At 47.2% G+C, this 143,871-nt stretch overlaps 1 protein-coding gene and 1 long non-coding RNA gene across 4 annotated transcripts; one reads left to right on the top strand and one right to left on the bottom strand.

Moving 5' to 3' along the window:
* Positions 1 to 33,293: 33,293 nt before the first annotated feature.
* Positions 33,294 to 34,430, bottom strand: LOC141418839 (uncharacterized). Its single transcript, XR_012443476.1, has 3 exons — positions 34,190 to 34,430; positions 33,766 to 34,086; positions 33,294 to 33,612 (listed from the first exon to the last, which is right to left on the bottom strand). It is a non-coding gene; the product is annotated as an uncharacterized lncRNA (long non-coding RNA).
* A 572-nt stretch (positions 34,431 to 35,002) lies between these two features.
* On the top strand, positions 35,003 to 84,906 carry Tbx5 (T-box transcription factor 5). 3 transcript variants are annotated; one of them, XM_074060839.1, is made up of 9 exons: positions 35,003 to 35,391; positions 39,204 to 39,382; positions 41,078 to 41,172; positions 43,241 to 43,360; positions 44,179 to 44,326; positions 47,616 to 47,768; positions 54,632 to 54,723; positions 72,590 to 72,816; positions 82,730 to 84,906. In XM_074060839.1, the coding sequence occupies exons 2-9, from the start codon at positions 39,236 to 39,238 to the stop codon at positions 83,302 to 83,304; spliced, it is 1,557 nt and encodes a 518-aa protein (XP_073916940.1). In that variant the 5' UTR covers positions 35,003 to 35,391; positions 39,204 to 39,235; the 3' UTR covers positions 83,305 to 84,906. The 3 variants fall into 3 exon arrangements, with proteins under 3 accessions (XP_073916940.1, XP_020040763.1, XP_073916939.1); XM_020185174.2 differs by lacking the exon at positions 35,003 to 35,391 and adding an exon at positions 37,102 to 37,628; XM_074060838.1 differs by lacking the exon at positions 35,003 to 35,391 and adding an exon at positions 37,102 to 37,628 and having other exon boundaries at positions 39,209 to 39,382.
* The last annotated feature ends 58,965 nt before the right edge of the window (positions 84,907 to 143,871 follow it).

Below are 143,871 nucleotides of genomic sequence, written 5' to 3' on the forward strand. Positions count from 1 at the left end.
AGGGGAGGGCCTCGGGAACCACAAACACATTTGTGTAGCTAAACAATGTGGAAACTCTTAAGGACCCCTTTTCGCAGACATCTTGCAGCCACGGTGCTTCCCTGTCAGCCCGCGGGAAAGGGAGAGAGATATATTAACTGAAGACACAATCTAAAATTACTTAGGGGTTTTAAACATGCGCGCAATTGGGGGCGGGGGTGCTGATAAACAGTTGTCCATGTTTCCTTCTCTCAGTGTATTATTTCCAAGATATTTCACCCTCTTCACAATACCCCTTCCTTCCCCGCCCCTTCTTTTCTCTCTCCATTCATTACAGTGACTAGTGTGCAGTGACCAAAAGCCGGGCGGGATTAGAGAGAAGCCCACAAGGTTCAGGTTTGTGCCAGCGCACCAGGCTCAATTCTGTGCGTAAAGACGCTGGTGGGGCGTTGGGCGCGAAGGCTCTCTGTCTTAAGTACCTTACATCTATCTTTGGTGTGACCTTTCTCTGGACCCTTTCTGCCCATTACCTTTACACAAACTAGATTCTTACAGGCTTTAGGAATTCCACGGAGTCGTTTTACATGCGGCCTTGGGCAGGGTCACAGGCAAACTCCTTCTCTTTAACTTCAAGAGTTAGTGCGCACAAGCTGGTGGTTCCGTCCCAGCACTGATCTGTACTTAAGAGGTGGTTCCAGACTCCTGCATGTGTCCCGGCTTGGCCTAGCTGCACTGATAGCCTTCAGATTTAAGGCTACGGGGGAAACGCTAAGGCGGATCCTAGGCCTTGTTGGGAGAAGGTGTGTAGGACTTAAGCGTGGCGGAACTGGGGCCCTGATCTCTGCGCTTTGCGCTTCCTGCCAGTAGCAACCCCATGCCACATTGACTCACTCACCAAATCCCCGCATGCGCCGGGCGGTAAGAGTTAGGCTGTTTGAACTTCAATTTCGAATTCCAAAAGCTCTATCTGTAAAATGGGACTGTAATGAACCTATCACCCTTAATGGTTGTTGAGCAATCAAATGAGCGTAAAGCTGGTAGAAAGGTATAGGCGGTCAATTAGTGTCAGATGTTTTGTGGTCATCATAATGCCCTCAGGTACCAAAAGACAGTCATGTATCATGCAGGGGACACCTGGGGCCAGAGAAAGACATTGTGTCACACAGGGAATTATAATAGAGTTAAAACTGAAAGTCTAATTTCTGGATTCACTTATCGATTCCATAAATATTCCATCAGTTTCAGGCCCTGTGCTGGGCCCTGGAGACCCAGCTGTAACCAAGATGGCCCTCTGCCACTTGGATCCCGCTGATCAGTGGGAGGTTGAAACCAAGAATACCTTGTTCCTTGCCAAATACTTGCCTGCATGGTTCCTTAATCCCTCTCTGGTCACAGCTGGGGCGCTGCATGCTGCAGACAGACCCCTGCCCCTAGGAGGCACACAAAACGTGGAGGGAGGAAAAGGAAAAACAAACCCAACAGGCAGAGGCAGAGACCGAGGACGCCTCTGTGGCCGCCGCTGAGCACCCGCCTATGACCAGTCGCGCAGCTTCGCCAGGGCTGCTGTCTTGCCGCTGTCGCCCTCACGGGGTAGGCGTCCAGCAAAACATTTCTAAACGTGTCTGGGCCCGATTCCGGAGTGTGAAGCAATCCCCGCGGCCCACGCTTCGGGCGGACCCTTTATTTAGTCGCCTTTCAGGCGGGCAGCGCTCTTCAGCGCCACTTACGTCATCTTTTCTGGGTGCGCACCGGCAAATTTGTTCTGTGCGCTCCCACCGGAGACACTCTCCTCCCAGTGGCCTCCACCGCGGCCTCCGCGGAGACCCCAAGGATTTGCTTTGGGGGCTTGACGGAGACAAGTGACCACCAAGATGGGCTGGTCTGAGTCTCATGAATGTGGCCCGGGAGGAAAACCTAAGCCAAACTGAACGTTTTGAATTAAAACAAAAAGGAAAAATTTAGCGAAAATCAATTCCTTTAGAGTGGCGCGAAATCACCACGGAGTTACAGATTCCCTTATCGTGTATCTCTCAAATTGTCCAGGCGAAATTGTTAATTATTGAGGCATTAAACTGAATTATCCAGAATTTTCTGGATTTGCCGGGTACTCAAAAATCTGTTGGGAGGAGCACTGTCCAGGCAGTGTTCAGCACAAATGAAATGCTTCATCTTGCCAAATTTCCCAATGCCCCTAAATGTGGAAGGGAAAAATGGGTATGGTGGTGACTGTGGTGGGTTGGTGGTCACCGTGTGAATTTTCCTCAGAGATCTGTGGGCACCACAAAAGCTCGAGGTGCTTTTGTGGCCTTGGATAGCGCTTCAAAGACTGCCTACCAGGCTGCTCAAATGGAGCTACTCCACTGTTCCCTAATACACACAGAAATAAGGACTTAAAGCACTCCCTGATGCCTGAACTCTCCCTAGCTGTTCAGATGACTTGTAAGGGAAAGGAGAAACCAGGGCAATTTTCTCATTTTCAGATAATTTTGTCGAATCTGTTCTCTCACAAAAAGTACAGATGCACAAATTTTATTATGAAGGACAATAAGAGAAATTTAAAAAAAACCCAAAACTCCCCAAAAATAAAACGACCTATATTTGTTTTAAACTTCTTCCCTGTGCTTATCAGTTCCTCAAATCAAGCCAGGGTAACCAGACAGTGGTAGAGTGGACCGGAATTTGGGACAATTTTGTCCCCTTCTTTTCAGTTTACAAAAAGTCTATTGGGTCTCAATTCATGAATAATTTCCAATAACAGGAGCACATTCTAATTCTGGTCCAAGGAAGAGGATCTTCCCCCAAATCTTTTAATCTATGATCAAGCTCCTAGTTAGAGACCAGGTTCCTGCTAACAAAACTCCATTGAATTTGTTTGCCAAGTTTCCCCAACAATTTAGATTTTTTTGAAAGGAAAACATGACTGCCTGGAGTTGGAGTCTGAATAACCCTGTTGACTGAATCTTGATTCTTTTCCCATTAGCTTTAATTTACCAGTGTAGACTTCTGCTTGGAGGTGGTGGAATGAGGAAAGACTTAGTGTCCCCCTCCTGGGAACTCCGTGAGGATTGTGATTGGCCATTATCCTCCAGTGGTTGGGGACATCTTTGAGTCCCCTGAATTTTGGAGAAGAGCTTCATTGAAGTGTGCACCCCACATCCTTCCCCCTCCAGGAACACACAAAAAGGACAAGAAGGTCAGGACACTGGAAGGACTCCACTCTGCTCCATTATGTGGGAGGAAACCTGCAGTTCCCCAGCAGAGTTCCAAAGACTGTTTCTAGGCCCTCTCCTCTTCAGAAAAGAGATCTAATGTTTCTACCAAATCCCCAGAGTTACCTCACTAGAGTGAGGTGTACTCTCACCAGAACCCTGGTGTTCAGCAAGCGGTGCTCCATGAATTTTCTAACTCTAATTAAATGGAGGACCTGGAGTGGAGTCAGGAATATAATTTTTCAAAACAAGGACAGTGGAGTCTGAATGCCAAAGTGGAACGTCTTCCTCACTTAGTGAGTGATGCTGGGCAAACCATTTAACCTCTCTGAACCTGTTTCTCATCTGGTGATGATAACAGGATTTCCCTTGGAAGTTTGATAGAAGCCCAGGAGGAGGGGGAAAGGCTGGATGAAGATGGATTCTGGTCTCCTCCGGTAGAGCCGGAGACCTGTCCATGCTGAGTTCTCAGCCAGAAAGGTTGCAGAGAGTGCGGGCTGGCTCTGCTCTTCTCTGCCAGATGGTGAGAATGTAATAAAATAAATATATATTGTCGGGCTGTTCCAGAAACAGCAGTTGCGGTGTAAGATATCTTCCTGTCCGAGATGTGTGGATGGATGTCTGCCTTTCACCCCTAGGCCAGTCCTCTAGCTGTGGGTTCCAATCCAAACCCTGCCCCTTTCTAGCTGGGTGACTTTGGGCAAGTGCCTTCCCCTCTCCGAGCCCAGTTGCACAGTGGGAGACATGAATTCTGCCTCGAAGGGTCATTTCGTGGTGACGATCAAATAAATGAGTAGGTGCGTGGCACATGGTAGAGGTACTGAGAGATACGATATCGCGGCACGTCGTAACAAACACATAAGCACATTCTAACTCAACATACACATCCTAACGGAAGGTAAACGCGGCATAATATCCGATATTACGATGTGTTATATTGTATTATAATTCTAGGCACACGTGTGCACGCTGGGAGAGGCGGGCTGCCTTACTTAGCCAGGCCATGTTTCGCCATTGTGCCCGTGGGGGACACATGGTCTTGCTGTCCCACCATTTTCCCAGCGGTCACTGGAGCGCGCGGGACAAAACGCACGAACTTTCACTTTCTCCCGGTGGCGCTGCTCAAGGCGTGTTGAGCTACCGAGGGACGATTCTCCGAGGCTCCTAAGCACTGGGAAACCCTGGCGCGCTGTGGCGACAGCTCGGAGGCCCCCGGGCACGAAGGGGATCGTGCGCTTTGGGGGGAATTTGCGTCTGAGCGCAGCCGCAGTGCTGTACTGCAGCCGGAACGTACCGGACCTCACTGAGCAAGAAGTTGGTGGAAGGCAAAGGCAGGACTCCCCCCAAATAATCGCTCCTTCCATCCGGTGTTCACCGCGAGGATCCGGCAACCCCTCCTGAGGACAGCAAGGCATTGTCCGAGTTTAGTCTCCAGCTTTCCAGGACGTGGCCAGCGCTGACCAACCGTGGAGAAAAAAATCCTTTTTTCAGCCTTCTAAAGGCAACGATTTATCCACGCAATTGTTTGCCGCGGTAGAACCATCCCCGCGCGCGCGCCAGATCACTGCCCACAGAATTCCACGGCACAGAGGCACTCGGAACCCCGAATCACAGGAACCTGGGCACGGAATTATTTGCACGATGGTTACATTTGCGTATGTTGTTTGCACCTTCTAAGTCACGGATAATTTACTCATAATTAATTAGAGAGGAATCATCTTTGCGCACGCACATTGAATTGCACGCATCTTAGTGCGCACACACTTCATTGCACACCCGCAAATTAAGGGCACAACCTGTTGTATTGTGCTGCGCGCACGCACACCCGCAGACCTAGGATGTCAAGAGGATTTCCAGATCTGTCTTCTCCGGACAGTTCCCTAGTTTGAAGGAGAAAATTCTGTCCAGATCGAGTTTTGTTTTTGTTGTTACTGGAATTCGGGCAGTTTTGCTTTGGTTTTCACAGAGATTAGAAACGCAACAATTTCTCTGCTAGGAAAGGCAGCGGGGACAAAGGCCACTAGGTCATTCTGTTTGGATGGGGAGTCCAGGAGCGGTTCAAGAGTCCCAGGCAGCGTTGTGGGCACCAGGAGCGCAGAGCGCGTGTCGCAGCCTCCCTGCCTACCTCACGGGTTGGAGAGCCAGGTGGGGCCGGGAGGGACCCGCGGTCCCCGCTCGCTTGGAGGGCCGGGGGAGCTGTGTTTATTTTCTCGTTATTCTTGGCCGCCTTCCACGCGATTATTTGTAGCAGCATAGGGAACTACAGGGAGAGCTGGGCCGGAGGGGATAAGGTGGGGGTCCCTTTGCCAGGCCCCACGGATTTTATGGCGTCGGACCTCGGAGGGTGAAATCACAGGCCGAATCAAAATGTGTAAATTATACATTTGTGTTATTTAAAAAAAAAAAAAAAAGGCCCAAGTCCTGCTGCTCAAGAAGGCAGGTTCTGGGTTTCCAGGCTGACTCAGCCGGGCGCCAATGCGCATTAAACATTTGCGACTCCTTCCTGGCCTGGGGCGCCCTGGGTGCCAGGGCGCTGGAAGGAGGCCCGCGATGGAGGCCTAGGGTTGGGTCCCAAACCTTGGTGGCCTCACCAGCTGGACAGGAAAAGAACCAGGCCTACTGCGAACTCAGGCGGGACAACCTCGCAGTGGAGACCTTGGGCCCCCTCCTTGGCCGGCCTTTTACCTCAAGCTCGCTAATTAGGTTTAATTGAAAATGTTTTATATGCGTAGCCAAGAGCTAAAACTTGTTAGAGGCTTAGATGTGTGTGTGCGGCCACAAAAGTGCTTATCAGGGGTTCCTTGAAAGAATTTCTGAAACATCACAGTTCAGAAAACTCTTGACTTTTTTCTCATCATTTAGCCTTGTTATTATTATTTTTATTGTTGTTATTATTGCTTTCTTCTTTCTTCATGTCTTTTTCCTTTTTTCTCCTTTTCTGGTTTTGTTTCCCACCTCCCTTCCTTCTCTCCTTCCTTTCTTTGTCTTTCTCCCTCCCCCACTCTCCTCCCACTCTTTCATTTATTTCATGCCCAATTTTATTCCTTTCTTACTTTTTCTTTCTACATTTGCCATAGTTCAAAAGTTTCCTTCTTTCTAGTTCTGTTTCTAACCATATTTGCACTTTTAAAATCTCCTTCCTTAATCATATTTTCCCCCCCTCTTTCCTTTTCTCCATTCTGCTATTCTTTCTCCACTTCCTGACCTAGAATGCACTGCTGTTGAACTTAAATTTTCTCGATTATGGCAAATCCAACTAAAAACAGATCTCACTGGCCTGGTGAAATCTCCAAGAGGAGCAGGCTTTGATAACCACATCAAGAAGTCCTGCCTTCAGTTAGCACCACCCTCCCCAGGCCTGGATGTTCGGGGAGAAGACCAGTTTGAAAGATTAATAAGAACCCAAACTTTCCATCGTCCACAGGGCTGTCCACTTGGAGCGCGTGAAGCATCCAGTTATCAGCCATCCACCCACTGCATTATCATCCACGTGCTTACCAGAGCCTGTGAATATCAACTGCTCATTTGATTCCCATCTTTGTCTGTCTGGGAGCCCAGGAGAAAACCTTGCCAAGAGTTAGCAAGAATTTCAAGAAGGAAAACAAACCACTCAAGATTAAAATCCTTTTGAGACCACCTAGCTCCCTTCCGGGATGATGGATTTCTTTTCTTTTTTCCCCCTTTGAGCCCAGGTCTCCCCTTCTCAACAGCTGTTCACCCATTGTTATATTTATTAGGTAAATATAAACCCATAAATACACATGAATGAAAAGCTTTGTGTTCCATAATGTGCCTTGCAGAGCCACCAACATTCATCTTCCAATGGTTTCCTTTCTTTGGTTTGAGAAAGAGTGGGGGCATTCCACACTCTCGGAAGTGCTGAGAATATTAACATCTGACCACCCTGCCCCCACCAGTAGCCTCCACCCCATCCACCGTCCCAAGGCTTCCTTATTAATCAGAGGTCATTTCCTCCCAGACCTTGAGCACAGCTTGCAATCCAGACCAGACAGGGCAAAAATGCTGGTATACCTGAGTCAGAGTAATTATTGTCCTCTCTGTATCCTCATGAAGGGAAGAGTCTACCTGGGGACCCTGTTTCTAGAGGGAGAAACAGGGGCTCCTATGTGGTGATCAAAGAGTGACTTCCAGAAGGAATTCCTGTTAGTAACCTCAGCACACACCCTTCAGAAGTCATCCAAGCAGCTAGCTGCTGAGCCCCATATTTCAGCCATGGATTACCTAGGTCTTTCAAAGCTTAGGACCTGGTAAGAATGGTGGAGACAAAAATAAGTGGTGAACACATGTTAATTCCCAAATGGGCAAGTGACTACAGCCATTATGGGGGGGGGGGAGTAATGTGGTGAACCATCACAATGACATTAACCATTGAAAGTCCAGGCCTTTTGTATAGCACTTGAGTTCGAGGTGATTATCCTCAGATGGGGTGATTCCTTTGCAAATATACTCATATACAAATATATCATATACAAAATATACTCATACACAAATTCGTTTGTATATGAGTATGTTGGGTGCAGCACTGCTGCACCACCAAAGGCTTGCAAACAACTCAATGGACATTAGTGGGGGCTGGTTATGGTAAGGGGAGAGATGAAATACACAGCCATAGGAGAGAGAGATTGGGAGCTTTCTATATGCACCGATGCCAGAGGATATCTCAGCTACAAGTGAAAAATGATAAAATTAAAAGCAAGGGGAAGAAGTGTTTTTATAGCATGTAATGGTGTGTGTGTGTGTGTGTGTGTGTAGACATCCTCTAGAAAGGTGTACAAGACTTTGTCACTTTGCCACCATGGACTATCTAAAGGGTTAGATAGGAAATTTCACTTTTTAATAAGTATCTTTTTGTACTTAAAAAATTTTTTTTGGTGGTACTGGGGTCTTTTTATACCTTTTCAGGGTGCTTTTTGTTTGTTTGTTTGTTTGCCTTTTGGCAGTACTGGAGTTTGAACTCAGAATCCCACACTTGCTAGGCAGGTGCTTTAACATAAGCCACTCTGCCAGCCCTGTTTGTTTGCCTTTTGCATGTCTTACCTAGGCTCCACATAATTTGAAATGAGTTTAAAAAAATCTTAGTAAATGCAGGGCTGGGTTGTGGCTCAGTGGTAGAGTGATTGCCTAGCATATGCAAGGTCTTCAGTTGGATCCCTAGCACCACAAGGAAACAAAAACCAAATGAGCAAACAAGCAAAACCCCAACAGACAACACCAACCAAAAAGAAAATGGCTGCCATCCTCATGGTCTTTTTTTCTCAGAAGTCCCATGTCACTTATAGCCTTTTCTTCTCTCTTTTTCAAAATGGTAGCCACTGTCTTATGACCACTAACCTCATGCAGACGTCGTGCCCGTGACTTTAAAAGCGTCTCATTCATCCTCCCATCAGCTCTGCAAGAGAGGTATCCTTAGCCCATTTTTTAGCCCATTTTATATGTGTGTAAACTGAGATCCTTGGAGGCGACTCTCCTGACCAAATGATCTGTTTCCTAAACCAAATAATCACAGCCTAGCTCACCTTTCCTTCAGCAGCCTCCTTCTTTTCTCTTTTACCCTTAACTTTTCCAGCTCCATTAATTTCTGCCCCATCTCCTATCACTCACAACTGAATAAAGAGAAATAAAATGCCAAGAAGAGAACAGCCAAACCCAAACCCATGTGGGCCAACAATTCTAATGAAAATCCAGACATTTGCTGGAATGTGTGGTGGCATTGAGTCGTGGACTTAACAGAGATAAGCCAGGCACTCAACCATTCATAGCAAACCCAGCCCATGGCCTGGGTGGGTCAAGAAGAACTTGGTCCCTGGTCCTCTTTCTCCAGCTCCCACAGCAGTTCCCATAAATCCTGGCAGGTCTGCATCCCTGGAGCCAGCACTAAGCCCTGAAAGCTAATGGGGTGTGAGAATTTGACTTTGGAAAAGTCTTGGTTAAGATCCGGATGTGGAGCCAAGATTCCTGCGGGGAGCCCTTAAACATAGGCGCTGGGGCTGTCACCAAATTTCCTCTTATCTGAGGCTTTTGCTTCTGCAGGTGACACTGTGAAACTTCAAATGCATTCTTTCCCTGCCAGAACAATGGCCCAGAAACACACCAAGGAGCCAAGATTTTGGCAGATGGACCTAAGTCACAGCTAAGTCAGCAAATAGTTCCTGAGCGCCTAGGATGTCCGGGGTAGGCTGGGTTGATTGCTAATTCTATATTAGAAAAAACTAAGTTGGAAACTTTAAACAGTTATACAAGGGAAACCAATCTCCATCCCAGCCCCCTCCTCAGTCCTCCAGGTTCCTCCCTCCAAGGCAACTCCAGCTGTGGTGCCTTCATGTATATTTTTAGGATCTAATCTATACTATACTCAAGTAAGTTCATCTCATTCAAATCCTGAGCTTCTGAAGCCGGGTGTCAGGTGTTGGTAGCTCACGCCTGTAATCCTAGCTACTTGGGAGGCTGAGATCCAGAAGATCACAGTTCAAGGCCAGCCTAGGCAAAAAGCTAACAAATAGACTCCATCTCCAAAATAACCAAAACGAAATGAACTGAACGTGTGGCTCAAGCAGTAGAGTGCCTGCTTTGCAAGTCCCTGAGTTCAAACCTCAGTTCCACTAGAAAACAAAAACAACAAATCCTGAGCTTCTAGACTCACTATCTAGCCATGACTGTAGTGTGTGAACCCCCAGGTGCCTGGATCCATGTAACGCTCCATGAGTTTTTAGCTCTGTGATCTTGCAAAAGCACTTTAATGATGCTGCCTTGATTTTTCTCTTCTGTACAATGAAAATGACCTCAGTACCTGTAAGTTTAAAGGTTTCCTCTGAGATCAGATGCAAAACATGTAGGGCTGTGTCAGGTTCAAAGAAAACACCCAGTGAATCTTAGCTGCTATTATGCATTTAGAGCTACACTCTCATCACTGGGCGTTACTGTTCATCCCTGTGCACAGCGTAGATGACAAGGGCTCAGATGCCCTGCCAGAAAGATAACTGAGCATCATACATTCAAAGGAATGTCAGTCAACATACAAGAGAGACACCTGCACACCCATGTTTATGTTACAGCAGCACTGTTCACAATGGCCAAGATATGGAACCAGCCTAGATGCCCTACTACTGATGATCCAGTAAGGAAAATGTGGTAGATAGATGTGTGTCTATGCAGTATTACTCAGAATGAAGTTATGTCAATTGCAGGGAAAAGGACGGAACCGGAGACCATCATGTTAAGCTAGTTATATTGAATGTCCTCACTCATGTGCAGAACCTAGACCAAAAAAAGGATGACCTGATTGTAAAAAGAAGATTTGGGGGGGGGGAGGGAAAAGGAGAGGGTGAGGGGGAAAATATGATCAAAGCATATTGTATCTATGTATGAAAATGGTACAATGAAACCCACTAAAAAAAAAGAAGGGGGAGAAGAGATGGGAAGTAAGGAAGAGTAATATGGATGTGGTGAATTTGACCCCAAAACACTAAATGGTGTAAATTTCACAGTGACACCCCTTTTACAATTAACTTATGCTAATAAAATTTTTTAAAACAAAAACAACTCAAGAAGTCAGTTTTTCCCATCAGCAGAGCCGTCTTCCACCTTGCAATGTTGGAAAAGGGGCAAGGAGTTAAAATCCTCTCATTCTGACTTCTTCCAAATGGAGAGATGGGAGCTGGTGCTGTGGGACGTAGGACTGAGATTTCCATTACTATGTGTGAGTGTGTGTATGTGTTACATTAGCTATTAAAATAAATGCCTGAACCCCAGAGCCTGGCCACTAGAATCCAGGGAGAGACCTCAGTAAGAAAGGATATTTGTATTAAATTCAAAGATGCTTGTGGTCATAAAAAGTTAGCCATCATTTACAAATTTAAGGCTGTGCACAAACTATAATCTATCTATTTTTGGGATGAATTCTTTGAGATGAAAATGCATTCCACTTTAGAAGTGTGTCCAAGCATTATTTACTTAAAATTAATCCCGAATTCCATGCACTATCAGGGAGGCTACTGGAAGAAGAGAGTTCCCCTCCATCTCCGTGGTCTGGTTGGTGATGAGGTGTTCTCTACCCCGATGCTCGGGCCTGGGGGTTGGGTGTGGTCGAAGATCTCGGTACCATGTAGACCTGATGGTGAAGGCTGAACTCTTCCCTTGAGATGTTTTTAGAAAATGGGCTTCATATTTCTTCGCAAGTCACCAACAGTTCAATGGTAAATGATACTCCCCTTTTTGTCCCCAGCAAGTAAAATCTATCCCTCCCATTTGACAGGAAAGAAGCCAAACCATTTGGAGGATAATAAGTTTACAAATAGGCTATTTGTGAGTCTCTCATAGCAACAGAAACATAAACTTTTGGGTTTTTTCTTTGTACTTGAAAAAAAAATTTAGATACAGGTGTATATGTCAAATACTTATGTACTCACACCCAGAAAAAACAACACATATTAACATGTGGTCAAAATTCACTTCAAATATTTTTTAATAATACAAGCAAAATATTATCAAGTTCAAGTCCCTTTTCCTCTTCTGATGTCACCACTCTCATAATGTCGGTAAATCATCTGCAGTCTATTTTTCTTATAAAATAGAATTTTATAAAATATGCACTTCTCCATAAGCAATGCAAAATTTTGGGGGGTAGGACTGGGGTTCATACTCAGGGCTTTGCACTTGCAAAGCAGGCACTCTATTGCTAGACCTACAACTCCAGTCCATTTTGCTCTGGTTATTTTGGAGATGGGGTCTTAAGAACTATTTGTCAAGGTGGCCTCAAACCACAATCCTCCCAAGCTCAGGCTCGCCAGAAGCTAGCATTTTCAGTGTGAGTCACAGGTGCCCGTCTGGGTTTGTATTTTTTTAATTTGCATAATTTTATGCTATCTAAAAAGTTCTACAACTTGCTTTTTTCCAGGTAACATCCCTTTCTGAGTTTAATTTGTCTTGATAAGTTGACATGATATTTAATTGCGAATTTTGTATTATATAAATATATTTAATTCAGTTTAACTGTGGCACAGTAATCTATTACATAATAATATTTGTAGCTCACAGGTACATAGATCTTTCCATGAGGCCAGCACTGGTGTAACCAGTTTACATAAGGACCTTACCTAATCTTCACACCTATGAGACAGGTGCTATGGTTACTTATTCAGATAAGAAAATTGAGGCATATTGATTTAAGTCAATAGCCCAAGCTCATTTTCCTGCTGATCAATTTTTTTTTAATTTCTTTTAAAATCTTATTGTTTATTTATTTTTAGCAGTATTGGGGTTTGAATTTAGGACCTTGTGCTTGCTAGGCAGACACTCTACCATTTGAGTCACTCCTCCAGCCCTCTTTTTAAAAAAGAAATTCCTATTAATAATGGTACAGAGGATATACATCTTTGCACGTACTTCTTTGCACATGACAGTTAATATTCTATGCACAAAAGTTTTTTGTTGTTGTTTGTTTTTTGTGGTACTGGGTTTGAACTCAGGGTCTATACCTTGAGCCACTCCACCAGCCCTTTTTTGTGATGTGTTTTATTGAGATAGGGTCTCACAGAACAATTTGCCTCAGACTGGCTTTGAACCTTGATCCTCCTGATCTCTGCCTTCTGAGTGAGCTAGGATTACAGTCGTAAGCTAGAGGTGCCCGGCCAAAATTTGTTTTTGAGTAAATATCTAGAGGTAGAGTTGCCAGGTCCTAGAGTTTGCACACTGGTGACTTTACTCAACATTTTAGATGTCAGTGTTTGCCTGTGTGACCTCAGGCAACCCTCACCTTAAATGCATCTCAGTTGTTCTCCTGTAAAATGGGAACCAAAGGTCTAGCTCATACAGCTGGAGGTGCAGAAGAAAGGAGTTGATCACGGGGAACAGGCAGTAACTAGTGTCTGCTCTGTGCAGGAATGAGAGTATTATTCTTGGGTTAGACTGTCCACATCAGCTGAAACTTACTCAAGAGTAAAGGTTCCCAAATTGAAAAAAATCTTTAGGACTGAATTGAACAATTCTTAGCTGTGGTTTAGTTGCTACTCCTGAACTTAAGAGAACTTCACTTAAATTTTTTTTATATCAAAACACTCCAAAGAACACAGAAGAGGCAAAAAAGAAGAGGCTTGTCTACAAAACTGAGCTATTCTGCATCAATGGATAACTTCCAGCCCTAGGTGACCCTTCTGACTTTTCAGATGTCTCAGTTTTGAGGTCTTAAGAAAAAATAAAGATTTTTTTTGCCTTGCAAAATCAGTGTCTTATGAAGAAACGTGGGTGCGTATGGGACTGGGTAATTTTTTTTTTTTTCTGAATCATTGAAAATAAGAGCCTGGAGGCTGGTGGAGGGGTATAACTCTGGTAGAGCATGGTTGCCCTAGGTTCAAACTGCCGCATAGCAAAAAATAAAAGACAAGATAGGAAATCGATTTAAGGATATTATCTTTTGGCATGTTAAATTCCACTGAACATTCAGAAAACATTTTTTCTGTTGCATACATACTCAAAACATTTCCAAAAATTTTATCTTAGCCTCTGGAATTAGTTTACTTTCGAACAGGAAGGGAGCAGACTGTGTTAGTGTTAATGGGGTTTTATTTCTTGCTGTGCCAACTTCAGGCTTGTGAAAATATAAAGGCTTGGTTTTTCTACATAAATGGATTTTAGTAGTAGAAAGAGGAAAACAGACACAACACAAACAGTTGTTTTGCAAATAGGGGTTATTGCTGGGATTTAATTATTTGTTTTCAGAATAATTTGCCTAACTAAATTCAGTATCTTTGCTCTATCTATTTACCACCACTGTTAAGATATTAAAAACCCAAACACTGTGTTTAAAATTTCTTTAGTCAGTTATCAGCTAAATTCAGCTTCTTTTTATGTCAAAAATAGCCCACTGGTAGCTTGAGTCAGGCCAACTGGCTTCTCTTCAAACTGGTTTGTCTGAGGCTGGGGCTACACAGGAAACACTCGGATTTTGCTCCTTGCTGAGACCCCATTGATGTTAGCTGGAGCTGGGCCATTTTCATTTGCTAATAAAGCCCTAGAATTCATGGGGAAGACCTGATGAAAGATGCTGGCTGCTGTTGGTGGCAGAGAAACAATGCAACTTGTCCTCCAGGGAAGGAGAAAGTCAAATGAAACTGAACCATGAAGTCAAGTCCTAGTGGTACGATTGCCGGTCACTTCCCCAAACCTGGTGGTGTGGGGATGATGGGGCTGGAAAGAGAGGAGAGTGTGTGTGTGTGTGTGCGTGTGTGTGTGTGTGTGTGTGTGAGAGAGAGAGAGAGAGAGGGAGAGAGAGAGAGAGAGAGAGAGAGGGAGAGAGAGAGAGGAGAGAGAGAGAGAGAGAGAGAGAGAGAGAGAGAGAGAGAGAGAGAGAGAAGGCAAGACCAATGATGAAAAAGGTGTTATAGGTGTTTTACATTGGTATAAATAAGCTAGAAGAATGGTCATTAGCCAGGTGCCGGTGGCTCATGCCTGTAATACTAGCTACTCAGGAGGTAGAGATCAGGAGGATCCAGGTTCAAAGCCAGCCTGGTCAAATAGTTCAGGAGATTCTATCTAAAAAAAAACCCATCTCACACACACACACACACACACACAAAGGGGGAGGTTCTGCGGAGTGGCTGCCTGGCAAGCATGAGGCCCTGAGTTCAAATCCCAGACAAGGGGAGTTTACAGGCTGGTGCAGGAAAAGGTTAGCACATTTTCCACTAGAAGTGGGGCAGTTGTATGTTAGGCAAAAGTGCAACTCTGTTACTATCTTCAGCTGAGATAAATACAGTTTGAGGTGTAGGTGGGTGTCTGTAACCACAAGTGGACAGTGGTGGCTTTGTTAGATTTCTGTTTTGTTTTTAGTTGTGGTGCTGGGGATGGAACCCAGTGCCTAGTGTGCCCTAGGCAAGCACCCCACCTCTGAGCTCCATCCTAGCTTTGTCATGTGATTGCATCAACTATGTCCCAGAAATCACTGTTTCTCAAATTCCAGTTGAGGTTGGACCCACATCGTGGTTTTTGCCATATCAAAGCACCAGCTATGTTATTTTCTTTTTAGTCACTTTTCTAAAGTTAAATGTCCACTTGGGCATAATCTCAGGCTGTCATGAGTTTGGTTAGCTAGTATCTCTGGCCTTTAATCCCAGCACCTTGGGAGGCTGAGATCAGGAAGATCTCAGTTTGAGGCCAGCTAGGACAAATAGTTCTCAAGATCCCATCTTGAGTCGTGGCTCAGCAGTAGAGTGCCTGCTTTGCAAGCATGAAGCCCTGAGTTCAAACCCCAGTCCCACCAAAAAAAAAAAAAAGATAAATATGTAAGTGTTAACACATTCTTTAAAGTGTGTCTGATTATAGCTAAAATCATCTGAAGAGTGTCTCATGTATGGGACATGTCGAGGTGATGGTTAAAAACATAGGACATGGTGTCACTTGGACCTTCAGTCTCCTCTCTAATTAATTTGGTAGCACTGTGATTATGCTCAAGTTACTCAATTAACCCCTCGGAACATCACTAAGTGGGATGACAGTACTATCTTGTGGGCATTACATAAGATCTGGCATGTAGCTGAGTGTGAGAGCATGTGGTTATAATCCCAGCTACTCAGGAGACAAAGGCAGGAGGATCCAGGTTCGAAGCTAGCCTGGGCAAGCCTAGCACGTGCAAGGTTATGGGTTTGATTCCCAGCACCACACACATAAAGCTACAGACTTAATAATGAATGCTTCATCAAATAAGTAAACCACGTCATAGGCTGAACCATGTCCTGTCAAATGCATTTTTTGAAATTCTAATCCTCGGTATCTTTACATGGGACTATTTACAGAGACAGGGCCTTCAAAGAGGCAATGGAGGTAAAATGAGGTATGAGGTGGGTCCTGATCAACAGGACTGGTGTCCTTGTAAGAACAGAAGACAGGACACAAAGAAACACATAGACAGAGGTGTCTGCAGGTGCAGGAAAGGCCTCAGAGTGAAACCAGCCCTGCTGGCACCTTGATCCTGCACGTCCAGCCTCCACTTTGTAATGGCAGCTCTGAGGAGGTAATTCAAGGCATAATTTTGAGGAAAGGGCTCTAGGCACCTAATGAAGTGTTTTCCTTCCTTCCTTCCTTCCTTCCTTCCTTCCTTCCTTCCTTCCTTCCTTCCTTCCTTCCTTCCTTCCTTTTCTTTCTTTCTACTAGACCAAAACCAGGTTCTCCCTCATGCAAGACAAGTGCTCTACCTCTGAGCAACTTCTCCATGCCCAGTGTAGTCTTCTTTTCTCCTTTTTTTTTTGCAATGCTGGGAATTGAGCTCAGGGTCTTGCTCATGCCAGGAAAGAACTCTACCACTGAGCTACATTCCCAGCTCCCACTGCAGTCATTTTTAAGGGAATAAATGTTCTACAGCACTTTGGGCCCTGATTCATGGTTCAAGATTCAGTGACCATTGTCAGATGTTTCTAATGGTTTATCAGCCCAAGAAATTAATGTTCCCCTATGAATTTGTTTACAGCTCCTCTGTCTGGAAAATGTCATTAATGTCCCCACCTCACTACCACACACCCACTCACACTTTTCATCCATGCATGGACTAGATTATTCATAAGGTTTAATGAACAACTCCAAACACTTAGTCTTAGTTATTATTACATAGTAGCCTGTGTACACATTCTTCCCAACAAGTTGCACTTGGCAAGGTCAGGCTTCCTGATCCTCACATCAGGTTCAATGTGATGGTTCGATTAATGAAGGCTCATGAAGGAGGGTAAAGCTGCCAGCCTCTGAAGGAGGAGGATTGAGGTAGATGGAGAAAAGAGGAGAGGCAATTTCAAGCCAGGAGGAGAGGTTGAGCCAGGCCACTTTTCCCTGTATTATAGCAGTTTGCTTGGGGGGGTCCATCTCTGTTCAACCCTTGGGAGACCACTAAGAAGACTGGGCCTCATTAATCTGTGCACACCTGTTACCTGGCACAGGTAGCAGTCATTGAATACTTCATGTCAAGGTCGTCAGGATTCATGCAGTGCTCGGCTGACTCCACTTACCTGGCAGAAACACAACTTTTAACTAGCCTGAGCGAAAACAGAAAAAAATTCAGAGAGGATTTTATTGGCTCAAGAAATTAAGAAATCTGAGCACACGTTGGCTTCAGGCAGTTTTGGATCAAAGGACCCCAAATCTGGCTACTCATCTTTTGACTCTGTTTCCCTCTCTGCTGGATTCATCATCAGATAGGATCCACCCCTCTCTCTTTATATATATAAATATAATTATAATTATATATATTATATATATATGTATTATATATATATGTAATTTTTAATTAACTAAGACATTGAACGCTCCTCTAATTGCAAGCAAGTATTTTCTAAAAGCAAGGATGCTATCTTCATCATCACAGCACTGTTACCCAAATCAGGAATGTCAATATCAAATCACTCCCATCCCCAGGTCCACCCTCACATTTCATTGCCGACAAATGTCCCCATACTGGTCTTTATGGCTGCCACCCCCCCACAAACACACACACTCACTCACTACCACCACCACCACCACCACCACCAGTCAGAGTCCAACATTAAATTTTAGGATCGGCATAGCGTTTAGTTAATACGCTTTTCTTGCCTCAGTAAAAAAGCTTTCTGTTGTCTGCCTTTGACCTTGACATTTCTGAAGAACAGCTGTTTTGGAAAATGTCCCTGTATTTGATTGTCTGATGTTCCCATGTGCATTTTTGTGGCAAAATATTTAACCCTCCGGGAGGTGACAATTTGTTCACTAGACATCTAATATGGATGACTCCAAGGCTTTGGTTTTCATGAATCCGTGGATGTGGTCTTTGGAGGAGGCCTTTCCTGTTTCCTGTGTCTACTGGCCAGAGGGCACTCCATGTGCCATCGTGACAATTAAGGTCACCCAGAGTGTCCTTACTGGCACGTAGTGAAGAGGGTCTGTATTAAATCAAGTCACTCTTATTCATTGAGCCTCAGGTATTTCTGTTCACAGACAGGACACAATAATAATATCTATCTCATAGGTTTTGATGAGAACTAAAAAAATTTTGGCATTAACTGGAGTTCAAACTCAGCTAGACAAGCACTTGAGCTACAACCCCAGTCCTTTTTTTGATTTTATTTAATTATTTTTCAGATATGTCAAATTTTAGCCCAGGGCCAGCCCCAAACTGAGATCCTTCTATCTACCTCTTCTTTAAGCTGGAGTTACAGGTGTGTGCCACCACACGTCCAGCTTTTTAGTTTGAGATGATGTCTCACTAACTTTTTGCTTCAGTTGTCCTCAAACCAATATCCTCCTGATCTCCTCCTCTGGAGTAGCTGGGATTATAGGTGTGAGCCACCATGCCTGGACTCAATAAGGGTTAAATTTGTGTGAAAGTCTATCAGGCACATTTAGTAAAATGTCTGCCACAGTGGCAGTCTTCATGTGTGCATGTGTAACACTATTTCTCAATATGGGTAAATTCCAGTGTTTGCACCATATGTGACCTTCGAGGATGTTCAGATAAGGTGTTGCCATTTCTTAAGACAGTTCAACAAACAGACTTCCAAAAATACATTGACCAGTTATTCGAGTATGCCAGCTACCAAGCTGGACATTTAAAAGCTTCAATACTCATTTAGGTGCAACAGTTTAACCACTTGTGGACCTGCAAATTGTCCATATACCAGACAGCTTAGAGATCATTACAAGGCAGAATGTCACATTGCCTGCTCTCTCTCCAGGACCTCCAGGAAATATCTGCCATTTCTTTGGTGGAAAGGTGGACTCGCTCTGTCATGTATTCAACCGCACTGCACTTTGAGTGCTGGGTTGAAGGAATTGGGGACCCTGCCCATCTTCCAGGCCATGCTCACGTTAGGGAAAGGAATCATGTCTTAGCTGGAGTCCAAGAGGCAGCGCTAACCCCCACAGGTGGATGCCATCATCCCTGCACATCCTTGGGGAATGTAAATTAAAAATCAAAATTGCCCTTCTTCATAGCCCCCCTATAGGTTTATAGTTTTCATCGAATTTGGAAATATTTTGGTACATTTTCTTTGACATTTTTTTCTCATTCTCACCCGTCCTTAAAGGCTGCAATTGCACAGGAATTAATTAGCTACTTTTTTGTGAAGGGTTTTCTCAAGATAGAGTCATGTGAACTATTTGCCTGGGGCTGGCTTTGATCCTTGATCCTCCTGATCTCTGCCTCCTGAGTAGCTGGGATTACAGGTGTGAGCCACCTGTACCTGGCTTCTTTTTTTTTGGTCAAATTTGATTAGCATATAATGGTTGTATAGGGGATACATTGTGATATATACATCTGTGTTTACAATGTATCTTAGTTAGCTTTACCCCCTCCATGGTTCTCCCTCTTCTCCCCTGGTTTCTAGAACAACAGAAGCTAATCACGCTACACCTGCTGCTGAGTTGCTGTCTCTTATTCTTATTTGGTGCTGGGGAGAAACCCAGAGCCTCCTGCATGCTAAGCGTGTGCTCTTCTGATGAGTTTCACCCCCACCCCACAGAATAGGGGCTTCCCAAGGGCAGGAGTGCTCCATTGCTCAGGTCTCCCCCATAACTTCAGCACCAACAATACTTCCAGACATACAGGAGATAGATAATATTTACCTAAATATTAATATTATCTCCCTATTGGTGGGCCTGGAGGCTGATTATGGAAGAAGATGGGGTTAGAGCATTAAATTAATTTCAGGTATAGTTCAGACCTATAGCTACTAAATTTCTTTCAGGTGGTCCAGAGAACCGAGGGGAAAAGATGTGCTCAGCCACAGACCAGTGGGGCCCTAACTGAGTGCCCATATTTGAGCTGAAGAGGTATTGGGGTTTGCAGTGAACGAAGGCTTGGCACAGCTCAGTCCCATGAGCTCCTCGATATGATTTTCCACTAATGGTTGCAGTTATCCACAACCTCCATTTACTGGGTTCCTCCGAGATGCCAGACTCTAAAAACCTTGACCTTGCACTGGCTGTCCATGGTGGGCAGTCAAAGCTTCACATTTTCTGATGAAGTCGCAGAGGCTGGGCAATAACCTATTCCAGTGTTTTTTTCTCCTCTTAAAAGGCCCGAAGACTTTTTTGTGTGTGTGGGTTCAATTTTCCTATTCTCCACATGGGCCACATAAAAGAAAAACAGCAATTTTACCACATCTGGTCACCTTCTGTCAGGGGTGAGTCAAGTGCTGTACATCTTAATCCTCTCGGTGACTCTAGAAGGTGGTACAATAATGCCCATTGCACAGAAGATGAAACTGAGGGTCCGAGAGGCTTAATAACTTACCTGTGATCACCCAAGTCTGCTTGTCTATGTGTCGAGTCATGGTATGATTCCTGTGCAGGAGAATCCAGCCACAAAGGTCCACCAGAAATGTGTTTTGCATTTGGAATTCCACCCCTACCTCTTCCTAATGCCCTCCAAAGAGCCTGCTAGAACCTTCTCTATTCCTTTTTCTCCATGTCAACAAGATGGCAAATCATGCAGTACACAGCCCGCAATACGCACGGAATGCATAAGTGACTGTGTAAGTGTGTCCTTCTGGGCAGCTCTGTCTAGGCTACAGAGATGTGGACACCAAGCCATAGCTGGTGACAGTGGCCACCAGCTCACCCCCTGCCCCCTGCCACACAGCTTCATGCACACAGTAATGACTTTCAGCCAGAATGTGGACAGACATGAAAGGCCCCTTTTCCATATTTCCCAACCCTTAGGCTTGGGCCACCCTTTGAACTCGCTTCATAACGTAGTAGAGAGGAACTCTAGTGCAACTCTGAGCCAGGCCAGCATTCTTATTGCTTAATAACCTCCAGGGATCTCCTGGTATATTGCATCCTTGCTGTGCTTGATTTTCTTTTTAAGGGGAAATAAGACTTTGACACAAACAAGTGGAGGCCGACCTTTCGGGCAGAAGAGGATATTGTTCCTGAGTTTGGCGCGGGCTTCTTTGATCAGAATGTAGGTTGTTCTAGGTAGTGGGAGCTGTGCGACAGCTCATTCACTTACTGTTTCTTCATGTACATCGGTGCATAGTTACCTTATGAGCTAGGGGGTACCTGGGAAGAAACCAGCCAGGGACAGCTGGCTGTGACTACACAGTTGTCAGACAGTGCCTGTGTTACCTCCAGGTGTTTAAAGTTTTGGAGACTTGGGGCTGCTGTTGAAGTCACCTTCCAGTCACAGGTCACAGGTCACAGGTGGGTCTCGGAAATGCTACACAATCTGGTGTCTCACCTGGACGTTTCTTCTCTCCAAAGAAACACCCCTCCCCCCTCAGAACCTTGAGTCGAGGTTATTTACAGCAGAAAGTTCAGCTAATCATTCCTGCTTACCAAGATGCTCTGAGGATGTGCACTGAAGCAGACTGGTAATTTGCTATTGTTTAAAATTAAGATTAAAGCAAATCAATAACATTTATGGAGTGTTCACTATGTGCCAGGCACTGTGAGTGATAGTTACTGTTGTCATTTTAACTATCTCCCTAACAGATGAGAACACTGCTGGAATTATCTGGATTTTAAACAGTAAGAAACTGAGGTTCAGCCGGGCATGGTGGTGCACACCTGCAATCCTAGCTACTTGAGAGGCAGAGATTGTGAAGATCATGGTTCGAGGCCAGCCCAGGCAAAAAGTTAGCAAGACTCCCATGTCAATTAATAGGCTGGGATTGGTGGCACATGTCTGTAGTCCCAGCTATTCAAGAGAAGGAGGGGAGGATTGCAATCTGAGGCCGACCCCAGGCAAAAACATGAGATCCTATCTGAAAAATAACTAAAGCAAAAGGGGCTGGAAGCTTGACTCAAGTGGTAGAGTAGCTGCCTAGCTAGCTCAAGGCCATGAGTTCAAATCCTAGTACTGCAAAAAACCTTGTTTTTAAAAAGAAACTGAGGCTCAGAGAGTTTGTTCACTACCAAGACCACAGAGTGAGTGATCGTCAATGGGGGGACTTGAACCCTGATCTCTGGAGTCTAACCCTCCACATTGTCCCTGGCTCCTTGCCAGCCACCCTCATTTCACCTGCAGGACTTCATTGAATTCTTGAAGCACCTTTCTTCTCTTACCATCCGCCCCTATTATAGCAGAGGAGGCTTCAGCTCAGGGTGAGTTGTTGACTTATCTAGGGTTGCACAGAGAGAGAGAGAGAGAGAGAGAGAGGAAGATTCAGACTCAGAGCATCCACTCCCAGAAGCCCTGGAATATTGACATTCCCCTCTCAAGGTCTCTCTGGCCCATGGTGGTGAGTTTCAATTATCAAGGCCCTGGAAATGCGTCCGTGTGTTTGGAGGTGTTCTGAGGGCCAGCACAGATGACCTACCCTCTGTCATGGGTTGACTTGCGTCTCCTCCCATAGTCATCTGTCGCAATCCTAAACCCGGGTATTTCAGAATATGACCTCATTTGGTAAGAAGAGCTTTAGGGAGGTAATTAAGTAAAATGAAGTCATTAGGACAGACTCTCACTTAATATGACTGGTTCCTTATTAAAAGAGAAAATGTGGGTACGGATGGGACACAGGAAGAACACCACATCAAGAGGGAGGCAGTGAATCTTGTAGCCAAGGAACACCAAGGGTGGCCAGCAGCATCAGAGGCCAGCAGAGACAGAGGGACAGATCCATCAAGGGCCTCAATGGGAACCAGCCCTGTCTACTCCCGGATTTCAGACTTAGCCTGAATAAATTCCTCATTTAAGTCACTCTGTTTCTGGCAGCCCCAGAAACAGCTACAGACCTGGAGGGGACACAGGTGTTGAGGACACTAACCATCATCGGCCATCATTTCTCCAGTGGCCACACCAGTGTCTTTGGTGACCAGGCATCAGGGCAGAGTTTGGGTAGCTTATTTCAAATCTGCCCCCATGCAGCAAGTTCAAGGGCCTAATGATGTTAGGATTCTCTTTACTTAGGAAAACAATCCTGAATTTTTACCAGTGTCTGGAAGAAGGTGCAGCCCCCAGAGCAAGGCAGAAAGAAACTCTCAACCACACATTCACAAAGCTTGCTCTTAGTTACAAATTAAATATCAAACATTGATCTAGATCAAGGCTGCACAATTAATAATAGGTTACGGTATTTATGCATCACTTGTCTGGGGCCATTCATTTATTGTCTCACTCAATCCCTAAGAGGAGTGGATAATTATTTTCCTCTTGAGATGAGAAAATGGGCTCTTCCCCTGTGGGAACAAGAATGTGAAGTCAGGCAGGACTGGACAAAGCCCAAGACTTTGTATCAGTCATCTATTGTTGTAATAATGCTGAGTAACAAATAATCAAATAACACTAACCAGAGGCTTAGGATGATACACATATATTTTTGCTTATGGGTGTATGGGTCAGCTGGAGAGTCTGCTGACTGGGACCAACTTGGCTATCTGTGATCAACTGGGAATGGACAAGGTGACCTTGCTGATCTTAGTTGCACATTGGTAGACACAGGTTAGCCACGTGTGTAATATTCCAGCAGGCCAGCCCGGAATGTTCATGTGGAAGAGGCAGAGAGACAGGAGTGGAGGCACACAGGTATGAAGGCTGCCATTGTCCCATTAGCAAAGCCAGTCACAGAGGCCAAGTCCAGAGTCAGTGTGGGAGGACCACTTGAAGATGTGGGTATAAGGGACATGAAAAATTGGGTAGTGAAATACAAAATCAGTCTCCCACAGGCCCCCAGTGTGTTCCTTCTGCTTCCTGATGGGTGAGCAAGAAGGGAGAATCGGCCATGAGTAGCACAGAAACGGAATCTCCACTGCAGCCTCACCAACAGCAAATGTTAGGACTAAAGGCAGAGGTACCTCTGTCTGTCCTTCCTTCCTTCCTTCTTTCCTTCCTTCCTTCCTTCTTATGGGTGCTGGGGATAGAACCCAGGGCCTCCTGAATGCTAGGCAAGTGCTTTACCACTGAGCCACACCACCAGTGTGAGCATTTCCTGAAGGTCTGGGAGCTGGGAGACAAAACATAGTTCTTGACCGCAAAAGGCTGTCCCCATGGGAGGAAAGCCATGAGAGTCAATGTCACAGGTCAGTAGGTCAAGCTGAGCTGAGGGCCGCAGCAGCCCAGGCAGGGCCCTGACCAATGATAACTAGTTGACAATGACGCTACAAAAGAGTGGATGGTCTTCCCCCTCCCACCCCAGACCTGGAGCCTGGGCGTCTGGTCTGGAGTCTTCAAAAGGGGCCATGAGCATTTCTGGGCTCTTCTTGTTCTCACCTGCCTCTATTTCCCCAGAAGCTTGTGTTGGAGAATCCTGGCTTCTCCTTGCAGATACTAGTGAGTTGGTCCTAACTCCCTCCCCAGGGTACCAGTGACACACATGACTGCCAAATCCCCATCATGTTTCTGTCTGTTCCAGGAGGACCTGTGTTTGAATTCTCCACAAGGGCCCATTTCCCAAGACCTACTTACGTCCAGCCCTTGCTGTGTGTTTTGTGCACATAATCCCATGTCTTTTTTGTTTATGACAGCCAGCCAAGACGGATATTCTTGTGAGAACCATGGACAGATTAAAAAACAGACTGGGAGAGCCAGGAGCTGTGGCTCACACCACTCAGGAGGCAGAAATCAGGAGGAGCAAAGTTCAAAGCCAACCCCAGGCAAAAGAGTTCTTGAAAAAAACAGTGATAGAGCACCTGCTTAGCAAGCATGAGGCTCTGAGTTCAAACCCCAGTGTCACCAAAAAAAGAAAGAAAGAAAGAAAGAAAAAACAGGCTGGGAGAAGGGGAGAGCTTCACAATGAGCATGTGACTAGGTTAGGATTTGAACCCCTGGCCCTGCCTGCAATTTAACCACAATGTGTAGCTTCCTCTCTGAATTTTCCACCAGGGTTATCTGTTCTCTGTCTCTCTCTGTCTCTGGTTCCCAGAGTGCCTCAGACTTTCATGTAAGAAAATCCCCCCAAGTGAACCCAAAAGGGAGAAGTGGAGAGACAGTAGTTGGGAAGAATTGGTTTGAGATACTCCCAGCCAGTTTTCTAAAACTTGCCCAGCAAGAACCCAGCTCTCCTTCCTGCTCATGGGAGCCTCCACCCAAAGAAAGCAGGAGGTCAGAGTGTGGGCAACAGGCCAGCAAAAGCAGTTAGAAATGGCTCTTTCTTTTCTGCCGGTGACAGGCAACACCCTGGATGCATAAATCCTTTATTTTTATTATTATTATAGCTCAGGGTCCAGTATGAGCCATAAACGGATTTAAGAGGCTGCTAGGTATAGAATTTAATATAGTTGGCATCATTAAATAGTGGCATAGCAAACCCGCACGGGGAAGTCCGGAACCTCCCTCACCTCCATCCCTTCCCATCTCTCACCTCCCTCCCAACTCCACAAATCCTCCTGGCCAAGATTCCTGAAGGGAAGGGCAGAAGAGGGATAGAATGGAGACACCCAGGCCAGGGAGAATGGCTGGGGTCACCTTTCCCAGGGTGTCCTTAACATTGGTGGAGAGGGTACCAGGCAAATGGCCAATTAGGAACATAGGGAGATGGGACAGGACTTTCTAGATAAGCAGGGGTTTATCAGCCTATAAAAATACCACTTTCACTTATCTGCCGTCTCCTTCTCCTGGCTCCTGGGAAGAGACAGAGTGGACAAAAGAAAGAGCTGAGGACAAGGATGGGACTGAGGGACACTTGGCAGGGAGAGGGGGAAGCAGTGAGGCGCTGAAAGCTAGAAACATACACAGGCAGGGTTATTTTCCCCTCTGAACTTCTCACCAACAGACAGACTTTTATTCCTATTTTTATTGCAGGGGGTGAGGGAGCGCTCCAGTCCTGTGCATTTTATTGACTCCTTGTATGTTTCTGGAGTGTCCCCTCATCCTGGGGACCAGCCACATCTGCTCTAAGACCATCATGTAGTTGATTTATTTTATCTACTTGATTATGTGAAAGACACAGTAACTAAATAAACAAGCATGGAACAAAACGACAGCCAATGACACCAGGTGCTCTGGGTCTTAACTCCTATAAGACACCAAATCCTCACAAAAATCCTGTTCACAGGCTGGCTGGCAGAGTGGCTCAAGCAGTAAGAGTGCCTGCCTAACAAATGTGAGGTCCTGAGTTCAAACCCCAGTGCTGCCAAAAAAAAAAAAAGTTTCAGAAATCCTGCTGGAGGTGCTGTTGTTAATTCCCTTTTACAGAAGAAGAAAATCAAACAAATCCCATGAGCAAAATAACTTCTGCTAGGTATGAAGAAAATAAAACAGGGTGATGGTAGGGGTGGCGATTGAGAGAGGAAAGAGAAAGAGAAGTGGGACAGTCAGTAGTCAATGCTGGCTTGGCTGAGGAGAGCTGAAAACAGAAGGACTGCAAAGGCCTTGAGGTAGGAATAAAGGCTGTCCAAAAGAGCAGAGAAGGAGGTGGGTAGCATGAAGAGGCTGACAGTGGCAGAGCGGGACACAGGAGGGACAGGAAGGAACCAGAGCTTGTGTAGATTAAGTAACAAGGCAGTGGAGACTTTTCAGATGTCTTTTGGAAGGTTGTGAGCAACAGCAGGACATTATCTAATACCTCATTTTTGCTCCATTGCAGAATTTTTGCTCCATTTTTGCTCCATTGCTACACAGAGCCCCTGAGTGGAAGGGTGGTGTTGGCCGTGGCAGTGGTGGGGTTTTGCTCAGAGCCAGTCTTCCTTCAGAAGTCAATGAGGTATGGATGCACCATAGGCAGAAACCTGGAGAACTTTGGCAATTCCTCTTCCCATCACTCCTCCTCTACACCCCCGTGTCTCCACATGCCAAACTAAAGGCTTGGACCAGCAATTGCTATAGGACCAATGGCTTCCAGTGTCCAGATGGTATCAAGGCCCTGGGGCACCTCTGGAGGTGACATGTGGCTAGTGAAGAGCTGGGCTGAGGGGTAGCTGGGGATGGCTCTTCTCTCTCCTGTTCCTTGGCCACATGTCCTTTCTGCCCCATAATGGGCGACTCCAGTCCAGGTGGGACATGTTGAATCAAAGGCTTCTCCCCAGATGTCCCTCCTGTTGCCTGGATGTGCTGGAGACTTCTGTCAGGTGGGGCAGGGACAGCACAACCCTGAGTGGACCCGTGTGTGAGGCTGTGTGAGAACAGAGGCCAGGGCCCAAGGCCAGTGGGTAGAGGGCAGTGTGTGTATCATGAATGAACAGATACAAATCTGACCATGGTAGCATGTGACTCCATGGTGTGCCAGGGCTAATATGTGTGACTCTGGGCAAGCACTGTCATTGTAACCGAGTGTGTGTGTGTGTGCCTGCTAGTCACTACAGATGAGTGAGTGTGAGAAGCTGTGTGTGTGAGTGACTGAAGGTGAGTAGGCCTGTGACTGGGGTTGTGTTGGGTGTGCCTGACACAGAAGTGTGATATATCTATCCTGGGAGTGTGGACCAGGTTGTGGCAGGTGGTGTGCATGCTGATGGGCAAGTGTAACTCCTGGTGGGCCTGTGTGTGAACTAATGTCCAGATGCTTAAGGGTATGAGCCTGTGTGGGGTTGTGTGTGACCCTCATGGTGTGTCTGAATTGCTGTAGGTTGTGTGACAGTGAATCTGAGGGTGTATGACTGAAAGGTGTGTCACTGAGTAAGATGGAGTGCATGAGTGTATCTGTGTATTCCTGGACCATGACATCAGAAAGGCATTTGTGAGGGGGACACTGTGTGACGTGTAGCTTTCTGTATGGAAATGTGCCTGTGGCTGTATATGTGTGTACATATATACAAAGAGTATAAAAATATGGGAATAAGGGCCAGGCAGAATGCACATGACTGTAATTGCAGCTATTTGGGAGGCTGAGGTAGCAGAATCACAGTGCAAAACTGGCCCCAGCTAAAAAGCCCAAGACCTTATCTGAAAAACTAAAGCAAAAAGGGCTGGGGTGTGGCACAAGAGGTAGAGTGTGCCTGCCTAGCAAGTATGGGGAGGGGAGGTGTGGAAGTGGCCAAAGCCACGGAGAGGAGGCCCAGATCTAAGTCCAGGACACCTCTGACCTGAGGTGATGCTTGGGTGATAGGTGCTTTCTTGGATAAGTCCCTCTCCACAGCAACACAGGCCCGCACACTCGACCATATCATTCCCCATAAACCCCTTGCCCACAGGCGTTTCCACATACAGAAGTGCAGGGGGGGAAAAAAACCCTATCGGTGTATATATTTAAATATATCTATGTATGTTTTGAATAGTTAAATGTGTATATTTGGTTACCTCTCAAGGAAGCACGTAGCGACCAGCACAACAGCAGAGACACAAAGTCCTTCCTCAAATGACACATAAAGACATAAGGACAAGCCCAGTGTGGAGGTGCATGCTTGCAATCCTAGCACTCAGAGGCTGATGCTGGAGGATGGCGAGCTCGAGGCCAGCTTGGGCTATCTATAGTGAGACCCTAGCTTCAAAAACCAGCAAAAAAGTCCAGGACAATATCAAATTCAGGTACATAGAAGGCAGACACAGCCTCCTCTCCAGCTGTCAGGCTTGGGCCTCTGGTTTTGTCACAGCCTAGGTACTAGGAGGGAACAGGAACGAAGTATGCTCCACCATTGCTTCTAAGATTTCTGCTCCCGGGGCCATCCTCAAGACTGACAATGTGGGCCAGGAACCCGGTTATTAAACCCTCGGGGGAACTGTTAGTGCTTAGGAGCTGGGCAGTATGAGAAATCTGGGAGATGCCCCAAAACCCTGAGCTGTGTGCCTGCTAGCATGGGGAGGGTAGCCTTAAATCCTAGAGATGTGACAGCCTCAGAGAGAAGGATTTCCCACGGGGGCAGGAAGACTGGCCTAGAAGCAGCTATCCCAGGGCAGGGAAGACAAGGCAGAGGGAAGAAGAGGGACAGCAGAGACTCCCTGCATTTCCCTTTTCCTGGGACTGGACACAAAGTCCACACCTTCTAAAGAAGTCCTCCTCCCCTGCCAGACTTGGACTCCAGGCAACCAGTGTGTGTCCAGAGCTGGCCTGGAAAGGGTGTGGCAGAAGGAGCCTGCAGCTGCAGGTCTGGGACCCTCGCCTGGGCCTCAAGGCAGGGGGACTTTATCCATCAACCCCAAGAAGCCCACAGAGCTGAGGGAGAGGGCCACACCTGGTGCACTCTCTCCACCCTGGGAATGGGGAAACTGGGAGAAAAACTCTGGGAGCCTGGAGGCTCCACAGCCCCATCCCACTGCTTCCTGAGGTGTCCTGAGCTGGCTCAGTAGGCTGGAGCACAGTGTCCATAGGCACTCAGAAGCAGCTGCAGTTCCTTTGCAGGCTCCACCTATGGTGCCAGAGACTAAGGAATGACATGGAGCTGGGTGTCTTTCCAGCAGGGGCTGTGTGACATTGAGCAAGTCCTCGCCCTCTCTGAGTCTAATTATTTCTTCCCCGCCCTCCCCCCCAAATGAAGCCAAGCATATCTTCTCTCCCCCTTTCATTTCACTCACCCCATCCCTTCCTCCCTCCAGAGGACAGTGTGTACTGGCTTTGAGGCTGTACTCAAAGCCCTCTGTATACCTGAATATGACAGGGTCCAGGATCTGGGAACAGAACACTGAGGTTAAGGCCATGGGGCATCTTGTATCCTCTGTCCCATCTGCTAAATGCCCATGAACCTGGCTGTTTGCTCACAGACCTTCTTCTAGTTCTGCCTCCTCAGTGGGAGTGGATGAAGGGGTAGGACATTCCAGAGGTGGGAGCCTCTCTCCCAGGACTGAGCCAACAAAGTGCCTTCTGCACTCATTTGGCCTAACAGACCTCTTCCCGCTCCCCTCCCCTGGCTCCACCAAGAAGTCCAGTCTAGTAAAAGCCATTCTCTGGGGCTTTGGAGTTCAAATCCTACCCGACTGTGACAAGGGCCAGGGCCCCAAAACCTCCTCTTTAAGTTGGGTGTGACCCAGCCAGTTTCTCACAGTCCTTTTTGGAGATTAAGCAAGTGAAACCTGGTTGCAACAGCCCTTGCCTGGCCTGCCATAAACCTTTACTACAATGGTGTCTCCAATGCTAACAGGTTCCTGAGCCTGAAATACCCACTTTTTTCTCTTTGTGTAGACACAAGGACTCTTCTGAAAATAATGCCAGAGGCTGGGGAGGAAAGAAGTCAGAGTTAGGGTAGAAGAGCCTCCCAAATTTCTCTGAATAGAAATGAGTGTGTCCAGGCACTACTGAGTCAGCCAGGATCTTTGGGGGGCGGGGAATGGCATTTGTTGCCCCATGAGAATTAGGGAAAAAAGGATAATTGTGTTTTCTAGCCAGTTTGGAGAGGGATGGGTTCTGCCACAGAACAGAACAAGGCTGTGAGTGGCAAAAGCCTTTGCAGGCACGAGCCCCTGCTGCCCTCCTCTTCTGGGTCCCGTGATTGCTGCCAAGCCAGGCAGTTGGAGCTTGGAAATAAGACCATCCCCCCACCTAGACTCAAGAAGCAATGCAAAAATATTTTACTGTTATTTCTGTGACACCCACAACCGTTTTCTCTAAGAGGAAAAGGAGGCTAACTTACTCTTTGAGCAGTCTGACTTCCATGCAAAAGGCCAGGGAAGAGGTGGCTTGGACCAAGGTGGAGAGCCCCAAACAGTGAGGGAATGAGTTTAGGAAGTAGATATGGAGACTCCAGTCACCGCTGATGTCCCAAGTCCCCAGCTGGGGCTGCACTGCGAGTTTGTACTAAGTTTCCTAACTCACTGCTCTGCACTCAGCCAAAAGGGACTTTTGCTCAAGACCCCAACCAACCTAGTACTAAACCTAGATTTTCTACATTGTTTAAAAGAAAGGGGGCATTTTTCACTCTGCTCTGTTGCTTCATTGAGGAGGGGAGAGCCAAGGACAACTGGGGGAAGCGCCTTCAGGTCCCAGGATGCTGCAAGTGCAGGACCAACTGGGGGACCTTCCCTGGCACCCCATTGTTGAGAGCTTTTGGGTTGCCATAGTGACCAGGAAACCCAGGACCCTTGCGGAAACAAATCGCCAGGAACTTTTCCATCCAGAGCCTCTGTCTGGTTTGGTCTGTTGCTCCCCAGAGAGTGGATTGTGACTTCGGAAGAGGAGGATAGGTAACGTGGTTCCGCTTCCAGATTCTTCTGTGAGGGATGTCTATCCCCAGAAGCCAAAATCCCAGCACCAGGAGGCTAGAGGGGACCCCAGCTGCAGCTCTGGAGGCCTGGGCTGATGAAGAAGAAAAATTAGAGGTCTCGACCGAACAATCATTTCGGTGACGGATCCTTCCACTTTGGGGTTTGGCCGCCTTCTCACTGGCACCCCCACCCACCTCCTCAAGTTCATTACCAGAGTTTTCACTCCGAGCAGGAGTGTAAATTCCCACCACCTCCTCCCCAGCTCCTTTTGCAGCTGGGCCTGTAGCCTCTGATCCTACAAACTTCTCCCGGAAAAAGGGGACCGAGGGCTGCTAGGATTAGCTTGGCCAACTGAGCTGGCGACACCAGCATCAGTAAAAGTGTTTAGGTCCTCTTGACCCGAGAAGACCCACGTCCAAGACCGAAAGGCTGATGAGACTATAGGAATTTTCAAGACCACCGGCTTGGGCCATTTGCCCTTAAGGCGAATGTTGCATGATTCGTGGGGTTGAGTGCCGACAAATCAAACTGAGACTTCCTGAAGAGGGTAATTATTCCACAGTCGCTCTGTCTTTTGTTTTCTTTGTCCGGATGTGTCCTGCTTAGACTCAGACAGGGATCCACGCCCCTCCCCCCTTAAATGCAACCCTTTATGAAACTGGGATCAAATTCTGTCCAGTGGGGACGCCTTGCTCCCTGGGGCCCCGGTTTGCTGGAAAGAGGCCCCTGGCAGCCAGCACTGGAGGTGTACTTTCATCTCTAGTTTTGAATTTGGCTTTTTGAGCAAGCTTAACACGTGTGGATTTAATTTCCCTTTCTTTCTTGCTTTCTTTTCTTCCCCCCACCCCCTGCAAGGGAACAAGAAAAATAGTCTGCAGTGTCGACAGCGGGACACTGTTCGGTTTGCCAGAGAAAATTTGTCTTTCCAGAATCCCAGAGAACAGCAGGACTCCCAAGTTTCCATGGCACCTTTCAGCTGGGGGATGGGGTATCCAAACAGGACCCCAGCCTTCTCCCTAGATCTGGAGTTATTAGCCTACATCTCGATCTACAAGGTCAGAGCCCTGGGATTCAGACTATTTTACCTACATGTTTTGGGGGCTGCGGTTGGTGTAGACGAGGTGTCTATAATGGGAGGACTTTTAGCAAGCTGTGGGCTACAGATATGGCTGGAGCTCTTAGGTTCCAGGCAGCCTGCATAGGCTCCAGCTTTTCTCTGCAATGACTGTCCAAGTTGGAGGGGGCAAGACAGCCAGTTGCTCCATGGTCACCAAGTGCCATTCTCTGCCTTCCCTTCCTTCCAGGCTGTTTGGGAGTATGAATTGGTAGCTAGATTTGCAGAAAGATGCTCCATTCCTCATCTCATTCCTTTAGCTGGAGGAAAAGAAAAGAAAAGGAAAAAAAAAACTAGGAGGGGATAAAGGAGAATGGCGGAAGAGTGAATTCATATATGATATATTGTAAGAACTTTTGTAAATGCCACAATGTCCCCCCACCCAGCACAAGAATTAAAAAAGACCCAAAACCTAAAGTCATCCAACAAACTTAGGGAGTGAGGAAAAATAGTTCCTAAATATGTGAAGACTGAGAAGAGCAATACATATTCTTGAAAGGAAAAGTTACATACTGAATAATAATGATAAGAAGAAGAAGAAGAAGAAGAATAACAACCAGTGCTGGTCAAGGGCGGTGAGTGAGGGAAAGACTAGGAGGTAACTGAATGAAACATGGAGAAGGAACTCCTACGGTCCAGGAAAAGTTACAATCCAGCCAGCTTTTACTAGGCCAGAGGGAAAGTGACCTCTTGAGAAAAGAAGAGATTTTCCCACCATATCACAGACATTTTTCTTTTACAAAACGAGTTGGTCACAGTTTAATTTTGACATCAGTTCTATCGCTGTTATTTTATACGTTTCCCATTCCAACCTCTATTTTTGACTCCAACAGGGACCCCACTGAGGCAGGCACAAGGCTACACAGAGAGCAAAAATGAGAGTGTCTTCTTGTGTGCTCCCTTTGAGGAGGAATGTAATTTAGATGTGATTTTCTTAAAAAACGGATAGAAAAAAATCAAAATGATCAATGACAATCGCTCCCATTGTTTTAATTTGGTTTTTATTTAAAAAATAGGATCCTGGGCTCTCTTACCCATCGGAGTATTAAAATCGGGATGGGAATTTTGCAAATGGGGGAAGATACACTTCAAGAGGAAATTGAGCTGGGAGCAAGTTGGGGGAGCCGCAATTCTTGGGAAAGTGGGGCGGGAGGTGTGTTGGCAGCAGAGTTGAAGACGGCCCAAAATAATTAGGCAAAGAATGGGGAGTAGAAAATCCGGCTGAGGTCTTTCTTTCTTTCTTTCTTTTTCTTCTTCTTCTTCTTCTTTCCGTGGTGCTTTCTCCGGAGCTCTGGGAAAGGGGGTCTCTGATATTCGGCTTGTAGAATACTGTTCTGAGTTGGTCCAAGAAGTTGAGTCCGGAAAAAAAGAGAAAAAGGACTAAACAGAAAGGAACTCGCCCTGCTCCTTTGGGCCCGCGGGGCCTAGGCCTCGGTTTCCCGCGCACCTCGGTCAACCTAGGTCAACTAAGATTTCATCAGACTAACATTTGGGTAAAGGATGATACCGGGCTCTGCACTCTTGGCGCCTTGGAGCAAATGCAGGACACAACCAGGCCGCGGATTTGGGGAACGAAAACGAGGCTCTGGGAAGCCACTGAAGCCTGGCCGGGAGGACGGGGACGCGGTCCTGCCGCTGGAGGCTGCACATCTACGGCGGGCCGGCTTCGCTGGAGGCCACCGCCCGCTGTCCCCGCGGGCCTGACCTTGGCTCTGCAGCTGCTCGGTCCACTGAGTCCCTGCACTTTCCGCTCCTGCTCCAGACTCCGGGTAGAGTGGGCCCGTAGCCAGGCCAGGCTTTGGAAAACCCTGGAGGTTGGGGGTGTGCAAAACCCAGGATCAAACCCGGGGATTGAGGACAAGTCCAGGTTCATAGTCCGGCTCCCTGGGGGCCCCTTGGCGGGGAACTTACCCTTGCGGAAGGCCTGGCGCTCGCCGGCTCTGCGCTGGGCCGGCCTCGCTCTTCGCTCGGCGCCGCCAGGGGCGTCTATGCGGTGCGTTTCGCAACTCAATCCAGCGGGTTTCCAAATGCGCGCAAAAGCTTGCGCACGTTCCACCCGACTACTTGGAAGTTGTACCCAGTGATCAAACTAGAAATAATTGCTATTACAAAACAAAATACTGTCTTGCCCCTCTACAGGACCCGGCGCTATAATTTTTCTCTGCAGAAATCACTCCTGCCGCCCCCCCAACCCACTGGCACCCCGCCCTCCCCCCACCCCAGGCCACTCTGGTATGAATTGCTTCCCCTCCACCTCCTCCTCGGACGGACCTGGCCAGAGGACTATTCGCAGAATGGCTTTTCTCTGCAAGAAATATTGCAGGCAACTCTCTCAGAACTTCTGTATCTTCTTTCCCTACCTCAATAACTCAGTAATTATTTCTATTCAGGTATGCGATTGGGTGCTGAGTTATCGCACCCCAAACAGAACAAGCTAAAGAGGGGCCTGATTATTCATTTTTCCAAGAGCTCCACTTCAGAAAAAAAAATTAATTTGTAAATAACTAGAGTCTCTAGCTTCTTGCAGGAGACCACGTTTTCTTTCCAGCGGGGGGTAAAGTGGGCTCCTGCCTCGAGTCCCTAAGATCCCTCCCTATTCTCCCCCTCCCTAGGAAAATCGATCTTAGCTATATTTGTGTCTCATGTACGCCACTCCTATCTCTTTCCCCCGCCCCACGCTGGGTTTGTTAATTTCTTTATTTATTCCCGGGGGCTGAGGCGTCGGGTATTTACGCAGACCGAAGACGGAGAGAAATTAACCTCCCGCCGCTGCCCCCCAGTCCAGCGTGACAAGGCGCGGGCGGGTTGCGTGACTTGTGACGTCTCCAAGTCCTATAGGTGCAGCGGCTGGTGAGATAGTCAGTATCGCCTGGTTGCCTCTTTATTTTATTGGGGTATGCCTAGTAATAAACTGTAATATTTAATTTGTTGGAGACCACAAACCAACTAGGAGCTGGGAGGTACTGCTCCTCTGGACAGACCCCGGAAGAAGGTCTGGCTTGAAAGGGGGTCTCTTTTGAGGGTCCTCTCATAATTCGTCATCTGAGCCCCTGGCCTCAGTGAGCCATCACTCCTGGCTTCTGCGCTGGCAAGAAGAGGTGGGATTTTTGGAGGTGAGTATCTCTGAGTGAGAACTAAGGGGAGGAGACTAGGTGTATTCTGCAATTCTCTTCCCTGGATGGATCCCTGGCTTCTTATCCCCAACCAGGCCTTGCTGAATCTCCCCAGAGCGAATTAAGAACGCACTCTCTTGCACATTGGCTTTTTATGTCACGTCCGAGAATGAATTCCCCTCACCAGGTTTAAAAATCCCGATTTTGCCTGATGGCCTGCACCATACTCCAAGCTCCAGGAACCACGCAGATCTGGCTGGGCTGTTCTTGGAGGGATCCAGACCTTTCCTCTCGGGAAGGGCCTACAGGTTATTTATGGGAATTAATTTTATCCGCAAATCTCTGAGAATTTAAAGGGATTGGAGAGGTCTTTCTGGATTTCCCCTACTACCAGGCGCATCCTGATGCCATATTAATTTTTTTCTTTTTCCTTCTCTACCTGAGACTGCCTTCTTAACCAGCCTAGAGGCCAGGAGTTGATGTGTTGGATGGTTGAAGGTGTTTTCACAAACAAATAACTTGCCTTGCCAAGGTCTGTTTGAAAACAAACGTGGGTGGTGGAGGGTTTGGGTTTTTTCCTTTGTTGTCTCACATTTAGGGCTTAGACAATCCACCTGAGGGCTTGCAGGGACGGCTTGGCCTGGGATTCAGGGAAAGCAGCCACCAAGGGCTATACCCGCTGTGGGTCTCCTGTTTCCAGGGCATATCTCCTTCCATCCCTCTCTGTAGCCCTATGCTTGCAGGCCCAAATATCTAATCAGGGTCCCAGAAAATAAAAGAACAAAGGGACACAGGGGACAAGGGTGGGGAATAGAGCAGAACCACGGACATACATTTCTAGTGCCAATACTGGCCCTCCAGTCTGGGTCTTTTTACTCCTAATGACTGCTTCAATTCAGCCTCAAAATAATACATTTCAGAGAGAGGAAAAGCACGGAGAGGCACACAAGAAGATGGAACCCTCAGTCACAGCCCAATGACTGTTTGATTATTTTAACAAAACTAGGCACTGCCTTGTGTACACTTTGGCCAAGGTGGTCTGGTGGTTCCAGCGGGTAGGAGGTGAGGATCCATGGTGGTTTCTTGGCATTTTTGATCTTGTCCCCAGTACACCTTCACTCTGCCTTTGCCATAGAGAGTGGGGGTGATGAGTTGGGAGGGGGGAGCAACAGGGAGATGTCAGGGCAGCCAGCCTAGGCTTCATGTGTGCTGTGTGGGGCCAGGCAGGGTCACACAGCTCTACATCGGAGGTCAACCCTGGAGAGAGAATCCAGGTGTCCAGGTGAAGCTGCAGACGCCCACGGGTGTGTGTGTGTGTGTGTGTGTGTGTGTGTGTGTGTACTTGCAGAGTGCCCAGGCTAGGTTCTCTGCAGGAGCAGGTCACCGAGATTTGTGGTACTTCCCTGGTTCAAGCTTGCCATGATGTGTGCAGGCTTTGTTGTATACATCGGATGGCTGCCAGCAGTGGAGATGGAAGATGGTTGGAAAGGAGGTGGGGTGGAGGATTGGAGTCTTGGTTTGAGAGTCTTGTTGTGATCTGAGTGTTTGGGAAATCTGGTGGAAAAGGGAGGAAGGGTGGGGGAGGGAGAGAAGAGAGAGGGAGAGAGAGAGAGAGAGAGAGAGAGAGAGAGAGAGAGAGAGAGAGAAAGTGTGCAGTGGGAGCTAGTTGGATAGGCAATTTCAGTACTTTGTAAGCATCAAGGCGAGGGAACGTCACAGTGTTCAGTGGAGTTGGCTTGTATGACAGAGAGAGAGAGAGAGAGAGAGAGAGAGAGAGAGACTCTGACTCTCTTACCTCGGATTCTGGAGCTTTAGCCCTGAAAGCAGCGCTCAGAAGGAACTCGGACAATTCCCACGACTCTCTCTAGTGTCCCAACTCTCCTTCCCCCCCGGGTGCAAAGGGCGGAGCAGGACGCTTAGATTAAACAGTTTCTGTTTAACCGCTCCTGGCACTGCGGTTTTGGTGTGCTTCCTTCGGATCCCTCTGGAGCCCGACAACTTGGAAGTACTGAGGGAGAGCTAGCGAGCCACAGAGGAGGTGTGCGCGGAGGTGGGCAGTCGCCGCGAGGCTCCGGCCGCGGGTGCGTCTTTGTAGCAGCAGCAGAGACCAGGCTGGGCAATCGGTCCCCAGCATAGAGCCCGGAGCCATCATGCCTGCACCCCCGCCAGGACGCCGGCTTCCCTGCTAGGAGCAAGAAGGGTTGTGGTGAATGAATGCACCCGCTTCGCTGAGCGAGGTAATGGCCCCGCAGAAGGCCGGGGAGGCTCGGGAGGGAGCCACCGCGCCGCGCCGGCTCCAGGAGGCGCGAATGGCGGACTCCAGTCTTGCTTTGCAGTCTGCAAAGCCCGGCTTCATTTAACGCAGCCCGGAGTTTCCCGAGCGTCTAGAGCCAGGGAGGCCGCCGAGGCTGGAGAAGCTGCGTTGAGATTTGCAGAACTGCACGGCCTGGTTCTGTCAAACCGCATCTCCTTCCTCTCCGCCAGCCCCGAGCTCCCCCAGACCCTGGCAAGGGCGCGGGGTGGGATTCTTTCTGCAGCCGGCTGCGCTGGTGCGGCGCCTGCCCAGCGTTCTTTTGTGGTGGACAGACAGTGGGACTCCCATCACGGTCTGCTCAAAACCCCAAGGGCGAGGGGAAGAAAGCTGCTAGGAAGATAGGCCTCAGGCCACCATAGACCTTCTTGGGATCCAGCATAAAATGTTGCTAAGATTGTGGGGAGCCATCGCTTGCACGCACCCTTCCCTAGTCTTCTGGTGTTTTGAGGCTGGACTGGTAGTTGTAGAAACCCGTAGAGACATCAGGAGGAAATCAAAGAGCAGGAGACAGGCTCAACTCTGCAGTTGTGTTTTGCAGCAAAACCTCGGCCGATTCAACGGTTGTAACCCAGGATTTATCTGGGACCATTTTTGTCCTCACTCACACAGAACCAAGCCTGCGGTTTCAGCGAGGTGGGCCGGGTTGAAGCTCGGAGAAGTTCCCTTCGGCCTGGGCTGCTCCACAAAATGCCCGATTCTGGTTAGAGGGCCCAGAAAGCGGGGAGAACTCGCTCCCCTGGCCGGGGGCAGAGCGCTGGTCACCAGCACTCTGTAGCTGGCCTCTCTTGAATCTCCTATACGCCCGTGGAGTCTTCTGTGTGGCTGATTTTTTTAAATTTAATTTAATTTAATTTTAAAGCAAGTCTTGCTTAAGGTTGGGGGAAGGGAAGAACTTTTAATTTTTAAAGGACATTTCATTTTTAGGCCTGTAACTGACAAAAGATGTACACTAATTTTCTTTTGAACCTGGTCGCACTATTTGCATATCCTTCCTCTCTTGTTTTTGGTTTTGCAAGAGGCGGGTTATTTCAGGAGTTTTTGAATGCTGCAGAAAAATATTCCTTTTGTGAGGTTTAATAAAAAGAGCCCTGATGCTGTTCTCTTGAAGAAAAAAAAATTCTCAAAAGGACACTGGGTTTTTGTTTTGTTTTGTTTTTGGTTCATACCCAATGGCTTCCAAAAATACCGACCCCTTATCTTTATTGGCTCTTCCAGGAGTTCAGACAAATTTGACGGGCAGCTCTCTTATCGCTCAGAGCCTGGGCCTGGGAGATGCGGGGCTCGCCTCCTGGTCTGAGGCGGGTCTTTCGCGTGATCACAAAATAATAGTAACGATAATAAAAATAATAGAAACTTCTTCAGTCCCTTGCAGCTGGGAAAGGAGGTGCTGGTAGCTGGAAATTGGGGGATAAGCTACCCTCCATCTGTTCAACTGTGCTCTCCAACTAAGTCTCTCTCTCTCTCTCTCTCTCTCTCTCTCTCTCTCTCTCTCTCTCAGAGCAGAACCTCCCGAGGTGCCCTGGGCGCACCATGGCCGACGCAGACGAGGGCTTTGGCCTGGCGCACACACCTTTAGAGCCCGACTCAAAAGACCTGTCCTGCGATTCCAAACCCGAGAGCGCAATGGGGGCCCCCAGCAAGTCCCCGTCCTCTCCGCAGGCCGCTTTCACCCAGCAGGTAAGAGAACCTGCCTCCCCGCAGCTTTTCCCAGAGACCAAAACTGGAGTTGGGTTTCGTAGCTCAGCTCCTCTTGCGTGCGCGCAGGGAAAAAAGAAAAAGGGGGGGGGGGGGAAGTCCACAACTCATTATTATCCTTTTTCCTGGCTATTCCCACTGAATTCCATCTTTCTCTGCTGTCTCCCCATGTGCCAGTATATTCTAACCCACGACTTTCTTTATATGGCGTGAGGATTTTTGAAACCTATTTAAATTCTTGGAGAAATCTCAATTATTTGGGATCAGTTAACAATGGCCCAGATTCCTTTCCTGTTGCACTACGAGTAGAATTGGCCCAAGAGACTTATTAAGGGCCAGGTCAGCGGCCGCTTCAGGCCGGCATGAGCGATGGCTTGACCCCTCTTCAGATCTTTCCCAGCCTTGCCTCGGCCCGCCTCCTCCGCGCCTCCACCCAGACCCGCGCGCCGCCGCACCATTTGTCTTGCCGTGGGTCGGGGCCTGGCCCGGCTAGTGCGTCCTGGATGACCGAGGGGAGCGCATCGGGCTGGGTGCAGAGGACTCGAGATGCCCCGGGCTCGCCTGGCTGGAAGCTGGGTCCAGTGGAGAGAGGAACCCTGCCTTGCCCTCTGCCCTAAACCCAGGAGCATTGGTGCTCCAGGTGACCCTGGCAGACCCCAAAGGTTTAAAAATAGGCGTCACAGGGCAGAAAGAGGGGGTGCCAAGCAGAAGAGATGCGGATATGTAGCTAAAAACCTTCCTTGTGATTTCGATGTCCTCTCAGGCTTTAAAAATTTTCCTTTGCCTTCACGTTTAAGGAAAAAGTGTGTGTGTGTGTGTTTATACAAGCAAGACTTAACGAAAGTAGTTTGGAAAACATACAGATTTTTTCTTTTAAGGAAAAGCAAATCCACTTCTTAGACCATTACTAATTATTTCAAAACGAATATTTGGTATCTGATTTTTTTGCATCTGTCTTGTAAATTTACTTCGTAGTTGAAAGCGAAAATATGAAACAGTTTCAACCGTGCCCTGAAATCAAAATTACTGGAAGTGAACGGAGCTAGATGTGGGAAGGGCTTGGGAGGTTTTATTAATATATACATTGAGAATTAATTTTTTGCTCTGCACTGAGAGAGCATATTATCAACGTTTTTGAATTTACAATTTCATGTCTGTTCAGTGTTTGCCCCTACCATGATTAAGAATAAACATACACACGCATGATATTTGCAGATCTGTATGTTTTCTGAGTGGACATCCGGGTATTTATTTAAGAATATCCTGAGTGGGTTTTTCTAGATTGAAGGGTTTTGTTTTCCCAATTCACTGGAGTTTACTAACTCCAGTGAAGTGAATTGAAATTAGTCAGCCCAGTCCTCCCCACAGTCACTCTGAGCACTCCGTGGTTGGTGACGATTCTGCCTATGTTGGTGGCAGTTAGCAGACGCTGTGACATCAAGTGGTTACTGGAAGCCTGGAGACTGAACCTGCCTGGGGATTCCTGGGCAGAGGCTGCAGGGCTCTCCAAGAGCCCAAATCGCTCAGCGGTGGGCCTTCGGGCCACTTTTCACCCCCTAAGCCCACAGGATTCACAGGAAGGAGAAGCAGTCCCCAAGTTTTCTGGGTGTTTGGGAAAAGAAGGAATGCTCGCTGCCACCAAGGTTTGTCGCTGTGAATTTTCTCTCATTCCTGCAGGGCATGGAAGGAATCAAGGTGTTTCTCCATGAAAGAGAATTGTGGCTGAAATTCCACGAGGTGGGCACGGAAATGATCATAACCAAAGCTGGAAGGTGAGGTGGGCTCTCGGGTAGCCAGGGAACGAGCGGAACTTGGGGAGAGAAGAAGAAAAAGTGGCGGGGGAAGGGAGAGAGGAGAGCAGACGGGAGGAAAGAATAGAATGTAGAAGGAATATTTTGTTTCGTCGGCTTTGGTTAAGGAGGCACTGGGAGGACTCTCTCACCGTTCTCAGCAGGATGGTAGAAGTACCCGAAGTTCAACTCCGGAAATAAGGTACTTCTTCCACCTCGAATATAGGGGCTGACCTCTCTGGATGGATTTAGATATGAGAAAAAGAGCAGAGAAGGACTTTGGGTTTCTGAGGTCTGGACTTGATCCCTCGCCCCCACCCTGAGTCTATCCCCCCCCTCCCCTGACCTTGGAGTGGTTCCAGGGTCCCACCGGATCGCCAAACTCTGAATTGTCGAATGTATTCGCTCCTTCCTTCATTGTTTAAAGAAAGCAGGCGAAGCCTTTGAAACTGAGCCGGGGCTCGGCGGAGCTCTATACACAGACACCGATAAACACCGCAGCTTGGCCAAGACGCTGGCCCCGGCGTTCCTCTTCAAAGCTCGCTAGAGTTTTAGCTAGAAAAGCTGGGCTGTGGGGGAGGGGATGGCCGAGTCCTGTAGCTCTAGATCTGTGTGTGTGCGTGCGTGCGAGCGGCGTGTGCTCTGCCCTGGGGGACATCGCCACGTCCCTCCCCGTGTTGCGTTGGTCCCCCATGTCCAGAAGAGTAGCGGACCCCGAGTCTGCCCAGAGCAGAAGTGACAGGGGCCGGTAGGCCCGAGCCGCCCAAGTGTGTGAAGGTGGAGGGTGGAGCTGACTTTCTAGACGCCCCGATTCTCCAGCCAAAGCCGCCCGCAATAAACTGACAACAGTGACATTTATTATTATTTCAAATTAAACAATGTCGGCTCCCCCGCTCGGCCCAAGGTCTGGGTGAACTAGGAGGCGGCGGCGTTCTGTTTATAACAGCGAGTTGAGTCCTCTTCCCATTCCGCCGAGGAAGGAAAGACCCAGCCGGGCGCCTTTTCCCCTTGCCTGAGCCGAGGATTTAACTATAAAAGGCCAGCGCAGCCTCCTGCGCCTCCGCCTCCAGGCGCGCGCTCCCGCAGATAAACACCAAACACCGCCAGGCCCGGGCTCCGAGGCTGCAGGAGGGAGGCCAGCATTCACCCCTACCCGCCACCGCTGGCCCAGCCGACATCCAGCAGCTGGGTCTTTCTGCCCCAGGCCAGCCTCAGAATTCGTGCTTTCTGGGGCGCACTCCTCACCAGGCGGGATGGGAATTTGGAGCGCGCCAAGGAGTGGGTAGAGGAGAGGTATTGGGGGACAGTGTTGTTTGGGCCACCAAATTTCTGTCCTTTGATCCCAGTCCAGGCCTCAGCTCGTTCTGAAACCGAACCTGGATAGGTTTGGAATTTCTTTGCGGAGGGTCAAGGAGTTCCTGTTCTCCAAGGAAAATGTTCCAGGCGCCTTGCAGAAATTGTGGGACGTTTAGAAATATTTAGGAATAAAGTCTTGCTTGCTCGAGACTTGTGTCTTGAGTTAAACTGGGAACCCCACTAACCCCTGCCTCTAGGGGTAGGAGACCAAAGTCAGGACAGGAAACAAATTGCCCCTCTCACCACCAAGTTGTGGATCCGTAGTGCGTATCTTGGTGTCCGCCACTACCCAGCAATTGGGGGATGGGCCGGAGCGCCTGTCTGGAATGAGAAGGTGGCTGCTTTTGTACCTAGTGAGTCTCCTGTCCCCGCAAACGGTAGGCGCCTGGCTCTGAGAAGGGCATTTGGTAGGACCTGAATGAGGAGCACTTTTAGGACTTCTTGGAAACCAGGCTGTAAGCAGCCGCCTCCTGGTTTCTATTTGCCTCAGAGGTACCTACAATGTCAGCCTCCATCTCTTCCATCCCTTTGCTTTCTCCTTTCCCAAACTTCAGGGAAACCCGGGATGGATCTCTCTGACAGTGGAGTGGGGCCAATTTTGCTCTTGTATATTTCTCAAGGAATAGTGCTCTTCAGAATAGTGGCATTAATTCTTCCTCCCCTCTCTGTCTGTCTGTCTCTCTCACCCTCCCAGGCGTATGTTTCCCAGTTACAAAGTGAAAGTGACTGGCCTTAATCCCAAAACGAAGTACATTCTTCTAATGGACATTGTTCCTGCCGACGACCACAGATACAAGTTCGCAGATAATAAATGGTAGGCACCTTGAAGCCCAGAAGGGAAGAGCAGAGAAGGAAGTAGATCACCCTCCCACTCCCCAACCCCTTATAATCAAACCAGTAAACATCTTTTGGGTCCCTACTGTGTGCTCCATCCAGGCTTGTGCATGCCTTTCTATCTCATCTTGCAGACCACCCTAAGAGAGAGGGAAGAGCAGCCATTAGTTAGTTTCCATCTAGTTGACCAGAAGACTGAGACTAAGAGGATGAGGAGCCTCTATGTATTGCTGCACCCGTGAGTGAGGGATTTTTTTTAAAAAGAGTATTGTTACCAACTGCTGGGCATATTTCTGGAGGCATAAAACCATTTATGGTTATTTCTTATGAGTTACCTGCTTTGAACATGCCCTTTTTATGAAATTGCAAAATCGGCCTGTGGCATTTGAGTTGAAAAGGCAAGAGAGCAGAGGCCCAATTCATTCCTGGGGTCGATTGTTTCTGCAGCTGCCAGTAGTGCAGAGGCTGGAGGAGAAATCCCCCTTTGAAAGCACTTAAGGAGTTTGCAAGATTTTTTTCCTTTGCATATCCGGACTTCCAGATCCCCGGATGGTGTGTGGGCAGCGAGCCTCCAAGCGCTCTTTGCGCAAGCTGGGGGAAGAATGGGTAGAAGAATGAACCAGGCCGGGGGCTTGCCTGGACACTGGTGTACAGGGGGGAATTGGGGCAGCCAGGACTGCAGATGGCTAAAGGAGACCAGAGTGTCAGGCCGTTCCCAGCTCACACTAAGTAGCCCCTACCCAGAGTGCTTCCTCTGGGTCACCTCGGTTCTCCTGGTCACACTTCTCCTTGGTATAGGTCTGTGACTGGCAAAGCCGAGCCTGCGATGCCAGGCCGCCTCTATGTGCACCCAGACTCGCCGGCCACCGGGGCCCACTGGATGCGACAGCTTGTCTCCTTCCAGAAACTCAAGCTTACCAACAACCACCTGGACCCTTTTGGGCATGTAAGTACCTTGCGGCAGGCCATCTCCCTCCCCCTTCTTCTCACTGAGTCTTTCCCTCTCTGGCTTCCTGTGTCACAGGTCTGTCTCCCTTTCTTTCCTCCGATTTCCCCTCCTTGGTTTCTTTCTTCATTTACCTTTCTCCTCTGGACGTTCTTTCTCCCTCTCTTCTGCCTCCCTTTCTCATCTCTTCACTTTTTCCTTATCTTCTTCCTCTCTAACTCATCTAGATTTCCCTTGGCTTTCTTTTTCCTCTTACTATTTCTTCCTCTTCTCTACCACCCTTCTATTCAGAGGGCTCACATCTTGTACTGTCCTTCCTGTGATCCAGCTTGGGGATCTGTGTTTCCCAGCAGCTAGAGAGATAGTACCGGGGTTTCCTGACCTGGAGCTGCATCCATGTAGCCAGTGGTCAACTTCTGCCTCTGTTGAGGGGCAGTGATCTTGGGGTGACTAAAGCGACTCATTCCAATCCTGGACACTGGGGTCTTAGTCCCAGTGTGGTAAGGATGGGGTATGGGGAAGGGAAGGAGGTTGTGTTTCAGTCCCGCAGAAAACATGATCAGTATTGCAGGGTCAGTGGGTGCCCTTCCCTGTAGCCCCTTCCAAGTTCTGCTGTGTATTGGGCTGTCCCCTGTGAGAGGGAGAACCCAGGTCACCTGCCTCCTGTTTCCAAGTGGCAAGTACACCCACAGAGGTGAAGCCTGGTACCATAACCCCCTTTTAGCTTGACACTCTTGGGCAAACCTGTTTTTTTTTTTTTTTCTCCTCCTCAATGTCCAGCTTTCTTCCTCCTCCACCATGCCCAGCACAGGCAAACCTAGACCAGGGTGCTAAATCTGGAATCAAGATTGGTCCCAAGAGAGGGGGCCTAGTGAACTCCCTGAAACTCTATGCAGGATATTGAGTGTAAAACCCTCTCTCCCTCCAGTGCATAACTTTTAGCAGACTCTCTCTCCTCAAAGGGAAACAAAGAACAAAGCACCAATTTTTGGAAAAATCATCCCTAAATTTCTTGGCTGGAAATAATCACTAGAATTGAACACGGCCTCTGAGCTCAGTGTTGAGACCTTTCGCTTGTACAAATGGGCTCCTTCACCATTGTATGTTCAATTTTCATGGTAACCCAGAGAGGGTGTCCCAAACGCATAGCCTTTGTAAAGGGGAGTCCAGGAGAGAGGAGGGGATTTGCAGGAGGTTATATTGTTGGTGTAGGGAACACAGACTTGAGGCTAAATCTCTCTTATTCCGAAAGGGGCTCTGTCCCTCCAGGTTGGCCAGAGAAAGAGAGAGAAACATAGTCTCTGATTTAGGGAAAAGGGGGCTGGATGGAAATGGATTTGACCACAAGGAAGGACAGTCTGTGAAGGTTCAAATGGGAAAGTCATTCCTGCCAGGTCCGGGGACTGGGATCTGAGGTGGGGAGGAGACCTTGGACCCTCCACTGTGGGCTTCTTGCTGCTCTGCACATGTAGGTGGGAAGGACATGGGTTGTTGGATGGAGAGGAAAAAGACTGGTTTTCTTTCGGTGCTACAGGAGGACACAGAGGGCATAGACAGAAGGCTTCCTAGGGACAGCATGACACTTTCTTCCTGCTTAAGGACTGCGTTTTGCCATGGTCTACTTTTTTTTGCCGGTGTTCCCAGTGCAAACATGACCTCTAGCTTTTCTGGGTGTTAGCTGAGCAGGGATTCAAACATGTTAGTTTTAAGGGCTTGGGGAAAAGACCATTTTGTGAAGGTCCTCCATGCCTCTCCTGTTAGCACCCTTCTGGGGGCTGGAACCCTTGAGCAGTGTCCTCTGTGGAACCCGGCACTGGGAAATAAGACTGTCCCCTAGCCCGTGTAACTCCTGACTTTCCCTCTGACTTAATGGCCATGCCTTTGGGGAGTCACTCTGGGGTGGATGCCTGAAGATGTCACATACACAGCCCTGCCACCAAGTTTGGGGCTCCCTGGTGAGTTTCATGTCCTTTTGAGCAGCCTGGCAGACCAGAGAGAGGTGCTGTATCCCAACTCTGGATTTTTAATCCAGAGCCGTCCTAATGAAATTAGCAGCTATTAGATCATACTTGCACTGCTGTCTCTACTCTGTCCACAGCCGTCAAAGCAATTTGGCTAAGCCGGGACGATGGCCTAGCTGGCCGGGGCTGTGGCGGCCCCATGGAGGCCCCTCTGCGTCTCTGTGTCGCCATGCCGCCCCGGTCGGCCGGCGTCGCTATCGGCCAGGGAGGCGGCTGGCCAGCGGCTGAGATTAGAGCCTGGAGGTTGAGGCTGGGTCTCTAGTTGGTTTGCACCCCTCCCCCTCCAATAGCCACTCTCTTGGGATGGTCCCAGAACCCTGTCCCAGGGTCATCAAGGCAAATAATCACTGACACCGCCATCGTGGGGGGAAAGCAAACCCGTTTTTATTAGGACAAAGCTCATCTCCTGTGAAAAGGCCTGACTCCAGCAAGGATGTGCAGCCCAGAGATCCTTTTAATAATAATATCAGAACAGCCACAGCAGTAAGACCCCCCCCAAACCTGGGAGCACCCCAAGGAAGGAGAGATGCAATGGTTTCAAGCCTGGAGATAATTCTGGGGGTGGATCCTGAAATGTTGACAGAGTTGGAGAAGGGGAACCTCCAGGGCTGCTGTGATGGGGTGATGTGGTGGGTGCTTCTTCCAGCTCCTCAGTGTCCCTTTATCATTAATTCCATTTTGCACACTGTACAAACAAAGGGCCAAGGTTTGAGGTCTGTCCACCCGCCAAGTCTTAGAAAAAGGCTGCACAGCTTGCTTGGTGATTTTTGTACCAGCATTTTGCAAATGTTTTGTTTCTTTCCTTGTACCCTTTAGCGGGTTTTTCTTTTTTGTGGGGGGGTCTATTTGTGTATATGTATGGATGGTTGTTTGTTTCTTCCCTTCTGTCATTCCAAAATCTCTGTCCAGGCCTCTGGGACACTGCTCATCCCTCCATCCACACTGACTTGGCTCTCTTGGGGGCAGGAAGTACACTGTGCAGAGCCCTAATTTATTAAGCAAACTTTATTAAGAATTCTGATTTACTGCCGTGTGTGCTTTGGGTAGATTTCTGGACTATTACCTCGACTTTTTTAGTTGGAAATTGTCATTTTTGAAATGTTTCTTTTAAACGAAATCACTGGCCCCTTTTCAAAACAGGAGGGAAAAAAATGACTATTTTTCTAAAGTCTAACTAATTTGGCTAATGGTGGCAGGGGGTAGGGATTTATCTGGAAACAAAGGGAGTTTTGATTTTCTTACAATCTCATTTTCTTTATTATTTTTAGATTATTCTAAATTCCATGCACAAATACCAGCCCAGACTACATATCGTGAAAGCAGACGAAAATAATGGATTTGGTTCAAAAAATACAGCGTTCTGCACCCATGTGTTTCCCGAGACAGCATTCATCGCTGTGACGTCTTATCAGAACCACAAAGTAAGTCCCTACACCTGGCCTGCAACCCACTGAAACATTGTGACTGAGCTGGGGCTCTGTCCTCACACAGCAGCATCTACTCCTACCCCAGGGTGCTAGGCAGGAACTGAGCTATGGCCTAAGGATTGCTGCTTGGTTTTTTTTTTTTTTTTCTGTATTTGTGGGCATGGCACACACATATATGCACAGCTGTTAGAGACAAGCTTGTCAATCCACAGATGGCCACACACTCCCAGGTCACTAAAGTGTGTGAATAATAAGAATAATAAATAGAAGAAGATGAGATTATTTGAAGAAAGGTCATAATTTTGCATGACTTTGTGCTGGGATGGGAGATTACTGCCACGCTTTATGGGGACACTTTTTCTGTTTGGGTCAATGTCCTCCTTTCTCCACTCTGCCTTTTATAGAGCCACTTCAAGGGACAATAGAGCAGGTGGCCCCATGTGGGATCAGGAGGGCAGGTCACAGGACCTGTGGGGATGGTGATGCCTTTTTTCCTCCCATGGGTCCTTTCTCCTCTAGCCAAGTTGGAGTGGAGGAAGGTACAAGGACTGTGAGCCTGGCAGGAGACCCCAGGGAAGAGTCAGAGGCAGGCTTAGCCCCCTAAAACCTCCAGTCACCCCATAAGGTCACTCCCATGCATGCTGATGGGGATAATACCTCTACCAGTTCGGGTAATTTCCAAATTCAGATGGTCAGTAGCCAGGTCAAGCTGTGCGGATGGCCCAGATCTGGGGAGAGCTTCTTTCCCTCCACTCCTCCCAAACTCGATTACTTTTTAAAGGAGAAGGAAGTTTTTTCTGAATTCCCCCCCACCTCCCTGCTCCCCACCACATCCCCTCTACTGGCTAACCCCAGCTAGAGGGTAAACAGTGAAACAGTGAAATTAAATGTCCTGAAAGTTGCAAAAGTAATTCTGGTCAACTGAAGTCTCAGTCCTGGAAACCTGTTTTCTCCATGGCTGTTGCAAACCTGTGTTTAACTTTACAGTGGTGCACGGAAGAAAAATAGCATAAGGCCGCTCAGTTAGCCATATATAGAGTCTCAGAGACTCCTAGATCTGCCAAGGGACCCAGAAACACTTCAGGCCTTTTTGGCTCTCACAAGAAAGCCCAGGTTCCTACAGGAAGGACAGGAAGGGGTGAATATATGAAAATGACTTTAAAAAACCCCACATGGGTGCTTGAATGCTTGGGCGAGGGAATGTCTAAGTTCTGTGTAGTTACAACCTCAGGGATGGGCAGCATATGACCTAGTCAGGGGAAGAGTTCATTGTCTCTCTCCTTCTCTCTTTGTTTACAGCTTTATTGAGGAATAATCGTCATAACATATAATCTTCAAAGTATATGATTTATTATTTATTTATTTTGGGTGTGCTGGGGATTGAACCCAGCCCCTCAAACATGCAAAGCACACACTCTACCACTGAGTCACACTTCAGTCCCTTGAAGCATACAGTTTCATAGGTGCATACCAGTAAAACTATCTCCAAAACTAATAGGTGTATCCAAGACTCCTCTTCCCCCAAAATCCTATTTAAAAAGCCTTTTCCCTAATGTGTTTACCCAGTGATCTATGTACACAAAGGATACCTGCCCAGTGAGGTGTGCGTGTTTTGAGCTCGGTCCAAGGGACCATGTATCTAAATGCTGATAGATCTAAACATGCGTGTCTCTGATTAGGCATGTTGGATGGATGTATTGGATGGCCACGAAAAGGGTTCTTACACATGAGAATTGCTTGTTTTCTTCCTGTATTGATTGGGTCAGGAAGCCATGTTGAGCCGCACATATAAAGGTTCTTTTCGGCTAGTTGGACAGATTCTTAAAAGTCAGATGAAGAATTTCTTGGAAGACAACTTTCTGTCACCCTGTCCTAGAGGGGGTCTTCTCTACTTACCTGTAGAGTCCTAAAGTTGTGAGTTTTCTGTGGAAGGAGCCAGTCCAAAGCCATACATTTTTCCAGCCAAATTCAAGGTCCCTGCAAACATTTCCCGCATGGATATACGATGTGTGATTTAAATAAGCCGGCCAGGGTTGCGTGTGATTTGTGGACTTAGTCTCATGGCTTTATTGTTCCACCTGGACGGGGTGTTGAGACTCTGACTTCAGGGATCGGAGCTAGCTGAGTTCTTACTCAACATCCCGGCAGTTCAGGGCTGGACTCCAGTGGCAGACTGTAGAGATTCAAATTCTTTCGACTTTGGGCAAAGGACTTAACTCAGTTTCCCCATCCGTAAAATGGGGATAATAGGAACACTCATAGGATCATTGTGAAGATTAAATGAGACAGTCCTTGAAAATGTGTAGTGCAGAAGCTGGCACACTGTGAGGCCGTTGGTAATGACGATCAAACCATTGATTGATTGCTTCATCATGGTTTATTAATAGGGCAACTCCATTCAAAATTTAGACTCCAGAAAAGTCTTTGCTTATTCACTGTCCCTCCCTGGGTATTTTAAAATCCGAAGACTGAGATTTCAAGTAAGTTCTTATTACTGTGGTTGAAAGTAACTGTAAATGTTAGTCTTTGTGGTTTCATTGGGTCATTCACCGATCATGGCATCAATTTAAGGACTATTCGTCTAGCATTTTGCTTTGGATAAGTGAACTGGGAAAGAAAAGTGATTTTATGTGGCTCAGTTGCCAGGATAATTTAGGAAAATCTGAGCCTCCGTAAAGGGCTCAATGCCTTCAGGATTCTTTCTCCACGTGGACTCAGGTACCAGGTGGAGGTGGGCATGAGGCTGTGTAGCTTCACCTCAAAGACCTCAGGCTTCTAATGACCACGTCGCAGCACAGCTGAGATCCCAAGGTGGATTTGGGAGTTATTTCCCCAGATGGCTGACGGCTTGAAAAAGATATTTAAAAACTCGAATCTTCCCCAGTGACGTTCACTCTGTGAAACACGTTTTTGTGAGGTTTCCAGTGCAGTTGTCAGCAGCTCCCAGAGCAATCTTAGAAATATTTAGGTGTTAAAAACAGGTCACGTGGGTATTTCATTTCCCTGCTCTTACAACAATGGTCGTGTATACAGGCATGTCTATCCCCCTCTCCCCGATATTAGCTTACTTTTTCATCAAAAGGCTTTTTCCTCCTGCTTAAATCATTGTGTATTTAGCTCATATTTATGAGGTATGAGCTTTCTGCTTAGGATCAGGAAATGAACCCGTAATAGAAAGACATAATTAAGATTTTTTTGGCTCTCTCGAGTGTTTTTTTTTTTCAAAAGCAAGAATTCACAACAATTATTCTCATTAATTTTTACAACCTCTGTCTCACCAGTTGGAGCTGGTATTTATATTTGTTTTCTCCCAGTCTTGCCTCCCCCTGCAACCCCTGATATCCAGTTTTGTGCTGATTTTGGATGGAGTGCGTTTGTATGGTGAATACAGTTGACAGGAGTGGCGTCTCCAAGCGTGTTTTTTGGGTACTCATGGGCTGACATGTAGCCTGCAAGGAAGAGAATTTTATAGACAAGGGTTAGGGTCTCAGTGGAAATATACAACACATATTGTCACCTGTAGATAAGCTTGTATGTAAACGTATCTCAAGGGTAATTCTTACGTTCTATAGACATCTATGCTCGGTTTCTAAAAGAACAAGACATACTTAAGGGCTGGAGGTGTGCTCAGGGATAGAGGGCTTGCATAGCATGTACAAGGTCCTGGGTTCAATCCCCACCACCAGAAGCATACACACACACAGACCTATGTAAGAGGAATATGAGAAAGTGTGTATATAGCATATTGTACTTAGGTGATATGGTCATATTTTTTAACACTGTGAGGATTAGCATAAGAAGTATTAACCTGTTTGAGGTATAAGGAGGTGGCTTGAGCAAAAGACTTTTTGCTGATAAGATAAATTCATGTTTTTCTTTTTTTCCTTGGGGTGATTTTTGGCCCTGAATTCTTGGTGGAGCAGAATTATGGGCTGTGGTCTGATGCAGCCCTGACATTCTTAATGTCTTCAACCTTTGCAGGGACCTGCTTCTGTCCTGGAGTGTCAGGGCCAGGGATTCCCTCCACCCTGCTTAAGTGATCTAATTTTCACTTAATTAAAAAATGATTTCTCACTCATTGGGTTGCATGTCATTATGACAAGCGTTGAGTGGGGGCTGGTGAGGTGGCTCAAGTGGTAGAGTGGCTGCCTAGCAAATTTGAGGTCCTGAGTTCAAACCCCAGTACTACCAAAAATCCCTCAAATTTTCAGATACAAAAGTTAAGTGGGAATGGAGTCCCCTAGATGATGGACTCTTAGACCCTAAAAACAGGACTTGATGCAGGAGTGCACATTTTAAAGATTGTTTTTAAAAAGGATTTTATAGACTTTTATACTCATGCTGAAAAGTCAAGACAAAAATCAGAAAGGTTCAGAAATGGAAGTAGGTTTGGTGTCACGCCTATAATCCCGGCCCTTGTTGGGGGTGCCGAGGCAGGAGAGTCTTGAATTCGAGGCCATCCTCGGATGCATAGTGAGACTTTATCTCAGAAAAAAATAAGAAAACAACATAACACACGCCCCCAAACCAAAAAAGAAAAAAAGAAGGATCCAGTGTAAGAAAACATGAGGGAGGGAGGGGATAATGTACACACACACACACACACACACACACACACACACACGTAAAAATATTTTAAAGCAGATCTTCTTAAAAAGCAAGTTTTTAAAAAATTTTTTGTTTGTTTTTAGAGACAAGGTCTCACTATTTTAGCCCAAGCTGGCCTTAAACTTCCAATCCTCCTGCCTCTGCCTCCTGAATATGGGATTACAGGTGTGTACCACTGTGCCTGGCTAAGGAGCAGTTTTAGGTTCACAGCAAAGCCAAGTGGAGAATACAGAGATTTTTCATACACCTTCTTCCCATTCCATGCTCAGCCTTCCCCCATCAGCATCCCCCACCAGCCTGGTACATTTGTCGTGGTGGGTGACCCTACGGCAACACTTTCGTGTTAAAGCTAATATTGTGTATATTAGCAAGCACTCTTGATGTCCTGTATTTTGTGGATCTAAATAAAAGTAGAATGACATATTCCCACCATTGCAGTATTCCATAGAGTTTTTTTTTCTTTTTTGGTGGTGTTGAGGTTTGAACTCAGGGCCTTGTGCTCCTAGGGAGGCTCTCATCCACTCGAGCCTTCTGCCAGCCCTTTCCCATGAAGTTTTTACTGCCCTGTTTCCAGGTTTTCATCCCTCTCAACCCCAACGCCCACCAATCCGGGGCCTTCTTTGCTTTCTCCAGAATGTCCTATAGCTGGAATCATGATATGCTAAAAGCGTTAATTGTGCATAGATTTTTATTGTGAATATGCACTCATGGATACATACATAGCAATTAAATTAACTTATCAACTAAATAATTCATTTATTTATTTTGTGGCACTGGGGAGCCGGCACAAGCCAGCTTGGAGTTAGAAGGAAACTTTATATCCAGAATGTCTCAGATGAACCAATTGGAGGGTGTATCCATTAATGATCCCTACATCAGAGTTTCTAGTTTTACTTGTTTGTTTAGCCTCGAACTCAGGATCCTCCTGCCTCAGCCTCCTGAGTGCTGGGATTCCAGGTGAGTGTCATGACACTTGGCTCAGAATTTCTTAAATTTCACTTAGCGCTGGGGTAGATGAGATGGTTTTCAGGAGGTATTTGAATATGACGGAATCACAGAGAGAAAGTCGTTCTCTTTTCAGTTATTTTTCACATTTTCTATCAGACAAGGCGAATTAGTTCAGTACGAACAGCAATTTAATCTCTTTCCACAACCAAGGAGAGGCAGGCTTTGCGTTCAGAGCTTTCTTCAGTAGAGCGAATCTGACACAATTGTTTTCCTACTACTGGCTACTAGAGTAGCCAGTGACTCTAGTTTGTCATACGGAGAAGACACTTATTTCTAGATACAATATATTTAAATAAGAGGGGTTTGAGTTCATTAAAAATATTAACCAGAGGACAGATACTCCACAGATGTGACAGTGGCTCTGAAGGGGAGCCTTGACTGAAGACGGAGTCATGATGCCCTAATGTCTTGTAACGTGATTCCATATATGAAAATTCAATTCACACACAACGTTAGGAAGCACTTCCAGCAAACTCCATATGTACACGCTCTGTCACCTGCGTCTGCTACTGAACGTTCACACTAACATAATATATGTCGATGCTTTAAATTATAGTTCTGGGCCTGGAACCAAAACGTTAGACAAAAGACCCTGTTCTGTGGCTGAGCCCTGTAGGTTGCAACACAGATTTCTAAGATAGAGGTCTCTTCCTCACCTGGAAAGCAGAGAGCATTGGAGCTGGGTGATAACTGGGTACCACAGATGGGGTCATCACGTGGATTGGGGTTCATTTTCTTGGGCGCACCATCTTATACCTGGGCTAGTGGGTTCTTTTTTGAAACCATGAGATGATCATGAAGTCAGGCCCTGCTGCTCTTTGGAAAGTGGCTTCTTCAAATGGGGAGAGCACCCCACAGCCGGCTGTGTGGAAACCCTGCTAACACGCCCGACTTTCCAAGTGTAGAGGCTTAGATTCTGTTTGAAACACAAACTGCCAAGATTACACACACACACACACACACACACACACAAATCCAGCTGGAATGATGGTAAGTATGACTCCAATTAATGGGTAAACCAAAACCATGTTTTTCCCCCCCTTTTAAAAGCAGTCTGATTTAGGGCATTTTTCAAAGCCTCTGCTCCAGTGAAGTGGTGGGTCCTGTTGACGTGACTAGCTTAATTTGCTTCTTTTGACTGCCCGAGGCCTCTTTTCTGTGACATTCATTATTAACTTGTGACCCAAGGTAGTCTTGCAGCAATCAAGTGTAAAGCGGCACATTCTCCCTCCTTCTTTCAGATCACGCAATTAAAGATCGAGAATAATCCCTTTGCCAAAGGGTTCCGGGGCAGCGATGACATGGAACTGCACAGAATGTCACGGATGCAGAGGTAGGAAAGTGGCCTCCCGATTCCCTCCTCCACACATCCCTCCCTCCACACGCCCCCAGTAACCCAGGTGAGCTGGCAGGAACCCAGCATGGTCCTCCACCAGCCTTCCTGCCCATAGAAGGAAAGAGAATGAGTGTCACTTTCAGACAACCCTCACAGGTGACAGGTGACACCAGGCAACCTGCAGGCTGATCTTCCCAGAAGGGAGAAAGTTTAGGAGTCTGGTGTGTTCTATCCTTCTAGGGACCAAAAGCCACCCCTCTCTTCTTTCCCTTTGTGGTCTCTCCGCCTTGGAAAGCCCTTTCTCTTTTTCTTCCCATAAGTCACAGCCGATGAAGGCTTTGCTTTTTGGCAACAGCTCTCGGTAAATGAGAGAGAAGTTAATGCCTTGATTTCCTGGAGGTGAAATACAGACAAACGACACCATGTGGTGTCCAGGGCACGGGAGGGGGTGGATTGGAAGCTAGTGCTAAAAATTGCTCGGTATTTTTACATATCCTGTGGTCATAGTCGCTGATATGACAAATAGAAGGGTTGTTGAAAACGCACATACTGGGATTTTGCACTGATTTGAGTGGACTGAACAGCAGGGCAAATTTTGTCTGGCATTCTCCCCTCCCTCTAGATACTCTTCCAGAATAACTTACCATATGGCAAGTGAATTAGAAATCACATCTTGATCTCTGACCAAGAAGGCTTTTTTTTTTCTTCCCCCTTTTTCCTGGGTTTAGTGTTTCAAAACAAAATGAAGTCATTTAGGAAGTTTTTCCTTATCCTTTTTGGAAGATAGGAGCTTGGTAGTTAGACACACTCATTTAAATAAAGATGACACCCTGAAGAGAGAGAAAGGAAGGGAGACCCCATGATCTTGTGCTTTCAACACTGGGTTTGGAACTGCGACCATGGAGATTCTTCTTAGATAGCAGACAGATCTAATTTTGCATGCTGGAAAAAACAAAAAACACAAAACACTGAGTTTCGTTCAGGTGTGCCTGGGGATGGCACACCATATGCATTCCTGTCTTTGCACTTGGCCTTCTTCGCAATTGTGTTTTCATAAAGTGCTTTTTTTGGGGCTGGCATAACCAAATCCTTCAAGTATTATTTAAAATATTTTTTGGGTTTTAAATGTCTACGTTTTGAAATTAAAGGCTGGTAGAGTGGCTCAAGTGGTAGAGCACCTGCCTAGCAAGGCCTTGAGTTCAAAGCCCCAATACCACCAAGAAAGAAAGAAAGTTGGGTGCAGATAGCTCACACCTGTAATCCTAACTACTCAGGAGGCAGAGATCAGGAGAATCCAGGTTCAAAGCCAGCCCAGGCAAATAGTTTGAGAGATTCTATCTTAAAACACACACACACACACACACACACACACACACACACACACACAAGGCTGGTGTAGGCCCTGAGTTCAAACCCCCAGTACCACAAAAAAGAAAGTGTACATTTTGAAATTGATATTCAGTTTAGTCCCAGAGGAAACATTAACAACCAAAATCACATCTTACTTAAGAGGAATCCAATTGTTTGTGGCCCTGAACGTACCAAGTTTGGCTTCTACGGTATTCAGAATTTCATCCCATCCTGATGGTTATGGTTAAGGCCGTGTGTGGCCCCTGCCAGTGTCACGTCCTGCTGCTCCAGGTGAAAGTCGAGTGTTCAGGTAGAGGTGGCCTACTTGGACCACCACGTACAAGCTTGCCACCAAAGGGTCTTAGCCTCTCTTGGGTCTTTCCTTCCCACAAGGCAAGAGCAGTATTAGGTGCCTGTAGTCACCTTCTGCAGGTTACTTAGTCATCATGTCCTATCAGTTGCACATTTTGTGGTGCTGGGAATGAAACCTCTGCAGGCTGAGTACATACTCCACCCCTGAGCTCCGTCCCCAGCCCAGACTCTACCTTTTTAAGGTATCTCTGTGTTCACCACCTTTCCTCTGCTGGGCTGCTAATCCAGACGCCTCTTCCTTGCCACCCACAGCTTTTTGACTTACTCAGACACCACAGCAGCCTTCTTCTCCTCTGGAACCTCCCTCAGGCAGCTGTCACAGAGATCCTCTAGAACACAAAGCAGACAGGGCCAGTCCACAGCTCAGAACTCTTCTTAGCCCCTCGCTGGCCTCAGTGCAAGGTTCAGACTCCTCTGCTTGGTTGACTATCCCCTTCCCATCCAGCCTGGCCATGTCCCAGCTTTGTATCTCACCAGGGCTTCCCTCTCTGTCCCCATCATGCTGAGGGAGATTCGAGTGAGCCTGTGTTCTTTCTCTTCTTTTCACCCCTGTTCCTTCTGCCTCAGGCTCTCCCTTCCCCTTTTTCCTGGCCAGCCCCAACCATCATTAGGTCATCTTTTAACTCCTCCTTCCTCTAAGATGCTTCCCCTAGTCTCAGACTGCACAGTCCACTTGTATCTCTTCCCAGGAACCCCCATGGCTCTCCTGTGTCATGCCAGGTCCCTGTCCTTTGCAAGTTAATGGGACAGATGTGACACAAAAGAAGGGGCAGGTGGGGGAGTGCAGGTGTCAGAGAGTCTAGTGTCAAGCTCTAAGTCACTCAGTCATCTACATATTTAGGCAGGTGACTCTACTTTGGTCTGCTGTGCCTGTCCTTGGATGGTGACTGAAGGAAGTCTCGTAGCCGCAATAGAAGTGTTGATGACCTGGGTTAATACTTGCTCTGTATTTATCATCATGTGACTTTGGATTAATGATTTCACCTTATGGGACCTCAGTGTCCCCATCTGTGAAAGGGGGATAAATAAGTCCAGCCTCCACTTCCTGAAGTTCTTGTAAGAGTTTTGTGAGAAAATGCCCACAGAGTGCTTGAATTCCAGTCTACACTTGGGACACTTTACCTGACTTGCAGGAAAAGTCCCTGTCACTCCTAGCTTTGCCCTTGCTCACGATTTATTTTGGGCCATGGTCCCAACCCCCAGGTTGTGGTACGTAGTGACAAGTGGGAATTGTGGCTCTCAGAGTCAGTTGCGATAACAGCCGGGAGGGAATGACCGACTCACTGTTAATCTTGTAATCCTGTTTCCTGTCGTCCACACACCCGGTGACAGCTGGCTCCAAGAAAAAAGCAGGAGGGATGAGATTTCCTCTGGTTCCAACAATGGGAAGAGAGGAGAGAGGTGGGGCTTTGGAGGGCTGAGTGCAGTTATCCCACACAGCTAACTTTTGGATTTACTTGGCCATGCCTGGGCACTCACCCCACTCTGTCTCTTTGCCTGACTCTGTGTTTGGAAAATAAAGATGATGTGTTAGTTATTTTCCAACACTCATTTATGGTTTCCAGTTACAGAAGCAGTCACTGCTTATTATAAAAACGGGGGACGATGAGAAAGCATGAAGTAGAAAATAAAACCATTTAAACATCCTGTCTCCAGCTACTGAAGAAAATGTGCACCAAGATTATTTAAAAAGGCTCGGCTGCGTCTGTAAACCATCTTCTCCTAAATTCAGTGTTTCCCAAATAGCAGCCTCTGGCCTGGTGACCGAGGAGATGAGTTTATGTGGCACGCAGACTCAAGGACACATTGGTGCTGTGACTTCATAGTTGTTAGTGGCTAGAATGACACTGAGTTCTAAGGAAGGAATAAAAGAGGGGAGAAGGAGGGAAAGAAGGAAGAAAGGAAGGAAGGAGATAGGGAGGGAGGGAAGGAAGGAAAGAGAAGGAAGGAAGGAAGAAAGGAGGGAGGGAAGGAAGGAGGGAAGGAGGGAAGGAAGTGTGGAAGGAAGGAAGGAAGGAAGTGTGGAAGGAAGGATGGAAGGAAGGGTGGAAGGAAGGAAGGAAGGAAGGAAGGGTGGAAGGAAGGAAGGAAGGAAGGAAGGAAGGAAGGAAGGGTGGAAGGAAGGAAGGAAGGAAGGTTGGCTGCCTGGTAGATTGGTTAACTCAAGGCTGAATAAAGGGGAAATATTAATCAGGTAGCGGCCAATCTGGTGGTAAGATTTGGTAAACACTGTCCATATAATACACAAACAACAGGAATTCAGGAAATACACATACAAGCTCACCCCCCTAGGAAAGGTTTGGGAACTCTGCTGTTGGAAGTTATTTAGAGTCTTGGTTTTCCTAGATCCTTTATTTCTTTAGACTTTGCTTACATCTCTAAGATGTATTTAGAAACTTGTGCACTTCCTAGCAGTCAGAGGGCCTGGGGTTGGGACTGAGGCCAGACTTACAGAGAGGTGTGAGAATTGACCTCACAGAGAGACTGGGATTTTTTTTTTAAGTGGAATTTGAACTCAGGGCTTCTTGCTTGCAAAGCAGGTGTTCTACCACTTGAGCCATGCCTCCAGTCCCTTTTGCTCTGGTTATTTTTGTTGATGGGGTTTTGAAAACTATTTGCTTTGGGCTGGCCTTGAACCACAATCCTCCTGATCTCAGCCTCCCAAATAGCTAGAATTACAGGCATGAACCACCAGCACCCAGCCAAGACTAGAATTTGAAGCTGCTGGGAAGGAGGCTTTGGGTGGGGCAGAGAAGCAGTAGATAGAGTCCAGAGCAGGGGTCAGATCTCTGAAAGGCAGCTGGAGAACTGCAGTGGTAGGATTCACACTGTGGGGAAGAGAGATGCTTCCAGAAGCCTGGAATGCTAGCAGTAAGGGATGGCAGGGGAAAACATCCAGTCCAACCTCCTCCTTTTGCAGAAGGGGAAAATGAGGCCCAGAACTCATTCATTTTTTTCAGGTTTTGATTTGTTGAATTGTTTATCCAACTAACACATTTATTAAGTACTTGCTGTATGCCAGGCACTAGGGATGCAAAGATGAATCAACATATAGAGGAGCAGAGTGGAAAGGAGACATTGGAGTTGGGGACCTCTGAGTAGTTCTGGGGCTCCCCCACTCCACGGAGTATGTGTTTCCTCGTCCATAACATGGGGGATAATTGTAGAGCCATTGCCAGGACACAAGGTGATCTGTGTGTACTGTGTGAGTAAGCTTCCCATTACTGCAACAAAATATCTGAGACAGCCAACTTAAAAAGAGGAAAGTTTGTTTTGACTCATGCTTTCAAGTTTTCAGTCTGTGACCAACTGGTCACATGGCTTTGGGCCTGTAGTGAGGCAGCATATCAAGATAGGAGGGTGTGGCAGAGGAAGCAGGGAAGCCAGGATAGAGAGAGGAAGGAGCTGAGTTCCCCAGTAACCCCTCCCAGGGCACCTCCAGTGACCTAACTTCCACCAGACCCCCCCACCCCCACTTTTTTTTTTTTTTTTTGCAGTACTGGGGTTTGAACTCAGGGCCTTGAGCTTGTTAGGCAAGCTCTCTGCCTCTTGAGCCATGCCCCCAACACTTTTGCTTTTAGTTTGGTTTTCAGATAGCATCCCATACTTTTGACTGGGCTGGTCTCAAACCATTATTCACCTACTTCCATCTTCCAAGTAGCTGGGATTACAGCATGCCCTTGCTGCACCCAGCAAGGCCCTACCTCTGAGAGGTTCCAGCACCTCCCAGTAGTACCATGGGTTGGGAACCAAGCCTTCAATGCCTGGGCCTTTGGAGGAGCATGTATGGACTACCACTGCTGTGTAACAAACAATTCCCAAACCAAACATGGAGTGGCTGAGAGGCCCTAGCCTCAACCTGTCCCAGTTGCTCTCTGTGGGTGACACTAGCCCCAAGCTAGCCAGTGCGGTGCCTTGGGGTACCCCAGCTTTCCCCTCAATGCCTCTGCAGCCTATGAAAGAGGCAAGGAGGTACAAGCAACCAAAGTTCTTCCGTAAAGAGTTCCAAGGCTCTCAAAGTCCCCAGGTGTCATACAGTGACAGTCTGCCTTGCAAACACTCGAAAAGACCAGGCGCTGCTAAGTCCCACTGTGTGCACGGTGAGCAAAAAGTGCCAGGAAGCGCTTGGATTTACTCACAATTCATAGTATTTGCTGATGGGGCTTTCACAGCCCACAACTGGAGGGAGGACAAAGCCAGACGTCCACCTGTGCGACCCTCATGTAATGTTGGCTTTAGCTGACACTTCGGTTGGCTCTCCCCCTGGAGTGTCTGCAGGCTGCCTTTCCAGCCTGGTGGACTCAGGGAACTCCGACTTCTTCATGGTGGCGGGAGCCAAATATCCTTTGCCGCCTTTGCCTTGGAAGTCACATGGTGTCACTTCCACTGCATTCTATGAATGGAGCGTGACTCACTCAGGTCATGCTCGTTCAAGGAGGGTCAAAGAACATGCCTGTGTGTTTTGTTGCAGTCCTGGGGTTTGAACTCAGGGCTTTCTGGTTGCTAGCAGATGCTGTACCACTTTAAGCCACGCTCTTGCTTTTTAGCGTGTTTTTAGGTAGGGTCTCATGCTACCTTTGCACATACTGGCCTTGGACTGTGGTCCTCCTACCTCCATCTCCCATGTAGCTGGGATTACAGGTGTGCATACCTATGCCCTGCAGTGCCAATGTGTCTTAAAATTGCCCAGCATACACAGAAGCACACAGTATGGAGCCTGATACAAATGGCATGATGTACGTCCTGGTAAGGCCAGACGTCAGGTTGACCTGCCATGGTCACACAGCTGCTTAAGATGCAGAGCTGGACTTTGAGCTTTCTTTCTTCCAGTGGAGAGGACACCATTTCCATTATGTGGGGTGCAGGGGCGTATGGGGAGTGCTTTGATCCCAGTAACAGCAAGCCCACCCTGGCACTGGAACAAGCAACAGCAAATCACTTCCGCTTAGTACCTCTTGCTTTCTCGCACAGATTGGCCGTGAATGACCCTGGCCTTTTCACTATAAGGTGTCCATGGCATGACCATTGTTTGTCCAAAAACCTTGGGGCCAGAAGCCTTTCAGGTTTTGGAGTTTTTGTTTGGATTTGGGAGCATTTGTACATGCATAATGAGATATTTCAGGGATAGGACCCAAGCTTGCACAAGACATAAATTACTTACATTTCTAACACCTCATACACATAAGTCAAAGGAAATTTTATGCAGTATTTTTTACTGTACCTGTGGGTTTTTTGGTTTTGTTTGTTTTTTTCCTTTGCGATGCTGGGGTTGGAACCCAGCGTCCAGCACTTGCTAAAGTGTTCTGTCACTGAGCGCTATCCCCAGCCATTTTGACTGCAACCTATGACATGAGTCAGGGGTGGAATTTTCCTCGCCTGACATCACATTGGTGTTCAAAATGTTTTGAATCTTGGAGCATTTTGGGTGTTTGGCTTAGGGATGCTCAATTTGTATTTTCAGAGCATTATCAGGTTTGGTAAACCATGGCTCTGTCACCCTTGGGGGCTCCAATGGCCTCAGAGGTCTTCATGGAAAGAATGAAGCTGTCTGTACCTCCTTATTATTACTATTTTTTTTTTACTGGTGCTGGGGTTTGAACTCAGGGCGTTGTGGTTGCTAGGCAGGTGCCCTACCACTTGAGCCACTCCTCCAGTCCCTCCCTTGCCTTTTTAGTGGAATGCTGATGCATCAGGGAAAGTGCTCCTCAAAGCTGAAGTTCTTGGGTTTTGAGCCATCCAACCAGACAGTGGATTGGAAAGTTTGGGGTCCAGGGCTTCTTCATGAGACCTAAGTACCCCGCTACTACTCAGCCCCAGATGCTGACACAGAAGGGACTCTGCCCAGCCACTCTGAAATCCTGAAATCTGACCATGGTCATCCACATCTGTGGGACCCTACGTCACCCTTCCACCTTGCTCCTCTAGGGTGGAGCCTCTTAAGTCTGAATGTAAGACCTTTCCTCAAACCGATTAAAACAAGCAACCTCTTGAAAATTTCACAATGTATAAATAGAAAACAAAATTCAAAAAAATCCAAGGAACTTATGGGTTTGTTACTTCTCAAAGGATGGAATCCTTCCACGCGAGTGTTCCCTCCTCTTTCCCTTCCTTCCTGACTTTCAATTAATTTTCAACTCCTGACCACAAATGGTCATTTTTCACACGGAAGGCTTAGCGCTCTTGTGTTCTCAGGCTTGTGGTCAAGGGCAATCTGAGTGCCCAATTAATGAGAAGCAATTTCCAAGAGAGCATTCTGTGGATGGTATTAGCCCCTGCCCCCATTTCTGTAATTCTGCCTGGCCACGTGGCTTCCTCCAGGCAAGTGGGCATTTGTAGGAAACAAGAGAAAGTTTGTGCTTTGGAAGTCCTGCCAGCATCTGGGAAGTTGTAAAACTGAGGTTTGTCTGAAGGGACTCCATCTTGTATCACAGTTGTTTGTCAGGACCTGGACGCTCAGAAAAACTCTCCCTCCCCCATCTGCTGTAACATTGGTCCTTTCCTTCCTCTCACCCGTGAAAAGCAAGCAGGCTTTTCGGTGCTGTGAACAACTCACTCACTCATCCACATTTTCTATCTTTAGTGAGGTATAACTGAAAAAACTTATAATCAAGTTAATTAACACATGCATCATCTCACCTGGTTAGCCATTTTCTTCTTTTCTCTTTTTCTTTCTTCCCTTTCCTTCCCTTCCCTCCCCTTCCCTTTTCTCCTCTCCCCTACTCTTCCCTTCCCTCCCCTTCCCTTTTCTCCTCTCCCCTACTCTTCCCTTCCCTCCCCTTCCCTTTTCTCCTCTCCCCTACTCTTCCCTTCCCTCTCATTCCTCTTCTTCCCTCCTCTTTTCTCCTTTCTTCTCCTCTCCTCTCATCCCCTCTCCTCTTCTCACTCCTCCTGTCCTCTCCCCTCCTGTTCTTTTCTCTCCTTGTCTTCTCTTCTGGTGAGAACACTTGAGATCTCAAATTAGCAAATTTCAAGTGTACAATACGGTAGCATCACCTGTAGTCACAGGCTGTACAGTCGATCTCCATAACTTACTCTTCTTCGCACCGCTGACTAACGTCTCCCCACTTCCCTCTTCCCCCTGCCCCTGGAAGCCCCCATCCTCCTTTTTCCTCCTGGAGTCTGACTTTCAGATTCCACATGGGAGAGAGGTCATGCACGTTTATCTTTCTGTGTCTGGCTTATTTCACTTAACAGAGTCTTCCAGGTTTGCTCACGTCCTCTCAAACGAGAGAATATCTTTCTTTGTTGAAGGCTGAATAGTATTCTGCTACACATGTACACTACATTTTCTTGACCTTCTCATCCATTGACGGACATTAAGGTTGGCTGTGTTTCTTGGCTGTTGTGAATAGAGCTGCCGTGAACGTGGGGTGTGATGTCTCTTTAGCACACTGGTTCCATTTCCCTTGGATCTTTTTCCCCCGCACAGAGATTCTGCCTCATACAGCAGTTCTAGCTGTGTTTCTTTCTTTCTTTCTTTTTTTTTTTGGCAGCACTGGGGTTTGAACTCAGGGCTTCATAGTTGCTAGGCAGGGCACTTTACCACTTAGGCCACTCTGCCAGCCTAGCTGTGTTTCTTAAAGAACTGCTACTGTGTTTTCCAAAATAGCTGTGCTCAAACACAGCTATTCCCACCCACAGTGTGCAAAGGCTGCCTTTTCTCAACACCCTTGCCAACATCTTGTGTCATTTTGACTGTAGCCATCTGCCGTCCTAACAGCCATGAGGTGATAGCCCCGAGTGGGCTTGAGTTGTGCTTCTCTGATGACCAGTGACCTTGACCATTTTTCATACACCTGTTAATTATTTGTATGTCTTTTTTTTTTTTTGGTGGTACTAGGGTTTGAACTCAGGGTTTCATACTTGCTAGGCAGGTGCTTGACCACTTAAGCCACTCCTCCAGCCCTTACTTTTTTGTGATGTGGGGATTGAACCCAGGGCCTTGGGTGTGCAAAGCAGGTGCTCTACCACTGAGCCACTTCCCCAGTCCTGTATGTCTTCTTTTGAGAATGTTAAGTCCTTTTCCAGTTTTAATTTTCATGTATTTTATGGTGCTGGAATAGAACCCAGAATGTGTAGCTAAGCATATATTCTATCAGGAGCCACACTTCAGCCCACCCACTGTAAAAACTGGATCTTAATTATTATTATTAGTATTGCTCATCTGTGTTTGAGTAGCATTTCCCAAATTTACCTGAGGAACCCCTAGGAAGGTGGATTTCCACGTCTTTCCGAAGTGCTGAGTCAGAGCCTCTGGGATGAGGCAGAAGTCATCTGTGACAGTGCTGTCCCATGCCTGATGGAGGTGTCCCCTGCTCACCCTTGGGTAATTCCTTGGCCCTAGGCAATGAGCAAGCAGGTGGACACATGACCTTATTTCCCAGAAATCAAGTCCCTGTGTGGACTATTTTATAGAAAAGACAACCTGTTTCTCTAGTTAGTGCTTGACTTGGCTAAAGGTTAAAGCCACCTCTCCAGTGGTTTATTGTGGAACACTCAAGCTATACAGAACACATGGAGGAATTATGCAGCAAACATCTGTATACACATGCCTCAGATTCTATAGCCAACATTTTGCCAAATAGTTGCTCTGATCACTTATGAATCCATCCATCCATCCATTCATCCATCCATCCACCTGTCCACCACCCACCCATCCATACATCCATACATCCATCCATCTATCCACCACCCACCCATCCATACATCCATCCACCCACCCTTTGTGTTTTTCCTGATGTTTTTCCAAGTCACTGACATGGATTAAGTAAATTCAGTATGTACACCCTTACCTAGGATTCGATTTTTGTTCATAAATCTTAAGCACACCTTTTGCTTTTGGACAATGCATGTGCATGTGAAACTCAACCCCTATCAAAATCTAGAATATTCCATCAGCTCTGACCTTTTTTTCCCTCTACACATTGGTTTTGTCTGTTACAGAATTTTACAGTTTGGAGTTGTACAGTGTGTTTTCTTTCGTGGGAGGCTTGCTTTCTTTTTTTTCTCCGGGGAAGATTTTAAAACTCCAAAATATCCAGGCTGTGCCCAAAGCACTGACATCAGACTCTTTGGGATGAGCTTAGGCATCAGTGTTTTTTTTAATTTTCCAGGTGATTATAGTCTGCGGCCAAGTTTGAAACACCCTCCTAACCATTTCCACACCTCTGCCCTTCACTACTGTAAATCCTGTCTTCCAGCTATGCCACCCTGGTAGTTAAAATTCTATTTTCCTAGACACCCATTCCCCTGTGATTTCAGGTTATTTTGAGGGGAGCAGTAGACCTTTATATTAGCATGGAGAACCATTGGTATTCATTCAGAAGTGGCTGTTTTGGGTGCCTCGGCCAAGATTATCATTGAACTAGGAAGTCCTTGAGTACTTCTGCATGATCCCTTAAATCCTCCCTCCACCCCAGAACAAAGGAAGTCTTAAGACAAATCCCCCAATACAAGGGAATGTTAATAAATTCAGGCCTTTCCAGTCTTGCCACTTTCAGAAAACCCCTCTCCACCTCTGTTGGGTCAGTACTGGATGCCTGGCAAGACTGATAAACCATTACCTACCCTGAGATCACCAAGAGTTTAGCTCTGATTAACCTTTACATCTGTAGTTTTTTTAACTAAACTTTTTTTTTGGTGGGATTTGAACTCAAGGCCTCATGCTTGCTAGGTAGGCGCTCTACCACTTAAGCCACTCCTCCAGCCCTCTTTTATGTTGGGTATTCTTCAAGATAGGGTCTCACAAACTATTTCTCTGGGTTGGCTTTGAACTGTGCTCCTTCTCATCTCTGCCTCCTGAATAGCTAGGATTACAGGTGTGAGCCACTGACACCTGGCTTATTTATTTAGGTGGTACTGGTCTTGAACTTGGGACTTTGGGCTCCCTAGACAGGTGGTCTACCACTTGAGCCACACCCCCAGCCCAGCAGGCCCTTTTTGAGTAGCCAGTGCAAGTATTGACCTTCCTAAAACCTTGGCAAGCTCTTGGGCTGGGCGTGGTGGCTTAAGCCTGTAATCCCAGCTACTCTGGAGATGGATATCAAGAGGACCTTGGTTCAAGGCCAACCCAGGCAAAAAGTAAGCAAGACAAAAAGAGCTAGGCATGGTAGTGTGTGCCTGTCATCCCAGCTACGTGGGATGCTACTCCCATTTTACAGAGAGAGACTGAAGCTTGGAGAGAAGGGAATCCAGCCAGACGGTGGCTACGTTTGAGCCTGGGACTTAAGTAAGGGACATCCGCACGGTCTGCACTTGAAGCCAGCACCCTGATATTATATTCTGTAGAGATGTATTTATTTACTTATGTTTTTGGTGGGACTGGGGTTTGAACCCAGGGCTTCACACTTGCAAAGCAGGCGCTCCACCCGCTTGAGCCACACCCCCAGTCCATTTTCTCTCTGGTTATTTTGGTAATGGGGATCTCCTGAACTATTTGCCTCAGCTGGCCTTGAACCTTGATCCTCCCCATCTCAGTCTCCCAAGTAGCTGGGATTACAGGCGTGAGCCACCAGGGGCCTGGTTCACTAGAGATTTAACAACAGAACTCCAAAGCCTGAAACCCAAGTTGTCCCAGGTGTTGAGAGAGGTGACTTATAGTTTCTTGGCAGTCTGACTTCTTTGTGCCTCCCTGTGCTCACCGAGGAGTTGGTACCTGGTCTTTCTTCCTTTTGGTGGTGTGGACTAAGTAATAAAATGATTGAAACACACTTTGAGGATCCAAAAGAGAAAGTGACTATTATTTGCACTGGGCTAAATCACACCTGGGCTGCACTCTCCCGTCACTGCCACGTCCAGTGTGTTAGATTACAATAGCTTCTCCCAGTGTGTCAGAAAGTTAATGCTTTGGGCCAGGTGCTGATGCTCACATCTGTAATCCCAGCTACTCAGGAGGCAGAGATCAGGAGGATTTCAGTTCAAAGCCAGCCTGGACAAATAGTCTGTGAAACCCTATCTTGAAAAAAACCCTGCACAAAAAAGGTCTGGTGGAGTGGCTCACGGTGTAGACCCTGAGTTCAAGCCCCAGTACCATACACACAGAAAAAGAAAGTCAATGCTTTAGGATGCTTCCCAGGGCTTGTGTGGCCCCCTTCTTAATTTTAATCACAAATTAAAGTGCTAGTGAGAAGAGGAATCGCTTCATAAGAAGAGCAATTTTACAGTCCTTATGCTCACCCCAGGGCACTGCTTTGGTCGTTTGAAAATTGTTGCCAGAAATTGGGTAAGCATTACCCAGAGAAAACAAAACAAAACAAAAACCGCCCCCAACAGACCAGCCCCTCTGCCACCTGCTCCCTGAAAGAGCAATTCAGTCGGCTGCAGTGGAAAAAACGTTCTCTGGGCGGTGGGGGTGGGAGAGGGTCGTTAGCCGCTCACAAACTGAGGATGCAGTTTGGCATGGCTTTCACTATTCCCTTGTAACATTTTACAACCCAGACCTGGCGACAATGGCGTCATTCACTGTACTCACTCACGTGGAACAGAATGTGAGGGGACCCGAGCCAGGGAGAGGCTGCTCTGCAGAGTCTGGTACCCAGGGACCCTGGACTCCAGCTACCAACCACCTGGAGATTCTACCCAGTGCGTGTGCATGGGATGCGGGTGTGGCTGACTGGTACAGCAGAGAGCAGTGGGATTTGGCACTTGGAACACTGAGGGTGCACAAAGCAGCAGGATGGATCTTGACGTTGACTGGGTGTAGCCAGCCTCCAACCCTCTTATCGCCCCCAGTCTTTATATAACAGGATGGTTCTGTTTGCCAAACAGCCGGGGGGCAGGCAATGCCTCTTTGGTATCCAGGATCAGCTAGTTAAGGGCTTTGGAATAGGACTGACCCTGATGAAGTCTAGCTTTACCTTTCCCTTGGTTAGCTGAGTGATCTACAGTAAGTTGCTTAACCTCTCTGATTTTGAACCTTCCTTATCTCTGTAGTAAGTCTGAGCACACGCCTGGAGGGAGGTTCTTTGCGGGTGGAAGGAGGAAGGTCAGTGAGTACAGTGGCTGTGACATGAAGAAGCACTTCAGGAACAAAACAGAGAAGGAGGAGGAGGAGGACGGCCATAATGACTGACAATGAGAACTAGCTTCTTTGATTGTTGGCATTCCCAGACACACAGAGTTCAGTCTTGGGGTTTGAACTCAGGGCCTATACCTTGAGCCACTCCACCAGCCTATTTTTTGTGATGGATTTTTTTCAAGATTCTTGCAAACTATTTGCCAGGACTGGCTTTGAACCGTGATCCTCCTGATCTCTGCCTCCTGAGTAGCTAGGATTACAGGCGGGAGCCACCAGCGCCCAGCTTGCTCTGGCTTCTTTATTGATACTCTGAGTCGTTATAGGACATTCTACCATAGTGACAGTGATGCCATCCCTCTGATTGGTCTGACAGGTTCATTGGTGAGCCAGTGACAGTCACCCCACGGCCGTCCCATTCTCGTGATGCGCCTGCACACCTTCCATATGTGCATTTTGACACCTGTCAGATGGCTTGGTGCATGGTACTGAGGATAGGAAGGCTGTTCTGGGTAGAAGATGGCAGGGACGGTGTTTGGAGCTCCCTGGCTGCCAGGGACTGGTGGTTACTGGGATAAAATCGCTTTCTACTTCCATGACTGTTTATAATCAAAAGCAGGGCTTGGCCTTTTCCAATGAGTAATTTTGCAATTTGGCCATGGCTGCTTGGAGAATTCCACGGAACCCATTCATACATTCTCTTGTAAATTCCCTCAGCCAACATTTTTTGGGGGTTATTTTCTTTAATTAAAAAAAAATAACCATCCCCATTAAAAACATAAAACCCAAAGAGATTTCTCTCTTCCTCTTGGAGTTCTGACAGCCCAGTTCTTGACCTCAGTGGACCCAAACAGAATTACCAGTGAGATTTGACAATTTTTCTAGTGTTTTATTATGATTTTAATTTTTTTTCTTCTTCTTCTTCTTCTTTTTTTTTTTTTCCATTACGTAGCTTGAACCGCAAAGCCAGAGCTATAAAGCCAATTCCATTCCTTTCAGCCTTCTGGCCCCAGGGGGAGGCTCAGGATGGCTCCAGCATGGGTCTGGGATGGCATATGACCTGTGGACGCCTAGCTAGGGGACCCCTGGGTGTCGTGAGCATGTCTGAAATCTCATGGAAACCTGGCAGACACTGTATGTCCCCTGTCTGGCCACTCTGACATGCTTATATATGGCAAACAAAGGCAGAGCACAGAGTGGGGGTGGTCACACCCCTGCAGGGCAGGAGAGGGAGTCTTTTTTCCCTTCTTCTTAGCATATAGTCATTGTACAGGGGGATACCTTGTGGTATTTATATCTGTGCTTACAATATAGCTTCGATTTACCCCCTCCATCTTTCTCCCTCTTCCCCCTTACCTCCTAGTTAGAACAATTTCAACAGCTTTCATTCTTCTGTTCTCGTATATGAATATAAAAGACTTCCACCATATTCACCCTCATTCCCCCTTTCCTTGTGTCCACCTCCCCTCCCACTGGTGCCCACCCTCGACAAAGACCTGTTTTACCCTCCTGTCGAGAAGGGAGTCTTGAACCTCAACCTTTGCTTTAAAAATTGCAAAAAGCACCACTGGGTATGGTGGTGTAATCCTGGTCTATAATCCCAGCTACTCAGGAGCAGAGGCAGGAAGGAAGATCACAAATTCGAGGCCAGCATGGGTCAAATTAGCAAGACCCAAAGTAAATATAAAAGAACTGGAGGCATGGCTGAAGTGGTAGAGGGCTTGCCTAGCATACACGACGCCCTGAGTTCACCCCTCAGTATTGAAAAAACATGACAGAATGAGGACACTGTACAGGAGTCATTAGGAAACAGGGGGCTAGAATTTTCTGTGTGTCTTTTACAAGCCTTGGGACCATGGACAAATTGTCTCCTGTCTTTGGGTCTCACTTTCCCAATCTGTAAAATGGGAAAAAAAACAATAGGAACTTCATAGGGTCCCAGAGAGGATGCAAGGGGCCCTCCGGTGCCCTTCATAATGTTCCAGCAGGAGCTCTTTGTCAGGTGTGGTGTTACTTTTAACAGTAAGCACTTCTTTGTAATGCAGTAGAAGAACCAAGTTAGTGCCACTGCCCACAGGTCCACAGGTATCTGTGCTTATATGGTGGCTAAACTTATTTGAATAAAAAACTATTTGAAAAAAATGTAAGAAGGGGTTTCCTGGTACACATTCCTTCTGGAGCAGGGTTTTTTTGTTTTTTTGTTTTTTTTCTTTTTGTGCAGTACTGGGTTTGAACTCAGGGCCTATACCTTCAGCCACTGCACCAGTCCTGTTTTTGGGATGGGCTTTTTCAAGAACTATTTGCCCAGGTTGGCTTTGAATCTCGATCCTCCTGATCTCTGCCTTGTGCAGAGTTAGGATTACAGGCACGAGCCACTGGTGTCTTTTTTTTTTTTAAATTAGTTTTTTGCTTTTAATTGACACATAATACTGATACAAATTTATAGGGTCCAATATAATATATTTCAGAATAAGTAGACGAGTCAGAAGGTTCCTTGGCCTCTTTTGTCTTTAAGCTGTCCCTTCCTCCTTTCTCCTCTGCAGCCCCCACCCATCTGGCTCCCTTTGGGGTCCCTGGTGCCACTCAGCATCCCTTCTGGAAGAGGTTTTTAGTAAGGTTTATGAGGCCAACAGTGGGAACGCCTAGTCAGAAGCTGGAGATGAGGCACTGCAGAGACCACCATGACAATGCCTGGGGCCATCGTTGAGCATTTTGGGGGGTGACAGGCTGCCACCAGATTGTCATCATGCACAGGTGGCTGTGTGGGCAGTGAGGCTCAGCGTGGTTATGACTCAGAAGGGCTCCAGTCCAGTTGGGAGCTGGCGGAGAGGCTCAAGTGGTAGAGTGCCTGCCTAGCAAGCTCAAGGCCCTGAGTTCAGGTCCCATTGTGGCCAAAACACAGAAAAAAAGAAAGTCAGTAGGTGATACAGGACGTGAATATCTTCTGATTATCATATTATTGTTGTACTGGGGGTACAATGTGACATTTACCAAAGTTCTTACAATATGTCATAGTTGAATTCACCCCTCCATGATTGTTCTTTACTCTCCCTCCCCATTCCTGGAATAGTTTCAGCAGGTCTCATTGTTCCATTTGCACACATGAGTGCATAATATTCCACCATATTCACCTCCTACACCCTTTCCTCATATCCTCTGCCCCCACAATGGTGCCAGCGCCACACAGGACCTGTTTTACCTTAGACAGGATGAGGACATGAGCCTTGGCTCTGCCTCGTTTTAGGTCTCATGCTGTTTTCTGCCTGCTGTGTCCTTCTGTCCCTTCCTCTCTTTCCCTCCCTTCTCTCTCTCCCTGGATTCTCTGTCCCTAAAGCACGATGGTGACAGTCACTGGGTACTTTTCTAAGTCTTCTCTCCACAGCCCTGGGAACTGGGGGTATTTGTTGTCCTTATTTCACAGATGGGAAACCAAGCCATGCGGAAGTTAGGGACAGCGGTGACAAGGCAGAGGCTCAAAAGGAAATTCTCAGACATGAGCAGAAATCAATCTGGGTTAGAGATGGTGACTTGAGACCACCTCAGGCCATCAGGGGTGCTGTTTATGGGCAATGACTCACCTCTGTTATAAAGATGGACACTTAGAGGTTGGTGCTAAGTGCATCTAGCTTTTGAATTAGGGAATTTGAAGACACATAGATTGGGTTGAAATACTTCCAAATGCCACTGATGGCCAAGAGGGTCCTTCTCCGTGGTCATGTGTGCAGTGCTGGGGACGTTAGCCACTGAGCTACATCTCCAGCCCTTGGTTTTTAATTTCTTAGTTTGTTTGTTTTGAGACAGGGTCTCACTATGTGACCCAGGCTGACCTCGAACATCTCCTGCCTCTCCCAGCCTCTGAATTCTGGGATTACAGGCATGCATCACTATACCAAACTCTCCAGAGGGGTTCTTAACTGGCGTGCTCATTTACCCATCTGGATATGTATAGACCTAACAAGACATGAAAAAAAATACATATGTATACAGTGCCTATGATTGTAACTGGGTCACTTTGCTTACTCAGTGACTTTTTTTGGTGGATTCTTTATTACGTGGTTCAGCTGGGGTAGAGGGGGGTGTCTGTAGCAGGGCACAGATAAACATGACTTCCTGTCTTCTCTCTTTCAGTAAAGAATATCCTGTGGTTCCCAGGAGCACGGTGAGGCAAAAAGTGGCCTCCAACCACAGCCCCTTCAGCAGCGAGCCCCGAGCTCTGTCCACCTCGTCCAACTTAGGGTCCCAGTACCAGTGTGAGAATGGCGTCTCCGGCCCCTCCCAGGACCTTCTGCCCCTACCCAATCCATACCCGCTGCCCCAGGAGCACAGCCAAATCTACCACTGCACCAAGAGAAAAGGTGAGTAGGCCAGCCTCTGACCACTTTGGGGGAGGGGGAGTGTACGGTGACATTTATGTATTTATTTAAAAAATGAAAGCAACACAAAAGCACAGAGGTGATAAGAAATTTAAATTGGGAATGATGGTTTTCCCCTCTAATCCCAGCTACTGAAAGTTAGAAATCTGGAGCATCAGGATTTGAGGCCACCTGGGCAAAAAGTGAGTGAGACCCCATCTAAACAACAACAAAAAAAGCTGGGTGTGGTGGTATGTGCTCTGAGACAGGTATAAGTAGGAGGATCACCAGGTCAGCTTGGGCAAAAATGTGAGACCCTGTCACAGAAATAACTAGAGCAAAAAGGGCGGTGTGTGTGGTGGTTCAAGTGGTAGAGCACCTGACTAGTAAGTGTAAAGCCCTGAGTTCAAACCCCAGTACTGCAAAAAAACCACCACCCCAAAAAAACCCAAAAAACCCACCGGGAAAAAACTAAAGGTTCCCTCAGTGAATCTCTTGGTCCTTGGCTAAAACTTCATGGGCTGTCATTTTATTCATTTACACAGCACGCATGCACCTGCCATGCGGTTTGTTTTTACAGTAGTGCATTGCAACCTGCTTTTGTTTTAACCTCAGGTTGTTTGCGCGCCGTTTTTGTGACTGGGGTGGAACCCAGGGCCGGTGGTGCCCATGCTGAGGGGCTGAGCCCCTCCCTGCCCTGGTCCTTTGTCAGCTTCCTCTGTGCAAAGGTGACCAGAGCTCATCTTGCCCCTCCCACTCGTGGGCGGGGCTGGCGCGTCCTGTGTTCCCCGGATGTATCCCCAGTGCAGCTGAGGGAACCTTAGTGCAATTGTACACGCCTCTTGGGTACACTTGCCATTTTCTCCCACGTGGACTCTGAGCTCCTTTTCCTTTCCAGATCAAAATCAACACACACCACACTCATATGTGCACACAACATATACCACACACGTGTGCACACAACACCCACAATGCACACACCCCATCACATGTACGCACACGTGGACACACACATGTACACATGCGTGCACACACATACACCATCACAGGCAATTTTTTCCCCTTGTAATCCTGTCTATACATCTACAAAGCTGGCTCTGAGGTACTCCATAGTTTTCCTTGTCAAAGGAGAAATGGATGACTTTTCTCTAAGTCATCTGAGTCCATAGGGGTTATGTTTAAAAAAAAAAGAAGAAACTTGTAGCCAGTCATGGTGGTGTGTGTAATCCCAGCTACTCAGGAGGCTAAGCCAGGAGGATGGAGAGTTTAGGGCCAACCCAGGCAAAGCTAACGTGACACCCTCAAAAGCAAAATATGAGGCTGGGTGCAGTGGCTCGTGTCTTGAACCCAGGAGGACTGAGGTTTGAGGCCCACCCAGGGGAAAAGTCAGTGAAATTACATCTCAACAAATGACCCAGGCATGGCAGTGTGCATCTATAATCCCAGCCGTGTGGGACGATATAGGTAGGAAGATCCTAGTCCCATTCACCATACACGAAAAATAACTAGAGTAAAAAGGGCTGGAGGTGTGGCTCACATGGTAGAGTGCCTGCCTGCAGCCACAGAATAAAACTAAACTAAAATAAATGAATAAAAGGAAACATCTGGTGGCTCCTTTAAGAGAGGCAGAATCACAGTGGCTAATGCTGGCAGCATGGTCAAGTTTGGCTCATCTGAACGCTTGTTCTGTGTGAGCTGTGAACAGATGTGGAGGGAGGGCCCTGCAGTGAGGCCGGAGACACCCAGGGTGGAATCAGCTCTGCTACTGGCTTCCTGTGTGACTTCAGGCAGGTATCTTAACCTCTCTAAACCTGAGTCTCCCACTTATGTGAATGGGGACGCAGAACACCTGAGAGCCAATCAGCACCCAGCAGGTGGTAGCCCTGACTAACTAGGAGGCAGTTAATTACTCCAGGAAGGCAAGGGCTCCAAGGGGGACACAGAGGGAACAGGGTGGCCTTGAGCTCGCCACTCTTGCTTTTCAGGATCAGACAACCAGGGCGAATCCTCTGTAAGCTTCTCTTAAAACAAAAACGAGTCTGTGAGTTTGTGCTCTTGGTAGGACTTGTCTGCTGGGCCTGGTTTGAAGGTGTCACAGAATCAGGTCTGACATCTGTTGGCTCAGGGTTGACTCAACAAGCTGTAGTCGATTTTGCTCAAAAAGCCCCAAATCTGAATCTTCGGTGTGACATGTTTCTCCTCATAGCCTTGGTAGACAGAGTGATGCCTTTGGACATCCAAGAGGGACATCCAAGGGACTAGTGCCTGGACCTGTCACCTATGACATTGTCACCAATGACAATGGGGTCGGTGAGGAAAGGAACACTGTTCAACTATTTGATGTTTACCCACCTTGGCTTTTCACGGAGGGAAGAGCTGTCATCCATCCTAGCCTGGGGCTGGGGGGCCTTGCTTCCAGATGGACCTGAACACTTTCAAACTCCAGGGATCTCGAAGGATCTCTGAACAATATCAACAGCCCCCCCGCCCCCAGCCCAACTCCCAGCACATCCGCCGCCGGGTGGGCTGGGGACCAGATGCCTGGGAGCATGACCCCCTCTCTCAGCACATGGGCAGGAGAGAAAGAACGTCCCAGAAAACACAGGTCCTGCCCAGACCTCCTGCTGAACAATTAGGTTGAAGGGTGACCTCGCTGGGTCCCTGGCAAGTCGTTCAACAATTGTATTCAGTAGGTGCTATCACTAACTTACCTGCCAGCTGGGAAGCTGCGGATCAGGAAGCTTGAAAAGATACTGCTGGGTTTTGAAGGTGGAATTTGAACCCAAGCCTTATCTGCAGACTTAGAGCCCGAATCTTGAACTCTCTCCTGTCCCTGTTGCTGTTGGCTACTCTCTGAAAATTTCATCTTTCATGGCGCTCTGCTCTGGAGATTGGGTTAAATGTGCTGAGTAGAGCTCACCAGGTTTGAATTAGGGAGTTCTGTCGATTAAATTAATGCCAGACAAAAAAAAAAAAGTTGGGGGGAAGGGGGGAGGAAGAAGTTAAAAAGAATCAAAGCTCGTTTTAGGTTCAATATTTATAGCGGCATTGGTACAAATGCATTCTGGAAGGATGAGGTGGGAAGGGTTCGAATGCAGCACCAGTAAGCCTCTTTGATTACGTGGTTGACGTTCTCAGGGAATTCATAGGACCCTCTGATGAACTTCAGATCAACTTGAGGTGGCTATTAGGGTGGCCAGAGTTGGGGGCTGACTTGTAGAATCAATCACTGTGGCTGATGCTTTGCTGCTGTGTGACCCTGGGCAAGTAGCTTTACCTCTCTGAGCCTCGCCTACCCTTTGTGCAAGAGGATAGCACTGTGGTGAGTGATGAGGCCAGATGAACTAACCCATAGGAAGCATCCAGAACAGTTCCTGGTACGTTCACTAGCCACCATCCCGCCCTTCTTGGAGTTCAGGCTGTTAAAAACCAATCACTTGGGTTTTAATTAAGCAATTATACAATTGCTTAATTAAAATTGTGGTGGGATGCTCTAAAGGAAATATGCAAAGTAGTAACGAACCTCAAATTGGAGCACCAGACTAGGTGGGAGATGGGGGAAGAATTGAGGCTGAGTTCTGAGTTGGTGAGCAGGTTTTTGAGAAAAGCAGGCACGATGCCCTTGGGTGGGGGGCTCCCACCCTTTCTGGGGAGGGGACAAAAGGCCCAGATGCTGGAGCCTTGAGCAAGGGGGAACGTGGTGGGTAGCGAGGGCTGGAGGGAAGGCAGGGCCTGCTCTGAGCCAGGCCTTTGAGCCATTTTAATTTAAGACTTCAGGTGTGATTTAAGCACAGTGAGTCACTACTGGAGGAGTAAGCAGCCTGCCAATGCCATGACTTGGCCTTTTGGTCTAGAAACAGTCGGTTTGCTGTGACAGGAGGGGGACAAAAGTGACACCAGGCATCTGCTGAGAGGCTGTGAGGTGGTGGGTGAGCACCGGGTATGGGAGACACTGGAGGAAGAAGCTGGCCAGAGATAAGATCAGAAACTGAAGCCCAGGTACACTAAGGGACTTGCCTGAAGTCACCTAGCTAGCAAGGGGACCTGCCCAAGAGTTCCACTGAGGCTTGTGGACTAAGGGTGTGTGGGGTGAGCACCCTGCAGGAGGCCTTTTGCCTTTCAGAAACCTCTGCCCTTCTCACCTCCCTCTGCCCCCCAGAGGGAACACAGGGTGTCAGGGAACATTCCAGCCAAGCTCTGTCTGTCCCACTCCAGAGACAACAAATAGCAATTCATCATCAGCCTCCACATTGTAAGGCGATAAGGAGCCAGCAAGGTTTCCTTCCAGTTCGGGATCCCCAAGAAGTGATAACTCCATGGGTGGCTTCCCCCTGGCCCCTGCCTGCCCCGCTATCTGACTTCCCCTCATTGTCTGTCTGTCTTCCAAGCAGCCCAGGAGCCAGGCCCAGTGAAATGTCAGGGGCCAGCAGGCCAGAGGCCTCCCTTGTGTTTGGACCGGGCTGTCTCCAGGGCTATCTCCCCGATGGATTGAGTCAAAAAAGCCGGGAAGGTCTTTTATCAATGTCACTCAATCAAATCCAGGACCCAGCCTGGGAGAACACTTGTCTGTCTGTCTTTCCTCCTCCCACCCTGACTCTCACCCTTCCCTCCTATTAGTGCTGAAGATTATAGCAAACCATTTGCAGAATTTGATATTCAAAGTGATTGAGAGGCGAAGGGGATATGGGGATTGGAAATAGGTCCACAGGCTGCATTTCTCAGTGTCGTGTGTCTTTTAAAGCAGTTTCACATTCTTCCCTCACTAGATCTTTCCCAGCAGCCTTTGAGCTAGAGGAAATGGCCCACCCCCCCACTTTTCAGGGGACAAACAGAGGATTGGGGTTAGGTTCTAAGGTTATGTGATTGACGGACAGAAGATCAAATGAATATTTATTGAGGACTCACTATGTCATGGGTTTTGTAAGCCGAGAATAAGATGGAAGGGGCTCCAGCACTCACAAAACTTCCCACTGGGGGAGACAGATGCTAAAACAGCAAATAAATTTGATGATTTCACACAGTAGTGAGGTGAGATTTCAACTGGGTTTTTTGATTTCTAGCCGAGGATTTTCCTACAATACCATTGTGGTCTTTCTCATTGTTAACCTAAGTGCTAAGAGCATGGGAACACACACACACACACACACACACACACACACACACACACACACTTCATCTATCCATCTCTCCATCTACCTACCCTTATTCCATCCATCCATCTATCCATTCATCCATCTGACCATCCATCTACTCATCCATCCGTCATCCTCTCATCCATCCACCAATCCATCCATCCACCCACCCATCCACCCACCCATCCACCCACCCATCCACCCACCCATCCATCTGTCCACCCATCCGTCCACCCACCCATCCATCCATCCACCCACCCATCCATCCATCCATCCATCCATCCATCCATCCATCCATCCATCCTTCCTTCCATCCATCCATTAAGGTTCAAGGGCTATTATCTTTCCATGTTGAGTTACATGAAGTCTTGGAGCCATCTGTCAGGAAAAGCACTGTTTCATGAGTCAGATGGCCTTGCTGAAGGTCACTTAGCTAGGGAGTGACCACTCACCACTCTGGGCTCCAGGCTCTCTGTCCATGAAGTCTCAACAAAGGTCTTTCATCTGAATCAACTCAGTCAGCCAGGAAAATGACCCACTAGGGAATGGTGACCACATTTACTTGATGGGATTAGTGAGTTGCAAGTGGCTGTGGGAGTGTTCCAGATCTGGAATCCACCCAAATACCACCAAGTACTGCATGACCTTCAGAGAGCCATCTGCCGAATCTCCCAAGAGAGAAAAGAGGAAACAGAGTAGACCTGGGTTATTTGGACAGATAAGGTTTGGACCAACAGATTTCAAAAAGGTGTGAATTGACTCACTGTGTGCAAGGAAGAAGACACAAAGCAGATGGCATTACCTCAATGACATCTCACGGGAAGCTTGGGGATTATCCCCATATGATATACCCCCAAGGACTGAGATTGGAGTTGTCCAGGGATTCGCCCATGCTCACGGAGCCAGTCAGCATCACAGCCATGACTTTGTGCCTTAAAATCTGTGCTCTGGATTCATCACTAAAGCCACTTTATCCAAAATCCAAAACCATCCAGAAAAATCCAAGGGGCCAGGATTCTTCACAATGCTGTGCTGTGGGGAGTGGTCAGAATCAGGAAGAACTTTCCTGTTGTCTCAGAGACTCAGTTGGGTTTCCAGAAGTCACAATGTAATTGTGGCTTTAAATACACCCCTTCTGAAATCAAGTCATAGACTTATCTCAGCAGAAGACTTGATGCTTGACTGTGGCTCCTTCCCCAACTGTGCAATCAAATAATGAGTTGGTCAATAGAAAGAAAGAAAGCAAACGATCCCCAAAATCAACACAGAGATTATATCCAGAGCACTAATCTGCTGAAATTTGGATTCTTGCTTTGGAATTTCTTTACAATGTGGTAGAGACTGAGAGGCATTTGAGGAACACTCTGGACCTGCTTTCATCAATAAACCAGCAAACTAGCATCGAGTCATTGTGAGGGCTCTGTATCAGAGCTTTGGGTATTAAAAACTGGAATGTATAATTTTACGATTTGCCAAAATGGGTTACGGCCTTTTTCTTATTATTCTTCCGTTTTTACTTATAACAACCCTGGAAAGGGATCAGAAACTCCAGAATGGTTTGTTTGCCTTTTTTTTTTTTCTCTTGCCAAGGGTACCCTGCAGCTTTACTTTGCATTATTGAAAAAGGGGAACGCCCTGGTGAAATAAAAAAACCAAAACTTATGAGTCCAGCAACAATGAAATATTCAGATATATGGACCTGGTGGGTGGAAGGAAGAATGGGAAGGAAGGAATCAAGGGAGGAGATGGATAAAAACAAGTGTGGCAATGTCTTCAAGATTCCAGAAAACCCTGCCCAGTTGAAAGGTGAAAAATATAGCAGTTCACTCATCTGGATGGCTTCAAACATCTGGATGGTTGACATGATGTACACAGAACACCTGGAAGAGTGACTGCAGTTTTCATTAATTTTTTTTGTTTTAATTTTTGGGTATCCTATGGTTCCCAGATGTGTCCCAGAAGGAGATGAGCTAAAAATAAACTTGCTTGCTGTTCGGCAGGGAATGACCCAAACTCTATGGGGACACTTCTGACCTACCTGCAAGGTGTCACTGGGAGAATGTTACAAATGATGGAGTTTGGTGGCACCAAAGTCTGAGGTGCTCCAGCTTGGTTGGGCAGGGGGATGTGATTTATAAATCAGTCCAAAACCAAGGGATTCCCTGCTGTGTGAATGACTGGCTGGAAGGTTGGTTGACATCTGAGGACCAGGTCCAAGCCACATGGTCAGCCTGCCTCACTTAACAGCTCCAGATAGGGTGGTATGGGGCCACACCTGCCCATGTCTAGCACCCTGCCTGGTTCTTGGTAGGGGCTCAGTTAACATCTTTAGGATGACACACTGAGTGGCATTGAAATTGGAGCACTGGATAGTTGAAGCAAGATGAAGCAGGCAAAGGACATCTGAGGTGGCTTTGGTTCTGACCTCTGTTCCCTCTCTGCTGTGTGACCTCAACTGAGTCACTTCTCTCAGCTTCAGTTTCTGCCTCTCAGAAATGAGAACAAGAGAGGGTGCCTTGAGGAATTACTATGAGATCAGAGTGGGGCCACTTCGTAGATGTACAATAAATAATAGATGGTATTATTTCCTTCCACCATGTAGTCCAGTGTCACACCCTCAGGACGACTAACCATCATAGTCAGTTGCTTGGATGCACATGTTCGTTTTCCTTTGGACTCCTCAAAGACAGTCATAATTTCTTTCTTTCCTTCCTTCCTTCCTTCCATTCCTTTTTTGTAGTGCCTCATGCTAAGCAAGTGTGCTACCTCAGAGCTACAATCACAGCCCAGACATAATTTCTTTTTTTTCTTGTGGTACTGGGATTTGAACTTGGGGCCTCAAGCTTGCTAGGCAAGCTCCTTTACCATTTGAGCCACTCCACCAGTCCCTTTTTGTGTTGGGTGTTTTTGAGATAGGGTCTCACTTTTTTTTTCTTTTTTTGCCCCAGTTGGCATCAATTCTCCTGATCTCTGCCTCTGGAGTGGCTAGGATTACAGACCTGCATCACGGGTGTTTGGTCTAATTTCTTACCACTCATTTATTGGAAAGATATCAGAAGATGAGGAACATAATCTCTAGTTTAGAGGGTCAAATTCCAGCTAAGGAGTGAATGTGTATCAGTCAAGGGAGACATCTTGGCAGTGTTCCCAAGCATGGTATCTCCTGAAAGAGAGAATTATTATCAATCAGGTCCACCATGACACTAGTAGGCTGTGTGTCCACTCCTTTCGGTGGTGGGGTCAAGAGATTCACCTTCTCCATTTTACTTAATTCCCAGTGGAGGAATTACTAATCACCCAGTGAGGTATTACTAACCCCCATCAAGAGTGATGAAAGGATTGTATGAGGGTGGATCCCTGCTCCCATCACACAGATAGCAAACAGAAGAGCCAGCTGCAGGCCTAGACACATCCAGGCTTCTTAACTTGGGATCTGGGTCTTAGGGAGTCCTTGAACCCCCTGAAATTGTGTGAAAAATCGAATGTATATGCAATTTTCAAAAGGAGATAGCGAGCACTTTTGTGGGCCAAAATGGACCAAAAAGTAGCCAATGGCGCCAAAGTAATTAAGGGAGATTCCCCTGTCAAAGATCAAACTATCTCCACAGAGTACTCCTCTAGTGCATAGAGGAGGAAAGTGACTTGCCCCACAAAAAACAGCAACACAGTAATCTGTCCTGACTCAGCAAATGTGAACTGGGTACCAGCTCACACCAGGCATCAAGACTGGGGATTCATTCAAGCTCCCATCCATCTACCCCTTTCCTCCTCTCTCCTCCCCTTCCCTCCCTCCTTCCCTCCTTTCCTCCCTCTCTTTCCTTCCCTTCCTTCCTTCCTTCCTTCCATTTTCCATCCATCCATCCTTCCTTTATCATCCATTATCCATTCATCCATTCATCCATCCATCTCCACCCATCCTTCCATCCATTCTCCCATCCATCCTTCCTTTCATCTATCCTTCCTTCCATTCATCCATCCATCTTCCCATCCATCCTCCCTCCTTCTTCCCACCCATCCTTCCTTCTATCCATCCATCCATCCATCCATCCTTCCATATATCCTCCAATCATCCTCCATCCTTCCTCCCATCCTTCCATCTATCTTTCCTTCCATTCATGCATTGCCCAAATATTTATTATTCATCTTCTCCATGCAGCATGCTATTGACAAACAGGGACTTGCTGTGAGACTATTTGGATCTAGTCCTGGCTCCACCATTTATTGGCCATATGAGAACTTGGGCGAGATTCCTTACCCCTGTGTTCCTTTGTCTCATCCATATAATGGCAATGAAAGTAGAACCTCCCTACAGGGTTGTCAGGAGGATTCAGTGGGTGCCAGGCGAAGTTACCATTTTATGTGCTTTCTTTTTTTTATCATTATGTTGATACTATTTTTATTCCTGGGTGTGTATCGGGTTTTGGCAATACAGTGATGGATAAGACAGACTTTGTCCTGCCTTCATGGAATGTACTTATGCTTGGAGGAGGGACAATTAATAATGCTATTTATTGCACATTTCCTTGTGCCAGGTTCTGGACTAGGTACTTAATACATCTTTCCCCACTGAATTCTCAGTACTGTTCTTTGTAGGAGGTGCTATTAATCCCTTTAACATTTTACAGATGAGCAAACTGAGTTCAAGATAAGGTGTTTGCTCAGAACTCCACAGTCCAAGGGCGTGTGTTTTTGTCTGTCTGCATCCTTTAGCCCAAGTGGCTGCCTCTGTCCTTGGCTATAGGGTGACTGCTCAGGTCTCATGAGTCTCTGTTCTGTCTTAACAGATGAAGAATGTTCCAACACAGACCATCCTTATAAGAAGCCCTACATGGAGACATCGCCCAGTGAGGAGGACCCCTTCTACCGCTCTGCTTACTCCCAGCAGCAGGGTCTGGGTGCCTCCTACAGGACAGAGTCGGCCCAGCGGCAGGCCTGCATGTATGCCAGCTCCGCGCCACCCAGTGAGCCTGTGGCCAACCTGGAGGACATCAGCTGTAACACGTGGGCCAGCATGCCGTCCTACAGCAGTTGCACGGTCACCACGGTGCAGCCCATGGACAGGCTACCCTACCAGCACTTCTCTGCTCACTTCACCTCGGGGCCTCTGGTCCCCCGGCTGGCTGGTATGGCCAACCACGGTTCCCCACAGCTCGGAGAGGGGATGTTCCAGCCCCAGGCCTCCGTGGCCCACCAGCCCGTGGTCAGGCCGTGTGGGCCTCAGACTGGCCTCCAGTCCCCCGGCAGCCTTCAGCCCCCTGAGTTTCTCTACTCTCATGGTGTGACCAGGACCCTGTCACCACACCAGTACCACTCTGTGCATGGAGTTGGCATGGCACCAGAGTGGAGTGACAATAGCTAAAAGCTGGTCTGCCTCACTACAGACATTTGCTAGAGAGAGAAAAGGGAGAGAGGGAGAAGGACAGTAGCAGAAAGAACACCACAGACATGACTTTCACTCCCCCATGTGCACGTCTACACCCGAGGCTAACCAAAACTGAACTCATCAGTAGCTTGCAACTGCCGTTCACACAAAAACACAACTGTCATTTTGTCTCCAAACTTATAAAACAAAACAAAAAAATAAGATGAATCCCATCTTTGCACGACTCCCTGAAATCACCAACCAGCCATAAAGCCAAAATCGCATCCTCCCCCGCTCCCCTCCCACCCCGCAACAGTATCTTCCCTGATTTCTTATTGTGGATTCCAGAACATCTAGCCTCCTTGGGTGTTTTCCTCCTGATTCATATTGGGGGAATTTTTCCCTGTCTTGGTGTTAATGTTGACTTTGTTATATAATAAATAATAATATATTTTTTTCTTCTAATTTTCTGAATGGGACCCAGTCCTTTTTTGGAGGGAGATCAGAGACAAGTATATCTCAATATATGTACTTGTGGGATGCCCTTGTACACACCAGCCCCCAAATTTACAACTACCACTGTGCTCTAAGAGAAGTACCTACCTTCAGCATGTGACATTTCTTCAAAGGCTCACTGGGTCCCAACTGTTTTGTTTTTTTTTTCAATTTTGTTCTGCCTCCCCCAGCATCACAGAGCTCCGTTTTGCCTTCTATTTACGGATGGAGTTAGGATAATGTTAGGATAACATCGGGCTCCATCTCAAATGCTATCTCCTTCAGCCCCACCGGCCTCCCAAACTCTGGGATCTCCAGCCGTCTGTCGCTAAAACGTGGCCTATAGCTTCCCGTCCGGAAATCTTGCTTTGAAAAACTTAAAAAGCCCTGGTTTACACACAGGCTGAACTGTGATAAACACTGTGCAAGCTCTGTGCTGACAAGTGATGAAAAAAAGCCAAAATAAATATTCTTTGCGATAAAAACCAAAGCCAGCCTGAGCTTCCAAACCTCATCACCGATGACCCACATGGGATGCAAAGAAAAAAAATCTCCAGTTCTTTAAAGACATGCTCTCAGCTGATTCCTCTTCAAAGATATCAGGCCAGCACCAAATGCCAACCTAAATCCGCCTGTATTAACTGCAGAAAACAGTATTTAAAAAAAAAAAGTGTGCAAATAATACATTATTGTAGGGCTCCTCAGATGTAATATTTTACTGGTACTATTTATTTATAAATAGGAATTCTAATTAAGTAATAAGATAATACTCATCATGGGAACTGACCAAGAGATTTTAATTTTATTGATACTCAAAACCAAGTTTGTGTTTTTCTTTGCTTTTTGAATGTGCTTTGCTTTCTTGATTTAAAAAGGTTATTTGTTTTTTTTTAACTGACCCTAATAAAGAGAACAGGGTAGTGTGTGAGGCTGAGTAGGTTCAAGAACGTGCAAGTGTGAGTGTGTGTGGATGTATGTCTTTATTCGATTTTTGTCTTTTTATGTTGCTAAGGGGGGAGGCTGAGAATTAAATATTCGTTCCTTATCTTTGTGTGCCAATTAATGCCTAATAAATACCATGTGCTTTAAAAAGTACAAGGGACTTGAACGCCCTTTTGTTTTCCTGGTTCTTTCTACTGACTGTACTAGCAGGAATGAATGGTGGAAACCCAGAAGTCTCGCTGTGAGATTCGCTTACTGTTCATTATTGACCACGGGCTTACGTTCTGGGATGCTGATCATTTCTTTGAATTGTCTTCGCGTTGGCACGGGAAAAGAAAGAGCTTTAAGAGCTGGGCGCAGTGGCTCATGCCTGTAATCCTAGCTACTCAGGAGGCAGAGATCAAGAGGATCATGGTTGAAAGCCAGCCAGGGTACATAGTTCTCAAGACCCTATCTTGAAAAATCCTATAACTAAAAAGGGCTGGTGGAGTGGCTCAAGGTGTAGGCCCTGCGTTCAAGCCCCAGCACCACAAAAAAAAAAAAAAAAAAGAAAAGAAAAAGGGCTGGTGGAGTGGCGCAAGCAGTAGAGCACCCGCCTATCAAGCATGAGGCCCTGAGTTCAAGTCCCAGTGCTTCCAAAAAAAAAAAAAAAGCTTTAGGAATCCCAACTAGCCTAAAAGTGGTATTGGTCACACTGTAGTGTGTCTTTCTCTAAACTCATTGTCAGGATCATCAAAGCATGCTTTTTTGGGGGAGACAGGGAGGGAGTCCAGACACAGAGGGCTTTTTAAATTTTGCTTTTATTATATTATTGTTGTACTGGGGGGGGTCAATGTGTTTTTTAAACCTCAGGAATTTCAGATTTGTGAGTTTGTCCTGTGTTACACATATGGGACAGATCACAGTGAATTGGTGGGTAAATTAGTGCTGAAAATTCTGTCTTGTTTTATAATTGTCTTTTGTGAGTTTTTTGTTTTGTTTTGTTTTTACAGTATGGAGAATCAAACCCAGGGCCTCATGCCTGCTGGGCAAGCGCTCCACCACTGAGCTACAACCACAAACCACGGATTTTGATGCCCACAACTCTCAAATTATCAAGAGTCATTGTGCCCCCCCACCCCTTGAAACAGGAAAAATTGGCTTGTCAATTATTTATTTAATCAGGTCCCCCTGAAGCCTGTCCTAGGCAAAGAGGAGTGTGAATTAATTAAAGGAAGTGGAATTTCAGCTTCTTTCAAGGGCAGTGGAGAAACTAGGTCAGTAGCTTTTCTGTCCCCAAGGGAGTGAATTAGGAGTCTCACTGAATGACTTCTGATTGTACGCTAAATCCATACTTATTCTTACAGGTTTCACTTGGGGGAAAAAGTTTACCTTTGAAGAAATTACCTTCCAAACTAATGTTACCAACCAAACCAGACAGTTGCTCAGTCTCACTGTTTCAGAAGAATACTACTGACATACAAGTTGAGTAGCTCTTATTTAAAAATGCTTGGGAAAGCCAGTGTAGTGGTGCTCACCTGTAATTCCAGCTTCTCGGGAGGCAGAGGCAGGAGGATCACAGTTGGAGACTGAGCCAGCTGAAGTTAGTGTGAGACCCAACCTGAAAAACCAAGTAATTGCAAAATGGCTGGGAGTGGGCGTGCCCCAAGTGGTGGCGCTCTTGCTTTCCAAGTGCCCCGGCACCACTCCCCAGACTATGCATACGTAACGTATAATGCAGAATATTGTATATGCTTGGAAGCAGAAATGTTCCAGATTGTGGAAAACACTGGATTTTGGAATATTTGCACATATATGAGATGTCTTAGGGATGAGATCCAGTTCTACACGTGAAATTCATTTATGTTTCATGTACCCTTTATATGCATAGTCTGAAGGTGATTTTGTGTTTTTAGTGTACCTGCATTGTTTTTGTCTTCCTTTCTTCCCTCCTTCCCTCCCTCCCTCCCTCCTTCCTTCCCTCCCTCCTTCCTTCCTTCCTTCCTTCCTTCCTTCCCTCTTTCCCTCCCTCCCTCCCTCCTTCCTTCCTTCCTTCCTTCCTTCCTTCCTTCCTTCCTTCCTTCCTTCCTTTCTTTCTTCCTTCCCTCCTTCCCTTTTCTTTTCTTTTTTGTAGCACTAGAGTTTGAACTTAGGACCCTGCACTTGCTGGACAGGTGCTGTATCACTTGGGCCACATCTCAGGCCTTTTTGCTTTAGTTATTTTCCAGATAGAGTTTCAGGGTCAAAGTCCCTCAGACCCTGATCCTCCTATCTATGCCTGCCTTTTAACTGGGACGACAGGTACACGCAACCACATCTGACTTATTTGTGGAGAGGAGGGTCTCACTAACTTTTTTTGGCTGGGCTGCCCTCCAACCAAGATCCTTTTGATCTTGAGTAGCTGGGATTATAGGCATGAGTCACTGCACCTGGCTGTATCTGGATTTTGACTGTAATCCATCACATGAAGTCAGGAGTAGAATTTTCCACTTATGGCATCATTAATGCTCAAAAGGTTTCAGAGTTTGGAGCATTTTGGGTTTTATATTTTTGAATTAGGGATGTTCAGCTGGTGCAGAAGAAGCACTCCATTCACATCACCCAAACACTTGGCACCACTCAAAAATCACTGAAAATACGTTCACGGTAAGTCTCTCTTTCCATAATGAATGCACGGTGACATCTTTGGATCCCAACCAATGGTTATAATTGATCTTGTCACTGAATCTGTAGTATAATACCCAAATGTTCACATTATTTCATCATTGTGTTGAGGCCAAGAGGCACCATAGTGGTGGTTGTGTTCCTGTAATGTTTGTAGTGGGCACTTGCCCTGGCCTGGACATGTGGCCAGCACTGGGAACATGTGGAAGAACAGGGGTTTAGTGGGAGAAACAGCCTTAGGCAGTAGTCTGCACCATCAGTAGACCGGAGTGGTGGGAAGAACTGTGAAGACAGTGTGTCATCAAGGGAGAAGGCTAGGGGGTTCTAACCTGAAGAGTAGAGATTAACCAGTAAACAATTTTGGAGGAAAAGAATTTCAGAGAACAGATTATGCACAGGTGAGCCCCTCCTCTCAACAAATAAATCAGATGTGGTTGCGTGTACTTGTCGTCCCAGCTAAAGGGCAGGCATAGGTAGGAAGATTAGGGTCTGAGGCATTTTTGCCCTGGGCAAAAAATTTGAGACTCTATCTGGGAAATAACTAAAGGGACAGAAATTGTGAGGGAAGACTGAGATGTAGGCTGATAAATGGACCATCACCTAACTTGAACTCATGCATTCACTCAACAAGCATGTATTAAGATCCTATCATGTGTGATAGATAACTTTACTTGTGACCTTGGCTTGGTCAGTGACAGAGCTGGTACCAGTGCCAGCTGGCCAACTGCTTAGCCCCAGGTCATTCTGCCTCAGGAACATCTGGCTATTTCTGTCTCTACTTCCTGGGGTTGCTGCTTAACTTGCTGGTCCTCTTGGTGGGGAGGCTGTTGTCCTGGGGTAAGCTATTTTTCCTTGTTAATAAACACAGCATGCAACACATGTGTATCTGTGTGCACACACGCACGCATGCACATTGAATCAGGCACTTACTTAATCTTGCCTTTGTTTTCTGATCTGGGTTATTAAATTCACTCTGCCGCTTACCACTTCTGTGGCCTTGACAAGTCATTTAGCGTCCTGGGCCTTCCATCTAACCACCTGTGGAATGGGGATACTCCGAGGACTTTACCCAGAGAGTGCTGGGTCTACTGAGGTCTTAATGAGGCTGTGAGCATGAGGTGCTCAGCACAGATGCTCAGCAAGAGAAAATGCCCCATAACTGTCAGCTGATAAAAAGATTCACCAGTACTTCCCTGTGTCCTTCTCTTTTCTCTCCTCCTCCTCCTCTTCCTTCCTTTATTGGGAAGTTCACCTCTGTGATCTTCTACTAGTTTTATAGTAGACTTAAGCTCAGTGGGGGTTAGAAAAACATCACAGACACCATCACCACCATCACCACCACCATCACCATCACCACCATCACCACCACCACCACCACCACCATCACCACCATCACCATCATCACCACCACCACCACCACCACCACCACCATCACCACCATCACCACCACCACCACCACCACCACCACCATCACCACCACCACCACCACCACCACCACCACCACCACCACCATCACCACCATCACCACCACCACCACCACCACCACCACCATCACCACCATCACCACCACCACCACCACCACCATCACCACCACCACCACCACCACCACCATCACCACCACCACCACCACCACCACCATCACCACCACCACCACCACCATCACCACCACCATCACCACCACCATCACCACCTTCAACATTGTCACCTTCAACAATGAAACAATTTTCCCACATAGGTGTCTTCTTAAATATCATTCCAATAGCTGGTTTTGTAAGTGGCCATCAATCCTGGCTCCCTATGGCATGAAGAGGGAACAGTAATTTCTACATCCCCAAAGGTTGGTCACCCTACTCACTTTTCTTTTCTGACCTCAGAATGCATTTCCAGTACATTTAACAAAGAGCCATGCATGTTAATCCCACTGAGTATGTTAATTTAAGTGTGTGTAGTCCCTGGCCCAGAACTGTGGGTTTTGGGGTGAGGGGAGACAGATAGTAGCTTTAATGTTTCCCTGCCACCCCTTACTATTGACGTTAGTCGTGGCAATTGTAATGATGACTTCCCCTACTGCTCACATACTCTGTCCCTGTACCAAGTAGCACACCTGTGTGGTCTCATTCCTGGGAGGGAGGGGTCAAGCTCACGCCCATTTTGCATACAAAAACCACCTGGGCAGAGACCTTAGGTGACATATCCAAGTTCACCCAGCCTGGGTGGCCTGTCCATCATTCCTCACTGCCCTGACTCCTTTTGGTGATGGATCAACTTATGTTGCCTCTGTCCTTTCCAGTGAGCCCAGGAAGAGAAAGGGAGGACCAGGGGAGATGGAGTCTTGACTGTTCCAGGCCATGCTCTGTGTCTGCAGGTGGTGTGTCCTTGGGGCCCTCAACCTTAGGAAAAGTGCAGGAAGCTTTGTGATTTTGTGGCTGCAGATAGGCTGCCTCCACAGGGCAAGACCTTTTGTCTTCCTGTCTCAGGAGCTGAGCTGGCCCTGTAGTGTGTGAGGAACTTATTCCCTTCCCCAAGCCTGTTTCTATCTCTGTAAAACAAGAGTGAGAAGAGCTACCTTACAGCCACAAAATGTGCTCACCTGGGCACCTGGTCCTCTCTGTGTGTTTGATAAGTAGAGGCTTAAAAATAATCTCAGCTCCAGAGTGACCTTCCTCAGGAGGTTGCCAAGGCAGGCAGGAGAACTTGCTTCTTCCCTTAATACTCCTCAATTGACCCTTCTCGTTTCTAGAATTATAGGTTTTCTGGGGCCAGGAGGGTTCTGTGAGGATAGGAACATCCCAGTCTCATTTGCTCGGGACTTTCTCTTGGAAGGTGCTTACCAACTGTGACATGGACAGAGAGATTCACAAGTGACCAGCAGACTTGATTTCTGGAGGACTGTGCCCATCAGCAGATCAAGGGATCTGCCACATCTGGCCTCCTCTTGTAGATGTAGTCAGGGTAGATGGTTCTGTGCACAGCATCCCACTGCAAGGATCCATCGCAAACCCCTGTCTCCTGTAGTGGGATTTCTCTGGAGCTCTGAGGCTCCTTCTGCCTGAACACAGACATCACAGTGCAGCAGTAATGACTCTTGGGACAGACTCAGTAGGGCTGGGAGCTGGTGGCCAGAGCCACCTATCCCTAGGAAGAAGGTACATCCTACACAGTTCACCAGGGGGGACCTCAGAGGGTGCACGGTCTGGCTGCCCCTGGTGACAATCAGCTCAGTAAGTCAATAATGGTTCTGTCCTCTTCCCCCTTTCCAGCTCCCTGGGATCCCCTCCCAAAGTCCTCCCAAATCCTGAGCCCAAACCAAGCTGTCTGTGAACAGGACCATCCTCTCCACCCTCACTGGGTTCTCTTTCTTCCTCCTAAAGCTAAGTGTAGATTCACACGTGATTATAAGAAACAACACCAAGAGACCCTGTATCCCGGACTGAAGCATCCTGCAAAATCTCATTTCAACATCACAGCCAGGAATTGCCATCAGTCCTGTCCCCAGTCTCCCATGCTGCTCTCCAGCTGAATTTGTTCTCATGGTGTGTGTGAGTATTTAGTGCTGTGCTATTTTATCACACGTGGAGGTCTGTGTATCTGCCACCACACGTGTGATAAGATCCAAGACATTCTCATAACCACAAGTACCGTTTCTCTTGCGTTTTTTTAGAAATAACTTCAACTATTCCCCAACCTCATTCTGATAAGCACGACTCTGTTCTCTAATCATAGTTGTATCATTTCAAGAATCTTGCAGAACGGAAGCCTTCAGGATATAAGGTGGGCATTGACTTTTTTCAGCGTAATTCCTTTGCAATTCATCAATGCGTTTCTATATCAATAATTCATTTATCTTTTTAGAAATTGCTGAGTTGCATCTATTGTACAAATGTGCCACTACTTCCTCAATCATTCTCTCATAGAAGGACATCTGGGTTGTGCTCCATTTTGGCTATAAAATTTCGTGTGCAGGTCTTAGCAAAGCATAGATTTTATTTCTCTGGGATAAATGCCCAAGACCACAATTGCTGGGCTGTATGGTAATTGCATGCTTGTTTTTTTTCTTTTTTTTGATAAATTGCCAATTTGTTTTCCAGAGTAACTATGCCATTCCACATTTTCAAGAGAAGCATAGTAGAGGTCTGCTTTCTCCTCATCTTCTGTGGCATTTATTGTTGCCTTTTTCTTTCCTTCCTTCCTACCTTCCTTCCTTCCTTCTTTCTTTCTTTCTTGTTATCACCTCCCTCCCTCCCTCCCTCCCTCCCTCTTTCCTTCCTTTTTTTGATGTATTGGGATTTGAACTCAGTGCTTTGCACTTGCTAGGCAGGCGCTCTCCGCCTGTGCCACTTCTCAGCCCTTTTGGCTCTGGTTATTTTTATGATAAGTTCTTGTTTTTTCCCCAGGCCAACCTGGTTAGCAATCCTCCTATTTGTGTTTCCAGTGTAGCTGGGATGACAGGTGTGTACCACCACTCTCAGCCATTGGTTGAGATGAGAGTCTCATAAACATTTTGCCCAGACTGACTTCAAACTGTGATCTTCATGATCTCTGCCTTCCAAATAGCTGGGATTACAGGCGTGAACCGCATGTTGTTATCACTTTTTACAATCTTTATTTTTTAGCCATTGTGTCAAGTGTGAAGCAGTAGGGTTCTATTTTGCAGAACAAATGCTTCTCAGGAGAGGGCCAGTGAAGATGTACCCAACCGGCAATCCACCACAAAACCTCAGCAGCACAGTTCAGTACATTTTAGTCTTTGCCTATGAGTCTTTATGTCAACTGAGTGGTTCTGTTGATCTGGGCCACGACCAGCTGCTCTTGGCAGAACTCAGCTGGGGGACAATTGTTTAGGATGCCTTGGATGGGTGGACCCAACTTCTCATCCTCTACAGACCCAGGCACCATGTTGGCACCCAGGGCTAGATGTGTGTGGTTGTATGTAATCCATACGAGCCTTTTCCTAAAGGAGCTCATCTGCCTGAGATCACCAGAAAAGCGAGAGCGAGAGAGGGAGAGAGAGAGAGAGAGGCATGGATGAATGGAAGGATAGATGGGTAGGTGGGTAGATAAATACATCATGGATAAATGGATAGATAGATAGTTATCAAGAGATTTATTGTAAGGACTGGTTTGTGTAATTGTGCAGGCTGGTAGGAAGTATGAAAGTAGGCGGGGCCATCAGAAAGGGCAAGGTCTTAGCTCAGGCTGCTATAACAAAATGCCACAGGCTGGGTGGCTTAAACAATAGAAGGTTATTTTATTATCTTGTTATGGAAGCTGAAAATCCAAGATCAAGGCACCATCATGGTTGGGTCCTGGTGAGGGCCCTCTTCCTGGATTATAGATGGTTCCCTTCTTGCTGTGTCTTCTTCTCTGTGGTGAGGGGAGGAGAAGAGGGAGAGAGTGAGAGAGATCTAGTCTCTCTCTCTCTCTTTCTTTTTTTTTTGGAGGGACTGGGATTTGAACTCAGGGCTTTGCACTTGCACAGCAGGCATCTCTACCACTTGAGTCATACCTCCAGTTCATTTTCTTTGGTTGTTTTGGAAATGGAGGTCTCTGGAACAATTTGCCCAGCTGGCCTTGCACTGCAGTCCTCCTGCTGTCCACCTCCCAAGTTGCTAGGATTACAGGCATGTGCCACCAGTGCCAGGGTTCCTTCTTCTTATATGGACACCAGTCCTATTGGATTGAGGACTGCCTTGATTAAACACCTTAATCACCTTTGGGCCCTAACTTCTAATACAATCACGTGGGTGGTTAGGGCTTCAACACATGAGTTTTGAGGGTGCTGGTGGGGGCATGACTCTATCCATAACTGGCAAGCTGGTGCTATCAGGAATGGCTGGTGCAATTACCCCCAGACAGAATTTCTTCTTTCTCTTTAAGGAAACCTCAGCTCGGCTGTTGAAGCCTTTGACTGATCAACCCATGGCCACCAGATGATCTAGGATATTCTCCCTCGAAGTAACTTACAGCCACTCAATTATGGACTCTAGTCGCATGTGCAAATGCCTTCACATCAGTATGTAGATTGGCATTGATTGGATAACTGGGAAATGTAGTCCAGCCAAGATGACACAGTAAGAAGATAATCACAGGCTCCAGACTGTAATCCCAGCTACTTGGGAGGTGGATTGCCACGACGGGTACATGGAATAAATATAGCATCATAGACACATAGCAGTCACTCAATAAAAGTCAGCTGGCCTCTGCTGTCTCCTACTGCCATCACAATTTCTTTTCTTTCTTTCTTTCTCTTTCCTTTTTTTTGGCAGTACTGGGGCTTGAACTCAGGGCCTCACACTCGCTAGGCAGGTGCTTTACCACTTGAGCCACTCTGCCAGCCCTTTTTGCACTGGTTATTTTTAAGATAAGTTCTCGGTTTTTTGCCCAGGCTGGCCTGGACCTCTATCCTCATATTTTACACTTCTCACTGTAGCTGGAACGACAGGCACACACAACCACACCCAGCTTTTTCTGTTGAGATGGGATCTCCCAAATTTTTTTTTTACCCTAGGCTGGCCTGGAACTGTGATCCTCAAAATCTCAGCCTCCAGAGTAGCTGGGATTACAGGTGTGAGTGACCAGTGCTTGCCCTGTTTCTCTTATGCATCAAAATAACCAACCAGAAGCCCAACTATAATCAACACCCTTTCCCAACTCTGTCTGATACTTGTTTCTTTTCCCTGGTGAAAAGTACAGGTAGATGGATGAGAGAGGAGAGGAGAAGAGGGAGAAATGGTGAGGAGAGAGAGGTAGGGAAGGTGAGGAAGAGAGACAGAGACAGAGAGAGAGACCCAAGGAAAGTGTTTACCTTATTCTGATTTCTGAAACATAAAAAGCTATTCTTTGCAAGTAAATCCATTTTTTTCCCTGTGGCATTAAGGATAGAGAAGTTCCTAGGAAAATAATTTGTCAAGTCTCGACTGATCAAAGATACTTATGAAAGGACCCCACTTTTTTTTCCTCCCAAGGACAAAACCAGCCCCCATCTCGGCTGGGAATGAATTTAGCAATTCATTTGCTGCCTGTCGGATAAAGTAGCCCAGTCCCCAGCACATCTATAGCTAGGACGAGACCAGAAGGAAGCAATTGTTTGCCCACTGAGTGCACAAGAGGGAGTGTGTTAGTGATTAAGGGCTTCTGGCCTGGGGGGAGGCAGAGAGATATGATTCAGACTCACAAATGCACCATAAATCTCCCTCTTTTATTCAAAATGTGTGTTTTATAGTCGTTTCCTGGCCAATTTCTGTATTGAATAAATATATAACATATCTGGGTTTAGCTTTCAGACCTGAAGCTGGAGTTTGACTTGAGGGCCAAATATCTGAATATTTCCAAGAGCAAATAATGAGGCTTTTTTTTTTTCTCTTCCTGACTCACCAGCCACATCCTATATCAAAAATAGAAGCTGGTGCTAATTGGGTCGAGAGAGAGATAAAGCCACACCTGGCCATTGGAGTGCATTTCCGATATTCTTCAAACAGGTTGGCACCTGCGTCCCCCCAGCTCACCAAGCAACCCCTCAACCAGGTCCACACCCATGAGGTCACAGCCTCCGAGCACGATGGGATGCATTTGGTTAGACCCACTAACTCCAACATTTGGTCCAAAGACCTTGGCTTCTCGGATCAAAGGTTTATAAAAATAGTTTTTGTAAAGGAGATTTCCATTTGGTTTTGAAATACCAAGTGCCTAGCTTCCACCGCCCCCTTTTCCCACTGCATGGAGGCTGTCACTTCCAAAGGAAGGGAAGAGAGAGAACCAAGGGCCTGAGTTCTCTCTCTCTCTCTCTCTCTCTCTCTCTCTCTCTCTCGCCATCAACTCCACTGGAATTTGGGCCTGGCTCAGTGCTGAGCATTTTGTCTGATCATCATGTATAGAACCTACACTTGCCTTTGAACTTTTTAGAAGTCAAAGCGAAGGGGAAGACCTACTCAGATACACAATTCCCAACACAGCCTTTTGGGCACTGTAGGGACATCCTATGCCCCCTTTGCTGGGGAGGCAATGGGGCACAGACAGTGTCTCTTACGCCAGGCTTCACGATGGAACAGACTACATGCCCTCTGTTTCTTCACTTTTGATAGTAGGCACGTGCAGGGTGATGAACCACAGAGCAAAGCCCACCGTCCGGCCTGCAAATAGGTCTCGGTCTGGCCTGGCATTGAATGCTTTGTGCTTGCACAGGCGCCCAAGTGTGAGTCACAGTCAGGCAAGAAGTGGAGACTCAGGAACTGTGCACCAAATTCCCATCAGGCTAGCTGACCTAAGATGGAGGGAAGGCCCATCTTGGTGTATACACAGAGATCACCAGATATGTGTGTACTTTCCATATTGCATTTGAGCACACTTGGTGGCCAGAGGAGATATTTTGGGGAGAGAAGGCTAAATCTTCCTTAAAATTATATTATTCACAGACATAACTTGCAGAAGTCAGTGGGGTTCACTGTGACATTTCCATAGGTGTGTACACCCTACCTTGATCACAACACTTTCACTTCTTTGGTACAGAGCTAAATTGTGTGTCACCTTACGTGGCAGCAGGGAATGAGACTCACTGTATGGACAGAAGCTCTGAGGATGAGCATGGAGCTGAGTGAGATGACACCATTTGTCACAGCTGAGTCAGACAGCCTGGAGTTGAGTCTCACTTCTGCCATGTCACAGTGACACCAGCTCTGCTAAATGACCTCCAGCTCTGGGCTCTGGGTCTGCATTTGTAAAATATCATGAGAGGTTGTGAGTGCATCAAATGAGAAGGCACCGGGAAGGAATTGTCACCACCGTGACAAATGGCAATAACCACAGTGATCACTTTCTCCTGCCCTACTGTAAAGAATTTGAGGCTGCACGCAAAAACTACAGGTGACCACCAAGACAACAATTAGTAAGATGAGAAAACCTAGAGCAATGAGCACACATCACATGTACCATTGGGTCTCCATGGCATTGGGTTTTCCCAAAGGGCACCATACATTTTTGTCTCCCACACTCTTCCTGGGCTTTGATACTCTTCTCTCAAGAGGTGGGGCTCTGTGATCCCCTAGATCAGGGCTGGATCCAGTTGCTAACTTTGGAATAAAGAGTGCGGTTAAGTATTGCTGCCCAGCAAAATGGCTAAGTTGGAAGTAGACGGGGTGTGGGTTGTCATGTGCTAGGGGACTGGTTCTCTTCTCGTTCTACAGACCTTTTTTGTTTGTGGTGCTGGAGATGGGAGCCAGGGTTTCTCACATGTTGGAAGTTGTCTCAGTTTGCAAATCCTCTATCCAACCACTGCCTACCTGGAACACCCTCCTCCTCCTCCTCTCCTCCTCTTCCTTCTCCTTCATTTTCTTTTCTTCCTCCTCCTCCTTCTTCTCTTCCTCCTTCTTCTTCTCCCCCTTCCCCTTCTTATTGACAGTACTAGGAATCGAACTCAGGGTTTTGCACTTATTAGGCAATTGCTCTAACACTTGATCCATGCCCCAGTCCTTTCACTTTTAGCTTGTTTTTCAAATTGGGTCCAGCAATAACTTTGTCCAGGTTGGCCTAGAACTGTGATCCTCCTCCCTCTGCCTCCAGAGTAGCTGCAACCACATGTGCTACCATGCCCAGCCTATAACACTCACTCTTAACACCCTGCTGCTATTCTGTGAGAAAGCTCAGAGCAGCCCCAGGAGGCCCATGGGAAGAGGCCCACGTGGAAAGGAGATGGTACTCCAGTCTGGATCTGGCATCCACCTCTAGTCACGGGAGTGAAGAGCTTTCTGGTCATCCCAGCTCCTTCCCCCATCCCAATGTCACAGAGACAAATTGCCCTGCCCTGTCCTTGTTCCCAACCTCCAGAATCCAGGAGCATCCTAAATGGTTGTCTTACACCACTACAGTCTATGATATCTTGCTTTCCAGCCTTCTGAATGGGAACTGTGTAGTTAACAGAAATGTATTTGGTCTTGAATTTCTGAGCTGCCAAAGCAAGGGGAGAATTATAATCAGCCACAAGAGACCTCAAATTCACAAAAGACAAACAGATCAAGATGTTTGCTAAAAACCAGAAGGGATCTTGTACAGAGGATGAAGAGCCGTGTTTGTGTGTGTGTGTGTATGTGTGTGTGTGTGTGTGTGTGTGTGTGAGAGAGAGAGAGAGAGAGAGAGAGAGAGAGAGACGTTCTCTCTTTTTTTCTTGCAGTACTGGGATTTGAACTCAGGGCCTTGTGCTTGCTAGGCAGGCGATCTACCACTTGAGCCACTCTGACAGCCTATGGTGCCACATGGTATACTTGATGTCATGGTCAACCTAAGCAAATATTATAGAACTGGGAATCAGTCCTAGATGTAGGGGCAGTGGGCTCAGAACTGGGGATCCTTGATACACTCCAAAACCTGGTTCACAATTTCACAAAATCAAGGGCTATGGAGGCTAAAATGATGACCCCAGGTGACCAAGATCTCTGCAGGTCTGGCTTTCATTTAGGGAGATATTATCTAGAAATCAGAACACAATTGGACCATGCCCCAATCACCAGTACTAAGAGCAGAGCCCAACTCAGGCCAGGCTCAAGAAAATGAGCTCAACACAAATGGAGGAGAAATGGCAGAGCATTCACTTTCAGAAAGGTGCTTCTTAAAGATCAGACAGATGGTTTCCAAGGTGAGGGAATGATTGTAAGAGGTGAAGGGCCACATGACAGGGTCTTGCAATGGGGGGAGGAATTAGGTCAAGTCTGCCTATAATGGGGACTTAGAACCAAGGAACAGAGCTGGGTGTGGTCAGTGGATGGCAAATGACTAAGAGAAAACCAGGGATGAGGTTGATTCGGGATAAACCAACCTAACAGTATTTTTGCTAAGTACAGGCCATTTCTGGGTGACCAGATCACCCAGGAGACCAGAGAGAAAAGGGAAAATGGTTGGATATCGAGAGCAATGAGATAGTAAGGAGTTGGGGGCTCTGGTTCAACCAACTTTGGTAGGGTTTTTGCTAAAAGTGAAGTTTACTAGGAAATGCACAGGTGGGCTGAGACGTTTCAGGAGCCTGACTCAAGTTCTGTCAACAACACTTCACCTCTTCTAACAGACTTGTTGCAAGAAACATGTGGTTGAAGCTGTCTGAAGTCTGCTTTGGAACTTGGTGAAGTCCAGGTGTAATTGCACAGCTAATCCATACCTCTGGATTAGCTGTGCAACCAGAAGCAAGTTATTTAATGTCTCTGTGTCCAGGTTTCCTTACCTCTGATACAGAAAGCACCACATGACAGTACTGTATGAACTGTTCTTCTTCTTATTATATATCTGTTTTTGGTGAGACTGGAGTCTGCACTCAGGACTTCATGCTCACAAAACAGGAGATTTACCCCTTGAGTCACACCTCCTGTCCATTTTGCTCTGGTTATTTTGGAGATGGGGTCTCATAAACTGTTTGCCTCAGCTGGTTTCAAACCACAATCCTCCCAATCTCAGCCTCCCAAGTAGCTAGGATTGCAGGTGTGAGCCACTGACGCCTGGTTTCTGGTGAAGTTTTAAAGGATGGAGGGGCTGTGGACTCAGGTCTCTGGAGCAGCTGCCCAGGGTCTTTCCCATGGGGCCTTTCCCCCTTGTTCACTCTCTCTTTCCAGGCCTCATCCCCTCACACACACTTGAGAAAGACAAGTTGCTGTTTCAAGTGGTTCCAGTCCCTAGGGAAGGGCCCCAGGTAGGGACTAGAGCAGACACTTGTCTGGCTCCCAGGCCAGGCTGGGAGGGCTGGGGGTGACCTCCTTAATCTGCTAATGTCCTGCTCTGTGGGGAGCAGCTGGCCAGGGTGCCCTGTGTCTAATGCCCCAGCCCCGACCCCAGGAGGGGACTGGAGTCCTGCAGACAGCAATGATAGTGTCAGGACAGATGGATGGGACCCACTTATCTTGCTGAAAGAGACCCAACTGGAAGGACCCTGTGGCCACTCCCCCTCCTCCTCCTCCTTCCTTTCCAGCCTAAGAATCTAAGTTTTCTTCCAACCACTCACACATTTTCCAGGCATGCGCACATCCTACCCTACCCCACCCCCATCCCAGGCCTCTCTCTCTCTTTCTCAGTATAGCTTACCTTGTCTTCCTCCCTCTTACCCACAGTTCTCATTACTTATGAAACTTGGGAGCAGCCAGGGCACAGACTATGACCCGAAAGAGAAGAGCAGATTCAGTAAATTGAAGGAAGAGGGAGGAATCCACCCCTCCCCCAACCAGAGTTACCTAGGGAGGAAGGAAGGGAGGGAGGGAGGAAAGAAGGGAGAGAGGGAGGGAGAGAGGAAGGAAGGAGGAGGGAAGGCAGGGAGGAAGGGAGGGAAAGAGGGAGGGAGGGAGGGAGGGAAAGAGGGAGGGAGGGAGGAGGGAAGGGGAGAAGAGGGAAAGAGACAGGGAGGGAGGAGGGAGGAAGGGAGGGAGGAAGAGAAATCAGGTCCTCCTCAAACTTATTTGATATTCCTTGTCTCGGGACCTTGGGGGTTCTTCCTTGTCTCGGGACCTTGGGGGTTCTTATTCTAGATTTTAGAATTGTATTCCAAAGCCCAGTGGTCTTTCTGGGTTTGGGGACAGCAGGAGACAGTTGGGGAAGTGAGGAGAGATGCTTAAGGTTCTAGCCCAAATTTGAAATCCAGACCCACAGGGACAAAGGCATAAAATGTTTCTGAACAGGATATTCTTAGAAAAACGAGGATTAGGCCTGGGGTGTAGCTCAGTGGTAGGGCATTGCCTAACATTCATGAGGCCCTGGATTCCACATACAAGAAATTAAAAAAAAAAAAAAAAAAGAACCCAAACTGAACACTGAAAGAGACTGAAAGTGAGCACAGGCACTTTGGAGCCCTCTCTACTGAGAGAAACAGTACAAATCCCCCATGATCCCATAGCTTTCCTTCTGGGCTCCTACCTCTGAGCAGGTGTCCTGAACTGGGGGCCATTTTGTCTCCTGTCCCCCAGGGACATTTAGCAACATCTGCATATGCTTTTAATTGTTTTGGTGTATGTATGTGAGCATACTCCTCGCCTCAGGGCACAGCACAGCCCCACTACAAAGAATTCCTGTGCACCCAATATCTGCAGTGCTAAGGCTGACCAACCCTGCCCTAGAGGAATGCCCAGGGAGAAATGGACAGAGATGCCCACAGGCTTCTCAAAGAGCCACGATGTGGACACAGCTTACACGTGTGTTCACAGACTAAGAAAGACTCATCCCTGCTATCCACACTATTCACAGAAGGACAATAGTGCATGGATGCCCAGGCCAGCTGCCTGGCACAGGGCATCTATTAATTCCGTCCTCCCCACTCCAGCACACAAGCATTGGGAATTGAATAAGTAGCTGGGGTAGACCACTACAAGGCAGCAAACAGGAGTGAGGTTGCTCCTTCAGGACTTCCATGGTAAGATCCCCAGGTCTGTCACTGGACAGAAGAAGAAACCTGCTGTGGAGGTGGGTGCTGGTGGCTCATGCCTGTAATCTCAGCTACTCAGAAGGCAGATATCAGGAGGATTGCAGTTCAAGGACAGCCTGGGCAAACAGTTTGCAAGACCCTATCCTGAAAAAATCCACCACAAAAAAGAGCTGGTGGAGTGGCTCAAGATGTAGACACTGAGTTCAAACCACAGTGATGCAAAAAAAAAAAAAGAAAAGAAAGAAATCCACGTGGAATCCCACATTCTGATGGTGCCACTTGTCTATGGCCATACCACCCTGAACACGCCCGATCTCGTCTGATGGTGCCACTTAGAAAGAAAGAAAGCAAGTCACTCATGCCAGTGACACACATGAAAAATTCACCCAACAGACACACCAGCAAACAGAACTGACCTGTGAATGGGGCAGGGGTAGCCAAGCACACAGTGAGTTCTGGAGATGCTGAGGGGACTGAGATGGGGTGGTCTCTGTTACTTTTCCTGAAAGGTCATTTTTGTTTTAAAACTATGCTGGGCACGAAACCCACCCAGGTCCTCCATGCTAGGCTAGCACCATGCCCCTGAACCTCGCCCCTGTCCTTTGAGTAATTTTTAAACTAGGAGAACATATTCACATATTAACTGGGTCATTAAATATTTGCATATTAATATTCACATATTAATTGAATCATTAAAACTCAAGGGCAGTAGGAAAACAGGAGAAAATTGGGGATGTCATGTTGTCACTTAGGACTAATGACAAGTCCAGGAGATGGGAGCATCCTGGGGGCTCTGGCCTTTCTCAGTGGAGCATCATAGGCCTGGACCCATTTCTCTGCCTGGTCTCTGGCGGCTGTGACTTCTTGCCACTCTCCTTCTCACACTTTCAGGCTCCTGGGTGTCCCAAAGCCTCTGCATCTTCCCCAAGCCATGGAACAAAAGCCGGGGGCACTCATTTTGTTACTAAGTACCATGTTCTGGGAGCGTAAATCACCACATTTCTCTCTGTTCCTTTCTTTCCAGGAGGTCCCCGTGGGCGATGGAAGCAGCTCTGTGTCCCTGGCCAGGGAGGGAGAGCCCCAAGGGGGAAAGGGGAGGCTGTCCTATGGCCTTGGAGCCAGGCACTGAGGTTCTTCACCTGGATTAAAAGAGGAGGGAAGAGGCTCAAAGCAGAGAGCGATGCTAGGCTCCACATGGGTGGTTCAGCTGTGGACCATGCCACCATCTCTGCTCAGTCATCCCTACTCACTGAACACCTACTGTATGCCAGGTCCTGCTCCAAGTGAGGAGAATAAAGAAAGGAAAATGCATAATTATTTTTGCCATCAGCAAGAGAAGTAAGCGGGAGTCTAGTACTGAGAAAGCAGAGGAATGTTGACAACACACATTACCCTGCTATCAAATACTTATATAACATCCGCTGGGCACATTGCGAAGCTTTTAATAAATGTTAACTAACTGACTTTTTTTTTTTTTTTTAGCGGTACTGGGGTTTGAACTCAGGGCCTCATGCTTACTAAGCAGGTGCCCTATCATTTCGCCAGCCCTCATTCACTCCTTATAATAGCCTTATGAAGTAGATTTTGTCTTTATTCCTGTGCAGGTAAGGGAAGAGAGGCTAAGCTATTTACACAAAGTCACACAGCTAGTGTGTGGCACAGCTGGGATTTAAACTCATGCAGCTTGGCTCTGAAGCTCCTGATTTTAGCTTCTCCATTCTGCTTTTGGTGATGAGCACAGACACCACCCCTGGCCTCTTGGAGCTGAATGCAAGTGGGGAAAAATTCAGATTAACCACCTGCAAATGTGGCTGATTAATGCCATGCTGTGGATGCTGGAGTGAAGTGAGATATTTGGCACCCTGGCAGCTACCATGTAACCCTGAGACAAAAAGAATGAGGTTGGAAACCATCGTGTTAAAATATGATAAAGAGAAAGCATTGAAAAAGTCCCTGTCTTTGACATAATTGTTGAGCAGCTGCAATAGGTCTGGAAACATATCTTAAGACATTCTGTCAAATGATATTTTGGTCTACAATATATTTTACTTTGATTATGTTTATTTGTTGCATGCAGTGGAATGAATTCTGAATGATAGAGCATGACAGGTGGGCTCAGAGACGATCTCACTCAACCCCCACATTTGACAGAGGATATAGGGCTCAGAGAGAGAAAGGTGCTGGCATAAGACCACACAGCAAGTCACCAGCAGACCAAATTCCTGCCTTTCTGGTCTTAAAGGGGTCCTAGGGTAGTCCAGCGTGATTCTCCTGTGTTTGCTTCCAGAGGAGGAGGAGGCAGTGGAAAGCAGGGATGCACACCCTCACCCCATTCTCATGTTACTGACCAGAGTACATCCTCCATCCATCCACCAATCCATCCATCCATCCCTCCATCCATCCACCAACCCATCCACCATCATCCCATCCATCCACCAATCCATCCATCCATCCATCCACCACCCACCCATCCATCATCCCACCATCCATCCACCAATCCATCCACCATCCCCCCATCCATCCACCAACCCATCCATCCATCCATCCACCAACCACATCCATCCCTCCATCCATCCACCAATCCATCCATCCATCCCTCCATCCATCCACCAACCCCCATCCATCCACCATCTCCACCCACCATCCATCCATCCATCCACCAACCCATCCATCCATCCCTCCATCCATCCACCAATCCCATCCATCCATTCCTCCATTCACCACCAATCCATCCCTCCATATCCATCCACCAACCATCCATCCACATCCATCCACCAACCATCCATCCACCAATCCATCCATCCATCCTCCATCCATCCACCCAATCCATCCATCATCCATCCATCCACCAACCAATCCATTCCATCCATCCTCCATCCATCCACCAATCCATCCATCCATCCATCCATCCATCCAATCCATCCATCCATCCATCCATCCATCCACCAATCCATCCATCCATCCATCCATCCATCACCATCCATCCATCCATCCATCCATCCACCAGTCCATCCATCCATCCATCCCTCCATCCATCCACCTACCAATCCATCCATTCATCTACCCTCCACCTACCCCTCATCTACCCACCCATCCATCCATCCACCCACCCATCCATCCATCCACCCACCCATCCATCCATCCACCCACCTACCCACACACATACCCATCCATCCATCCATCCACCCACCCATCCATCCAACCATCCATCCATCCACTCACCCATCTCTCTACCCATCCATCCATCCATCCACCTTTCTATCCATCCATCTACCCACCAATCCATCCATTCATCTTCCCCTCCACCTAACAACCTATCCATCCATCCACCCATCCATCCATCCAACCATCCATCCACCCACCCATCTATCCACCCATCTCTCTACCCATCCATCCATCCATCCATCCATCCATCCACCTTTCTGTCCATCCATCTACCCACCAATCCATCCATTCATCTTCCCCTCCACCTAACAACCTATCCATCCATCCACCCATCCATCCATCCAACCATCCATCCACCCACCCATCTATCCACCCATCTATCCATCCATCCATCCATCCATCCACCTTTCTATCCATCCATCCACCCACCAACCCATCCACCCACCCATGCACCACCTCCCACCATTCATCTATCCACTCGTCCACATCCATCCCCCGCATTGATCTGGGACCTGCCTCCTCAGAAGCTTAGGGTCATTTCCAGCAGAATCAAATAAACAAAATCAGGATTTGTCCTCAAAATGCAGCTGGAATAAGCAGGTATTTGATGGGTCCCAGCTTAGGTTCTCTGAGATGGAATTTAGTGTCAAAAGGTTTCTTAGGGAATGCTTTTAGGACAACAATTAGAGGAAGGGGGAGGAAAGGAAGCAGGAATGGATGAAGGGTAGGGTGGACTGTGATGGGGTCTTCATGAAACTTCTAGACCACCCCACAGAAAGCCCTGCGTTAGTCTTCTATATCTCTATTACAAGTTACAAACTAAGCAGCTTAAAATAGCAGATTCTTAGCATTTTGGTTTCTACAGGTTGAGTAGCTAGGCCTGGCTTTGCTGGTCCTGTGATTCAGGCTGTCTCAAGCTGCTAACAAGCTGTGAGACACAGGTGGGGTCTCAATCCAGGATGGACCACAGAAAGATCTGGGCTCAACTCCTGTGGCTCAACTCCTGTTGGGAGAATTCAGTTTCTCAAAGGCTACAGGCCTGTGGACTACAGCTGTTATTGGTTATTGACAGGAGGTCACATTTGGTTCCCTTTCACAAGGGTGTCCCCAACATGACCACCTACTCGTCTAAAGTCAACCAGGTTGTTTCTGGGTCATCTGCACATTACAGTCTTATGTGACATAATCACAGAAGTGGCATCATCACCTTTTCTATGTTCTGTTGGCTAGAAGCAAGTCACAGGTCCTACCCTTGCTCACACAGAGGGGATTCTACGAGGTTGAAGAATTAAGAGGAGGGATAGTTGGGGGCCTCTTAGGATGTGTCTACTACAAGCTATGAATCTGGGTTGGCCTTCAGAGTTTCCCAAGTTGAAGACAGAGGACAAGAGGGTCAGGTCTTTGCACTTCTCCATCAGGTCATCATTGGACATAAAGCAACACCAGGAAAAGATTGGCACCTTGGCAAAGGTGGCTTTCTGACAGTTGAGGGTTTTAAACTGACCATCTTCCTAGCAGGAAGTTATTCATTTAGTCTTGAGGAAAAATTCTAGGCACACAGCCACCATAATGGCACCTAGTCAACATTACTGCTACTAGTGCCATCTTTCTTTACAAGTGAAGCCATTGGTAGTGAAGCCTTGCCTGGGTCCACACATGAGTGGGTGATAAGCCACATTCATACCCACATCTGCCTGATTCCAGAGCCCAGCTGCTTAGCCACAGTTCTGTGCATCCCTGGTAGAATTTAAAGTCTAATTATGGCTCAAAGGGAGGGCCTGATTTGAAATAAATGAAGTGGAATTCCTCCTACTTGCTATCAGACATACTGCTCACCATGCTGCTGTGGGATTTACAAGTGAAAGTGGTTTATGGAAGGTGTGAGTGGGCCTCAGTCTCCTCTCAAGATACTGTGAATCTCAAGATTGGTGAGGCAATGCTACAGCAAGTAGCCCCCCAAAACTCAGCATCTTGGCCCAGTCACCTTCATCATTGTCTAATAAGGCCTAGACAGCCATTTTTGGAAGCTTTCCTCCAAGGGATGTTTCAGGGATCCAGACTCCTTCCATCTTGAATACACAGCCTCATAGACCATGGAGGAAAGAGTTGAAGAGGATTGTGGGTAGTCATGCAAGGGGTCCCCCAGAAGAACCTGGAAGGTGTGGTCATGCCTCTCTGCCTTCGCATTGGTCAAGACCTAGTTCCAGTCTTCAACCTAATAAGGGATCTTGGGGAAAAAAAGACTGATGTGGAATTTTAGGGACAAACAGGATTATATCTGCTGCACCTATCAGTGTCCATTCATGGGGACAGTCAATGTAAAATGACAACTCTGTAAAATGAGTATTTCCAGTTGGGTTACACCCACAATTCTAACCTCATGCCCCCAGTTGGGGGTTTAGATCAATCCTGTAGAATACACACTGATGGAAAAAAAAATCAAATATCGGCCACATTGACCAAGCCTTCGGATGTTGATAACTGTCATCTCAGGCCTTCTGTGTCTGTTCACTCTCTCCTGAGTTGTTCAAAGTTCCCTGAAGTCTGTGGAGCCTGGGGTAGGAGGGGGGGGGGTCGACTTTGAACCAAGAAATCCAGAGAAACAATCTGGATTTAAACCGTTCCCAGACGAGGAGGCTCTTAGCGCCTAAGCCTCGAGGGGGGACACGCGCCTTGAGAGACCGTCTGAGCTAACACCTGGAACAGATTGATTGAGAGACAGTTAATGCGGCTGTGTGATTTATGAGATGGAGATATTGTGGTCGAGGTGCACGGGCTGTGGGGGGGAGGTAGGACGATTGCAGGCGATGGCAGGGACTTAGTGCTGGGTCAGGAAAACCCGATGATAAGACTGCATCATGGAGCTTGTTGCTGGGGAGGGAGGGGAGGAATCACCAGGCAGGTTGGGAGCTGGCTCCAAGTGTAAGTGGGGAGGGGCTGTGAGTATGGGGTGCTTCCCCCTGAACCCCGTTTCTATGGGACCCGTGGTCCTGGCTCACAGCCTCACATTCATCAAATGGATGGATGGTCCTGCCTGCAAGATCACATCTGTCAGGAGGCCCCTGAGCTCACCCGTGTCCATCGCTCCATTGTCTTTTTGGTGCCAAGTGTTTAATTCACACACGTGTCTGAAATCAGACATCTCTGGGAGAGCAAGGGCTCCTTGTCTGCCGATCTCTGCGCCTCATTCTGTTTTTCTTAAGTTAATAAGAACATTTGCTAGCAGGAGCTAAGATGGTCCTTGGGTCCTTTTGGATACATTTGTAACATCTTGTAAATTTCCTTGTAACTGACTATACCTGGATACATTTGTAACTTCTTATAAATTTCCTTGTAAGTGACTATACCACAGGCCTCCTCTATGAAGTGGGGTAAGTAGATCCTCTTTACTTTTCTCACAGGGTTTGCAAGAATAAGATGTATAATGTTTACGATCAAGGGTCTTTGAGACAAACAGGCATGGCTTTGAGGCATGACTCCACTCTTGAGCTGTGTAGCCTTGAGAGAGTCACTTAACCTCTCTGAGAGTCTGTTTACTCACCTATGAAATAAATCCCACTTTCTTCTTCAGTTCTGAAGGAACAGACACAATGATATAGGTAATGGGTTTCCCTCAGGGGCTGCTACATCTCATGAACTCAACAAATCAGACATTAAATCAGTGCTGACTGATGATAACAAGGACAGAGAAAGGGCGTGTGCCAGGATGTTTACAATTCTAACTATAGTCACCATTGACTACATAATCCTGGATCATGGGCATATCTGGTAAGGAAGAGGTTCTAGAATCTCTACTTACCTTTGCAGGGACTCCTGTAGCAGGTTTCAGACATCTTGGCCAAACTCCTATTGGCCAGGGAGGGACTAGAGCCTGAATATGTCCTAAATGTTTCCATCTGGAGAAAATTTCTCTGGGACGCTCACACATGTCTATCTTCATGGACAGTGGAGAAGACATTCAAATAAACAAATGAAACCTTAGTGCAATAAGGGTGCTTCACAGAGTCAGTAGAATGGGAGACAGGGGTGACCCTGAAAACGGATGAGAGTCATTTTCTAGAATGACCTAGGAAGGAATTTCAGAAGGAATTAGACTGAGTTTGCAAGGGTGTGAGGAATTTGACAAGCATTCGTTTTGTTTTATAGGTTCCTGATAATCCAAGCTTTCCTGCCAGTTGATGGATAGAACTTGTATCTATTTTCTTGGTTCATCAGCTCATTTGTACATTCAGGGAAGATTGAAAAGTTTCCAGAAGTAATGTGCTGGGAAGCACAGGTGTGGGAGAACCAAAGTTGTAAGATGGACTTTTTTGCAAAAGCTCCCGGTAGTGGCTGTCTTGGGATTTTTGCTGACCCACATTTATTTCCTCCTTTTGTGGAAGGATGTCTCAATTTTTCCTTTGGAGAACCACTGATTCTCAACTGCCATGGTTAAAGCAGAGTTTAACCCATCTTCCCTCTAGCTCCCAGAATGCATACCATCTCAGACCTGGCCAATCAGGAAATTCCTGTCTCCCAGCAACTGTGATTGGTTTAGGGATGGTCATGTGACTTTGAACCAGGCCAATGAAATTCAGCTTTGAGATTTTTGCTGATAATTATTGAGACAAAGAAGGCTTTCTGCAGGTCTTAAAGGCCAATGGTGTGTACTTTATTCTTGAAAATAGCTTAAAGAGTAGGTCTTAAAGTGTTCTTACTGCAAAACAAGAATAAGTAAGGAAGATAATACATACATAATTAGATCCATTTAGTCATCCCACAATGGACACATATTTGAAAACATCATGTCATACACTTGAAATAGACTTAATTTTTGTTTGTCAATGAAAATAACACATAAATAAATAAAAGGAAAAATAGGGGGAAGTTGCAAACCTGAAGTTTTAGGGGACTACCATGTGGAGAACTCAGACTGGGAAAAAAGCTAAGGAGAAAGGACAGAGCTGAGCAGGGGACTGGGACCAGGTCCTGATGACATTCTTGTACCCTGGCTTTCCGGATGCTCAAGTTACTCCTCCCCAATGCTGCTTAGGCCAGTTTGCACTGGCTCTCTGTTGCTGGCCGTCAAAAGAGAGCAAAACAGTATGCCATTTACCCTGATCATGTCATAGGACAGCAGAATAGGGACCCACTGGGCTGCAGGCTGGGTTTGCTGGGAGGCTGTCTCTGAGAGGTTGGTTTGGGTACAAGATGTTCATAAGGAAGAGCCCTGGTGACCAACAGGAAAGAAACAGAAGGGAACAAGATTCAGAAGTGGGAGATGCTGAGCATGAGGCAGCTACAGCAGGCCTCAGCCAGCCCTGTAGACCCCAAAGGAGCCAAGATGGCCCTTCTGAGTTGACCTGAGTTGGAAGAAGAGCATGGACCAGTCCCTGGGTGTGTGATGACCCAGGGGGGAGCATGACCTTGAAAGAAAGGGTCCTGTCAGCAAGAACAAGCCCAGAGAGGCTGTTGATGAAGGTCCACCAGCTGCCTGCACTCCCAGAAGGTGAAGGAATGAATCCTTCAGTTCTGAGGGAAATCCAGGAAGTGCGTCCTAGTATCCACGACAGCACAGGCCCTGCCTGTTGCTTGCCATCTTTTTTGAAGGCCCCTGCTTACTCACTTTCTGCATTCTTTACATGTCTGCCTGTTGGAACTGGAGGAAGCCAAGCAGGGGAGGAAGAGGTGGGTGGAGAAGAAGGAATGCCAGAGGAAGCCATCAGCCATCTGCTCAGATAAGAACTTAAGAATCTGGGGCTTCCAGGGACTAGGAAGTGAAATACTCAGAAAGGAAGAGTCACCAGCTTGCTTCCCTGAGGCTCCACAGAAGCAGCACTGTTCCCCTGGTTCACTGGGCTGTCCCCAGTCCCTAGCCAAGGAGCAGGAACAGAGCAGGTGCTCAGTAAACAAGTGAAGGCTTGACTGAGCTCCACCTTCAGAACAGGCCTTGAAGTGAGTTTCATTTTGCCAATAATGAAAGAGAAGACTAAGGAGGCAGGTGCAGAGCCAGGATTTGAACCCTAGCCCTTGAGACTTCAAAGGTCCTCCTGGAGCTGCTGGGTCACGAGAATGCTCACCTTACACCTTTCTACAAGGACAGGAACATGAGCAGGTACAGGTGTAGTGGTGCATGCCTGTCATCCTAGCACTCAGGAGGCTGAGGCAAGAGGACCTCCAGTCACCAGTTCAAGGTCAGCCTGGGCATGCAGCACTGTGTGGGCACTGTCTCAAAAAAAAATGGTGGACTGCTGAATGTATCCTAGTCCAAGTTTGGGGGAGGAGGGAGTGGGAAAAGACAGACAGAAATGAAGATTATTAGCCCGTATTAATTATGGCATTTTAATATAAATATTTATTCAATGTTGATCACACACATACCCCGTTACCCTCTCTTCGCTTCCCTTCCCGGATCCACTCCTTTTCCCTAACAGTCTCCTTCTATTTTCATATCGTCTTTTTCTCCTTAGATTCCCCATATGAGAGAAAATATGGGAAACTTGTCTTTCTGACTCTGGCTTATTTCACTTAACATGATGGCCTCTAGTTCCATCCATTTTCCTGCAAACGACATAATTTCATTATTCTTTATGACTGCATAATACTCCACTTTTTTAGTTCATTCATCCATCAGTGGGTACCTAGGCTGATTCTACAGCTTGGCTGTTGTGAACAGCGCTGTTATGTGCAGCTGTCTCTTTCGTATGCAGATTTTGATTTCTTTGGGCGAATACCCACGAGGGGTACATAAAGGGTCACACAGTAGTTCTAGTTTCAGTTTTTTGTGGAACTTCCACACCGATGTGGCTGTGCTAATTTGCGTTCCCACCAGCAGTGGACAAGGCTTCCTTTTCCCTGCTCCTCGCTGGCATCGATTCTTTATTGCTTTCTTGATGACAGCCTTTCTCACTGGGGTGAGATGAGATCTCAATGTAGTTTTGATTTGCATTTCTCTGATGGACAAAAAATTTAAAAATTTATTTGTTTGGCAAACATTTAAAATAATACGTTTAAATCATGAAAGCATTAATAACAATACATTTTGAAAAGTAAGATTTCATAAAACGCTTAAGACAGGGTACATTTAAACATGAAGACATTTCATCACGCACTTAACACATGAAGATCACATTTACACTTATTGCAACACTTAGAAATAATGCATTTCAGACATGAAAATATCCACCGAGGGTAAATACGTTTATAATTACTGACATGGGCTGGGACGGTACACAGCTGTCTCATTTATTTTGCACCTGACTCTGTGCTGGATTTTTTTGTTTTGTTTACTTTTTAGCAGAACTGAGGTTTTGAACTCAGAGCCTCATGCTTGCTAAGCAAGCCCTCGACCACTTCAAGCCACACTCTCCGTCCCTTTGCTTTCAGTCTGTTTTTCAGATAGGGTCTTGCACTTTTGCCTGGGGTGGATCTCAATCATCCTATCCTTGCCTCCCAGGTAGCTGAGAATACTGGCATGTGCCACCATGCCCAGCCTGCATTGTCCCCTTTCCAAGAGGTCAGCTCTGGTGGAGAATCAACCCCTCCATAGAGACAGAAAAGGGTGAGGAAGGGGGGTGAGGAGGCAGGGCAGCTGCACACAGCATTCAGGAGACTTCCAGCCCATCCGTTCTCTGCCTCCTTCAACTCTCCCTCCCCTCATGTACCCAGCAGAAATGGGGCTCACCTACTGCTTTAATCCAATCTGTTCTTCATTTGCTGAATGCATTCATGTGACAGATCTCATTCTGGATTCTGCAAACCCAGAAGGGAAAGAGGCAGAGGAGGATCCTCCTCTCTTGTAGCTCACATTCCCAGGAAAGGGGACACTGGCAATGACCAATCGTATATCCAAACAAATGGGGTAATCCCTCCTGATGAAGAGAAACCACAGAGAGATGTGATAGGCTACTTCTATGTAGAAGGCTGCTTGGGAGGTCAGGGAAGGCTTTTCAGAGGAGGGGGCCACTGGATAGAAGGAGATGCCTATGGGAAGATGTGGTGGAGACTTCTGACTTTGGGGTTGCCACTGTCACACCTTCCTTGTAGGTGGGGAATAAGAAGGAACCATGCCTCTCTCCAGCAGAGCAGACTAAGGCAACTCCAGAGTCAGCCTCTGCTGGGGAGTGGGAAGCCTCCCTCTGGTTGGAGCGCTATTCCAGCTGAGCATTTGAGACCACTGTCTATTGGTTCTTCTGGAGGCCAAACTGGGGCGTCCCAGGGACACGGTACATTGTCTTCTCTGGAGCAAAGGCAGGAGGCAGCTGTGCCCACTGTTCTTGAGGCTAAACCATTCAGTTGCCCACTCGGGGTCCTTCTTGGAGGGGCAGCCAAACCAGACTGGGTGCACAAGGAAGCCACCCTACCCTTCTCTCACCTCCATGTCATAAAGACAACTGCTTTCACCCAGTTTCGCTTCTCAGCTTTTATAGGGAAGTGAGCTTTGTTGATTGCATCCTGGAACCCGAGATCAGGGCAAGGCACAGACACCATCTTGTGAGATTTGGGGTGAGGCTAGCTGTAATAACACATGTCGAGTCCAGGTTGCCCTCTGTGTGGACTTGGAGCGGGGGGCTGTAGTAACTAAGGTGTTCTAGTCTTGTAACAAAAAGCATAGAGGGGAAGATGAACCCCATCCCATCCTGCCAGTCACACTGTATGGGTTTTTCTGGTTGGATCGTGATCACTATGGTAACCATGGTACCATAGTTACTGACTGGTGGTTGTTGGGGGAGTGGTTAAGGCTTTGTGCCATGGGATCTCATTGACCCAGGTTCAAATCTTGGCTCCACCTCTTATTACCTTATGACCTCGACCTGATCCTGACCTGAGAAAGGGGGATGGCAATGATGGTCAGTGTCTCAAGACTAGTGGAGCTATGAAGGAACCCAGTGCTTAGCACCATGGGTTGGTGGGCAGGTTGGGGGGATGACAACACATCTTAAGCCTCCAGTAACTGAGAGCTGCTGCTACTCTTGCTATTATCAGTCACAAAACGGACTTACTAGTAACCATTGTTATGCACAGTCCGTCATGCCACTCTTTTAAATTGAGGAAACTGAGGCACTGAGCATAAGGCCATTCGTGTCATCAATCCTTGCCATGTCATCAGTGGGCTTTACAGACCAAAGAGTGGGATTTTAAAAGTCTACCCCATAAACAAGTAAGAAGAAACAATTTCTTGAGCCTGGAGTCTGCTGAACAGGTATGATATTTATGGCACAGTCCCAAGGAAGGTGGAATTATTGTGGGTGGACAGAGTGGCTCCTAGTCAGACCACTTTGAAAATGCTGCAACTGGGATTTCTTTTTTTCTTTTCCTTTTTTTATCCGGAGCTGTCTTTCTCATAAAGAATGATCTGATTGCCTCAGAAAGACCCACTGGGACAATCCCAGGTGGGAGTATGACTTTGGACAAACCAGGACAATACTTCAAGTGAAGGAGAAATTGGGAGGGAGGAGGAGGTATTGTTCAGGTTTGCAAGGAAAGGAGAGAAAAGCAGAGGATGGAATTAAGGTTAGCAAGGAAGCCAGACTTTTGGGGGAAGTAGGAATAGCCAGGAGAGTGATAAAGTTTGACCATTATAAAACTGTGTGCTCTGCTTTCACTGGTACTTGATTTCACTTTTCTCACTTGACCCTTGAAATGCCCAGCAAAAGATGAGGATTTCCCATTTTGCAAATGAGAAAACTGAGACCTAGAAAATGAAGACGTTCTCTATTGAGCACTGGGTTCTAATTCCAGCCAGGCTGGCTGCCTCCAAAGCTCATGGAACAGGATAATGAATGGGACCAGGGGAAGGGCAGCCTGGCTTTGTGGAGCTTGTGGCATGTTTGGTTGGTGCACCTTGGTGAGCCGGAGAGATTCTGGCCTCTGCCATGCTTGAGCCTGGCTTGGTCTCCTCTCTCGCCTCCAGGAGTCACCCCCTAGGGTGGAGAAGCCTTTGAAGGCAGTGGTGACACTGTGGAGGGTGAAGGAAGTGGAGTGAGTCCTGTGGAGGAGGTGAACTCGAGGCCAACAGATAAGCGACTCAAGTCAGCCGGCACCCGCCCAGCTGGAGAACCAGGAGTTTCCAACAGCATGTCCTCGCCTGTCTGTTGCCTGGCCTAGTTTTTAGAAATATGAAGAATAATGTCCCCAGTTTCAGCCAAGCCAGAATGGAAGGGGGACCGAGCTTGGCAGTGGTCTACTAGTTGCTCGTCACCAAGAGGGGACTCCTGGATCTCTAGCCCTGGGCCTGGCGGTCTCTCTCTCTCTCTCTCTCTCTCTCTCTCTCTCTCTCACATTAACCTTAGGCCCCCAGAACCTGGATATTCATTTTGGGTGAATATCCATTTTTTCCTGAGTAGACACTGTTAGTTTGGGAGCATAGTGAACTCTGCCTGAATAAGTTAAGCCTTTATGGATAAATGAATAAAAAAAAAATGCAAGCAGTTAACCCTTAGGTAAAGAAGATCAACCATTTTAAAGTCCATAATATCCACCTAGGCTGGGAGGAATGGCTCAGGCCTGTAATCCAGGTACTTGGGAGGCATAGAGGAGGAGGGTCACAATTAGAGGCCAGCCTGGGTAAAATGTTAGTGAAACCCCATCTCAACAACCACCTACCCAGATGTGGTGGTGCATGCTTGAACTCTCAGGGATGAGAAACTGTGTACATACCCTCCAAATGGAAACAGTCTTTGTCTGAGAGCCACCCCTGGGAATCCAGGTTCCTCAGGACTTCTGTTCTACCCTGGGCTTTGGAGGGCAGAGGATGGAGGTGGGTGGAGGGCTACAGATGCTTCCATGGAGAGCCATGAGCACCAGCAGGAAGAGCAAGTGCTGGGAGCCTGGGGTGAACACCCAATGCTATCTACTGCGACCACAAATTCACATTTACTTGTTTTATTTCTGAGTGCAATTACTTACTAGAAACACAGCTCAAAAGATGCTAACCTGTTACGGGTTAGTGACAAGGCTCATTAATTTTAATGTGTTTGCACCATGCTGTGAAGTCTGGGTGACGCCCTGAGCTGAAGTATCCTCAGATAGTGCATAAAATGACTATGTGCAAGTGTGACAGCAGCACTCAAGAAAACATGGAAGGAAGGAGCTCTGCAGCCAGGCTGGACCTCCACTTAGAGCCTGGGTTGAAGACCAGACCGTGTAAGTCTTGGAAATGATGTCTTTGTGACCTTCTGAAAGCTCCTTAAGTCTTGGACTTGCTTTTTAACCTGTCAAGTGATGAGTGCCTATCTTGTCTGGTTATCACGAGAATTAAATGAAGTACTGCATGTAGATGGCAGTTGTGGAGTGCACGGTGTTTGATGTCTGCCCTGAGCCAGGAGAATCGGGTGTCTTGAGTAGTTAATGAGATTTTAACTTGGGTTAAAACTTGACAGACATGGCGATCAGAGCTGACCTCCATCCATAGCATGACGCTGAGGCTCACCAGCTAATCACAGGCCAAGGAAGAAGAGAGAATGTTGTCAATAGGAACCATTGACATTTGGGGGTCGTTTGTTACACAGCGTTATCACATTAGCTGACTGTTACAGAAAATCAACCATTCGGCTCAAGGTGGAACACATTGCCGTTCTCTTTACTACCGCTATTTCTATTGCAAAAGAGACTTTCAGGCAAACAGGCTTAGAAACCACCGTGTGGAAGATTTAGAAATCTTATGAGCACAGCAAAGGCTTTGAAAAAGTCATGTGGATTTTTTGAAAAAGCAAACTTGGAAATTTTGTCTGTAATAAACACAGACATTTGGGGAAATTTCAACAGGAAGTCCTCATATCCAGGATGGGGGTGTTCCAGGTTTACCTCCCACCTGTTGGTGATGGCGTGAGAAGCTTACAGGCAGGTGTCTCGCCCCCTGGCCAGGCCAGCTGTTCACACTTTCAGCACCCCATTAGCCAAGGCGGGGGGTTCCCTTCCTTCTCACTGTTATTCCTGGGTGGAGAACCTGCCAGTCACATGTACTCTTGGCAGGGAGGAGCAGGTGCTCTAACACGCAGAGCGGTCATTTTACATGTGTGGCTGTATGCTAAGAGTTTTCCACACACAACCCATTTCATTCTCTCTACAGAGGAAGAAACTGAGGCTCAGAAAAATTGAGTGATTTGCTCAAATCAACTGATCACTCACTGCCTTAGTTCATTCATGGTGCTATAACAAAATGCTGGAGACTGGGTAACTTATAAAGAACAGAAACTTATTATCCCCTCACAATTTCAGAGGCTAAGAGGCCTGAGATCAGGGTGATGGAAGGCTCAATGTCTGTAAAGAGAGTCCGTTGTCTTTGCACCCAAGATGGCACCATATTGCCACATCCTCTGGAGTGACAAACAACTGTGTCTTCACATGCTGGATGGATGGGAGGATGGAAGGGAGTGTAGGTAGCTCCTTCCAGACCTTTTACAAGGTTTTTAGTGCCATTCATGACACCTCCTACAAGGGAAAGGAAGCTCTCATGAGAGTTGATCAGAGATGGACAGCATCTCACTTAAGGTCACCCAGCCCATTGGGGTGAAATTGGACATCAGAATCAGACCTTCTGCCTCCCAACTCAGCCTTTGCTTGAGGTAGAGGTAACAATCCTTCTTTCTTCTTTAATTAAAGTCTCCTGTTGTTTTGGGGAATAGTATTCTGCTCAGTAAAAGAGAAAATGAGCTTGACCCATCCATGGAAAATAAAGTGAATGCAAGCGGAAGTCATCAGGCAAGGTGTCTGGGGAGCTCTTGCCCTTCTTTCTTTCCTTCCTCTTCCAATATGATGGCTGGAGCTGTAGAAGCCACCTGTGACCATGAGGTCACTTTAAAGATGAAAGCCAGGGCTGTGAATGGCAGAGCAGAAAAGCACAGAGCACGTGGGATGCCGATGACATTGTGGATCACCTTTCAGCCTGGTTGCTAAGCTCAGGGCAGCATTGGCCACTGCCTCTGTTGGTCATTGTGATCCTGGAGTTCTGGAACATGGTGGCGATGGTGACCTCTGAGTTTTTTGGGTTTTTTTTTATGTTAATGAAAATAAAACTCCATCTTGCTTGTTCTTAGTCTCTGTGGCTAGCAGCTGGACCTGATTGTGACATTACCCCACGGTCCCACATGCTAGGGATCTTCCTATCCTTCCCCAACCCATGGGGAGCAGGGGCTCCCAGTGTCACTGATCACTGGCTGCCTCCCTGTCCCTTTCTGTTTTCTCAATCCTGATCCCACATGCCACTCTAAATAATATTTTTATTAAACTCTCCAGCTTACCCCATTTGACTGGGCCACCTGGTTCCTCCCAACAAATGTCACCAGAATCCTGGCCGGGACTTCTCCAGGTTTTTGTCCTAGCTTCTCTCTCCAGTGGTGCTCCCTGAGTCCTCCCTTCCCTCTCTTCTTGGCCATTTCTATTCCAGATGTGCTATGATTATTTTAAAGACCGCCGTGGAGTGTAGCAAGCACTCACTCCACGCCAGCCACCACAGCAGGGCTTTTGACATGTGTAATCTTGTTTAATCTGCACACCAGCCCACTGCACAGATAAGGCAAGGTATGATCCCTGGGCCAAGTGACTGACCCAAGGTCACACAGCTAGGGGAGGGAGAGGGCTGGGATTTGAACCCACACTGGTGTCACTAGCCTTGATGCTGTGTTACCTCCGATTTTTCACGTGCACACTCCAACACACACATTCATGTACATGCTTGCACACACAATCTCTCACACTGACACACATACGCCAATATTACCACACACTCACACATATTCCGTCATACACGCACACACACCTGAGGGTCCCACAGCCTCCCAGACATCCTGGGATGTCCCCAGCTACAGGTGGGGACATTTCTGCTCAAGACTCGTTTTGACTTATGACTTAAAAATAACACCACTGAGTTTAGGTCCCCTGCCCTGCCAACTCCCCCAACTTCACATCCTGGCTGGTTCCAAAGAAAACTTCACAAGGACCCAGGGAAGCCAGGACACCTACCCGCCTTGTCAGCTGTGGGGTTGATGGAGATGTCACCTGTGTGCTTCACTGTCTGGGCCTTGGCTGGTGCCTGTGTCCTTCCCCACCTGGGCACCAGGTAAGCAGGGTTGAGGTGTGACAGCTTCTTTCTCTTTCTTCAAATCTGGTCGGATGTTAGCATAAGGGAGCAGGGAACCTCCATATGGAGTATGGAGGGCTGGGAAGCCAGTGGGGAAGACCAAGGCCACAGTGTGGACGCTGAGCTCTGGAATAAGACACCCTGTGATACTGGGGAGCTGCAGGGTGTCCTGTTCCTGGCGACCCTTTATCCAATCAAAGCTTCAGCTCTCAGGTGGAGAATTGGGATGGTAATAATGGCTTCCTGTGGTTTCTTCGGGAATTAATTGAGACAAGCCCACAGAAATCTGATTTTCTTTCTCTCTCTCTCTCTCTCTCTCTCTCTCTCTCTCTCTCTCTCTCTCTCTCTCTCTCTCCCTCTCTCTCCTGCTCTTCTGGTGGTGCTGGGGATTGAACTCAGGACCTCAAGTTTGCTAGGCAGGTGTTGTACCATTTGAACCACACACAGAGCTCTTTTGCTTTAGTTTATTTTTCAGAGAGGGTCTCTTGCTTTTGTCCAGGCTGGCCTTAGACCACGATCTTACTACCTATGCCTCCCTCATAGCTGGGATTACAAGTGTGCACCACCATGCCCGGCTCAAGAACCTAGAATTTTGATCTCAGATGACCCAGTGCTTTAATCTCTCCCAGGGCTTAACAAACTCTGCCAACTTCAACCTAAGTCTGCTCTTTGAATTTTGTGAATTTTCATCAGCGACTCCACTGCAGGTAGTAAAAGACCTGCCAACCTGCTGTTTACCAACATAGGTAAGCAGGTGCATGCTGGCAGCACACGGTTCAGGACTCCTATCACCCCCTTCTTAGCAATGGCTAACTTGGGGACCACAGCTGTATCCCTGCCACTCATGTTTTCTCTGAATCAAACTTACCTTCGATGCACTAGTGGTGGCTGGAGGAGGGTACTTAAGAGAAATTACTTCCTCTATCCGTGCCCCAGTCTTTCCATCTGTAAAATGGGCACAGTAGTGTTTACATCACGGTAGAAAAGGGTCAAATACCTAGCATAAGATACCTCATCAGGGCTCAATGCTTGCTTCCCGTGCATACAGCTGCGACTTTGGGTTGGAGCAAACACTGTGGGCACCTTCTACATTACACACAGTTCTGCAAGTATCCAAGGAAGTGCGTTCTTGTCTCCAAACTTTTAAAATTACGCACCCTCACCAGTGTAAAAACTTGAGCACAGGCTACTTAGACACAGCTTATTCAAGTGCTGGTGTAAACGTTACCACTAGGCACAAAATACAAAAATGCAAAGGCTGAGATACAAAATAAATAGATGCTCTGGTGTTTTCCCCAAGCGCCAAAGGATTCTTGAATGCACCCCATGCCTAAGTCTGAATTGTATCTGACAGGGGCTTGTTGGAAATGCAGAATCTAGGCTGGGGGTGGGGTGGGGAGGGGTCTCAGTGGTGCAGTGTGTGCAAGGCCTTGGGCTCCATCCCCAGCACCAGAAAAATAATGCAGACTCCCAGGTACTGCCCCAGACCTGTGCAGTTAGGATTCCTTGGTGCTCAAGTGCAAGGGCAGGGTCCCCTCCACTTCAGGTTTCCTTGTCTGTGGCATACCCTGTCTTTTTACTTGAACTTGGATGAGCTCTTTGGTGTCTTAAATGCAATCAGCAAACAGGGAGTTAGCCAGGCCCCTTCAGCCTTCCATCAGGCCTCATGGAACCTGCCTTGGACCCACCACGCCAGGCTTGGTGAATGTTTCTCATTTGGCAGTGCCAGGCGATTTAGAGGCAATCCCAAAGGAGGGGCTCGGAGTCCCTGAAACGTGACTACTGAGCAGTTCCATAAGTCAGCTGCAGAAAAACTCAAACTCCAAATTTTTTTGGAGGTTTAAAAAAAAAAAAATCCAGCAACACTAATCCTTGGCTGTGCCTTGAAGTGGACTGACATGGAAATAAAATCTTTCCCCAAAGTGAGCTTTGGCCCTGTTTCCTCATTTTGGGTCCAAAACCGACTTTCCGACAGCACGTTAGGGAGAGCTGGGGCTGGCGCTGGGGCCTGTGGGGGGAGTCGGAGGCAGCCTCGTCACCAGGGAAGCACGCTAATGGGGCCGGGCTGCACAAAACATTAGTTTTTAATTCCGAGAGTAAAAGCAACCCTTAAGAGAGTTCATCAAACTAGACAGGAACAGGGCTGGGTCTCAGCTGCCTGGGCACTGCCCAGAGCTCAGAGTGGAGTTGTCGCCTATGGCTATTTGGGGGTACAGCCAAGTCGGGTCTCTGGTTAGCAGCAGGCATGGAGAATTTTATGGATTGGGTGGGTGGCTGGGTGGGGGGTGTCGGTTGGTCAGGAGGTTGGCCCAGACTGAGAACTGGCAAAGAGCTACATGGACTTCGGGATGTCCAGTGGTAGAATGTGACATTTTGTTTTGTTTCGCCCCCTTTGGCTGCCATGTTGGAAGCCAACGTGGGATTAAGGATGACTGCATTAATTAGTTTTCTGTTACTATAACATTATAGCTGAAGCTGGTTACGTTATAAATAAAAGAGGTTTCTTTAGTGCACCGTTTTGAAGATTCAATAGCCAGGCACCAATATCTTTTTAGCTTTGGCTGTGGCACAGGGTAGATGACATCTGGATGGGTATCTGTGCAAAAGGGAGAGGTCACATTGCAAGACAGGAAGCCAGGATCAGATGATGGAGGGGTCAATGACAACTTTCCACTGGGCTCCACCTTTTGAAGGCCCCACAGTTTCTTTTGTTTTTTTGGTAGGAATTTGGTAGAACTCAAGGCTTCACAGTTGCAAAACAGGTGCTCTTTAGTGTCTACCACTTGTGGTACACCTGCAGTCCATTTTGCTCTGGTTATTTTGGAGATGGGGTCTTGAGAACTATTTTCCTGGGCTGGCCTCAAACTAAGATCCTCCCAATCTCAGCATCCTAAGTAGCTGGGATTACAGGCATGAGTACCTCACCCAGCCCACCTTTTCTTTATATCACTCCACTGAGGACCAAGCTTCTGATACATGAACCTTTGGGAGACGAACCACATCTAAACCATGGCAGTGACAGATCCTAGAGAAGAAGAACCTATTCCCACTTTTGTGCAGGTCATGTGCTCGTTTTTGTCAGATCCATTTCCTGCCCTTCCTCGAGTCTCTGTAGGATGACAGCTGACCTACCGAGCCCTGCAATGCTAGTTCTCAGCAAACCTGGGTAGGTTCCACTGTGGAAACTGGCAGGATAGAGGACGGGTGATGGGAGATGCTAAAGTCATCTCTCCACTCTGCACTCTTTGACTTGGGGGTCCTCTCTGGGCACAGTGGAGGCTCTAGCAGTGACTATATTTTCTATGGGGTCCAGCTTTCTCCATGATCACAGCTCCAGCTGGACAGACCCAACTCTGGGCTCTGAGAGAGCCACCTCCTCCCTTGGGTCTTCTTGTTCCAGGACATAGTGGCCTTCTGGCTTTGCAAATCTCTCAGGGTCTCCCAGGACCCAGGTCCCCTTTCAGCTCCTGACACCTCTGTGACCAAGACCCATGCGACATCTTTTGTCTTGAACTAGGCTGGGTGGCTTTGTCTTCCAGATAGACACTGAATATTTGCCCACCTCCAATTTGTGTATTGAAATCCTGACCCCCATGCCCCAGGGCAGTGGTCTTAGAAGGTGGTGGCCTTTGCGGGGTGATGCAGTTAGGATCAGTGACCTCATAAGAAGAGACACACACATGAGAGCTTCTCCTCGTCCCCCAGCCCCACTTCACTCTCCATCACAAGGAAGATGCCATCTATGAACCTGGGGGACAACCATACCGAGAACTTGACCTTGGTGCACCTTGAACTCAGACCTCCAGCCTCCTTACCCCAGGAGGAGTGAATGTCTGTTGCAGAAGCGACTCTGAAACACCTGCTTGGGTAAGAGTCCAAGGACACCTGCCTGTCACCTTCAGCTCACCTGCTGGGCTGTGACCCAGATGACACCTCTGGAACTCCATGAGCGTCCCTTTCTCTAGAAGTCTCTAGATAAGGTAGACTTGTTCCTCGGGGACTCAGAGGGCCTCGCACACCCATCTTCTGTGTGCACTGGGACACTTGCAGGTGTCTGGATTGTGTCTTTCCTGACACTCTCAAGTTTTTTTTTACTTCCCTAGGGGTTCAGCAATGTTTTATTCATCTCTGAGTGATCAGCACAAAGTGGTGCCAACCACAATCCATTGAACAATTCATTAAACCATCATTAGTTCCACTCTATCTACTGGGCAGCTACGTGCCAAGCCTTGTTTTAACTACTAGTGGCACAATGGCGAGCAAGACACCACGGTGTCCTTGGTGTGAACAAGCATGGGTTCCTCCTTCTCCCCCTCTTCCTCTCCCTCCTCCTTCTTCTTCATACTGGGGTTTGAACTCAGGGCCTCGCACTTGCTAGGCAGGCACTCTACCTCTGAGCCATGCTCCCCGCCATCCTCCCAGACTCTTTATTCTCTAGTTATTTTTCAGGTAGGGTGTCAAGTTTTTGTTCAGGGCCAGCCTCAGACCTCGGTCCTCCTATCTACCTCTTATACAACTGGGATCACAAGTGAGAAACACAACACCTGGCTTGTTTGTTGAGAAGAGGTCTTGCTAACTCCTCCAGCCACCCCACACACACACTGGGTGGCCTCAAACACCAATCCTCCCGATCTCTGCCTTCTCAGGAGCTGGGATTATAGCTGTAAATCACTGAGCCCTGCCAAACACAGATATTCCAATGCAAAGGAAGAGAGGGAGTAAGGAAAGAAGACATCCAGAAGAAGCTAATAGTTAGAGAAACTACAGAAAAAAGATGAACAGAGTAAGGAAATAGAGTATGACGAGTGCAGCCAAGGTCAAGGTGACATTTGAACAAAGACTTGAATGAATGAAGTGAATGAGCCATTCAGATCAGTGGGGTGGAGCTCACCAGGCAGAGCTAACAGCAAGTGCAAAGGTCCTGAGGTTGTGCTGGAGGAGCACAGAGGCCAGTATTCCTGGAGGGGGGTGAAGGCCCAGGAGGACAGTGGGAGCCAAGGTCAAGGGCTCAGCGTGAATCATTTCCTGGAGAGGCTTAGGGATTGTGGCAAGGGCTCTGGGTTTTATTCTGAGTTGGAAGTCTTTGAAGGTTTCAGGTCGAAGATGGATGACATCAGATAATATTTTAGCTCAGATTCCTGACTGTGGTGTGCAGAACAGTCTGTGGTGGGAAAAAGACAAGGTCATTTTTCTTCCATAATCTACAGAGCAGTCAGAGAGCAAGGACATGCTGGAAGGTACAGGAACGGAGGGCCAGTGACAGTCAGACAGAAGGGATTAGATTAGAGTTTAGGACCAGGCGGGAAGGGTGGCCACAGGCCCACGCGTGACAGATGTGTTGCAAATGCGGGAAAAACGGCACTGACGTGGGGAATTCCTTCCACAGCGGGAGCAAACACTCCACCCTGCAAAGATGGAGGAGACAGGGCCTGAGCCGGAGGGACGACGTGGACAAAGTCCAGTCCGTGTCACCGCAGGGGTTCCTATGCCCAGGGGACATGGGGCAGCCTGCCCACCAGTGAGCATCGGGCCGCCCAGGACTATCAATGCCCTTAGCTGTGGTGGGTGGCAGCCACCTCCCTGGCTCCCCCCAAGGTGGAGGGGTCACAGTGAGGAGCCAGGCACTCAGGTCCCCTCCCCAGGGGCTCAGGGACAAGGGGACCGAGAGATGTGCCACTGATGGAAAGGGCAAAGAGGTCGCTGCAAGCACCTGGGAGAATTGCCATGGAAATAACAAGGGGACGAGGGAAGGGCAGAGGGACACACGTGACTCTCAGGGTGAAAACTAAAGGCACCTGGGTCTGTGCCTAGCTGCAGGGAAGAACATCGGCGGTGGAGGGAACAGAGGGTGCTAAGAGTTCGTGCAAGAAAGAGCTTCCTGGATTCCAGGAAAGGCTGCAGCAGAACGTGTGCAAAAGGGGTTGTGTGCAAGAGGTCGTGTGCAGTGGCTCTTCAGCTCTTCCTCGTTTTTCTATCAGGTGAAGTGGAGGAGACACAGGCAGGAGCGTACCACCTTGGGGTGCCTTATTGCAAAAAATGATTTGGAGGGCAGTAATGGGGAATGAACTCAGGGCCTTATTGCTAGGCAGGTGCTCCCCCACTTGAGGCACACCCCTTTGCTTTTAGTGTGTCAGATAGGGTCTCCAGGGCTGGTCTTGGACAGCGATCTTCCTACAGCCCCCGCCCCACCAGGATTACAGGCATGACTACCACACCCGGCTTGAGTGAGGATTTCACGCATGGAGCACCGCGTGGAGATGGAGTGCTGACGTCACTCTACTGAGTCCTAGCATTCTCCTCAAGAAGTGATCTTGAGTCTGGCATGGCAGTACACACCTGTAATCCCAGTGCTCAGGGGGCCAAGGCAGGAGGATCTAGCCTGGCCTACATAGCAAGACCTTGTCTCCAAAAAAATCACAGGAAAAAAGAGAATTTCGCATCCTGACCAAGTCATGAGATCAAACCACCACATTTTATCTGGCCAAGTGTGGTTTTCTTTGCTTCTTGGCCCAGCGGTCTGACGTGTCTGCGTGCGGGTCTTTCTGCTGGTCCAGCTCCGAGGGTCATGAGCAGTTTTTCAGATTAAAAAGGAGCCCGACTGTGTGGTTTGTCCCAAGGTGCCAAAAGGCCAATCCCAAATATTCAACAAAGAGTGCCTGCCATCAAGGCCAGCCCTGGGCACTGGGTGAGCTGGGGACTCGCCTTCAAGCAACTTCAGGGACAGGGCAGCAACTCTAGCTCAGCCCTCGGAGCCCAGCTCCAGAGTCTTTTTTGTTTGGTGGTACTGGGATTTGAACTCAGGGCCTTAAGCTTGCTAGGCAGGCGCTCTACCACCTGAGCCACGCCTCTCAGCTCCTTTTTGCTTTACTTATGTTTCATTTAGGGTCTTGTGTTTTTTGAGAGGCAGGTGCGGACCACAATCCTGCTGTCTATGCTTCCTGCATGGCTGGGATGACTGGTGCACACCACCACACCTGGCTTATTGGTTAAGATGGGGTCTTGCTAACTTTTGGCTCAAGCTGGACTCAAACCACTATCCTTGAGCTGGAACTTGCTAGACAAGCTCTGCCTCCTGAATAGAGGGGATTACAGGAATGAACCACCACACAGAGCATCTCTAAATGGAATTTTTGCGAGGAACTTGCAGTCCAGTAAGGGAGACAGACTTAGACCATGGTGGCTCATAGGGCAGTTTAACTGCACGTGTGATTTTTCGGTCATTCAGAGTAACCGTGCCTGACACAGGAATAAATGTGTGATGAACGTTAGTTATTATTATCACTCATTCATGTTACTAGCTCCACCCTTGCCATTGTTTTTTTGAGGCAGGGTCTCACTATGTAGCCCAGGCTGGCCTCAAGCTCTCAATCTTCCCACCTCAACTTCCTGAATGCTGGGATTACAGGCATGTTTCACCATGCCCAGACATACTAGTGTTTTTTAAATTATTGCTACTATGGCAGATTCTTGATTCTTTTCTTTCTTTTTTTTTTTTGTGGTACTAGGGTTTGAACTCAGGACCTATGCCTTGAGCCACTCCACCAGCCCTTTCTTGTGATGAGTTTTTCAAGATAGGGTCTCAAGAACTCTTTGTCCTGGCTGGCTTTGAACCTCGATCCTCCTGATCTCTGCCTCCTGAGTAGCTAGGATTACAGGCGTGAGCCACCTGGAGTCTGCACTTCCAGCGTGATTCCGTTTAGGACGCGTGACTTGGACTAGGGAAGGTTTGGTTTGGGTTAAGGTTCAAATGCAAAGGCTGTCTCCTCCTTCCAGGAGCTCACGGTCACAGATGTCCGTGAAGTCCCTTGAATGTGACCTCCATTCACCTCTTGCTCAGCAAGCACTAATTTGGCACCGGCTGGGTGTCAGGCACTGATCCAGGCTCTTTGGATCCTAGGGAGAAGAACATCTGTTCACACCTCCAAGGTGTTTCCCATCCTTCATCTGTTATTTCGCTCCAGCACAGCCCTTTGAGGTCGATTTTATGTTTAGCCCCATTTCGCAGCTGAAGAAGTAGAGGCTTTGCAAGTCTGGACACCAGATCTAAGCACGTGACCTGTAAACCGTGGCACCAGGGTTCAAACCCAGCTCTGCACAACTCCGGAACGGTGGCGGGGGAGGGGGACTCTCTCTGAGCTGCAGACTTTGCATTCCTCCTGCGTGGGTCCCAGGCCTCAAACTCACATTCCTTAAAGGAGAAAGTGGGGATCGAGGACCCTGCGAGCTCCTGGGCCTGTTTGTAAATTGACTTTCCACTTCCTAGCAGCCGTGCTCAAATTCCTTGCTCACCCAGCTCTCCCACTCCGTGAGAAAACTGTGCCGTTTGGTGGGCTGGGATGGAAAGAAGATCCTCTGATGTCACCTACGCTCACGGTGTGATGGAGCTGAGGCCCAGAGCTAAGGTTCAGATGCCTCTCACTGGCTGTGTTACTTTACCTCTCTGAACGTCATTTGTAAAATAGGCACAACGACAATGTCGTCTTCCGTGTGCTGCTGGAGGCACTCAACACGGGCACAGCAAGCTCCCAGATTCTTCTGGTTATCATCACTGCTATTTCGGGTTCACGGTCATGGAGACAGAGGAGGGTTTCACTCAGTGACCTCTTTCCCTGGAGGGATGTGACTGGAATTTGCTCAGGTTGGACTATGGCACTTCTTGTGTCCTCTGGTGACAGAGGACACCTGTGTGCAGTGTGGTCCCCTCACCTCCCTTGTGTGATTTGAAGGTTAGAACCCAAGGAGCAACAGCCCAGGGGATCATGGGATCCGAAGGGTTAAACATCCATCCAGCTCACACACGCAGAAAAACTCCACAAAGACGCAAGAGATATATTTCCATTTCTGATAAGGAGTAAAAATGAAGCAACTCATTCCATATGGGCCCATAAGAGGGGCGGCAAGGAGTGGGCAGAGGCCGCAAGCTTGAAGGGCAGTGCTGGGTTGATGAATGACTGAATGATGGCAGGCAGGGCCTCTGCTGGAGAAGTCAGGAGGGAGCTGGCCTGAGCCGTGGACGGGGAGCAGGCGACCATAAGAATCCACCCAATTTTTCTTGTGGGTGGCAGCAAGAATTTGCAAGGACATCTGTTGTTTTGAAAAAAAAAAAAAAAAAAAGGCAGCTCTAACCAGAAAGGGATGTGGGAGGGGGGCAAGTGGCATTCTTTGTTTCTCTGCTTTGAGTCCATCTGGGTGAGACTGGATGGATTTTCTAGAAAATCACACAGTACATCTTGGTGGGCTGTTTGACAAAACCAGAGAACGTTATTTTCCTTCAAACTGTTGCCTGAAAAAGAAATAAATACTGCCTGAATTGAGTTGGATTCGCCGACTGCCGGCTGGGCTGTCACACCGCTGTAGGCTGCATCCCTGCTGCCCTGTCCCCGTCACCAGCTCTTATCCAGCCTCTACCCTCTGCCCACAGCACAGTCCTGCCCCCTTTTTTGACAGCACTGGGATTTGAACTCAGGGCCTCACGCTTGCTAGGCAGGTGCTCTTCCACTTGAGCCACTCTGCCAGCCCTGTGTTGCTTTAGTTAATTTTCAGATAGGGTCTCACCTTATGTCCAGCTGACCTGGAGCAGAATTTCCCTTTTTATGCTCTCTGTGTGGCTGGAATGACAGGCTTTTATTATTATTATTATCCTTCTCGTTGTTGTTGTTGTGCTGGGGTGCACTGTGACATTTACAAAAGTTCTTACCATGTATCGTACTTGAATTCACCCCTCCATCATTCATTCTCCTTTACTCTCCCCTCCCCCATTCCTGGAATTGTGTCAGCAGGTCTCATTGTTCCCTTTGCACACATGAGTGTATAATATTCCACCATATTCACCGCCTACACCCTTTCCTCACATCCTCCCTCCTCCCACTGGTGCCAACCTCCAGACAGGACCTTCCTGTTCTGTTTTTGAAAAAATTGTTGTTTGTTTAAGATAACTGACTATACAGGGAATTTCATTGTGACATTTCCATGTCTATATGTGTTATAACTCAAATTGGTTCACGCTCTCTGTTTTATTGGTCAAGATGGGGTCTCCCGAACTTTTTGCCCTGACTGGCCTTGAACGTCAATCCTCTCTATCTCCCCCTGACCTCCCAAGTAGCTAGGACTCCAGGCAAGGGTCACCTGCTCCTGGCCACTCCCTCTTCTTCTTATTTTTTTAACCTGAGAATTTGCTGTTTCTTAACTAGGCATTTTCTGAGTTCTTTCTAGAACATTACCACTTGCAATTCTTCCAACAAAATTGTAGGCTCCTGTTCACATCAGTCTGGGGTTGAATTACTCGAAAGTGACAGTGCAGAGAGATGAAGTCACCTGTCCAGCCACTTGGCTCATGGATGGCAGACCTTAAACTTGAACTGGGGTCACCCAGCTTCAAGTCTATAGACTTCGCCTCTACTTCTCCAACTTCCTGCACCTTCGGGTCCCTGCATAGATTTTCCTGGTCATCGCTGTCAACTCAGACAATCTGAGAACTGACTGCTCGGTCCTCCCCTGACCTTTTTCCTTTTTCCTAGGCTGAGATTGAGGACCTGGTCTGCTACCCTCTTGAGATTCTAGTCTCTGCCTCTGCGCCCGGCAGATGCTTAGGCTGTATTTGTAGTGAGGTAGTATTTTTAAAATACTAAGTGAACTTTTTGGTATTTACCATTGTACTCAGATTGTGCTTGCTTCCCACCTGTTTCTCCCCCCTCCCCCATACAAATGAGGTTTTTCTGTACTCTGGGTTTCAGGGAAAAGTCGAAGCAGTAGAAAACAGAGAGGCATTACTTCTCACCCTGGCTTTTGAAATTTAATATCTATACCCTTTCATGGGAAAACTCAGGTGCTAGAAAATATATTTGGAGTGTGCAATGAGTAAGAACAAGCTATATCCTCTGAGTTATAAAAAGAATATCCAGGTGGAAGGGAGGGGGAAGACAGAGAGGATGGGTGCAGGAAAGAGAAGGAGGGGGTCAAAGCAGCTGGATCAGCCACTGCCTGAAGCCACCCTACAGCCAGGTAGGATATGAGCAGCAGGAGACTGCCAGTCTCCACTTCAGGGAGTCCTGGGGACCTCACCAACTGGCTTCCTTCCGGGTGGCATCTTCAAACCCAGTCAGCATGCCACACAGTGGATATCCAGCCTCCAGAGACCCTGGCACTGCTGGCTCCTGGGATGATTTTCCTTTTTGAACAATTCCCCTTCCATTGTCCCAGGTGGGGATCTGCACATCACTGTGCACACCCTGTGTGTTCTGTGCCTGTGTGGGGCTGCACAGAGCCAGGGCTGTCATAAAAGATCATCTTAGCCTATGAGCTTCTGGTTTTAGTCAGGAATGGCTGAAATCTGCTCTTTCCAGGGTCTTCCCTGACTTGGTTATTCTGTGCGTTAGTCATGAGTCTATTCCCTCCCCTAAGTCACTATTGGAAGTAATCTTCTTCATATACTTACCTGGCTAGCATCTTCCTTGCCTAGCAGGGGAGCTCTACCCTGCAGGACCACGTGTTCTTACTCTGTGTGCCCTGTGTCTGGCCCAGGACAAAACCCATCTCATCCTGGAGGAGCCACTCAATTCTCTTGGGATAAACAAACTCATCTTTGTCATCAGAATAAATTCCAATGTCCCACTGTGTCCCTGCAGACTTTTGGAAGTGATGCTTGGGTCTATTTGGGGCTGGAGGACCAGGAATAACTGTTGAAATGCTGATTGAGCCAAAGTTGTCACAGGAACAGGGACAAAACCACTTCAGCCCCAGCAAGGGACCCTGGAAGGGGAGGACTCAAGAGATGGGAGCCATCCAGGTGGACATCTCACAGCCAAGGTCCACAGAGAAGACCACGAGCTGCCTGCTGCCTTTTCCCTGCTACACAATGGACCTCAGCCAAGCTGGAAGGTCTAGCCTCTTTCCTCCTGACTTTTATTTCAATCGGATAAAATTCCTGATCGCTTAACTCGGTTTATGGTCTTTTAAAAGCTTCTCTGCCAGAGCTACAAATCCTTCAAGGGGCATCCCAAATGGGAAACCCCACGGCCTGCTTTGGGGCAGGCGCCATGGTGGGTAATAAATCAGGCCCCTCCATTCGCTCCACCCTCCAAGCCAAAGACAGGAGTTGCTCCCTGGAAAAGCTGTGATGTATTTTCTTTTATTTGGTTCAAGGATCTGGGATGACTCCCATCTACAGCAAGTTGGTCCAGGAAGGGAGGAAGAAAAAGAAGGTCAAAATTTTGGGGTATTTACGGTGGCAGATTATGGCAAGACGAACAGAACAGGTAAGCACTAGTGAGCACTCAGGGGGCCTTAACAAAAAAGTATTCTGAACGTCATTCCTGATGTAGTGCATGTTTTTTTTATTTTTATTTTTTTTCAGTACTGGGGCTTGAACTCAGGGCCTACACTCTGAACCACTTCACCAGCCCTTTTTTTGTGATGGGTTTTTCGAGATAGGATCTTGTGAACTAGTTGCCCGGGCTGGCTTCAAACCGTGATCCTCGTGATCTCTGACTCCTGAGTAGCTAGGATTGCAGGCGTGAGCCACTGTGGTGCCTGATTCTTGTTTTCTTTTTCTTTTCTTCTTCTTTATTATCTATTTATTTGGGCCAGTGCTGAGGTTTGAACTAAGGGCTTACACTTGCCAGGCAGGCACCCTACCACTTGAGTCACTCCACCAGCCCTTTTTTGCGATTTTTTTTTTTTTTTGAGATAGGGCCTCACAAACTATTTGCCCAGGCTGGTTTTGAACCTCGATCCTCTTGATCTCTGCCTCCTGAGTAGCTAGGATTACAGGCGTGAGCCACCAGCACCCGGCTATTGCCTGCTTTTAAAATACAATTAAAAAAACACAGGTAAAAGAAAAAAAAAAAAACACAGGAAATCCAAAAGAAATAATAAAGATCTATATGATATATATACATAAATATGCATAGGTATGTATATATTTTATATATTTCTAATCCCTCTGACTAGACATAACATCATTAATTTGTTGTGGTTTAACTTTCCAATAATTTTATATATAAATATATTCCTTTGATTAAAGTGGATTTTACAGTGTAGACTCATATGACCTGTCTTTTTCACTTAGCGATATATTTTCAAGGAAAATAGATACACAGCTGTGTCAGCACTGCTAATTGTTTCCATTTGAACGGTTTTCTTTGGAAATGAGATTGCAATGGGTGGATAGCTCATAATTAAATAGCAATTCCGTCAACTGAACTATTTATGACATTTAGGCACTGACCTTTTTTTTTGCATTCAGTAATAAAAGTGCCGTGACTTGTACCCACCTGATTTCCTCTTTTCATACATCCAGTTAGGTGGAATTTCTGGGTCTCAGAGCATGCAGACTTTTATGGTTGTTTTTGATCTAGGTTGCCAAAATGCCTTACAGAAAAGATGACTCAATTAATTCTCTTGAGAAGTTTGCATGAGAAGACGCCTCAGTAAAATTACTTGAAAAGCAACATATGTGGTGATCAAAAGACAGTCAAGTGATACACAAATATACAGTAAAAGGCTTTGTTTTAATTTTCCTTCCTAGACAAGATTATAGTTCTGCTGCCATTTTAGTCCATTTTCATTACCATAATGAAACACTCAAGACTGGAAAACTTTATAAAGAAGAGAGGTTTTGGCTCATGGCTATGGAGATCCAAGGTCAAGGGGCACATTTTGTGATGGCCTTCTTGGTGGCTGTCTTGGGGTGGCACAGGGCACCACATGGAGAGAGGCAGAGAATGATCATGTGTGCGCACGTGTGTGTCTCTCTTCTGGCCAGTTTCCCTCTTCTTATCACACCATTAGATGATGAGGGCTCCATCCTAACGACCTGACCTACATCTAACCATCTCACAAAGGCTCCACCTCTAAACACCGCCCTCTTAATCCCTCACAGTGGGATGAAACACCAGCCTGAGTTTTGTTGGAACAAGCCAAGTATCTTCGCTGATAACAGATTCTGATTTCCTTCCAATCTTGCCAGACTAACCCCATCCTCTTCACACAGTTTGCCTCTGGACTCTAAGCTTTGGGAGATAGAGGCTATATTTGCTTTCTTCATCTTCTGTGTGCTAGTCCCTAGCTCAGGGCCTGGCATACGATGGATGCTTCTTATATTAGTTGTCAAATGATCCCCAATCTCAGCAGCTAAAAGCAGAAAAACATTGATTGTCTCATCTAGTTTCTGTGGGTCAGAAATCTGGGAATGGCTTAGCTGCGTGGTTCTGGCTTGGGGTCTGTGACAAGACTGCAATCCTGTCATTTGGGGCTGTGGTCTCATCTGCAGGCTTGACTGGAGGATCCATTTCCAAGATGGTGCACCCATATGGCTATTGACAAGAAGACTCAGTTCCTTGCCATGTGGGTTTCCTCACAAAACTGCTTGAGTGTCTTCTGGCCATGGTAGCTGGCTTCCCCTAAAGGAGGAGTGATCCAAAGGAGAGGGGCAGTGTGACAACTGTAGTCACTTTGAGGACCTAAAATCAGAATCCATGCTCTGTTATTTCCCCAATATCTTATGGTCACATAAGTAGGCCCTATTTAGACTTACTTAGGTCATACACAAAGGCATTAATTCGGGGGTGGGGAAGTTGGAGTTTGGAGGCTACTTTGAAAGTTAGTTGAATAAGACTGAATAAATGATTGAGTGAATAAATGATAGCCTCAGAGCTAGAAGAGGCCAATGGCGATCATCACTCCTCCAAGCTATTCTACAGAGACCTGGGATAATTGTCGGAGAATGGTGTTTGGAGTAAGCTATGCATTCACTGAGGAAGTTTTCAGTCTAAACTTTTTCTGCTCCAGTCAGGAAGAGCACACGATCACAACTCCCAAAGACACCTGGGAAATTCCCAGAAGAGTTGAGATCTGGTGTTCAGGTCACAGGCCCAGGGAAAACCCAATTATTCTTGCCATTCTCGGGAATGCCAGGGCTATGTGTCAGTCAAGACAGGATGGGTCACTGGGCCAAGGGAGGCCACTCTCATCGTGGAAATACTCAGTAGTTTATGACCTCCATAAAGCTGTTAGCTCGGGGAAATAAGGGCAAAGTGGCTACCAGCACCCTTTGCCTCTCAGAGGCCCATTAGCATCAGTGATCTCAGCCATGGATAACTGGTTTTATGATCTGTCAATCACCCAGCAAGTCTCCAGCATCCCACGAGCATAAGATCTGGTCAGATACCCTTGGGCAATTCCAGGCGATTCGGAGCTACACGCAGGCCTCAGTTTACCCATCTGTACAATCAGGGGTTGAAGAAAATCAGAGGTTCTCCACTGTCAGCTGAGAGAGAGGTTGCAGCTGGGATTACAGGCATGAGCCACCCGTGCATGGCTTGTTTGTTTTTGAGATAGGGTTCTGATATGAAGCTCAGGCTGGACTCAAACTTGCAATTCTCCTGCCTCAGCCTCCTGAGTGTTGGGATCACAGGTGTGGCCACCATGCCCAGTCAGTATCCTAACTTCTTACCTCACCATTTAATTTGGTCTGACTTTGTACTTTCTGTAAATGAAATCACAGATTCTATACTATTTTATGTCTGGCCTTTTCCACATTTGTTTGAGATTTGCATGTTATTGTACCTGACAGTATTTACTCATTTCCATCATGTTCTATGAATAAGTCAATGTATTTATTCACTATATTATTGCTGGATATTTACACTTTTTTGATCTTGTGACCTATCAGTAAGAAAATCTTTGAGTATCCACTATGCACACAGGCACACACACACACTATATATACACACACCATTGTAGTTGATATAAATACATAGACAAAAGCCAAGAATGGTGGCACATGCCTGTAATCCCAGCACTTGGGGGCCTGAAGCAGGAAGATAAAGAGTTTGAGGCCAGCCCGGGCTAGATAGGAAGGCCTGCCTCAAAAAAGAAAGAAAGAAAAGTAAAGAAAGCTGGGACACCAGTAGCTCACGCCTATAATCCCAGCTACTCAGGAGATTGAGGTTCAAAGCCAGCCCCAGGCAAATAGCTCATGTAAGACCCTATCCTGAAAAAAACCCATCACAAAAAAGGGTTGGTGGAGTGGCCCAAGGTGTAGGCCCTGAGTTCAAACTGCAGTACTGCAAAAATGGAAAAGAAATACGTAGACCCATGAAAAGGTGAGATATTCTAGAAGTTGTCTTTTTTTTTTCTTTCTGTACCCAGTGGATTGTTGGCTACTGAATTGGGACAACCATGGATTTTTTTTCCTCTTTTTTTTTTTTTTTTTGCAGTACTGGCTTTTTCAAGATAGGGTCTTGTGAAGTATCTGCCCAGGCTTGCTTTGAACTGCGATTCTCCTGATCTCTGCCTCCTGAGTAGCTAGGATTACAGGCGTGAGCCGCTGGCACCCGGCTGACCATGGGCATTGAAGTCAGACAGTCCTGTCTTCATCTCCATGTGCCAGCTGTATGACCCTAAATCAGTGATGTGACAGACAGGTTCTATTTTCTCATCCAGCACCTGCATGTCACATGAACCTACCATGTGTCAGGCCCTGTTCTAGGCTCTGGGAAGACAGCAGAGACCTGTGGCACCTCCTGGCATGGGCAGTATAATTCTCAGCCCGGGAGAGAGAAAAGAATCAGACCCAAGGGTGCACTCAGCTGCACAGACCCAAGGCGCCCAGTGGCTGCTGGGATTATTGGAGGATCCTCGTGGTGGCTGCACATGGCACACAGCGAGCTCTCAGACTGCCTGTCACTGGCTTTTCCTGCTCCACTCCATGAAATCAAGGGTTATCTTGATTTCCAGGGCTTTCACCCCCTCCAGACCCACCTCCTCCTGGGGGTGGGAGTGGGGTGTCTGATGGCAGAGGGAGGAAGTCAGAGCGGATGTGGGAGGCAGGAAGGGAAGGGCAGAGAGGGCAGAGGGATGGAGATTTGAGAGACCTTGTGATCCCATCAGCCACCCCCTCCACATGCCCACCCGAGAGTACCCTCTGCCTCCTCTCCCTGAGTTATCTGGACAGAGTGCTTAATTGAAATGGAAGACCTGATGCAGTGCGCCTGCACAGTCTGATCTCAAACCCTGGCCACCACAAAATATGCATTGCCCCTTCAAGCTCCCGGGAATCTGACAAGGTGATTGATGCCGGGTGAAGCTCTGTCCTCCCAGGTCTGGAAGTGCATGCAGCCACCCGTCTGTGTTAAGTCACCTAAGAGACCAAAGGGAAACGGGTGCCCAGGCAGCCCTGAGAAAACCCTCCAGCCATGTGCCCAAGCTTGGATCCTTGCTATAGCAATGCCTTGCAAATAAACCCTGAGAGTTCTTACAAAAATTCTAAGAAATGAAGTGTGCTTGTGACCACCAACACTTTCTCTATCTGGTTGGAGTGGGCTTGAATCAGGGGACATTGTCTCAAATGAGAAGGGAATTCCTTTTTTCATCTCAAATCCCTTGGAAAACCTGGTTAAAGGTACAGGTCCTCTGACCAGAAAAAAAAGCACATACATAAATATATAAGATGATGTATATATGTTTGGAAATATCACAATGAAACCCCCTTTGTACAATTAATATATGCTAGCAAAACAAAAATAAAATATGCATATAATTACAATGAAAGAAACTGAAAAAAAAAAACAGCACAGGCCTTTAAACTTAAATGCTTAGTTTACTGATTTAATCCTGGCTAACACCTCATGAGGTGGACACTGCCAGGGGAGCTATTGCTTCAGGGTTGCTCAAGCCCTGAGCGGGCAGAAGGCCATGAACTTGGGATGCTGAGGTCAGTGTCTGTGTTCCTAACCACTGTCCCACAGGGCTGTGCAGGGATAGTAGTGGCTGTGACTGATGGTAACATGTCACCCTCGATTTAAAACATTGCACTGTAGCTCCTCCTCCCTTGGTATCCTTCCATCTTAAGCAAGAATCTTTTAAGACCTTCTTTTCTTATTTTTCTGATTGATTTGAAATGAGAAGAGTGACATGGGCAGATAGGACATACACAAAAACCCATTGTAAACAGATGCTGATGGTTCAAGGTGAAGGGTGGCAATCTGAAGGTCACAGGCATTGTGTGTAGGGTGCAATAGGATTTCTGCAAGGCATGGAATGAGGGCTTTGAGCCAGTCTTGTAAGGAACTCACAGAGCAAGGAGATCCCAGGAGACACTGCTAGCTGGGTGCCTGATGCCAGGACCAGCACAATGGTTCTCAAAGTGGGGTTCCCACAGCACATGACATCTCTTGGGAGTGTTTGCTCATTTATGTACATATATCAATTGCACAAAGGGTTTCATTGTGATTTTCCACACATATGTAGGATGAATTTGGTCATATCCACTCCTGCATTTCCTTTCCCTCCTTGTTTTAATTGGTTCCATTATGCTATTTTCATACCTGCATGAAATGTACCTCAATCAGTTCACCCTCCGGTCGCACTCTCCCTTTGCCTTCTTGTTGGTCCTCCCCTCAGTAGTACCCCTTTTATATCCATGCCGTTTTTTAAAGTCTAGATTCCACATCTGAGAGAAAACATATAACATTTGTCTTTTTGAGTCTGGCTTATTTTGCTTAACATGATTTCCAGTCTTATCAATTTTCCCACAAATGACATAATTTCTTTCTTCTTTCTGACTGACTAATATTCCATCCCATATAAACCTTTTCTTTATCCATTTCTCAGCTGATGGGCACCTAGACTGATTCCATTGCTTGGCTACAGTAAACATGGGTGTGCAGGCATCTCTCCTGTATGCTGACTTATGTTCCTTTGGATGTATGTCTGGGATTATGCCCTGTTTTTAGGTTTTGAGGAGCCTCCATGCTTGGTGATTCCATAGTGGCTGCACTAATTTCCGTACGCAGGAATATTTTTAGAAATATACATTCTCAGATCCCACCCCAAAGCTACTGGGGTAGACATCATGGAGTGCACCAGCAATCTGCAACTTAACCAGCCTTCCAGCAGACTCTGCAGGGTGCTGAAGTGTCAGAGACACACACTCAATCCTCAGTAGCTTCGTACTGAATTAACTAAAAAAAAAAACTGATGGAAGCTGCACACCGGTGGTAGCGTCTATATTTATATTTTTCAAAAAAAAAAAAAAGCTAACTTACGGCTGAACCATAATTCATTTACAGCCAGGCTTCTAGTCCAGTGGAACTGTGCTTGAGTGGTTTTCCTCTGACAGTTTAAAACCTGATGCTTGTGTCCTAGGGAATGGGTTGGGGCACCCATGCTGGTGTCATCCAACACAAGTGGATATTCTGAGGCCTCCCTGGGCCCACAAGCTGATGGCAGACAGCCTGCTGGACCCCAAGATGGAATTCTGTCCCTTGGTGAGTAAGGAGAAGATAGCAATTGCTATTCTTAACATGTCCAGGGAGTTTTTAAAAACTCATCCCACTGGCAGATTCTCCCCGAGAGGTGCAGTTCTGTGCCTGTCAAACCAGGCCATTAAATTAAGCAATTTGCATCAGAGAACACATCTTCTGGTTCACATAAATGTTCCACAAATCGCCAAGCTCGTAACTCAGTCGGATTGAAAGTGAGCCGCTAAGTCTGTGCGTTTTGTAGAGGGCTCCTAGGCTCAGCTCACCAAGGGCTTGTCCCTCGCCTGGGGCCAGGTGACAGGCTGCTGAGACACAATTTCCCCTCTCCCCCTCTTGGCAGGCTGGTTCCCATCCAGGCCTCTAGCCTCAGATCTTGGGACCTCAGGGGACTTGGTCCCCAGCATTTTAGAGGAGACTGTGACCAGTTCTGAGTGCAGGGCACACTCAAAAGAAACATGGGTGACATTTGTCATGGCCTTCACCTTGCTCAAAACTTTCTTCTCAAGCCCAGAGACTCGACCCTTCCTTCTGCCCCGGCCCCATTAAACGACGTCCCCAGTCCTTTATAGCTGGGGGTGTTGTTTTTTCATGTGTCAAATGGGTAGATTGACATTACTTATAGAGAGTGGTGGACATTAAGTAGATTAGCTGGAAAATGCATAGCACAGTGCCTGAAAAGTCACCTGCTCTCAATAAATCTGTTCTTCTATCTGATCGGCATCTCCATGTGCAGGTGTCTCCTCTTCAATCACTTATTGTTGCATTTATCAAGTATCTACTGTATCTTAAGCATCACTTGGGGCTTTCAGTGTACTCTCAACTAATTTGCAATCAGACAATCTACAGTTTACAACTCCGTGACTCGATGCTCCCATCTGTAAAATGGGACTCAAAGGCAAGTTTGCTTTGAAGATTTGGAACGATGTATAGAAAGTCGCCAGCAGAGGGCCTGGCAGAGGCGATGCTCAAGAAATGGCACCCATTGTTGGAAGGCGTGTTTTGTGTGCTTGGAGGTCAGGTGACTTGAGGGAAATGGCACTTTTGGCAAGCAAGGGTTCCCATAGGTTGGTGAAGAGGCTACAAGACGTTCAGGTGGAAGTCATAGTGGGAGGTGGACAAGGTGGTGGAGATGATGGTGATGTGTGTGTGTGCACACTCGGGCACGTACAGGCTTGAGTGTGGCTCGTGTGGCTCGTGCACTTTCATGTGTCTGCACGTTCACACGTACATGCTAAAGGCACATGCTTAAATGCCTGTGTGTGCATATGCTTGCATGTACATGCCAGTGTGTGGACTTGCTCGTGTGCCAGGAGAAGTACATTCCCTGGGCCTCTCTCCTTTCTGACTGTATGTGGGAGGATGAAGAACCGGCTGTGAGAGCCCCTTGACACCAGGAGGGGCACTAATGGATACTGAACGGTCAAGGAGACCCCAACATGGTCAAAGTCACCCACACATACAGGTGTCCTGTTTGTCCCTTCTGAGTAGGCACTCCATAGTGTGTTGCCTGCTGGATGCCAGGCATGAGTTTGAGAGCACAAATCACAAAAGGAACCCCACTTTCCAGGTGGAAAGCCATCCTATGTCACCTTTGAAGAAGTCAAAGAGTCTTCAGGGGCTCCAGGAGCGACCTGGGGTGCTGGTTTCCCAAGCAGTGGACTTCTGCCCATCCCATGGGCTTACTAGACACAGGACACCTGTCCACGTGGAATTTTACATTAACCACAACTTTTTAAGTATAAGTTTATCCCAAGCATCTTAAGAGATAATGAGGTATACATATATTTATTCATTGTGTCTGAAATTCAAATTTAATTGCTCATTCAATATTTTTGTTCGCTAACTAGGTGGCCCTTTGCTAGCCTAGAAAGCCAATGACTTTGCACTTCTTCTTTTGGTTTTTTTTTTTTTTTCTTTTTTTTGCAGGACTGGGCTTTGAATTCAGGGCCTTGCTGTCACTTGGCAGGTGCTCCTCTGTTTGAGCCACACCTCCAGTCTGCTTTTGTACCTCTAACAATTGGCTATTCACTTCTTTCTGATCCTAATCCTCTGGATTGATGTCCACATCAAATAGTTCATGAGGCAGCCAGTCTCTGAGATAGCCCCCAAGGAGCCTCACTTGCTGGTACTCTCAACTTTGACCATGGGCTTGCTTCAGTAATCTGTTTCTAGTGAACACAAGAAGGCAGAGGTGACGGAATCTCCTGTGGAGGTTACAGAACGGCCAGCCTCCCCGTCTTAGGTACTTGGTCCTCTTAGAGTGTCTCTGCTCACTTTGAAAAGGCAGCTCCCATGTTGCAGGCTGCCTTAGGGGAGGCCCATGTGGTAATTAAGGGATGTCTCCAGCCAACCACCAGAGGACGGAAGCCCAGCAGCAGCCAGGAAGTGAGCTGCAAGCTGATGCTTCCTGTTGCAGCTGGAGGAGATGACAGCTTGGAGCTCCATGTGACCCAGAGCCCAAGGTGCCCAGCCACGCTGAGCCAGACTCCCGACCCAGAGAGGCCCAAGATCATCGTGCTTGTGTTTTCAGACATGCACTTGTTTGCTACACAGCAATGGATAAATACTTCAAGAGCTTTTCTTTTAACCTCTTTGAACATCGACTTAAATATTAATAATGAAAGACATGACTGTAAAATAGTCATGTGGGGGGATGCTTGTAGAAGGAGGAGGGTGAATGAAGGAGATGAAGATGAGGGAATATGGTGGATGGGCTTTATATACTTACACAAAATAGGACAAAGAAACCTCTTGCAATTGTTTTAAGTGGGTGGGGAGGAGGTCGAGGGGGAGAGACAGCGGGGGCGATCTCAGCAATGTACAACATAAGTCTATTTGGAATTGTCACAATGAATTACCTCTGTACAACGAATATATCCTAATTAAAAAATGTTTTTAAAAAGAGCTTTTCTTTCCATAAGACATCAGTGTGTCTTTTTCTAATTTGAAATTTTAAGCCAGATCACCTGGAGTAATGGGAAAGGTATAAATCCTGGCTCTGTACTTTCCTAGAAATGTAGCTTGGGCAGGTGAAATTTCTTCCTTCCTTCCTTCCTTCCTTCCTTCCTTCTTTCCTTCTCTCCTAAGTGCTGGGATTACAGGCATGCAAAACAATTCCTCACTCCAAGTATCACTGGAAACTTTGAATGAGAAATGCATGCTACAGGCAACTTGTCTGATGCATTGAAGGTGCTCACCCAATGTGCCTCCCTCAGGCCTGGCAATTCTGAGAAAATCATTCTACAAAGCCAACCTTCTCAAATCTGTCATGTCTTCCCCCAACTTTCCTAAACAGTTGCATTTTTCCTGCTTTATTGCAAATTTCAATTATGATCTGAGTTCTATACCTTGGGGTGCCCAGTGGCTGATGGTGGAGACCACCTGTCCTAATGCTGTCAGGAGACAGTACTGTGGTGAATTCCAGAAGCTTTTTCTTTCATTTTTTTTTTTTCAGTACTGGGGTTTGAATTCAGGGCTTACACCTTAAGCCACTCCACCAACCTTTCTTTGTGATGATTTTTTTTTTTTTTGAGATAGGATCTCATGACCTATTTGCCTGGGGCTGGCTTCGAACTGTGATCCACCTGATCTCTGCCTCCTGAGTAGCTAGGATTACAGGCGTGAGCCACCAGCACCCAGCAGCAGCTTTTCCTTTATGTGTGAGGTCTCTCTTCTTTGCATGCTGAAGTCCTTTCTGCTACCACAGGCATTAGTCTGGCTTCAAGAAGGGTCCATCCAGGGTCTGTTGTTCAGGCCTGGAACACAATACAGGACACAAGCAAAGGTGCTTGGTTCTCTTCCTGTGGGCTCTGAGAACACACTGCAACACCCTTCTCAGTGTGACTTCTAGTAATTTCTGTGTTTCTGGCTTTGTTCCAGATAGCTGAGGCTGCTGGGAAAAAACAACCCAAACGTGATTCCAGGTAAATGGGGTTTTAGTTCACACTGAAACTGAGCAGGCTGTCCAGCTCTTGACAACCATGGCCAATGTCTCGCTGGGCTTCCTGTGAGCACAAGCCAACTGGACTGTGAGAAAATTCCTTTCACCTTTGAGAAGGTCAAGTCCCTCCTTTGGATGGTTGGTTCTTTTTGACAAATCAAAGCAAGCTTGTTCTAAAGTGGAAGTTCCTCAAATGTGCTCTGCTGAAGTGGTTTTGTGAGATGCATTTATTTACCTGGTGAAATTCCATGGAGAATTCGAGGTTAGACCAAGGGAGACAAGTTCTTCCTCCAGGACTTCTCAGAGCCTTTAATATGTTAATACCTTTGAAATTTTCCAAGAAGGATGAAGACTGACAAGGCAGTGTTCCTCACTCAGGTGACCACAAAGACACTTCTCTTTGCTCTTTTTTCTCATTTTCCTTCTCTTCCTCCTCCTCCTTTTAATTCTCCTCCTTCTCCTAATTGTCCTCCTCTTCCTTCTTGTGCAAAAATTAAGTCAAGTTGGAAATATTTGACTGACACTTTGAAAATCCCTATCATGCAATAAGTTTGTGCCTGGTGCATTCATGTAGGTATTTGGGAATTAATACAAATCAAAATTAAGGATGTCAAACAATAAACAAACTAGGACAGGCGGAGTGATATCTACACTCTGGAGTTCCTTCTTGTCATCAGTTAGACAAACTCACCAGAATCAAGCAGTCAGCCTGCCTGTCTCCTTTCCAGGACAGAAACACTGGTTGTTGCATTTTGGAAAATGTCACGTCCATAGCTGCTGTTTGACCTTGGCTGGGAACTTTAAAACTCTCCGATCTGCTATGTGCAAGAAATCCTCCCCAATATTCTAACCCTGCCTCTGCAGGCAGCAAATTCAGACGGAATGGGGGTTTTTGTCCTGCTCTGTTCAGTGGCTGCTGGGAGAGCAGAAAGGCGCATGCATGAGTTGGGGTTCCTGCAAGTTCCTACTAGAAAGGAAGGATGGAAGTTCTCTACTGGGTCCCCCAGGCTCTGCTCTTGGAGAACTAACTTTGATCTCCAAGAGCAGAGCCTCACAGAAAAGCAAAAAGAAAAAAAGAAATGTTGACAGGATTGGTTCTGGGACAGGAGTATGCTAGAGTGGATAATGAAGAGACTGAAAACATAGCAGGGCTTGGGATCCCCAGCCGCCCTCCTACAGATGCCTCTAAACCCGGGAAAGGGGAGGCAGTGGCTCCTCACAGAACCAGTGACAGTGGCTCCTCTGAGGCTGGGGACAAGGTGATGGTGGGGCATAAACTGGAGAAAGTGTCCAAGAGCAGGGAAAAAAGGAACAAGCTGGACCTGGGGGGCTGCAGAGCGGACGGTGAGCTCCACCCCAACTGTGTATCCACCTTGCCATGTGATAGGTCTTCCCACCTGTGAAATGGGCCTGCCAGGGATGTCGTGAGGATAAGTAAAATGACTCAGGAAAGTCCTTTGAACAGGGCCTGACATTTGGTAAACTATGGCTAAAACAGGCCAAATTTGTCCACAATCTTGTTTTATAAATAAAGTTTTATTGGCACGTGGCCACACCCGTTTGTTTATGTGTTATCTGTGGTTGATTTTGCATGGCGTCTGCAGAGTTGAGTAGCTGGGACAGAGGAGACACAAAAATATTTACCACGTGGTCCTTTACAGACCATTCCTGTCAATCCTCAGAGCAGAATCTTAGCCGCATTTATTCTTGCATGACTAATACCAATTCCATAGAAATGTAGAAAGAAAATGAGGATTCTTTGAGGATTCTCAAAGAACAAAGAATGATTAATCACATCAATGAAGTTTTATGTAGTATGTTTTTAAATTAAAAAAAAATTGAGACAGGGTTTAACTCACTATGTAGCCCCGGCTGTCTTCATACTTGAGATCCTCCTGCCTCATCCTCCTGATTGCTGGGACTACAGGTGTGCACCACTACGCCTGGCTATGTAGTTGTTTGTTTGTTTTTTCAAGTTTACGGTGGAGTGGCTCAAGTGGTAGAGCGCCTGCCTGGCAAGACTTGAGACCCTGAGTTCAAACCCCAGTACCACCAAAACCATTAAGTGTGCCAATTAAAACTGGGCTTTAAACTCAAGGCCTCAAGCTTGCTATGCAGGTGCTCTACCATTTCAGCCATGCCTCTAACCCTTTCTGATTTATTTGTCAAATAGGGGCTCAAGCTTTTTGCTCAGGTCAGCCTCTTGCTGCAATCCTCCTACCTCTGCCTCCTGCATAGTCGGAATTACAGATGTATAACACCATTCGTGGTTTGTTTGAGACAGAATCTCGCTAACTTCTGACAGGGCTGTCCGCGAACCTACCTATCTCTGACTTCCAAGTAGCTGGGATTACAGGTGTGCACCACTATGCCCAGCCCCTACGTAGGGATTTTTACATGATGTAGAAGAAGACTGCTTAATTATATGGAAACACACAGACGAGAGGTAAACAGGACACACTATGTGCTAGGCATTTATTCAGTCTCGTGTTAGTTTATCCTCAGACAGCTTTATGAGGTCAGCACTCATTTAACCTCCAATGTACAGATGACAACTTGAATTTCCAAGTGTTTTATCTGTACCTCTGGATCAACACAATGGGTCAAAGACAGGTTTGGAAGATAAGACTGTGTGCTGGATTAAATGGAAAAGTAAACAAATTCACTTGAGAAGACA

Source organism: Castor canadensis, chromosome 18 (genome assembly GCF_047511655.1).
Source record: "Castor canadensis chromosome 18, mCasCan1.hap1v2, whole genome shotgun sequence".
NCBI classification, from domain to species: domain Eukaryota; kingdom Metazoa; phylum Chordata; class Mammalia; order Rodentia; family Castoridae; genus Castor; species Castor canadensis.

What these genes read in the sequence shown, in the direction of transcription:
- Tbx5 (XM_074060838.1), top strand. Translation starts at nt 37,602, where the DNA reads ATGAATGCACCCGCTTCGCTGAGCGAG. An exon ending in ACCTGGACCCTTTTGGGCAT is followed by an intron (nt 44,327 to 47,615) that starts GTAAGTACCTTG and finishes TATTATTTTTAG; the next exon opens with ATTATTCTAAATTCCATGCA. An exon ending in CCACTGCACCAAGAGAAAAG is followed by an intron (nt 72,817 to 82,729) that starts GTGAGTAGGCCA and finishes CTGTCTTAACAG; the next exon opens with ATGAAGAATGTTCCAACACA.